This window comes from Aulostomus chinensis, chromosome 2 (genome assembly GCF_037954235.1).
Source record: "Aulostomus chinensis isolate RoL2024-O1b breed Wild chromosome 2, RoL_Achi_v1.0, whole genome shotgun sequence".
In the NCBI taxonomy this organism is placed as follows: domain Eukaryota; kingdom Metazoa; phylum Chordata; class Actinopteri; order Syngnathiformes; family Aulostomidae; genus Aulostomus; species Aulostomus chinensis.
Genome location: NC_141321.1, coordinates 7,583,151 through 7,701,508, shown reverse-complemented (window position 1 = coordinate 7,701,508; position 118,358 = coordinate 7,583,151). Strand labels below are relative to the sequence as shown.

Below are 118,358 nucleotides of genomic sequence, written 5' to 3'. Positions count from 1 at the left end.
TGAGACCGGATCATGAGCCCTCAGGGTTAATCTCGGCACGTCAGATTTATATGAAGAGGATTACAGCTACATGTGGAATATTTTATCTTGAGTGCTAATTTTATCTCAGAGATTTATTTTATCTCATATAGAGTTTTGCGTGTGGTTGTGGGTTTTTTTTTTCTTTCCAGGGTTCAGAGGTGAGTAAATGTCCTGCATCCCAAGCTTAATCTGTGTTGGGATAAAGATGAGCTAATAAATGTTTGTAAGAACATCCCCTCATGTATGGATTTTTTTCCTTTGCCCTTTTGTTGCAGTATTTCTTTAGGTAAACACTGACAGACACTGTGGTCTGGCAGACTCCTGGTTCATACCTCAGCAAATCTGATGGCCTCATTTGGCTCTTTTTCAAAGATGGAGGTGGTTCCCAAGAATAACACCAAAAAATAATTTTGTACCTCAATAGAAGTTGACAATCCATTTCATTCATGGGAAACCTGAAGATTTAAAAACAAAATAAAATTGTGTTTTGCTCTAAATTGGGTAGGGACACCTTCAAGATAAGCCTTTTATGTACTTGCTGCTGGAGTGAAGCTCGACTTCGGGCTGCAAAATGATTGAGTACTCAAGCAATGATTACTGTTCTCGTTTTAGATGAATGGGAACAACATTCTACAAACAGCTGCTGTCTGATCACCACAGCAACTGGCTGGAAAAAAAAAACATCTAAATGTTCAATAATCTGAAGAAATACGTTTTACTGATGCTAGGAAAAGCTAAAATCTCAAAGCTGACAAGCACATGAAACTAAAATTTGTGTTGCATGCTATGTTGCTGTTTCTTTGTTTCCCCAGAATCTGCAAAGGGCAGTGACAGCGAGGATGATTTCATTAGGCAGAAAACCAAAGCAAAAGCCAGCTATGACTCAGATTCTGACAGTGATGTTGGGGGCAAGAAAAGTAAGAGACTGTCTTAGCTGATCAGAATTGTTTGATTCATCTTAGTGTTCAGATTCCTTGAAGCCTTTCAGTTGGCTTTATTATTGCAACAAGGAGTTTAAAGTCCCTCCTCTGCATCCATCCACAGCCAAGAAGTCAGCAGCAGATGACCTGTTTGGGGAAGCTGATGACATCTCCTCCGACAGTGATGCAGAGAAGCCCCCAACCCCAGGACAGCCGCTGGTAACTACCTGTCCTCCTCTTCACTCTTTTCTTTTATTAAAAGCGTTCCCAGATCTTTTTTCTGAGCTTATCCCTAAGACTCTCACAGTTAATCCCTATTTTCATGGTTCACCGAAATTGTGTGTGTGTGTGTGTGTGTGTGTGTGTGTGTGTGTGTGTGTGTGTGTGTGTGTGTGTGTGTGTGTGTGTGTGTGTGTTTAGGATACAGAGGATGGCTTGGAGGGGGAGCAGGCAGAGGAGGAGCCTGCACCTGAGACTCGTATTGAAGTAGAGATTCCCAAAGTCAGCACTGACCTGGGGTCTGACCTTTACTTTGTTAAGCTGCCTAACTTCCTGTCTGTGGAGCCCAGGTGAGATCATTGACATTGCCAGTAGAACAGTGTAAACTCACAACTGCCTCTTTACAAGAATGATAGCATGAAGACAATTGAAAGCTGTTTCACTTTCAATCGATATTTGTCACTGTATGCCAGTAACCAGCACAGAGGAGGAAACTGAGTAGAGCTCATATGCGAAATGATAACAATAGTGTTTAATATATAACTTCTGTAACAGTTAATTTAATATGAATTTTTCATTGAATTTCTTTTGAAAGACCCTTTGACCCTCAGTACTATGAGGATGAATTTGAGGATGAAGAAATGCTGGATGAAGAAGGACGCACCAGGCTGAAACTGAAGGTGTGTAGTCCACCACCTGTGTATGGACATGTAGTGTGAAAACCTTATCAGAGGCCTCGCAGTATATTTGACCTGAGTCTTCCTCCTCCACAGGTGGAGAACACTATTCGGTGGAGAGTCAAGAGAGATGAAGAGGGAAACGAAACCCGGGAGAGCAACGCACGCATTGTCAAATGGTCAGACGGCAGGTGTGTATCAGTGGTGAGCGAGATATTTGTGTTGTCACTCTCTGAACTCTGCCTGGTTTACAACCTGATTTCCTTTGTGCAGCATGTCCCTCCACCTGGGAAATGAGGTGTTCGATGTTTACAAAGCTCCTCTCCAAGGAGACCACAACCACCTATTCATCCGACAGGGCACTGGTCTGCAGGGACAGGCTGTGTTCAAAACCAAACTCACGTTCAGGTAACAGTCACATAACATTCTTTTTTGTCTTTTAAATTATATGATGATTTATTTTCAGGTTTCAATTTTACAACGTAAACAAAACCAAACATGTATCCCTGTAGAACTGGGGAAAGAAACAAAAAACGTACACCTGCGGTTTACACACTAGTTGGTCTGATTGTTTTGGAATGATTAGTCTCTGAGACATTATGGACAGTGTACAACATCTCATGAGTGACGCAGAATAAGTACATAGACACCACAGTTGTTTGTACATTCAGACAGTTCAGAGTCTCTATGGGGGTGGAATAATGTGGTGCTGATACAAAAAGTGCCTCGAATTCCTATTAAAAAAAAAAAGTTCTTCATGTTACTCTTATGCAGGCAAAGATTTCCATTTGTATAATGGACACCATCTCCTTAAGCTACTGTTAAAAGGGGGGGTGAGTGGACTCCAGGCCAGGAGAATGAGCTGTAAGTCATATGAGAGCACAAAAGTTCCTGTAGATCAACTAAAGATAGCAAGCACATGATCAGGCAGAATGTCTCTGGAATAGGCCTTAGCCTATTCTCTGGAAGAGCCACTTGAAGATCTCTATCCAGTGACCCTTTAGCCGAGAGGCAGGAGAAACTGATGGGGCGACGCGGCTCAGTTTTATTTTTGAGTAATGCAGTCGACGCATCACTTTGTACTGGATTGGCTGCACCGTGAGTTAATGGAACAGCAGTGGATCTGGGGCATCGCCTCCTCCCAGAACTCTGCTGTTATTTCTGAATTCAGATCGCTAGCCCGTGCTTCCCCGGAATGTTCTGAGGGCGCGGGAGTCGAAAAGCAGTTAGCAAAGTTTGATACTAGTTGTTAGGAATCTGGAGGGGGAGAAGAAGACTCTTAATAAAAGGGTGAATGGTGGGCAAAGACTAATATTATGGACAATTCGCCTTCACATAGGGCCTAACCTGAAGGTAGTAGAAAAAAGTCACAATTTGGGAGTTTAAATTAGACAGTTAATTGCTGAAATGATGCAACTGACCATTAATGCACAAATCTGGTTTTAGGTTCTGATACCGCTGTCTCTCCAGGCTGTAAACAGGGCATCTACCTGTCCAGGCTTAGATAAGTGGTTCTGACAGATGGGAGCATAAACAGAAACAGTGAGGGTCCGGCAGTCACACACCATTCTTCCATGGGGTACAGGCTGTTATGAAAAACAAAGTGTCACTTGGAGACAAGCACCCTTTCATTTTAGACTTAATATATGGTTTGCTTGGGAGATTCATCCTCATATGTGCTCTTATTGGGCTGGAGGCTGCCTTTAATACCTAACAACAATTGCAGCCTTTATTCAGGCTCCATTTAGAAATGTGCTGTAAGTCCTTGGATCACCTTGTACAAGCTGCCCAGGTTTCTCACAATAAGAATTGCATAAGCCTCTTAGCTCCCCCAAGTCCACCTGGATGTTCTGTCTTCTCAGACCACATGGGACCAGTCGGGCACTGGCCAAAGCTGCCTTTGTGCATAACAGTCCTCCATGTTCCTAACAGTTCTGATTGACTTGTCAGAGCAGTGTTTTGATCAGGATTAGGCCTGGAGCAGCTCAGGGTACAAATGGTTTGGATACATTGGGCCTCATGCATGAGTGTTTTCTAACAAGAATGTAAGAAAATCCTCCACGTGATTCATGACAGCCAAATCTGTTCTTACAGATTTGCGCTTGTGATGGATCTTGTTTGATATTAACGTGTGTGACAGTGTGCAATTATCAAAAACATGCCAGAGCAAACCTATGAAAGATCAGTAGATTTACCCACTGTGAACACAAGACACACTGTTAAAAAGATAATGTTGATGGGGAAAGAAGAATAAAGGCTCTAGGTCTTTTCCCCACAATTAACAAAAGTGATTCAGGACATTTAAAAAAAAGTGAAATGAGTCACTGTTGTGTTTGGATAACACTTCTGTGGTCAGTTGCCCCGCAAAGCTGTGCAGATGGTTATGTTTAAGTGTTGTAGAAGCGCTTTCTTCCTTTCATTAAAGTCGTACTAATGTGCCTTCACCTGAGCGGGCCTGCGTCAGCTTCTCATTCTAGACCAACTGGATTTATGTTGGAAGTTTACTCGTCACTTAATGCTCACGCATAAGTAAAACGTCTCCAGCAACACCTTGATCCAACTACATGCCCCCCACCGTGAGGCAGAGAAGAGCAATGTGCTTCTGGGAGCCATTTTCTCCAAGCAAGAAGTTTGAGCGCTAACCTGATAGCCTGCTGGGGCCTTTTTTGTTGAGTTTGCGTGCTCTCCCCGTGCCAGCGTGGGCTCCTTTGGGTGCCCCGGCTTCCTCCCACCCACTGAAAATTTGCAGGTTAGGTTAATTGGAGACTCTAATTTGCCTGCTGGTATGACCAACGAGTCTGTCTTTATATGTCTGGTATTGACTCGCCCAACAACGGCTGCAATGGGCTCCAGCCCCCGCAACCCAAGACAGGTTAACAGGCCCACATGATGGATTGTAATGATGCTGTTATTATTACGAGGGGGGGTGATGAAATTAAATCGGGTACAATGTCAAATTGTTACTGTTACTCCCCTTCACCACCCCAATATCTCATTCAAGACAGAAAAATAGAAATAAACAATTACCAAAAATTAGAATGACAAGACTATTGATAATATAAAAGGACAAAATGTAATTTTTCCTTTGGTCTGGCCAGCTTTTGCTATGTTCTTAGTGAGTGTGTGACCTCCGCTGGTCTCGGGACAGGATCAGAAATCAGTCAGGGGTTTCATCAGAACTTTTTTCAAACCTGTTGTGAATTCCTCAGAAATTATGTAATAGCTGATGACCAAGCAAATCTTAATCTCTTGTTCCAGTAGAAAAGGTAATCTGAAGCAGCCCGAATGCTGGTACTTATGCAGCCAGAAAAATGAAATGCTGATCCCACTAAAACCGCTGTGACACCAAAACAGTAAAGAGGAGCCTGCCTCCTTTGAGGCTGATGGTTATTAATTCTCTTCCATCAAAGAAAAGTTACACCTGAAAGTGAAATGAATGAGCCAAGAGATGGAGCGTTACTGTTGTGTTTCCTCGTCTGGCCAGGCCTCACTCCACAGACAGCGCCACACACAGGAAGATGACCTTGTCACTGGCGGACCGCTGTTCAAAGACACAGAAGATACGAATCCTTCCGATGGCTGGACGGGATCCAGAGTCACACCGCAATGAAATGATCAAGGTACTGGTTCTGTTTTCTCCACAGGTCAGTGTCTCAGAATCCTGTTCCCACCACAGGCACCAAGAGAGATCACAAGGACCATTGTTGACAAGAATCATGGCTGTTTACATAAAGTCATGAGCTGTCATGCTTACATAACCAGGTCACTCAGTGGCCAGTGAAATGAAATTATGTCAGGGAGGCTGGTTACATAAGTCCTGTCACCCCAGCAAACAGCACTGGTAGCCTGGGTAAGAGATTGGACCAGCACTCACTTGAGACAGGTGGCCATACCTGTGGGATGCATGGTGTTACTGTACTTTGATAACAAGTGGAGGAAGGTATGATTAGTTTAATTTAGTTCCCCATTAGATGAGTCTCCTCGGGGTTCGAAGGTGCTGTACTAGAGCACAATGTTTAGGTATCTGTGCTTTACTGACGTATTTGGGGACTTAGGATTTAGGGGACTTTGTCTTTTACTCTATTCCAAAAGAAAGCTATTTTCAAGACACCAGTACCTACCATTTGACTTCATCAGTCTGGGGTAGTTACTGGGAAGAAAAGGATTTTGCACAGAAATCATGTCCAAATCAGTTGACATTAAAAGTGAAGCCTGCCAACTTCAAAAGATGTCAAGCCAGCACAAATCGAACAGATACCGTCGCCACATTACTGTGACCAGGAGACACTGGTTGTTCAAGAATGTAACACTCCCAGGCACAGCAGCACTTGCTGACCTTGTTCTTCTGCTGATTCAGGTGAAGGCTGCCTAAAAATCATTTTAGCTCACCGCTAGTAGCTTACCAGCAGTTAGAGAATTGAGACGTAGAGCTGAATGCATGTTGATGAAGGCCAAACAAGAGCATGAGTGTAGGTATTTAATTCAAACCATATTAATAATAATGATACTTTGGTGATAAAGTTTGTTTGTGCTTCATGAAGTACTCACGTAAAAGATGAACTCCTCTAACGCACTCGCAAATGGGAGTGCGCTTGTTTACTTTTGAGTGCTTCATTAATCACTAATAGTTATTATTTTCTTTATATTTCATTAACTAAATCGTTAATTTTAGAAGAGTTTATCACAAGAAGTCAAGATTAATTGGGTGAAGAAATATTTTGAAAACAGTTTAAAAAATGCTGATAAGGCTTCTACCCGCCCAACTACGTGTCTCAGTAACTTGCTTCCCCGCACCACTAATGAAGAACCATAGAAAATTACACATGAACAAAAACCTTTTCAAAAGTTTAAAAACAGGCTCTGATACTGGGTATGTATTCCGGCAGAAAGAGGAGGAGCGTCTGCGTGCATCCATCCGCAGAGAGTCTCAGCAGCGCCGGATGAGGGAGAAGCAGCACCAGCGAGGCCTGAGCAGCAGCTACCTGGAGCCGGACCGCTACGATGACGAGGAGGAGGGGGAGGAGGCCATCAGCCTGGCAGCTATCAAGAGCAAATACAAGGGAGGAGGAGGCTTGAGAGGTGAGGAGAAGAGGGCATATAACTCATATTTGAGTCATACAGAGTCACTCAGGTCTAATCAACCTGATCCTTTTTCTTCACCCAATCCAGAGGAGCGAGCAAGGATTTACTCATCTGACAGTGACGAAGGCTCCGATGATGACAAGGCCCAGAGGCTGATGAAGGCCAAGAAGCTGGACAGCGATGAGGTAGGTGCTGTATGCTGCTGGACAGACAGGGGGCACTGTAATGCAGGACACCTGTGGGGTTAAAAAGCCAATTTCCCACCTTGCCTGCATTTGGATTAACAGGACAGGAAATACTAGGATACTAATATTTGTGCTCAGCTCCGCTCTCACTGTGTGTAGAGCGGATGAGTGAGTCGTCATGAAAACCGCAGCAGGGAGAGGACAAACTGAACAAACTGACAAGCTGTTCTGAGTGTCTGCTTCTGTCAGCGGGTCTGACACTTGAGTTCCTGTCCGTGCGTCACCAGCTCTGTTGTCTGGTGTGTGCAGGAGGGTGAGGGATCAGTCAAAAGGAAGGCAGAGGACGATGAGGAGATTGCCACCAAGAGGGCCAAAAAATATGTCATCAGCGATGAAGAGGAAGATGAGGAGGAGGAAGATGATGAATAATACCTTCTTTTTTTTTTTTTAAATCATTCCACTGTATTATCAGTGCACAGCCCATATGGTATATAAACATCCATCTTGTGTTTTGTATATTTTTTCCTGTGTGTGTGGGTGTGTGTGTGTGTGTGTGTTAGCTTGTTTAAGTTGTGTACAGCTGAGGTGAGAAATAAATGGATGTCTTATGCAACCAAAGAGTCCCATTTGTCTTCTATTGATGACTTCATTCACAGGTATGAATCACACTCTCAGAGCTCAGCTGCTGAAAGATGCAACTCAGCTCACCTGACAGGAAAAGCAGGAGATTCAAGAGTTTCAATATTGAGAAAACGGTGATAAAGTTTGATGAAAGATCTTCAACAGGGGGAGGAGGATCAGTGAGGCAACGGCCAGGAGTTCAAGGTCTTTCAAAAATGATTGCACCTCCTTCATTTCACTCATCCTGCTGTTGATAGTTGTTTACCCATGTTTGTGTGAAGCTTTGCCCCTCAAACCACAGAGGTACCAATCCTGTCTTTTATTTATCATCAGCCATCATAAACCAGTCCAGGCTGGCAGCACCATTCTGTCTGTATTCCACTATGTGACTGAACCCGTGTCCCATCCGAACACAAAATCCCCCTCGTGCTTTCTTGGTGCACATGGCAAGATGTAATAATGGTAGAATGTTCCTGCGACGAACAGGCTGTGTAAATGGCAACTGACCAACAGAAAATAAGAACAGTTGGCTTCATGCCTGAATTAATTTCTTTTTAGCATAAATTTATTCTTTCACTACAAGAGCTGTTTTAGCCCTCAGTTTAGTCTAAGAGATTGGAGGAAGAGCCTGATGGCTGGTGTGCCACTTGCGACTATGAAGAGCAGTTTGTTTGGAAGAACATTTCATGAATGAGTCCTAGTTCTTGCAATGATGTAAAATGGTGATCTTACTGTTGTGACGTTGTTCGGCCGGGCAGCAGTCAAACTTTACCCGTGGTTAGTGGTGTGTGACGAAGAATTGTGCACTTCATTCACCAGATCGCGCCTGGCTCAACCAGGTTCCATAATCCAACCAAGATCAGTGCAGTGTGTGAATGATCAGTCGAATGATTGTGAAGCTGGTTTGAGAGGTAAAATAGTTTTGTAATGTTGCTTTATAAAAAGTGTTTGTCCATTTGTGGAAACCAGCAAAGCCTAGTTTCAAAGCTACAGCAAATGCAACATGTAGCATAAATGTGACCGTGAAATCTTCAAAAATAGAAATGTAAGGATCATCTGAATGGAAGTATTCCAGCCCGGCTGAGGACTACGGTGCGCCACTTGTTAGAGAGCAGGCAAGGTCAGATGAGGTTGTGTTTGATCCCGTCTGAGCTGTTGAGTGAAAGGAGAATGTGGAGAACAGCAACCCTGGTTACTGATTCAAGTTCATCCACCACAATGACGCACAGTGTCGCCCACCCCCTCACTAACACACACACACACACTTGCATTAAGAAGGTTTCACAGAGATAGATAACCCCCATATCAGATGTCTCTCCCAGCCTTGTCCAGACAGAACTGCCTGTAGCCACCCAGAATACAAAACGGGTAAAACACTAACTGAGTGATTAAGCAAGAGTTACATAAAGTGTCTGCATTCTCTCTCTTGACAGGAGCCTCTCTGTGCCACACACACACGCATTGTTCTGAGGTGTATCAAATACCTCTTGAGTGTTGCTCTCAAAGTTTTATGTACAGGAGGTTTTGTTTTTGAGAGAAAGTGTCGTGTTTTTTTTCTGAGCTTTTTGGAATTTGAGAGCTGTTCCTTGAAAAATCATAATAAAGCTGCTGGTGGGATGTAGGTTTTTGTGCGTTGCTGCTGACGAGTTGTAGCCAGCCAGCAGTATCTGCTCTGGACAAGCTGCTCAGAGCCGGTCTGTTTTTGTTCGAACATGCAGGTGTGAAGCCTGCTGCAGTGAGCAGATGTCCTGATAAACTATATATAGTATGTAGTATGAATGTTTAATTCTGCCTCATGCAAACGCCTGTGTTGTCTTGAAAATTAATGTGTTTACAGTAGCAGCGTGCTGCGCTATCTCAGACTGCAGTGGGTTATGTAAACCCAATTCCACCCAGGCGGGGGGAGGAAAGGGGGAGGTGCTGCTACACAGTCAGCACTGAAGGTGGATGAGACAGAAGGGAGGACTGCAGCATTTTACCCTCTTTTTTGCCTTCTCGTCTCCTCTCAGCTCATCTGTCTCTCTGAATCGTCCGTTTCTTCTCAGTGTCCTGGGCTTGTATGGCAGCACAGAACTGTGAAAAACAGAATAAAAAGAAGCCCTGACAGTGACAGCAGAGAAGGTGTGTTTTTTCTATTCTTGGGGCACACAGCTGAGATGCTTGAGCACAGCTGCAGGTGAATCTCTTGTGCTGCTCTCTTTGTTGTCCTCATGGCCTGCGTGACCTGTGTGTATGGGTTTGCACCCTCATACCACACACACTGGCCGTCTGTTTTGACCTGCCACATCGTAACATTCTGACTATTCCTCATTCTTTCATTACTTTTCTGGGTTTACATCCTGGATTTAATCTATTTTCAACATCACTTGATTACATCACAAAAGAATACTTTTTTAAATGAAACATGTATATGGAAAGGATTTTTACACCACCTCTCAATCCCGGGAGGGGGGGGGGGGGGGTGCTGCCTCACTAAAGGAACACAATTTGTTCATTAACTAACTTTCTTCTTGCTTTCATGATTTGATTTCAATATATTTGCCCCTCTGTTAGTTGGCATGGCTTAAAGCCTCTTCTACGTTAAGCTTAATTCTGTTCTTTCATTAGGTTTTTCTACCATATATTTACTGATTGAAGCTTATAAATGAAGGTTATCTATTTTGAACTTATTTAAAAATCAGTTATAGCATTCATTGTGGGCCAGACATGGCTGCCTCCCAGCAATTTGGAGCCTGAAAAGCACAAGCCTGTGCCCAAGTATCTCAGGGATTTATTTAGCCCATATCACTGTTTCGCAGATGAGCCCTCAGCTCTGTTACAACCCAGCTCATGGCCTGCAACATAAAGTGGAGACTGACACCAGGGTTCAAAAGTACAAGGGTTTTATTGAATCAATGAGTGATTAATAAGTTAGGACTATTAGAATGGGGATGGTGAGCTGTGGTAGTGGGTGTAGTGAGGCCCTGCGAGCCGTCCCATGCTTTTAGCCAATCAAGCCCTCAGAGCACCAACAAACTGTTGCGCTGCCACTGCCAGGCCAGTGGAATTGTAGAGGAGAAACCTCCATCAAAGAGGATGTGGTGACACCTGAACACCAGAAAACACACACAGTACTACGATCAAAACGATATTTACTCTGAATGCTCACTAGGCCCCCGACCCAGCAGGCTAAACACGGCTGCAATTGATCAAATTGATCAGAGCCTCGTTGTTTTTAGTGGGCACAGCCATTCAGGTGAGCCAGCACCATACCAGAGACCTGACCGCCTCACCGAAACAGAGCCGTAATTAATGTTATTAATTACAACTGTGTGCAAATGGCTACTGAGACAATAAATGATCATTTCTATATTTTTTTGTTGCAGTTTCCATTTAGTCTCATGGGTTTTACTAAAATATATCACTAAAAATTTAGAGAGAGTTGCTATACTGCTAATATTCTAATAATCATTTCTACCAAGTCTGTGCACTTTGACTGTTTTTGATACCCCACTGCCCTTTACCCCTGTCTCAGTGTGTCTCCCCTCCCTGCTGGTGCTTATATAACAGGCTAATAAATAAGATAGAAACACAATACTCTCACCACAGGCTCCTCAAACACTCGGGGCTTCAGTCCTTGCTCACATTTTCCCTTACACACAAACAGGTGTCCATACTTCAAACACACACACACACACACACACACACACACACACACACACACACACACACACACACACACACACACACACTTAAGTGTAACAATTCCGTAGCATCTGTTTTTCTTCCCCCTGACCTTACCAAATTGGGTCAGCCTGTTCCACTGAAAGAATGGGTCATAATCTGAAAACAACAGGTTACCTTCAGCCATGGGCTGCACTGCAAAGATTACACTTGAGCCTTTCCAAAAATGGACCAAAACAAGCAAGGTGCCCCCCCCCACCCCACCCCCCACCCCAGGGGTTTTGCTGAGGCATTCTTTTCCCTCATTAAGCACAAAAACTAGTTTATCTCTCCAATGCACCATCCTTAACTCTCTTCACCAGGATGATGGTTTACGTAAAGATGTGTTCAAGTTTGTGTTTTCACTGTTCTGCTTGTTTGTTAAAAATCACACCGATAATTTGATGCAATTCTGCAGACATGCAAGAGAAAGAAAGTAATTATACTCTTTATTGTTCAATATTCTTTTAAAAGGGTCAGCGTTTGTCCAGAGGGGATAAATCTCATACCAGGCTCAGACAGAGACATGCACGTAACGTGGGCTGCTCACTGATGGAGGGTGAACGTGGGATGTGTGATTATGCATAAAGTAGGTGATGATTTGCAAACAATTTCTGACCTATATGTGATGCTGCCTTTCGTGCTAGCAAGCTTGAGGTGGTAGTGGGGGGGGGGGGTGTTCAGGAAATAGGTCAGTTATGTTATGGCATAGGATAAAGTGTGTCTGCTTTTCACAGTTAAATAATAAAAATGAATGAACAATGGCTTGGAAGTGAGGCAGCTCTCCTCCAAAACTAAGACTGAAGTGATGCTTCATCCAAAAAGTCTATTTTGCCTTTCAAGTACTCACAAATAGGGTTTTTTTGAGCTTATGAAAAAGTTTTGTTTTTTTTCCCCTTCTGTATCATTTCTGTGGGATTCCAGACAGTAGAGAGAACCAGCCATTTACAATTTTTTTAAGTATCGTTTAATAAAAAGCACTTGCATAACCCAAGAGAGCAACAATACACCCTATGTACCGGACATAAAGAGAGAAGAAGACACGGAGAGGAGAGGAGTGTTTGTGAGACGGTGCTAAGATCAGGTGTGGGTTGAGAACTTGTCCAGTCTCCCTGGCCTGTGGTATTTCGTAGCCCGCTGTGAATCCCAGCAACAGTCCGCTCTGCCTCTGACCTTCAGTTATCTAACAACCCTGCAGCACCAAGCCAAGCTATCGCCTTTACTTCCTGGCTTTCTCTCATTTCCATTCTAATTTGTGTGTCACCTAAGTTTCATTGCCCTCGGTTAGATAACGGAACAAAACAGACCACAGATGTACCATCTTTGCAATTACACATTTGACGCTGGTTGAGTGGTTATTAAACTGTATTTGATTCCTGATTGCCTGGAAACCAGTGTTCATTTGCCATCTAATTTCAGAAACAGGCCATGTTCAGGAGCCTTTTCTGACAAAGCTGAACCACTCTCTGCCTAGATAGATGGATAGATAGATAGATGGATAGATGGATAGATGGATTGATGGATAGATAGATGGATAGATAGATAGATAGATAGATAGATGATAGATGGATAGACGGATAGATAGATAGATAGATGTGTATGCTATGCGTATATATCAATATATGTATACATATAAGCATATATTAATATGTACATATGTAGTGTATGTGTGCGTACACACATATATATATAGATATATAGGTATAGATATATAAACATCTCGAGATATCTACATCTTATAGATATACTGAAATATACCATCAGAGCAAAGAATTAGTGGCTCTTCATTACTAGAAACACAGCTTCCTGTTTCTATCCCCTTCGGCTTGCACTGGTTTGCATGTCTGCAGTGACTGGCTGGTGATTGATGGCCTGGTCTCTGTTTTCATTAGTCTCTGAAATGCAGCTATGGAACCCCACATACAGGACAGGAGCTGCTGGAGAGGGAGAGGGGCTACTTTCTTAGGAGGCGAACACCTATGGCTGCTCAGAACAGGCCCCAAACTACAGAATGTGTGTGTGTGTGTGTGCGTGTGTGTGTGTGTGTGCGCGTGTCCAGTTGGCAGTTGCTTTCAGCTAATAACCTGTTTTCTCACCCTGTCCATTTCCTCCCTTTCTCTGATGCTCCTCTCCCCTCCGCTGCAGCCATAAGTGTTTTTTGTTTGTTTGTTTGTTTGTTTTTTGGTGTGCTGGCACTAATTTCCTCACAGTAAATGTTTGGTAAACAGTGTTAATGTTGTATGCTGCTGGTTATGTAATGACCTGTTCCAGAGAAAAGCAAGGTTGGCAAAATACAGCAGCCTCAGGCATGTTGCGAATGCACGGTAGTACGTCTGTCTGCAAATCCAGACCATTCAGCAATGGCTATCCAAACTAGCCGACTGTCTTGGACTTTTCATCACTCCCTAAACTTTCCACATCCCAACTTTCTTCCCCGTATTTGCTGGCTTTCTCTGACTCTTTTTCACTCGTTCATGCCCTTGTAACCCCAATCCCTGCAACCCGCTCTTCTTCCAGAAGGCAAACACAGTGTCAGGGACCACAGCGATCTCACTCATGTGTGCCAAACAGATCCATCCGCTTGTCTGTCCACCCCTTTTCCATGGGTGCGGGTTATTATCACCATGGATACAAATAGAGCCTTACATTAAAGCGCACATGAGAGAACACACACGCACACAAAGTCAGTGTGTCACACAGTCAGTAGTCAGTGTGTCTCATGAAGAAAGTGTGTAGGCATGTGTAGATGCACATAGATGCTGCCATGTGTGCAGCATGTTTGACACACACACACACACGCATGCACTTCTTACCTAATTGTAATCAGAATCAGCATTTTAAACATTGTGGACTCGGATAGCTTTTTAGGGGTCATTGATACACACTCTCAATTCTGTCTCTGCAGAGAGCCTGAACTACATTCGAATTTCATCTTCGTCACTGTAATATTGAACAGGTACCGTCGCATGCCGGTCTGAGCCAAACTCTACCTTCATACAGGGACAAGCTACATTATCAAAATGACCACAAATCAATAACTGTCCATGAGAGTCAGCAGCTCCCTCATGAGTGCATGAGTGTGTGAGTGTGTGTGTGTGTGTGTGGGGGGGGGGGTACTCACAATGCTCACCACGGGTCTCAGTGCTTGTGGGCATCCAGATGAAGCTGAAGTCCCAAGTCTGGGCGAGCTCATGGTAATGTGTTATGATGTGAACCACAGCAACCACCTGGCACAGGATCAAACCAGGGAGCAGCACAGAGCCACGAAAAGTTTCACCTTCTCAGGGTGGAGGACTTTTCTTCAAATTCAGTGAGGGAGACAATATCATGTAAATATTCTATTTCTAGACTCCATTCATGTATTTTTGACCTGAGAGGGACAGAAAGCGACAGTGCCTGAGCTCCCTGGGCCACTCCCTTCCCTCTCATGTACAAGACAAAACTTGTCCACAGGGTTTTGAGTTGTCACTGATGTTAATTAGAAAGCTGATGTCAGAGAGCATCTGATGCTTGAATAAAAAACAAGTGTTAAAGAACAGTGGAAGTAGATGGGCTGTGTGGCAATCATCCGTCACAACTCATCAAATACACTCATCTCCAAACCACCTGGAGCAAGGCCACACTGTCACAACTAGGGTTGTGTGTAACAGTCACTTAAGAAACTAGAGCTAAACTTCTGTCGTCATTTTGAAATGGACATATAGATAGAGCTACTTTTCTGGCAAAACAGCTGGATTCAGTGATTTAACACAGCACCTAAATCTTCAGCCAACAGAGGAGAATTGATGATGCTGCTCATCATGGCTGGCTTCATAAGAGAGGATGAGGAGGATAACCGGACAAGCAGAGATCCTCAGCCTGACCTTTTCGAGCCAGAACATCAGGTTTGGGAAGCTGAGTGGGTTGTGGCTACATGGCCCATCCACTTCCAGTCATTCTGCTTGTCCTATTAGCAGTGCCCTGGCGTCTGCGGGTCTCAGCTTCCTAATTGACACGGAGAGGACAGAAGGGGATCTATCTTCTTGTCTGCCTCCGGGGAGGATGACAAACATTTCTCTTTAAAAGTTGTGTTTCTTTAACTCCTCCAAGTGATGTTTCATGATCAGAAAACATTTGAAAATGTGTGTGGTTTCACATTCTTTCACTGCAGGCTGATCACTGCAGAGCCGCTCAGAGGCATCAACGTTGTTTTTTTTAAATAAACTTGGAGATGTGGAGACTTCCAGAACAGTATCTGGGACAACATTCACCTCGCTGATTCAGGGCTGATTTCAAACAGTAGATGACATGTAGAGTTATTTCCAACCCATAAAATAGGGACTTTTGAAGATTTGGAAAGAAAAGTTGAGGATATCATCCCAGTCCAGTCACGTCATTTAGTTGAAAACTCCAACATGTTTCAGTCTACGTCTGTAATAATTTATGCCATGCAATCAAACGGGATCTGACTGTGTAAGCGTGTTTATATCCTCTGCGATACCTGGCACAAACAGACCAATCTGGTATCTGGTATCTGGCGCTGGGGGACAATGGTCCCGCCTGCTGGGCTGCCTCTTTTCAGGGCCTGGTCTGACCCACTTCTGGTTTCTCCGACTGCGATATAGCAGATAAATGCAGACGCAGAGGAAAATATTGGAGGATTGAACAAACTGGGTCAAAATGGAAGGATATCTGGAGAGACTGATGAAATGGTTTAAACTCCACCTTTTCTCTTCAAGGTAAATTGATTACTGCAAGAAATGAAAGGACCAAAGCAGATTCTTTGAGTGCTTCGCCACTCTGACAACTAGCAAAGTATCTTTTTATTTTCCTCAAAACAGCAGAAATTGGTGCTGAACAAGTTCGTTGCATAATAGCATGCAGCTGACCTGTGGGTGGCTGGAGGGGCGCAACCGCTTTAGTCAGTTAAGAGGATTGATCCGGGAGGTTACATATCTTTGTGGGGGGATTTTCTCTTTCGACACCAAATTAACAATTACAGCTCAGCACAGCATCGGCTGAAGGCATTGCTCCGGGATAAAAAAGTATGTTGCACATAAAGAACGGAGGGAGGAAGCCAGGAAGTTTTTACACAATGTCAACACTAAGGAGGACAGAGAAAATACTGTAAGTTGAAATGTTCAAAGTAATTAACTCTAAAGTAGCCAAATACGGCATTCACTGAGAAATGCGAAGGCAGAAAAGTAAGAGAAACAGCTTCATATTCATGAAATATTTTACATGGACATGTTGATAAAATGTTTTCCCATGAACCATTTTAGAAATAGTTTTGAAGTATGTCCAGCACCTCCTTCTGTTGATTCTATGAGCAAGATACCGTTTTCCTTTTTTGTGTATTCCTATGAGCCAGCAAGGTAGCTTAGCATAAAGGCTAGAAACAGGAAGCAATGGCTGGCCTTCTATTAACTCCTCCAAAATCCCCAAATCTGACTTGAATTTAGGAAGCAAACCAAAGAGATACATAATTCTCTGAAATGTTGGCCTTGTAAATCAAGCTGCATGATTGTGTAGGCTACAGATGTGAAGCAGTAAACTCCTCTCTGGAGGTAAAGTCATTTCCCCAACTGTTTTTATGCGATACGCTTTGAAGATAGTAACACAATTTCAAGAGTCTTACGATCAATGACAAACCAGCTCCTCCCGTGTCAAAGAACCTATTACTCTTCTGCATTCCAGTGTGAGCCATCAACATGACCTAATTGTCATGTGGACTCTGATAACCTTCGGGTTTTGCCAATTGCCCTCATTACCACCAATTCTTCCCCATCAGCGAATCAATATTTCAAACAAACTTAATGTTTCCTCCTCCAGTTTAGAGCTCAGCAAGTCCCACCACCACACCGCCTCTGGGAACTTGCCCCCACTATCCAATGGAAATCTGCCAGCTTCCAGCCGCCATTCAGGCAGGCCTCAGCTCCTCCTGAGGCCTGGTAAAAGGTCAAATATGGAATATGTTGTTTACATAATCCAAATCTGGAATATTTTCATTTTCACAATATTAGTGGATTACTAGCGTGCATGTTAACATGTTCAGCGTGAATGTACATCTGAAAAGAGGCATTCAGTGTTTTTTTGAATGGGATTATTTGCCAAGACAATAGGTTTTCACACTTTTTTCTGTATATTGTTGAGTGCAGAACTTTGACTTAAAGTGGTGCTTATATCAGTTATTACCGCAACACAGGCACTGACTGGCTGACTCGCAGATGAAATGCCTGCAGGCTCTTGCATGTCAGGAAGTCTCATGCCAGTCTTGATGAGGAATCCCCTTCATGACCCCGAAGGTGAGGAGCGGAACGTTCTGATGAAGACTCAGATTCCTGCTCAGAGCAAAAGCTTCTTCTCTCTTCCTGAATTAGACTTCCCACTTCCACAAAAAATAGGTTGTTTCATTCATAGCAGGGAGGAGCAAAGACCCGCAGGACCACGGCGTTCACTCTATGAAAGCTGTTCAATGATGAAATAGGATTTTATAGTATTTTCTGCATGTTTTAATTCTCACAGCTCCTCTACATTTATGATTTGATTTCTCCTGCAGCTATTGACCCCTTCATGATGGCTGAAAGGTGCTGTCGATCACGCCCGGCCCGAACTCACCCCTCCCATCTACACTGACTGCATAATGGAAAGTAGATAAAAATAGGTGGCATCATATTGGTGGTTTTAGTTCTTAGAAAAGGTGTTCCGAAATAGGTTTTTGCATATTACTGCATCATATCACAGAATTTCTTAGGGGAAAATATGTAATTCCTATGATGCTGTTTGCTGTTTGAGCCTGATCCAAGTGCTATTTTTGTCTGATATATACCTCTGGCTCACACCTCTTGTCTCTGGCCCATAATAATCAGATCACACCACATTCTTGTTGACCATGACATGTCTCCCCTGGCTAAGACCCACATTAGTTCCCCTGAGTCTTTACGTCTTTGTATTCTACTGCCTTACAGTCTGGATGTAATTTGTGCCAGCCTGTCTGACAGCCTGTAGGTAATTCTGCTCCCCTTTATGTCACAGGATGACTCCTTGTTCTCATGGCATGTGGACTTCAGGTCTAATATACTGAGGCTGCCAGAATAATAAAGCAGTAGACAAAGCTATGGAGATGGGGATGGAGGGTTATCGAGCTGTGGGAGAGGCCAGACTGGAGAGGCCCAACAGATCAGAACTGCTGAACATATGCACTGATTAGAGAAGAACAAGTTTCACACACTCATAAGAACAAGATTATCATGTGTCTCCCTCCGTGTGTCCCATCTAATATGTATCTGTTCTGCAGTGAGTTGGAATAGAGCCACTTAGTCAGCTCCTGCAACAATAAATAACTAAACATGTTTTGGATGAAATTAGATGAAATGGGGCAGCACAGTGGTGCAGTGGTCAGCACTGTGGCCTCACAGCACAGGATCTTTCTGTGTGGAGTTTGCATGTTCTCCCTGTTCCTGTGTGGGTTCTCTCTGGTACTCTAGCTTCCTCCCACAGTCCAAAGACATCAAGAGGGGACGAGGCTGATTGATACTCTAAATTGACTGTAGGTGTGACTGTGAGTGTGAATGGTTGTCTGTCTCTATGTGTTGGCCCTGAGATGGACTGGCGACCTGTCCAGGGTGAACCCCACCTCTAGCCTGAGGGCAGCTGGGATAGGCTCCACCCCCCCGCAACCCTTGACAGGATAAGCAGTAGAAAATGGATGGATGGCTGCAAGTACGTCTGTCCAGTGTCATTTTTATGTTTTCAGGTTGTCAGTCCAGTCTATGCCTCTGTCTGTCTGTCCAATTCTCATTAATGTGATAACCTAAGAACGCCTTCAGGAATTTTCTTCAAATTTGGAGCAAACATCCGCTGGGGCTCAAGGATGGATTGAAAAGGTTTTGGTGATCAAAAGGTCAAGGTTCCTGTGGCAGGCACATATCACAGGGGCAACCAACCTGTAACTGTATTTTATAAGAAATAATTCTGTATATTCACACAACTGATTTGGGTTGGAATGGAGAGATGGTCCTCAAAATGTTCTGCTCTGAGAGGATGAGACATCTTGACTTTAAAATGTGGCTTCGAGGTCCAAACCACATGGAAATGCGCTGACGGCTGAATTTTTGTCGAGGGAAAAATACAGTCATGTAAAAAAAAAAAAAGCTCCATTGTGTGCTCGTTATTTCAGCTGTGAACTCTTAAACAGAGTATAGCCATTGGGTCTTACGTGCCTTGTTTTAACTGTTTTTGTTGAAACGTTGCTCTCTTAGTGAGATGCATCTGTCCTTTAAAACTACCGCACCAACAACTGAGCAGGTAGCGTCATGAATGTGGGTGTTCCTGCGCTGCGAGATGGTTGTTTATCCTTACAATGGAATGTGATCTGTGGACCTTTCCAGTGAAATATCTTCACTGAAATAATGCTGAATATTGAGTCACATATTGAGTCACATTGTACAGGGGAGGGACTTTGGTTATGTTGTTGATCTGCCGGAGACAACAAATGGAAGTTATCTGTGAGTGCTTTACCTTGGAACGTAACCGACAACTTTGACTGATGTGTGGTGTTCAAGCTAAATAAATCCTAAACAAAAAAATTAAAAACACTAGCAACCCATGCACACGTGTACACGCGCGCGCGCACACACACACAAAATGTAGTCACTGTCCCATTAAGACAGTGTGTAGGTGTGTGTAAATGTACATACATCCTGCCATGTGTGCAGCAGGTTTGACAGACACACACACACTTACACACAGACACACACACACACCTACACAAGGATGAACTGAAAAATATTTTGTTGTTAAAGTTCAAGGTCTCTGCCACCTCGCATGTACATGATAGCCGTCCTTCGATATTAACTTGATATCTCAAATGCCTTGAGGGAGTTTCTGTAATGCACAAGTGTCCACTGGGACGGGAGGGTAAATGAAAAGATTTTGTCGGTTAAAGGTCAAGGTCACACACAGCAGATAGAAACACAATGCAGCATTTCCAGTTAGGAATCCATCAAAGTTCATTAAAATGCATTAGATGTATACACAATATTTTTCATGTGGTGTCTGCTGTCCAACATGACCAAACACGGTAAGACACTATATGCTGGGAGACACGAGGAGCTGGACTGTTTGTTCTCATTCTCTCACATTATATAACTGAAGCCCTCGGAGCAGCTTCAGAGCATCCCTCGTTTGTCTGCACTGCATCAAGAGCACAAAGTGCATCTGTAGTCAGTGTGCCTCATTAGGACAGTGTGTAGGCGTGTGTAGATGCACATACATCCTGCCATGTGTGCAGCATGTTTGACACACACGCGCACGCACACACGCACGTACGCACGCACACACAGGCAGAGGACTTAAAGGCCAATGCTACACCACTGTAGCAGTTCATTGGTAAGCAGGGTGCATTCTCTACCTCAACTCTGTGTATGTACCTGAAATCCCCAAAAGCCCCAAATCTCAGGGCAGCAATCATGTCAACACACCCTGCTCTGGGGTGGGGGTGGGGCTGGGGGGTTCTCAGACCAACTGCACACAGCGTAATCTAGTTCATCTCTGTTGAGCTCTTCTGTTCTCATTTCTGCTCTCGAGAACAAGTTCTTTTGCACTCATATGAACATCAGAATTTAATTCTTCTGACATACTTCTATCAAACACATCCTAAAATCTCTGATAACTTATTTTGATGACAGAAGTCATACACTGAAAAATTGGATTACTTACGCTATCAGGTTAATCTGAAAGAAAATATTAGTACTGGAGTTTAAGTAGTTTACTTCGATAAAACTACAACTAAACATGAATAATTCACACTTTTGTCTCTGTGTTAGCTTAAAGACCAGAATGTCAAAAATTCTTAAAAAGTGAGCACTCAGTAATTTATAATAAGTATGTGTATGTTTTCATGATGCTGAACAAATCTATACTAGTTCTTTTGCTTATCCTGTTTAGGGTCGAGGGGGTGAAGCCTATCCCAGCAGCCTTAAGGTGAGAGGCGGGGTTCACCCTGGACAGGTCACTAGTCCATCTCAGGGCCAACACATAGAGACAGACAACCATTCACACTCACAGTCACACCTACAGTCAATTTAGAGTATCAATCAGCCTCGTCCCCTCTTGATGTCTTTGGACTGTGGGAGGAAGCTGGAGTACCAGAGAGAACCCACACAGGAACAGGGAGACCATGGAGACTCACACAGAAAGATCCCGTGCAGGAGCTGGGACTGGAACCTGGAACCTTCTTGCTGTGAGGTCACAGTGCTGACCACTGCACCACCGTTCTATACAAGTTTTAGAAACCAAAGGTCCTGTTCTACTATTACTACTACTACGACTGCTACTACTACTACCACTACTACTATGTTTTTCAATGAAACTGGGATTTACAGTTTCCACTTCCTCTCTGTGTAGAATGTGTTCATTTAGTGTCACTCCAGCCCAAAGACACTCTGCTCTCCCAAGAAAGGGGATCGGTCCAAGGCCACATTTGTTCAGTCTGTGTGAACAGCAACTGAGGCCTCACCTAGAAAACCGAGTGTTTGAGCTTATTAGTCTGTCAGACATGACACTGCAAAACAAGCCAGTGCTATTACCTTCCAAAGAGTTGGACAATGCTATAAAGAGCACAACAATGTATGTACACGTTACAGCCCATGAAAAAAATTAACCTGGAACAGAGTTTCAACGAACAAAATGAGACAACAGGAATTGTTGGAATCATGGTGGAGCTTCATGCCAAAGCATCATGTTGGGCTGGACATGTGCCTACAAGTCAGTCTCGGACCTCACATCTGTCTATTTGTGCTTTCTAAACTAAACTCCATTCCACATAACTCTCCTCTGCACTTTTGAAGGGAATACAGCCTACGGAGTTTGGCTGCTCATGCATGACTAAGACCAGTTATGCAATTAAACAAAAACAGCCATTGATTTCTTTCGCCTCTGTTATGATAAATACAAGTGTATAGGTTGGATTCTGGTTACATAAGTTAGTTTTTTTTTTCTGTCAGAAGAATCAATACAAGTCTTGGTGGGTTGGTTTTCAGAAATGATACAGATATCAGCACTATTAATGAAGATACTAAAGCAGACTAGTGATTAAGCGCAGAATAGAAGAGGAAAATCAGCTGTTTCCTCTCTCGTCTTCATAAAGTCTTGTGTTGATTGTGTGTGCATTTGGTCTGCAGGGAGAATTAAGGGAAGTGATAAAAAAAAAATCAGACCTGACTTGGCGCCCCGACCTGTATCTGTGTCACTCACAGGGTCATCCACTCAGCGATAAAGAAAACATGCACTTTCACATGCATAACACATTCTTGTTGCAAAACTCAGGGTATTGATCTTTCTTATCATTACGGGAGCATTTATTCTGTGTCACCATTGGTTGGAGTGTTCATTTAGATAGAAAGAGAAATACTTCGGCAGGATATAGAGAGCTTCTGACCTTATTTAACCACTGGATTTCACAGTCCCTTTCTCCCAAAATCTGATGCTCTCTTAACGAGATTTTTTGGACGATCTCTGAATTGGCAATCTCTCTATCTAATCCTAACAAGAAGTTTCCTTAATCTTGTTTCATTAGCTGCTTTTATTATGCAATATATTCAGCAGCGGAGAGGGGGAGCATAAATGTGGGTGAACTGCAATGACCCATCAACCAAAAAACTCTTCACCCACCTCTCAGCCCACACTGGGACATACTGTAGAGCGTGTAGTGCAGCTGGGAAAACACGTACACCCATGTCAGAGCTATGAACACACTCCCCCAGCTGGCTCAAGTGATGGAGCACTCCGTGTTTTCTGCAAAATAAACACGAGTTCAATGTCCACTTGTTTCAGAAAAGGGTTGCAATTTACCAGCAATAAGGTGTTTTTCCACTTTCCGCTTCCTGTTACACCATGTCATTGTAGCGCAGGTTACTGATTAACGCTTTACACAGAACAATCAATAGACTATCACAGTCCAACTTGTTGTGAGAGTGGAAAATCCCATGTTAAGGCCTCCACAGGTGAGGAGGCAGTATTGACTCATGCAGCAAGGATTCCTCTCAGATTCGGGCCCTGGGTAGGTGGTCAGTGATGCGTGCAGCCAACCCAAGCAAAGACTCACCTTTTATCCAATTATTGGTGTGCAGTGTGAGCAGAGCGCAGTGACCGCTGGGCTAGGTCAGGCCAGCACTGTCCAGACAGGCTTCCCATTAAACCTGCCACTCAGCTGGCGGAACTGAACATTGTGTGCCTTCCCCCTTCTCCAGTGCTGCATCGATTCGCGGTCACTCACACACACACACACGCATATAACGCAATGACACAGGGAGGCCTGTGTAGGGAAAGCAGCTGTGGTGCTATTAACTGCCTACCACACACATCTAGAAGGTGGCTTAAACCCACACTCGATGTGAGACCACACATCACTGCGCCACTGAGTCAATCTGCATTAGTTCCAGGTTCAGTGTGGAATCAATCTCTGATTCATGGAAAATTCTGCCGTTCAGCCTTTGTGACAACCTCACGGAGGCCAGACACCCCTCTACGCACCACTGATGAGAGGGGAGAGGCTGGATGTCAGTGAGCAGTGGATCTCTTTGTAAAGGAAAGGCTGAGAGGATATACCAAAGGTAAATAATGTTGAACATTAAGTCGCAGGTCGCATGGATGGAAGCATCGTAATGACATAATCACAGCTATTAATAAAAAGCACCAGCATTTATGTGCTACTCTGAGTTAGCTGAAACAAGGAAAAACACCTGATACAGGATCAGCGACATGCAGTAAACCGAAGTTATGAAATATGGTCGGACAGTTGATAATGATCACAAGATGTCCTTGATCTTATTTGAAGCCCAAATATTATGAGTAATAAGCTCTTGTAGGCAGTAAAAAGAGAGAGGACAGAGATGATGTGTTGACGTTACCACGTTTAGATGGCAGATATGACGTGCAGTGTTGTAGCCACACAGTCCGTCTCTGTCTCTAAAATATATATATTCATATTATATATATTTGCATAATAAATATGTGTACATATATATATATATATATACAGTATATACACACACACACACATACATACATTTATACATATTTGTATATATACATACGTATACACATAGGTACATATATACACACACACACACACACATATATACATTTTTATATGTGTGTATATACAGGCTGTGTTCTTCTTACAATTAGCAAGGATGTATCTCACACACTGTATTATTCGCTCCTCTATTCACAACTCTGGGAGAAATCCACTTCTTGCTGTGACCTTTCCTATCTTTATGGTTTTACTCCCATAAAAATGGGAAAAGTTTCCACTGGAATGTGTCAAGAGTGTGAGCTGTGAGTCAGATCCGTTATCTACATTTACAATTATGTCGGACAATTTCGATCCAATGCAAGAGGGCAAGTTTCTGCTTGAGACGGAAGCTGCTGACTTTTTCAGGGAGTCCAGTAGATATGCATCAAGAGGATCATATGTAATATACTGTATCACTGTTGCTGATAACGTTTCAAAACAGCAAGCACAACATTCTGTAACATGATTAACCTAGTTGTCAACATGGGTGCTAAATGGTTCATTTCGCCTCCATTCTAGGTTTACACCAGATTATGCACAGGGACAATCATAAAGTGTGGAAAGCCTCTATCAAGATGTAGGACAGCTGGCCTGGACAATGCTTATTATCTGAACCTGTTGAGCACGATTACAGGTGACAGATTTCTGTATTGGTCCTGTTAAGAAACCTCCAGATTCCAAAGCCGCTGATCCTCTTACATCACCAAAACCCAGTTTTATCTCTAACCCCATACAAACAAATTCAATCACATCACCCGCACAAAGCACACAATACACACAATGTCCACAGTGCCAGATGACTAAATAATTTCTCTGCAAAATATCCAGAGAACTGACATCTTTTTCATCATTTGTCTCAGGGCAGGTTACATCAGAAAACACACACACGTGCACAAACATGGCTCAGTCGGTCTTGGGATAAACATGGCTTGCAAATGGTGAGAGGACAGCAAAGCAAGTGCAGATGGTCTGCTCCTCTCTCCTCCTGCCCCCCCCCCCCCCAAGCTGTATAATGTCATTTCATGTCTAAAAGGAAAAATGCTTTTTCAACCCTTTTAGTTCAGATCCTTGGTCATGGCCACAGACCGTACATACATGTGTTATTAACTGAAATTTCTCTTTCCAAAAAGTTAGATGATCTTGTCTCATCTGCATTATGTGAACGTCTACCATTGCACTCAAACCCAGATCCACCAGCGAGGAAGGCAGACTCACAAGGCTAAACCCCTGAGCACAAGCATCAGTCACCAGTGTGTCTCTTAGGTTTTGGGGGAGTGAGGTTTACCACAGCACTAGCCGCTGGCCTCCATTGCACTCACTTGTCCCCCTGCAAGACTGTCATCAGCAAGCATGACAGGAGCAACAAGCACAGATTCACTGCAGATATGGAGAGTTCCCTGATCGCTCTATTTGGCAAATGGCACATAAGTCTGGGGTCCCGGTGTCGGCACGCTGGTTAAACAGGTGAAAGCTGTGGCCACGCTAGTGACGAGTTGACTGGTGAGGTTTTTCTCTTTACAGTCTGCTTTTAATTTGCTTCAAACTCCCTTTCATTTGTCCCTGAACACCACCATTCAACAAGAACATGATTCTGCAACGATTCTGAATAGGAATGAATGAATGAAATGAATCCAGTCGCAAATCTAAAAGCTTTGGAAGGTACCTCATGTAGGTGTGGGGGATCTTGCTGCTGCTGTGTCATATGTTCTTTGCATTAGCACATGTGATTAATGAGCTGGTGGGCATTGTGGGCCCTCTACATGTTGGCCCCGTCTCAGATCTGAAAATAAATTGCTGAGTGAAAGTCACCCTTTTATTCAGGAGTACACAAAAGCTAATTCCAGGCAAGTAGATCTGGCACTATTGAGGGTTACATAATAACACTGTCACATCCAACAAACACTCGGAGCACATCATTCAGTCCTCTTGTATAAGATTTCATCTATCTGGGAAGTAATTGAGTTGTGGGGTTTTTCATATATTAAGCTACTTTTGAGCAGCAGTGTGCTGATGTGGAGAGAAACAGGTGTGCACAGAGGGCAGTTAAACAAAGGGGAGACCAAAGAAGTTTAGAGCTCAAGCACTGAGTCCTCATCGCACATTAGTAGAATGACACAGCAAGACCATGAGAGCATTCTCACACAGTCCTGTGTCTTATCACCTTTGCTTTGGATCAATCCCCTCTGAAACTGATAAAGGAACCGTTATGCAAACATATTTGGCCCCTGCACTTGAGAGGCAATCATGGCGGAGACACGAGTGGGCCTCTTTGACAACATAGTGAAATAGTATTGTGAGATATCTGACATGGTGTGTGTGTGTGTGTGTGTGTGTAACACTATGCTTGTTAAGCTCTAATAGAATAAAATGTTGGTGCAGAATTCTTGCCCTTTTTTTGATGCACACCGCACCTTTAACTTCAGGTGGAGTGAGACGTGCTGTTATGTAAGAACAGATATTGAGGCAGGGACATCAGAAGTGTTCTGGCTGCTTTATTGCTTTTGTATATTGCATAATGGCCTCTCTCTGTTCTTGATCAATTATTTTATAGCATTTTATCACTCATGTAGCCCATACAGGCAACTCTTTTAGTGTTTGTTACAGAGTTGCATGGCAGCAAACCCATGCAGACCCACAGATTTATGCTGCAGGCATCACAGATCCCCCATTAACTCTTGGGTAGGAACAATAATATGAGGGCAGCCGGAGGCAAACACGAGCACCACCTCCGTTTCCTCCGATATTTTGATAACACACAGCTGCTCTGGAGCATGCAGCCATCTGGTTTAAAATATCAAACAAGTAACACACGCATAGGTTTCTCTGCAAATATGCCAGTGACCTGTCACATGACAGGAGGAGTGTACCGGGAGACCCCATGTGACAGCAGACAGATACTGTATTTCAGGACAGTCCGGTCTGTGGGCCAGGGGGGACAGCAACAACTGATCTCAGGAGCAGTCAGGACTGACTTCTTGCTGAATTTGCATAACTTGAGGAACCCCTCACTGACACTGACTCTTAGATCTGACAATCAAAAACAAGACACCTCCTTTAAGATGACTCATGGATGCATGTTTTCTAGTTGCAACACTGCGGACCAACGATGCAGCACAGCAACCAGGATGCCTTCAAATATCTCTTGTATCGTGAACTCCAAGGAAATGCAGAGCATCCACAACCCATGAGGGCAACATGATTTAAGCTGAGCAGTGAAAAACATGAATCACACAGCAACACGAGTGTGTGCCAAGTCGGGTTTGGTCCGAGACTGAGGGAGAAATCAAGTAAGAGGGAAAAATCAAACAGTGGACTTTAATGATAGTAAGTCTGGCAGACTAACAGGCCAGGCCGTACACAGAGCAGTCTCCTCCCCTCTCTGGCCTGGCCTATATTAACTCTCCACTTAGCTCCACCTCACAACCAGAGGCACATGGAATAGGATAACACATCACCAAAGCTGTGAGAATACTCGTTGGACTGCACTGACACCTTTCCACCTGTCGGAGGAACAGAGTTGGATATACTGAATATATTCTCCCCTTGGACACCATGTTGCTTCGGTCACCTCAGGAGATTTTCAGCCATGGTAAGTGACAATAACTTACACAAAACAATGTGTGTGTGTGTGTGTGTGTGTGTGTGTGTGTGTGTGTGTGTGTGTGTGTGTGTAAGAGAGAGAGTCATGCCACTCTCACTGGCAGACAGATAAACAGAGTCACACAAAGGGCACTCTGGATTGCACCACTGTTTGACCTGAGAGCATTAGGGCACGGTGAGAGTCTACCGTCAGCCGAAGTAGTCAGATGTGTTGATATGCACTGATTGTCTCATCCTGTAACAAGGGAGGCCCGCAGCCACCAAGCCAACCAAGGTGTTACAGTGAGCTGGGTCCAGAAACAAATTCACTCAAGGGAAGATTTCCATTTTCTTTCAAAAACAGAAAAAAAAGTTGAATGAATTGTTTCTTTAGAGCCCATCAGGTGAGAAGTGATAGGCTACACAGCCTCTCAGGTCCCGGCACACCTCCTCCACAAATTAATTTTTAACCACTTATGTGATCAAATGCAAATAAGAACGAGTGACAAAGGGGTTGGATGAGCTAACAGGCGAGCGATTCCATTAATACACTCATGAAAGGAGTCGTCTGTGCTGTGGAGGTGTTGGAGTCTGGAGACGGATGCTGGAGCCCTGGTGGGCTAAGCTCCCTCCAGTCCCAAACAGGCTGAAGTGACCTGCAGCAAGCACATTCTCTTCTGAGCATCAAGCAAAAGAAGAGAAACACAATGTAAACACAAATACATCACAAACTGAGCTGCCATAGCACATGCCCAGGAGGATCATCAACACACATCTCTCAGCTAACCAAAAAACAACGTCTTTCTATCAGCCTTGGCTCCTGATCCTAAACTTATATTACATAACTTTACATCCACAAATGTCACGAGAGCAGCATCCCTGTATTAAGAGCTGTTCATGCGCAGCATCTCTTTATCAACATCCATCTGAATCCCAATAATAACAACAATACGACTGTCCCAGTCTGTCGCATCTCGGTCCGCATGCGAGTCCGCATGCAGAGCCCATCCCGGCCTGTGAGAAGCATCTGCATTCCCGGGCACATGGTCCCTCACATGGTCTGCCTGCGGATGCTGATGTAGACTGCAGCGGCTGTGATGCTGCCACCCTCTCGCCCGCCCATTCACAGCACCGACGGTGAGACAGGACACCAGCCGCAGCCCGGATTGTGATGGATATGAGCAGAGAAATTAAGGGATGCCTTTCTTGCTATGCTTGATATCTTGTGGTTAGAGATTAGAGCTTTGTGGATCTGGGATGTGAGGTCGGAAAAGGGAAAACATCCGGCGCATCTTCTTGCCAGATGGACTTTCTAAATCCGCAAGCCGCAGTAAGTGACGAGGGAATTACCTCAGCGACTATGGGGTGCTGTTTACACCACCTGAACACGGCATTTAAACCAGCTAGGAGCGCAAACTGATGAGGGAGGGAGGGATCGATGGTCTGTCAGCAAATGAGCTATTTACCGACAAAGCAGCTGCTGTCATATAGCGTCTAAACGGCGACATTTTGCGCATCATACCCTAAATCCTCCGCAGTGGTTCCTCCGGAGTGGGATGCAGTTTCCTCTGATTCTAGAAAGATTTAAACTACTAAAAGCTGCAGCGTAGGTTCTGAGACAGCGAGCACCTTCATTTAAACAACACAGGCCGTCCGTGTTGTTACCTTGTCGTCGTGGCCGTGGGACGGTTGAGTACAACCTAGCAGATTACTGTTGTCTGCAGCTCGGACGCCTGGCACCGGCGACGGGAACGACGGGAGCCTTCAAGGCGTGTAAACATGGATTTGGATTTTGAATCAACCGCTGTCACGTGATCTCCAAACACCTGTTTTCAATGAATCCCGTTGCTTTCATGAAGTACTGGGAAATCCAATATTTGTCTTAAAAAACGCGCATCTCATAATGATGACGTAAACGCAAGTCAAACGATAACGATGTATATTTGGCTTTTCGTAATTAAGAGTGGTTCCAAGACATTAACAATATTAGAGAAACGTTGTCACACACACACACACACACATATATATATATATATATATATATATATATATATATATATATATATATATATATATATATATATATATATATGTGTGTGTGTGTGTGTATACACTTTTATATATGTGAGTGTGAGTTTAGTATAATTTATTGCGTACTATTTTTGAACCCGGTGAACCTTGACTTGTTTAAATAACTGAGATAACAACAACAATATAACAGTGAAAGAAAGTTCAGGATATTTTCCTCTTCGTGTTCAAACTTATTTGAAAACAGGACATCCCCCGATCACCGAAATAATGACGCCGTCATCCGACAGAGGCCTCAGTGGGCCGGTGTTCCAGGGATGTTCTACGGTCCTGAAGGCAACACGGTGACGTCACCAAAGCCTTTCATAGACCTACCCAGCCTAAATGGCGATTGCAACAGATCCGCTAAGCCCGAGGAGCGGAGCGCACTTAGCCCTTTGCCGGGTTTGACTGATTATCAAACGATACCAATGCGACGAATACGAGCTGTAAGTTGTCCCTCATGAGTCTGTTCTATCACTGCCGTTCTAATGCTGTTCGGTCCGGACCGTGGCCAGCTTTGTGCCGCCGAGCGTTACCAGGAGAGCTGTACCACGTAGTCAGCTCCCTCCGCCAACAACGCCTCCTTTGTTCGCCCAACTAGCGGGTTTCTTCGCCAGATATCGCTTTTTTCCCGCTGTTTTCGACCTTCACTCCTTTTATTCGCGTGTTTAATCGTTTGACCACGTTGATGTCTCGATGTTGATCAAGTGGATTGTATCATAGTGGCTTCAGTAACGTTGCCATTCAAGGCTGTCGCGGATACCGTGAAGGCCGAGAATAGGCGGCTCGAAGGTGGAAATGTCGGGCCGAACGGTCTTGTTTGTCCTTTATCAGCGTATTTGTTGTTTATTTCTCTACCGTCATCTCGGATGTTAATGGTGTTTTACAGAAATCACATTTTATTACCATCAGTCAACCGATTCCGATGAACCGACTAGCATGCGCCCGGATTGGGGGGGGGGGGGGGGGTCGTCGCTATTTATGTTAAACTGAAGCTGGCTGGTTTTCCAGTATTACTCTTGGGACCCACCACCCCACACTCAGCATACTTAACCTGTGAAAAGGACGCTATATTATTAGAATTTTTTTTAATAACCCTATCATGAATAGATGCCTATACCTGACCTTACATGTTCTGTACTCCTTTGACCTGCTTGTTGTGTCTCCTCTTGTCTTTCAGGTTATATTCAATTAAAATGGAGGATTTTGATTGCGACTGTGGCGAGCTTGAGCCACCTGATCATTGAAGGTGGTAGATTACTTTAAAAGATTAGAGGCTAGGCTCATTTCAGTTTTTTTTATTTGATCAGGTGACTTGATCTTTTTTTTTTTCCCAGAAAGACAATTAGATACAGAATTTAACAAAGAAAAAGTGCATTTTAGCACATTTCATATGAAGCTGCTCAGGACCAGTCATACACTGAATGTATCTGCACTGTGAGGATGCAACTAAATGCTTTTAATTTAGTGTAAGTGCATTTGAATTGGCCTCAGCATCCATTCCATTCAATTTATCAGCAGATATTCACCCTTTGGGCTAGAGGGGGAATACATTTTGGCAACTTCCTATCTTCATCAAAATGGAGCGAATGCTGAACCACACAGCAGTGTCCTGTATCTGGCAGTGACCGCCAGACAGGGGAGGAGGGGTACTTGGTAGCTACAGGGTTAGTTAGCTCAGCCTCTGAAGCAGTGGGGGGATCTAACTCATAAATTCTCCTGTTACTTAAAACAGGCTCGAGACCAATCATTAGAAAAGCTTGGCGTTTAAGTTAAAATAGTTGCCATGGCAGAGAAGTTTGAGTCGTTAATGAACATCCATGGCTTCGATCTGGGTTCTCGCTACATGGACTTGAAGCCTCTGGGCTACGGAGGGAATGGCCTGGTGTTCTCGGCTGTCGACACCGACTGTGACAAGCGTGTAGCTGTGAAGAAAATTATCTTGACTGATCCCCAGAGTGTCAAACATGCCCTCCGAGAAATCAAGATCATCAGACGCCTGGACCACGACAACATTGTCAAGGTGAGGTGCACGGTGTGTGCTCACATTGCCTGAAAACTGAGTTTCATTGTACTTGTATAATTTCAACATTTCCATGGTACTAACCATCTACCTTGACCTCCAGGTGTTTGAGACCTTGGGTCCTAACGGTCGCAGGCTGACAGAGGACGTGGTGTCCCTGACTGAGGTCAACTCGGTCTACATTGTACAGGAGTACATGGAGACTGACTTGTGTCAGCTGCTGGAGAGGGGCCTTCTGTCTGAGGGCCACGCCAGGCTGTTCATGTACCAGCTCCTTCGGGGACTGAAGTACATCCACTCTGCTAACGTGCTACACCGTGACCTCAAGCCTGCCAACCTGTTCGTCAACACTGAGGACCTGGTACTGAAGATTGGGGACTTTGGACTGGCACGCATTATGGACCCCCATTACTCCCACAAGGTAGCGCCCACATTTGAGTCACTGTACTGGTCGGTCTTGTGTTTGTGGAAAGTCTTGCATATTTGTTTATGGTGATGAAACACAGGGGATATTTCGAAGTATAGCGTTCCAGTGAGAGCTGATGTTGCAACACGTCCAGGCTCTCTGTCCAGAGATGAGCGCTTTGTTGCCCTCACATGTGATGTTTATGTTGCTGAGCAGTAATGTGGCGCTCCCCAGGGTGACGCAGTTTCACAGCAGGAAGTAAACAAGACAGGATGTGTTTCCTTGAGGTAATGCCTCTTTTCCCTTCTCAGGAGAAGCGAGGCCATGGAAAAGTCAACGCTGGGAACATTGGGGTTGTTGTTTTTTTTCCCATTGACAAACAAAAATAGGATTGATAGAGAAATCAACACAGCTCTGCGTCTTGGTTACAAAATGAACTGGTTAATCGTTAGGTAAATCCACGTTCACATGCTAAAAATGGGTAGTTCAGCCTTGAGCTCATCTCTTCATGAGGTTCCATTCTCTTTCACCCTATGAGTTGATAATACACGTAGTCTCAGAGAAGGCTGTATTCTTTGCCTTCTCATGACATACGAATGAAGTGAAACTGCTGAGTTACAGCCCAGTTTTGACCTCGGCAAATGTTGAGTTGTTTGCATTGCAGTGTTTGCTATAAACCTGTTTTCTTGTGTCGAGCAGTGTAATGGCAGAGAAGGCTGCTTTCTTCTTCAGTATGGGAAGAGTAGATTCCCCCGTGTAATTGTAGCAAGGTGGAAGGTTTATATTGCCCCTGTGTTTGTCACCTTCATGAAGGGATGTGGAAATTCCAGTTGGGGCCATATGGTCTCGTGTTGTGTTAAAGTGCTTCCCTCTCTCTCTGTGAGATGGTCTCATACACGTGTCATAGATTAGTCATCGGTGAGTCTGAAGTGAGCTCACGCGATGTGATCCTCTGGCTGGCTGGCTGGCTGGCTGGCAGGCACAGCTTCATTCATTTCCCTTACTCAGCCAGGATTCTGCCACGTCTCGCACACCCTGCTCACACTTGTTTGTACCAGAACTGCTAATTTTCCAGCACATCCCTGTTACTATGCTTAAGGGGTCTCATCGCATTTTAAGCTCTAGCCTCTGTTTTCACATGAGTCATAGCTTGCATCGAGACATTAAGTCTGTGCCGTATGGAGGGGGAGGGCTCAGTCTTCTGAGAAGAAGGGAGTTTCTCAGAAGACTGCGTAGCCACCCACCAAACACTGCTGTAGTCCTCCCTTGTATCAGGATTGCCATGTTTCTTTGTCGTGCTTTATAGAAGCAGTTTACCTGTAGGGAAGCTTGCACGCCTGTTCATTCTGTGTGCTGCTGCAGGGTAGCAGACTATGCTGCTGAGTTTTTGTCAAGCATGTATGGTCATATTGTCAGGCTGACTTAAACCGGATGTGACCCTGCTCTCCCGTACAAAAAGTGCTGCTGTGTCTTGTCTGTTTCAACTGCGATAACAATAGCAGTGTGTTGGTAGTGGGGGGGGTGGGGCGGGGGCGGAGCAATCCCCATTAGCTGCTCTTTCATGGCACCTATAGTCATCTGATAGAAAGTGTTCCAGACCAAACAAGGCTGGTTCATTAATGAACCCATTAGCCCCGAATGATGCTAAGCTGGCCGGTGGAGTGTTCAAGCGTTTGTTTCAGCGTGGACTTGGCACTGGAGCACAATCACTGGGGGCAAGCTTGCTTTCACAGCTCCCCTCCACATCTCACTGGGGTTGAGTGAGCAGCTGTGAGCATGGCATTTGAATAACATCATGTCTAAATAAAGTGCTCTTTGCTAGTGAACACCCAGATCCCTGTATAGGCTGCATAATCCTCAAAAATATCCAATGTGATCATTTTGATAAATGTTCCCATATTTGGGGGAATGTTAATTTCAACATCAATATTATTTTCATTTTCATTAAAAACCCCACTGGCACAATAATGTGATTTTTGGGGGATCTGTACAAACATGTTTCTTTACTGTTGCTTATCTGCTTCTTATCTGTGCTTCGCCGCGTGAAAGGTGAAAGTCTGTTGAAACCGGGTTACCTACATAATAAAATTGTCCACTTCTACTTGAATTTGGTGCCCTCTGGCCTGAGAACAGGCAGGAAGGGTCATTTTTGCACAAACAAAAGAGAACCTACAACTCTTCCAATTCACTGCGCTGCCTCCCAAAGGCAAACCCGCTGCTTTGTAGCTGGAACTGCAGTCGGAGCACAAGTTGTGAGATCAAATTAGTTCTTGGTCCTCCATGACTAATCCAGACCCTCTCGTTGGCTACTCTGCACTGTCTCCATTAAATTGATGCTAAACTGCTGATATTTATTTATTTATTTATTTTAGTTTTTTAGTTTTTCAGCTTTAACTCTTGGAATTATTTCATCGCGTTCTTATATTGGACAGTTAACATTGAAGTAACCTTTCCTGAGCCACCTTGTTTCAGTAGCACAGAGCCTGATGGTAGAGATGCACCAGCTGCATTTTTCTCGGCCAATTCTGTTTTGATTTAATTTATTTATTTTTAGCGTGATCCGCCATTACCGATTTTTGCCAATTCCAATTTTCTTCATCAGAACTGTACTTGACAAAATGTAAAAACATTAAATTCAACTTTTCTTCAATGGAAATATAAACTTTTCCATAATGACAGAAAGCATTACTCTTACAGTTTCCCCGTAACTGCACCAGGTGACTGAAGCTTTTCTTAATTAAACAACTCTGAAAAAGAGGAGCATATAAAATTCTGTTGAAAATAAGTTGCTGGGCCTGACGTATCTTTTACGTGTAGAACATAAGCAGCTGAACACAGCAGTCCATGCAGGACAGGAGAGGCTGCAGGCTGGTTCTTGGCTCCCAGCTCTGCCTGCTAGTTTAAACCACTTTCTACTTGTTAGCTTCTTCAGACCAGGCAGGCCCAACCGGGTGATGGCGTTTGACGTGTCTGATTAGGTTTGTTGTTTGTACTTTTGTCTCATTCTGGAGAGTGAGTCTCTGTCGTTGTTTATTATCCGTATTTAAAATGCGGAACAGGCGACTTGTAATTATTGGACTTTCTAACAATTCGAGGCCAAAACCTCTTCCGATGTCAGCAAATGGCGCGTCATCGAAGGAGAGTTTCTCACTGAACAAATGGGTGTAGTGGGGCCCAGGGAAGACTTAGGGGAGGAGAACATTCATTGTATTAGACGAACAATGCACATTGCACTGCAATATTTAATTTAGAGTGGCCTTATGACAGTTTGCCTTTCACAGGTGTTATACTTTACTGCAGTTTGAAAATTGCAGTAGACCTTTGCTGTTTTATTTAGGCTTTGAGTAGCTGCGCAGCCCCAGTTTCAGATATGTGATATCTGGCATCGCTTTCCTTTCCTTGTCTTGCTCGGTTTAATATTTCTCATGATTGCCTTAAAGTTTGAATTGATCCTGCTTGGATTTGAGTTTTCCGGATGAAGGTTGCCAAGACGATTAGTTTTTCTGGACTATCGTTCCTTTTGATCTGAGAAGGCAAGCATTTTCTGCCTGTGTGAAACTGGGTACTTTTGGAGGCCCAAGATCAAGAATGACAAGAATTCACGTGCAGTCCAACTCCACAGCGCTGACCCCCCCCCCCCCCCTCCCAGACAGCTCTTTGTCTTGTTGTGGGAGGCTCGCTCTCGGCCTTGGTGAAGCAGAAATACAACCTGTGTTCACCTCTAGTAGGAGTCCAGGGAGAGCAGAAATATTGTGAGTGCAACCCTTACATGTAAAAGGATTTTGGGACGTGTCTATTCAGATGTACATTAGCTAATTACTAAAATGTCAATCTGTATGACTTTTCATTGACTCCTTTTTAAAAGAGCAATTTTAGATTCTGCACTGATCTTTAGCAGATTTTTCTGGGAAAAAAAACCAAACTAACAGCAATGGGAAGGGTTCACAGAGGTCTTTTCTGCCAGACAGGAATCCTGCACAACTCCAAACCACAACTGCAAGAGCACACGCACACTTTTGACCCAATTATTCAGCCAGCAACAGGCCTGTCTGGCACCAGAATATCACAAGAGAATTGCTGGCAAGTTGATTTTGATGGCTCGAAGTAAGTCAGAAATGGGGTTTTCTCATGTTACAAATCCTAAAAGATTCTGCTGTTTCACCGGGGCCTCACAGAACCAAAGCATGAAGGGAATACTGGAATGTGAGGGTGGGGGTGTTGAAACCAAATCAGGCTCTTGCCTTTGGCCGGCAATTTGTATGAAGCAGCTCCGCCTTATTCTGGAGACGGAGGGAGGATTCAGGTTGATCTCATGCTACACGAACCACCTTTACTGACATCTGGTCAGTTTTGCGTCGATACATTTTGGTCTGACCTCAGTTGCTGTGGTTTATTAAGGTATTGAATGGGCCAATGCGTTAATGATGACAAGTCTGTCTTTATTGCAAGTGTTCCACTTAGGATTGAGTGCGACTTTATGGGAGCTGGAATGTTCACCTAATGCACTTCATGCCCTCAGCGGTAGGCAAACTCTAATCTACTCTTGAGTTCAGAGTCCATTCTTCACCCAATTGCCATGCAATGACCCGAGACTCAGGTGACTTTCGGTTAACCTAGTTTGCATTTCTGTTGCAGAATTGTCTTTAGTCTGGGAGCTCTTTCCTTCACACTGTCTGCTTGTCCGTCCTCTCTCTGCATGGCCGGCTCTATGCCCATCAAGCCAAGGCCATGGTGAGCAGTGATGCACTCCAGCATCGCGTGACATTAAGCGTTTGCAGTTCATTTAGGGCAGAAACAGGAGCTGGCTCAGTGGTGAGCTGGCCATTTTGGGCTCACCACAAACTTCCACAGCATGGGGTGTGGGAGAGGGAGACAACTTGAGGGTGTTGTTTTGTGCGCGCATGTGTGTGTGACACATCGGTCTTCGTATTCACCATCCTATCCACGTAGCACTGTGAGCAGAGTACAGATTGGTGTCAGGGTGTGTGTGTCAGTGGGGGATTATCCTGCTCTCAGAGTGCTGACGGGGCCTGCACGTGTCTGATCTCTTGGTTTTCGACTGTCTTTCTCTCTGGGGTCTTTGTCTCCATGGTGCGTTGTGTGCGTCACTGGTTCTCACCTTTGTCATGTTCTGTAATCCCAAGTTGCTTTTTTCTAATACCCCAGTTTGAAGGGATTCTGTTCTCATATCAGAGATATTTCCGTTGATAGTGAGACACTTTTCACACAAGAAATGTCACCAGGCATCTCCCAGCAGACCCTCTCAGGAGGTTTTCACAACTGTTGAAATGACCACATTTGCAACTGTCATGCTGCATAGTTTTGAATACAGTCAAAGCTTTGTTATTCCTGAACCAGAAATGGGTTTTAACAAAAACCTGTTTGAGTCATACTTTCTAGTAGCCTTTTGAGCTGAGTCCCAACTTGTGCGCCTGATTTCCTGTTACAGGGCCACCTCTCTGAAGGTCTGGTCACCAAGTGGTATCGGTCTCCTCGTCTGCTGCTCTCTCCAAACAACTACACCAAAGCCATTGACATGTGGGCCGCTGGATGCATCTTCGCTGAGATGCTTACAGGGAGAACCCTCTTTGCAGGTAAATGTTGACTCCGTTGCTTGTGTGGGATTCAGCAATGCCTCCATACACAGAAATACTGGCAGTCTTTGGTCAGGTCAGGTGGAAATGAAGCGCAGGTCTGATGAGGCCTGTGTTTGTCCTCCAACTCGGTCAGACAAGCCCAGAGGAAGCCCTGCTTTTACTGTGCTTAATTCCCTCCTTTGCAAATCCAGCTGGGACTGGAAGAAAGCAAACTGTGTTGCAGAATGACTGCGCTTGTTTGTTGAAATGGCCTCAAGCACTTGAACACAAGGCAAATATCATCTGTTCCCATGATCTGCAGCCACGCTCACTCATGCAGATGTGGAATGTTGTGTAACATTTAAAAAAGCCTCTGATGTTGGTCTCCATGGTTTTTTTTAGGGGCTCATGAACTGGAGCAGATGCAGCTGATCCTGGAGTCCATCCCTGTGCTGCGAGATGAAGACCGACAGGAGCTCCACAATGTCATACCAGTCTTCATTCGCAACGACATGTCCACGCCTCACACACCACTGGCCAAGCTGCTGCCTGACGTCAGTCCCCAAGGTACTCATTGATTCAGTAGAGCTTGCAGGCTCGTGTTTGTGGTCAATGCATCGTCCTCATCCTCCCTACCTTCTCCCCGCAGCACTGGATTTCCTGGGGAAGATTTTAACCTTTAACCCGATGGATCGTTTGACTGCAGAAGAGGCTCTGGCCCACCCCTATATGGCTGACTACTCCTTCCCCCTGGATGAGCCTGTCTCTTTGCACCCCTTTCACATTGAGGATGAAGTAGATGATATCCTGCTCATGGACCAGAGCCACAGCCACACCTGGGACAGGTACTACTCCTTCCACTCTGATCAGGCCCCTGCCTCTACATATTTTTTCTGGTGTGTCGAGCTTCATAGTTAAAAGTTTACTGTCCAAACAATAGAAATATAGAGGAGTAGGTCGCCCAACCTGAAAAGCCGGTTGGTTTCTTTTGCATAGAGCTTTTCTGTGAGTCATTTGTTTAAAGGCTTCCCTTCTGTCTCAGGTATCATGAGAGCCAGCTGTCAGAGGCTGACTGGCACTTACACAGCACCCATGACCCAGATGAAGTTCAGGTGGACCCAAGGGCTCTCTCTGATGTAACCGATGACGAGGTGGTCCAGGTGTGTTTAAAACATTTATTGGGCTCGTCTTGTCTGATGAGTAGTCTTCTCACCGTGTTTCTGAATGACTGAAAGGAATGAAATACTCACGGGTAAAAAAGGTTAAACGGTAGTTGTGGTCTGTTTATAGGTGGATCCTCGGAAGTACGCTGATGGCGATCGGGAAAAGTTCTTGGATGAGCCGTCCTTCGACTACTCCAGTCTTTTCCCGGCAGAGCGATCGTGGCAAGATGACCATCACGAGAACAAGTACTGCGACCTGCAGTGTAGCCACACATGCAACTACAAGGCGGTGTCCCCCTCCTACCTGGACAACCTCATCTGGAGGGATAGTGAAGTCAACCACTACTATGAACCCAAACTCATCATCGACCTCTCCAACTGGAAGGAGCAGCAGAGCAAGGAGAAGGCCGACCGCAAGGCCAAGAGCAAGTGTGAGAAGAACGGGTTGGTGAAGGCCCAGATGGCGCTGCAGGAGGCTGAGAAGACACAGAGTCTGGTAGAGAAGGACCGGGAGCAGGAGAAACACCAGACTCAGCCGCAGAGCCAGCCAGGCTTTGACTTTGACTCCTTCATCGCTAGCACCATCAAACTGAGCCTGCAGCCAGAGCCCTGTCAGGAGGTGGCCTTGAACGAGGTGGGCCTCCTGAACGAGCTCAACTCCTCCGTCTCCCAGCTGGAGGCTCCGCGCTCAGGCTCCATGTCCAAATCCATTAGTCAAGAGAAGGAGGAAAAGTGCCTGGTTAACCTCGCTCAGTTAGGTGGAGGGCTGGGGGTCGTAAGTGGCAACGATACCTGGCAAAGTCACCCTTGGGAGAGCTTTGGCTCCGGGGATGGAGTTGGGGAGAACGGCTGTCTGATAGATGAAGCGTGCTGGGACACTCACAAAGAGGACCACTTCCAGAAGGAGAGCACTTATACCAGCTACCTTGACCGCCTGTTCAGCCGGAAGGAGGAGGTCGGAGAGAGTGCGGCCAGCCTGGAGGTGGAGCCCTCTGAGGGTCCAGAGAGGGAGACGGACGAGAGCTTCCTCAGCAGGAACACAGAGATTGTGCTTAATATGCAGCTGGACACTCTGTCCCTGCCTGGTTTTGACAGCACCGATGACTTGCCCCTGAAGTCCATCCAGGCTTCCCTCACGCCCTGCGCTGTCAAATGCTCACCACAGATCGCCCACAAAACCTACAGCAGCATCTTCAAGCATCTTAATTAGAGATCTAGTCCCTCCCTCCCCTCCCTTACAGTGCAACATCTTGGTAGTTTTTCTTTTTTATAATATTGTATATTATTGTACTTGAATCATTTCATACTTTTTTATTATTATTATTTTAAAGAAAATTTTAAGAGTTAAGATGGGCGGTTTATTCTATTTAAGGAGTTTTGGTCATCACTCTGAGCCTTGATCACCAGGCCTTCATGGGTTAATGTCTACGCTGTCATCGCTAAACTGGCCTGTCACTCGCACACTTAATCAAGTACTGTAGACCAACGGCAGGAGAGAACGTGCGGAGCCGGAAGATGGAAGTTAGGATCTGAGGTGTTTGGCTGTGTCAAGGATGAACTCTAGACGGTAACATTGCTGTAGGCTTTTAAAGTGCTTTCAGACAGCCTTTCCTGGGAGGGGGGGATGGGGGGGGGTACACACACAGGAAAGGGGTATATGGGTTGTCCTTTTTTTTTTTTTTTTTTAAGAATTAAAGAACTTAAAAGAAGCTTCCTTTCTAACCCTTTCATACTGTAAATCTGACACATGATGCCAGCAGCAACCATTATCGTAGGTGTTAATGAAAATGTGTTATCTACCTCAAGGTAACAGCCGCGAGAGACACTCGAAGCCGCACTAGTGCTTTACACACATGACCATCATCATACCATGAAATGAAGTGGTCGTGTAGATGAAATCTGTCTCACTTTAGCATTTAACATAGTGAGGTGTTTCAGTAATCATTATTTATTTCTAGCAAATGTGCGATATTTATTTTATTGTGGTTATTTTAATGTGATTATTGAAGATTGAGAAGTTTCATTTCGGCACTATGGGCGTCTGTAAGTGTTCCTTTTGTTTGATGGTAGGACGCAAATTCATTATGTTCTAACATCAGTTGAGGCTTTCCATTTTCCATCAATATTGTCCAAAAGGATATCATTGTTTCTGTTTTTTTTTTTTTTTTTTTTTAAGTTTATAGGTGCAGTCTGTCTTTAATGAGAACCTGTCTGATTTAAAGAAGCACCTAAAGTCTTAATTTTATTTTATTTTTTTTAAATCTAAATGTAAAAAAAATTGCGTGCATGGAGGCAGGAGGAAAGGTACATTAAAGTAAAGTTAACGGTGAGTATAATGTACGTCAGTTTTAATTGTACGTTGTTTTTTTTCTGTTAAATTTCTATGTACTTTTCCAGGCAAGCATGATGAATTAGGTTAAGGTGTAGCATGTAGAACATGTATGAACTTTTTTTTTGTTATCATTGGTTCCCCTGTTCTACAAAATATCAATAAAAATACTGGCAAAGAGTTTGTCTCGCGTACAATCTTTACAATCTGCTGGGTGAACTACAGCACCAAGGTTACGATGGTCGCTGGCGGAGTCGTGTCCCCCCCCCCCCCCCCATAGACACCAGCTTCACATCCCAGCTGTCCACCCTCAGTGTGGAAAGCTGCTCAGAAATGAAGAGGATTACGTAACTACTGTTTAAGTTTTCCCTTGTGGTTGCAACCATTTCCTGCTCGCAGCAATGACGTGTGTCCCTGTGAGTACGGGAGGTGGAGTGATGACGGTGACACAGTTTCACAGCCTGCTCCGTTTCCCAACTTCACCCATGTCGAAACCACCAGGGTTGACTTTGCGTTGTCTGGTTTGAGGCTGGCAGTCATTCGGTTTGATCATTTTGGGGTGAATTCCTCACTTCTTCACTGCAAGAACACATTGGAGTATCTTGTGAGCGGAGTAAAGTACTGCACTGCGGGCGCGTTATGATGTGACAACGTGTCTTGTTCATACATTTCTGAACAAAAGTACAAACATCAGGAAGAAATGATTTGCATTTTTCTCTGGCAATCAATGAGCTGGAGCTCACGCAAGTGTTCCATCAACTCTCATTTACACATAAAAGAGGGAAGGACAAACTGGAATAGTCCTATAATTACAGTTAAATGGTGCCGCATGACGTGGCAGTCATTGTGTGTCTGCTCCAGACTGACATCCACTCCTACATCATGAACAAGGAACCTGCTGCTCGCTCACGTTACCTAACTCAAGATGATGATGTCACCAGGGGACGAAGAGATCCACCAAACCGAAAAGAAGAAAAGATACACACAAAGGTCTCCCTTTCATTATGATGTAAACTAATATGACAAATGTAGTTATGCCACATCAAATTTAGCCTCCGTTCAGAAAACAAGCGTTTGAAAAGTTCCTTGTTTTTGGTGCCGAAGAGAGACACGACAAAGTATGAATAACTGTTTTCTACAAAAATGCATTACAATGTCATCATTTTATCATTTCAAAAATATCTTTTTTATGCAGCAAACAGCACAGCGACACCTAAGGCGGAGGTCAGTTAGATGTAGCTCCTGTAGAAGGCTGGGGAGCTAGCTCAGCCGCGCGTGTCCCTCACACCATCTGACTGCTGCTCACAGTCAATCAGTTTTACAGCCATATGATCCACCGATGAGGTTCGTAACCACGGAGACAGTTCAGATGCAGCTCCAGGTGTCTCAAGGATCAACAGGTTTAGTTGACTTCTCTTCAATCATCAATATGCAAGGTAGTTGAGATGAAGCCGTCTTCCTCAAGAGTTCAATCTGCAACAGTCCACTGTATTTTTACACCGATCACCTTATGTATGTCCAGGTGTGTGAGTCTACAGGTGTCGCATTCAGAGCCATAAAAAGCGCATTATGCCCATCCCAAATGCAGTGGTGTGTTTGAAATAGCATCTAAGGTCAGGGCCTTTTTAATAGGACTTAGTATGCTTACTTTCTAATTAAAGCAACATATCACCTCAAACTACCCCACAGTAGTTTATAGCCTCATATATCAGTGTCAAGGTTCTAAAACTGTTGCTTTAAATCAGGTCTGCCCACAGTGGGGCCAGACGTTACCCATTAAAAGTTTCGATCATGCCTACCAAAAGTAAAAATAATCATAATTATAAGCAAACCATTTTTAAAATACAGTAAATCACTGTTGATGCTTTTTTTTTTCCTTTACTGTGAGGTAGAAATGCAGGATGCTGAATTATTCATTCTTTTTTCATAATTCCACCCGGCGACAGAGCGACATTTTACGCAGGACGTGGGTCTGAGTGGCTCATGCGCCGGACGGCTGAAGCTAAGCTCGAGTTCTTACAGGCTACAGTGCATTGATGGTCTCCATGTTCTGATTGTTTGGTACAGTTCACTGCATTGAAAAGCTGCCCTGTAATGTCATGGAAGTGGAAGTGGAGCTGCTCGTCTCTCGCTAATTAGCTACAACTGGGCCGCAGGTTTTCGCCACTCCTGCTGTTGCTACTTCCTGTTGGGAGGAACTGGGCCAGCTATGTGTTGTTTCTCTGCACATGTGGTAACAATGCAGTCCGCAGCCACCGTGAATGAAACCTGCTGGATGAAAGGGAAGGGATGGTGTCAAGTGATGGAATAAAAGCACCACCTAGGACACATATGCTGTAGGTCAAGTAGCGAGCACTCCTCACATGTCCATATGCCCCCCCCCCCACAGGTTCATCCCTCCATCCCTCTTTTTCATCGTTCACTGTTTAATTTTAAACGTCCGCGCCTCATTTCGAGCCCCCCTGTCCACAGTGCAGGGCCTGTCAGGTGTTGTCTGGTTTAAAATTAAATCCAGCAGCACACAGATAAGCAGCTCAACTCGCCGGACCTCAGCTGACCCTCCCAAAGCACCTACTCCTAATTCAAGGTCATGAAAGGCATTTTCTGTCCTGGAAAAGCAGCTGAAAGTCAACATTCAGCCTGAACAGAGCAAGAGTCCTCTGGCTGAATGAAAGCGTTGGCTGCTAAGCAGAGGTCAGCAGTGTGGTTGGATAAATGTGGCGAGGAGAACTGGATGCCATTCATTATGGCCGCTTGCTGTCAAAATGTGTGTCCATATTCAGAGCAGAGCCGTGCAGACTAAAGTTAGAACACAAAGTGCCTTTATAAATAGACATCAGCTCTCAGGAACCTGAACATTGAAAGCTTCAGCCGCGGCTAAATATACACACTCGCCTCGATCATTGACATCAGATCATTATGACTTCTAAGTAATGTGCAGGTTCACTAATTCAGCACATTCCCCCACAGCCAAGTAAACACAACAGGCTGCTGCTCCTCCACAACGCCTCCAGTAAGATCAGTTCTTGTCCTCCCTTCATGTGAGTCAGAGAGAGAAGACTCAGCAGCCGTGGAGCAGCTCCGAACCCCCCTGAGGCTGTGGAGCATCACTCTACTGGATGCGTACAGAGGAAACATTTCATATCCTCAGATCCCTGCGCGAAAGCGTGACAAAGAGCGATCAGCGAAATGCATCATTCCTCCATTAAAACCTAAATAAAGGATGACATAAGAAACCAAAACAAATAAATTATCCTGAAAGCGTGTTCATATTGAAGATGCCCTCATAACACGATGTTCCCTCTCCTTGCTGAGAAGGAGCAGCTGTTCCTGCTGAAGCTCATTTGTTACACAGGCACACGAGTGGAAAGGTTTACTTATCCCAAACAGAAATATAAATCACGCCGGCCAAATAAGATAAGGCATGTACGAGTTTGGTTATTATGAATGAACGGTGGCTCTTTCCATCCTACGTCCAACAGCTTGCGAAAAACCTTAATGTAACAAGAAATGCACAACAGATGTCAAAGAGTAGTCACAGTGTTTAAGGTCCCATTAGCGTGGACAAAGATTTCATGAATGAGATCAAGCCTGCTCTCCGGGAACAAACAGATTAAGATGAGGGACAGGAAATGGTCTGAAATTCCGATAAAGAGAAAGAGAGCAAGTGGCAGGGGCCTCCTACACCTGGCACCGCCGACTCTTTCCTCCATGTGCATGGACGTGCGTTTTTATAGCTTATGGCAGAAAATCATTCAGCCAGACCTGCAGTGAGTGGGATCGGTGAGATGATGGCTGCCTGCCCTCAAGAGGACATTCGTCTTCTATTCATTTGTTTGGTTTTTTTGGAGACATTTGAACTACACAAGACAATTTTTTGGTTTTATTTCTCAGCCCTTTCATGAGATGTGTGCATCTACGCATCTTGTAATTAGGAGAAAATGCAAGATGCTGTTCCTGTTGATACTTGACGGATCCTTTCATGCATATTTGTGCACGATGAGTACTGGCCATTATTTGTTTCGTATGCTAGTATCTCCTAAATCAGGGGTAGGGAACCACGTGCCATGGAGGGCCCAACACTTTAACAGGTGATTCCACTGATTAACACACCTTCAGCCACAGAAGAGTGTTAATCAGTGGAATCACCTCTTAAAGTGTTGGGTTGGAAGGAAAACCTGCATACACACGGCCCTCCATGGCACGTGGTTGCCCACCCCTGTCCTAAAGAAAAAGCAGTTGTCCCGGGTGAGTGTCGGCAATTGATTCCTTTCCAACCAGCCTGACCCTGCCTCACGGCACACGCATCACGCAGACCGAAGGCTGACATAGTACTGACACATACTCGCAGGTCTGAGCTCAGGACAAAAAGGAAAAACAAACTTATCAGTTGTTGCCAGTTTCCAGTGTCGCCTGTTTTCCAGGCTGCGTTGACAGAAAGCCTGCATACATTCCCACCAGTGTAACCATCACTCCTGTTTTCCAAAACAACACTGACCTTTGTCGGACTGTTTCCACTGTTCAGCCTCACTCACACACACACACACACACACACACACACACACACACACACACACACACACAAAACTGTAGGAAATATCAAAGTATATGAACATTTCTACGAGTGGAAATTGTGGATTTATGAAACACCTCTCAGGAGACACCTCAGCTTTATTTAGAGAAGGAGCTTCACACAAAATGATTTCTATTCACGCGAGCGTATTTTTGCTTTTCATTCACTGTTCATGAATTATTGAACATCCTGCAAACAGGCGAAGACAATTTGTTCCTCAAAGAGCGAGCGCGTCTTTACTAAACCAATGAGGGTGCAGAAAAGCCCACAGCATCAGCAGCTTCTGTTACTCGGTGTTCTTGCTGATTCTTCAGGACAAACTCCCCGAGGATGCGCCTGTATTTGGACTTAATGCACATCAACAAACGGCTGCATGAGAGATTTTCAGAGCCCGTAAGAGATACGGCTCACTCAGACCGGCTCACATGACCCCTGCAGGTTATCGGGGGTTTCACCTCACTGAAGTCTCAGCCCTGTTCACCTTGGTGCTGCCTCAGACTTGAGCACACACACATCGCTGTTCACAGGGAAATTGACTTTGCACTTTAATCTTTTTTTTTTTGTATTCAAATGATCATTGTACGAAATGATCTTCTGTGCTTCTTCCAGCACAGATTTGCTCGGAAAACAAAAATAATAATTTTAAGAAACTCAGATCAGATGAAAATGGCACCATGGAAGTCAGTCACACTCGTTAGTCACACGGTTTAGAATGAGTGAAGATTTATAGGATGACGGCAGGTCACGCTGTGAAAAGACCAAGAGGCAGCAGGTCATGAAGCCGTCCCATATCACCGAGACGGTTGCTGTGACTGTTCCGTTAAAGGACAGCGTGCACGACGTGCAGACTCAGATATATTTAGCACACTGGCAGAAACTACCGCGTCATCTTCTTCCTCTCTTGGAAAAAAAAAAGATGTTACATCATGAGAAAATATGCAGAGAACAAACAAACAAACGTTCCATTCCACACACTTAAAGACTTGACCTTCTGAGTGGGGAGAGACACACTAAAATTATAGAAATCCCATCTGAATAAAATGACTTCTGATTTCGAGGGGATGTGTCACTGGAAGGGTTGGATCATCTCTGGTGATTATTCACGTTCGACAAGACTTGGAGTCGGTCGTGTGAACGTGCGTCTGGCACGTCTTAGTCGTCCCTGTTCCACCATCGTTTGCGTGACAGTTGTTTTATTAAATAAACTTATAATGAACATGAAACTTCATGAACCACAAACAGACTGAGAGAAACGGAACGCTCGTCAACCTGATGCGCGTTGTTCTGCCTCGCGTTTGAGCTGAACAGAGAAATGCCTGCAGTTTCTCAGGCTTCATTTCAGCTTGATCAGCAAAAGCATCACAATGAGATTTTCCTTGACCCGAATATCACTGCTGTGCGCTGAGACTCCTGCATGAATGAAAACCATCGCCTTCGTATTTTCTTATCGATGTGCGGGGTACATGCAACCACCAGCTTCACCCTGCAGCCGTCACCTAGATTCACATCAGCCTCTCAGCCGGGACATGAATATGTAAATGAAATACTGCAGAAATGTCAAAGGCTGCTCTGAGGGTGGGAAGATGGCCTTTGATATTAATGGACCAACATATTTGCAGCTTGAAAGTGGGTTTGATTTATTCAAGAGAGCCTCTGGAGCCCTCAAGCTAATTGTGTGATTCTTGCGCTGAATTTATGTTACATTCACAGGGGAAAAGCACTTGGAGGCCGGAGATACTGATCAGGCACTCATTTAGCCATTTAACTCCATCACCCTGCTCCAAGCCAAACAACGTTGTTTCATGTGATATCTTTAGGTTCGAACTTCCGTCAAATCATTTGAAACCTTTAGTTAAGAGGTGATCTCCAGAGGCCAGTCGTTGTGAGCTTTGGTTTGATAGAAGCTGGGGAAAAACGTGTTGGAGGATGATTAGATGCGAGAATTTGATCAGGATTTTTTTTTAATTATCGAAAATCTTTAAATTCTGAATTCTCAGATCATTTAAATAGGCTTTATATCTATTTTTTCCCCCAAGGTAAAGTTTCCCATGTGGCTCTGATTCTCCTCCTTATTTGAGGAATCAGCACAGTTACTGCTCTTGCTGCAAGTCAATCACAACAGAGAGGTGCGTGTTTCCAGCTGCTGAACCTTCTAACAACAGGAGGAATGAAAGCCTGGTGCCAATATACCATATACAACTTGTTTATCCTGGTAATGTCACAGTTTAGAATGAAGGTTTTTTTTTTGTTTTTAAAGCTCCCAAAATATGTCTGTTTTCACTTATGATGGAAGATATCCATGAACACAGAAAGGGTTTCGACTGTTGGTCTCTCCTTCTCAGGCTCATCGATGATGCTTGTTCACCTGAAACCTGATAACCTAACCCGACTGCACCTCCCCCAGTATCAGCTGCAGCCCTGGAACTGGTCCAGCCTGTCCCTCCGGCTGAGGAGGGCTTCCCAGAAGTAGCACAGATGACTGCTCCACATACAGGAATGCAAACTCTTCCCACCTGCAGAGACTGAGTCTTTGGTACAGTTGTGTTCTTTCTATGTGACATCTGAATGTTTTGGTATTTCCATTTTCAGCATGTTTGATTAACAGAGTCATTGAGTGGACGGGAGGCTGGAAGGAGTCAAGTCCACTTAGTTTTGTTTGGATGGCACCAAATCACAACTAAAGTCATCGGAGGACTCTTTACTAGGAGAGCAGGTGGAGTTCCTCACTCCTGGGGGGGGGGGGGGGGGCAGAAACAGAGACAGATAAGGGAAAGAGAGGCACAGAGATAAAGAGAGAGAGAAAGGAGGGAGAAACAATGACAAATGGGGACGTGAAGCAAGATGGAGAGATAAAGACGAGCAGAGAGAAAGACGGGGGCGCAGCAAACAGTAACAGCAGCAATAACAGCAATTAGCTGCTAATAAAACAGCAGCAGAAGCAGCAACTTCAGCATGAAATGATCGTTTAAGAGCTCGCACATACAAACACAGTGCTGATGTTAATGCTGGTACAGTATTGAGAATACTGATATGAATACTGCTTGTACTAATACTAATACTGATGCTAAGGGTGGCAGCTGCAGCCTCCTCAGGGCTGCAGCTCCTCCTCCAGCAGCAGCAGCAGCATCAGTCAGGCATCTGGGAAGTGGAGAAGCACAAAGACTCAGAGGAGGAGGTCATGTTAGCAACAAGTAGGAGGACAGAGAGGACGAGAGAAAAGCCCAGTGCATCATGGGAGAGAGTCTAAGCCTGGAGCAGCATATCTTGGGGCGAGTCTAAGCAGCCCTAACTATAAGCTTTAGTAAAAAGGAAGGTCTTAAGTCTGCCCTTAAACCTAGAGAGGGAGTCTGAGTCCTGGACCAAAACTGGGAGACGGTTCCACTGGAGGGGAGCCTGATAGCTGGAGGCTCTGGCTCCCATTCTACTGTTAGAACTCTTGGAACCAGCAGTAACCCTGCATCCTGGGAGTGAAGGGTTCTAGCTGGATCATAGGGGACTAGGAGCTCTGTCAGGGATGAAGGAGCCTGATTGTTGAGGACTTTGGATGTTAGAAGGAGAATTTTGAATTCTATTCTGAATTTGACAGGGAGCCAATGCAGAGAAGCAGTCCAGGAGTGACCTGGTCTCTTCTACTAGTTCTAGTCAACACGCGAGCAGCAGTGTTCTGGACCAGCTGGAGAGTTTTTAGGGACCTACTGGTGCAGCCTTATAGGAGGGAATTGCAGTGATCGAGCCTGGAAGTGACAAAAGCATGAACTGGTTTTTCTGCTTCTTTTTGAGACAGGATGTGTCTGATCTTAGCGATGTTAGCAGCTGTGATATATTTTATCATTCCAACACTGCAGCTCTCCTTCTGCTTGTCTTTAAACGGGTGCCATGTTAACATATTAATTTCGCTCACATATGAAGATCCAGGTCTGATATCAGGTTGATATAACACCAAAAACTAAAAAAGACAAGTAAAGACAGGGATCTTTCCTTTTGCAAAATAAGAGAAAAAAATTCTTGCTTTGTTGGGTGAAGGAATTGATTTGTCGGAGTGAGTCTGACTCTTGAAACACATCTTCTGGGTCAGTTTGAAATGTCAAGCCAAACTGAGGAGTCAAGCACAAAAGGACACAAACATGTCATGAGAGCTGCTGCAGAGTGTGTTTGTACGTTGCCAAGACACAGTTGGCTTGCTGCTCTAAGTCCCTGGTGATCTACTTCAATAGCAAGTATGTCAGGGGACGTTTCACGTGAGAACAAACCAACACACACACACACACACACACACATATGTACAGTACACACAGTCAGGGTACCACCTCAAGTTCTGGCGTTGGATTATTTTCTCCTTATTTCAAAGCAAACAGGCAGCAGGGAGACTTTAATTAGATGGTGGATCTGTGTGTGTGTGTGTGTGTCATATTGGCCTCAGATCAGAGGTCTCTGCAGTGGAGAGGCCGTCGCTATCTTCACATGACTTCTTCTTAGACAAAGCAGGAGGCTGAGATGAAGGCCAAGGCTCTGACAGTGCGGGAGTGCACCTGGACGTCAGAGGAATGCCATCTAGTGGAGGAGCTGCATGGGGACTCCCAGACAGACAGATTGTGTCTGCCAAACATCTTCAGGACCAAAAAAGTGAAGCCTCTCACCAGGGTCCAGATCGGCCTGGCGTACCACGTTTACCACACAGCCAGAGAGCTCCTGCTGGAGGTGCTGGACCGGGAAGTTATCCAGGAGCTGACGAGGAGGGCTGCTGGAGGGAAGGCAGGGGCTAGCCGTCCGTCATACAGCCAGATCAGGGAGCAGAGCAAAGATGTCTCTGAGGAGGTGTATGCCGATATGTTGACGTGGTTCTCAGTCGTACTGCAGAGTGGTCTGTCTGTGGGAGAGAACGGATGCTTTGGCGCTGAGCTGACCCTTAAACTGGATGGGTGGCAGGGGGTCTTGAAGAGAAACAGCTTCCAAACCAGCCTGCTGTCCCTGACCAGATTAGAGGACGGAGATAAGCAGGAAGTCTTGTCTGCGCTTAGTCGGCACTTCACCAGGCGCTACCAGGCCCTGTACACACCGGGTCAGAACCTGGCCGTGAAGAAGTACAGACTGAGCTACCAGCAGGCTCCTTGCCCTCTTCATCTCGCCCTCCTGTGTGATTTGAGCTCAGGCTTCATCTGTAACATGTTCTTCTACTGTCCAGAGCTGCTCCAGAGGGGAAGCAGGAAGCCTGTAGTTGCTCAGGTAGTGGGCCACCTGCTGAGACCCTTCAACAGCCTGCAGCACCTGGTCCAGCTGGACAGCTCTGCGTGGATGGAGGGAAAACTCAACCACTTCTTCTCTCACTTAGGGATCAACGTTCAGTTCGTTCCAACTGTGGGCTCTGAATCATCTCCGCCAGTGATGCCAAAGCACCAACGGGTCTCTGGAGATTTGCCATCCCAGCTCACAGCTCATCTACAGGGCTGGGCCGGACCAGCTCTGTTCCCTGTGTCAGACCTGAAGGGGTCAGGGGTCGATATGTTTACCCCTGGCTTCTGGACAACGCTGCACATGATCTGCATCAATACTTTTGTGTTGCACACCCTGCAGAGCTCAGGCCGCCACATTCGCCTGATGGAGTTCACCAGGTCTCTGACCTCTCAGATGGCGATGGAGAACAGCCTGAGCGCGCCCGCCCTGCCGCAGCTGGGCAGCAGCTCCTACCGAGAAACAAGCCTGACAAAGCACAGGTCGGTCCTGACCCTACGGAGCCCTGGAAGGTTGGGAAAAACTCTACTTTTGCGAGATCTCAGTCAAGCAGAGTATGTAGTTATCTTTACCCACACATTTTTATTTAGTTTTATACAGTGCACACAACCGGAAAAGGTTGGATTGTGATTATGAGAGAGTTATGTAATAAATCAGATATCACAATTCGTAAAATTTAAATTCCTACAGGAAATTTGAAGTGTTGTATACACGGAGCAAAAGAAGAGGGCGACCAAGCAGCTTCTTGTCTAATATTGTTGTTGTAACAACTCATTTTCAACATCATGCTTGGTCTCAGGGCCATCAGATGTTAAAACCCAGTGTTTCACAATAGTATTTTTTTTTACTCAAATAGGCTTTAGGAGTATAGGTAGTAATGCATGCAGCAGAGAACTTCTTGTTCTTTTTTACTGTTTTAACTTTAAGTCAGATTGTGATTTTGAAAGAGTTCATTATAATCTTCCCTCGCTCGCTCGCGCGCTAAAAGGTTTTGTGTCGTACTGGAAGTGAGAGAACCTGAGGATGTGTCTCCTCCTGAGGCCCAAATTTCCCTCTATTTGACCCACATATCAAGAAAATGTACAGCGGGGATCAAACTCAGCTGAAACCTTTCAATCTGGGTTTCTCATTAACAAAGTGAACAACAAATTTGAGTTTCCCCAGTGGGGATCAATAAAGTGTCATCTTAAAGTGGCGAATCCTCTCAGCTCTCTAAAGCACCTTTCAAAAAGCCTCAGGATGTCATCAAGGCACCTGAAATATCAACACACCTGACTCAACCTAAAGACATCAAACTTACGTCAGACAGAGAAAACCTCCAATATATCAACAGCATTTAAGAGTTAGGATTTATAAGTGATCTATCTCTGGACATTATTGCTGGATGTTCTGGCTGCCTGAGATCGTAGTGAGCAGACGGTTGTATTTGGTGTGAATCCTCCTGCAGGAGAAACGCTCACAGCAGCAGTCAGGGGGACACTGACTGCCAAGGATTCAGCTCTGTGGTGAGGCTGCAGGCGTGGGACCGGCCTGGCGTGTGCGGTTTGGACAACTCAGGAAACTCCTGCTACTTTAATGCTGTGCTACAGTGCTTCTGCTCCACTGTGCCTCTAGTGGAGCATCTTCTTAATCAGAATACCCGCAAACAGCTATCACGGTGAGACAGACAACACGCGGTTCTCTCATGTCCTTGTTTTCTCCAATGATCTAATGTCTGTTCATGCAGGTCCAAATGCCAGTTGGCCCAGGTGTTAGTGCGCCTGCTGGAGGAGATGTGGCTGGGGAGGAGCTCCAGCTGTGCTCCTGTGGAAGCCAGGTCAGTGCTGTGCTCCTTCCTTCCCCAGTTCAACAACCACTCCCAGCAGGATGCCCAGGAACTACTGCTCTTCCTCCTCAACGTGCTCCATGATGACCTCAAGAAGGTGCCGTGACCTCTATCAAAGTGGGCATCTCTGTGACAACTAACCCACTTTAAGTCAAGTCAGTTTTATTTGTCTGGCGTCAAATCACAACCAAAGTTATCTCATGACTCTTCACAAGTAGAGCAGGTCCAGTACCTCACTCCTTCAATGAATCTACACCCAATAATTCTCCATCAGCAAGCACATCCTGCAACAGCAGCGACCAAAACCTTCCTTTTAACAGGCAGGAACGTGGAGCAGATCCAGGATCAGTGGGGACGGCCTTCTGCTTTGACCGGTTGGGGGGGGGGGGGGGGTGAGAGCAGGAGAGCAGGGCAGAGACGAAGACAGATTATGGTGGAAGACATTTATGCAGAAGGAAAGAGTGGGACAGAGATAAAGAGAGAGAGAAAGGGAAGAGACTGATGGACAGACGGGGACGTGAGCGGGTGGAGCTACGGGTGGCAGCTTGAGCCTCTTCAGGTCTGCAGTCTCCTCCAGCAGCACCCAGGATCTGGGATGAGGGGAGCCCAAAGGCTCCGGAGAAGAAGACAAGTTAGACAGAGAGAGTGATTGTCTTTGTTTGTTTTAAGGTTGGAAGGCGCCACGCCCACTTGTCAAAGCCACAGGAGAGGAACTGCGCTGCAGTGGGGGAGCCCACCATCATCTCCCGCCTGTTTGAGGGCCAGCTGGACTCCACAACCATCTGCATGCACTGTGACCACCAGACACACAGCAGGCAGAGCTTCACCGTGCTGTCCTTACCCATCCCAGCAGACATCATCAAGTGCTCCATCCATGTAGGCCTGCTGTATTTATGCATAGCTGCACCTTCGACACCCAGGCCTTGACCCCCATGTGCGTTTATCCTTTGCAGGACTGCCTGTCTCTGTTCTTTGATCAGACCATCCTGACCGGAGGGGAGCAGATGCTGTGTCCAGTCTGTGGCCTGAGGAGAGAAACGGCGGTCCTCACCTGTCTGGATAAACCTCCTGAAATCCTTACGCTGCACCTGAAACGGTGTGTAGAAACAGAACTGCGCCTACAGCCAGCGGTCACCTACAGAGACTACAGTTGGCCTTCACTTATGAAAGCACAAACCTTGATGATGCAGGCCTGAGTTTTAGTCTGGAGCGCTGCAGCAGCTGAGTTTCATGGCTAAAAGTGAAGCATCAGTCATGTGAGCAGGAACCGTTTGTTGATGAGAGGCAGCAGACGCCTGAAAACTGAGATTAAAAAAAGAAGGAAAGAAGTAAAGCTGATGGGTGGTTAATGATCAAGCACAAAGCTATGAATCATTATCATTTAATACGTCCACTCTTTATGCTGTTGAGATGAAGTGAAGCTTGAAGTTGCACCCTGGAGAGTCTGGAGAACTGACGCTGAGACTGAGCTTCTCCCTGCTGCAGGTTCGGCTGTAAGGGGCGGAGTCAGGTAAAACTGAAGACTCGTGTTGCGTTCCCCATGAAGCTCGACCTCACTCCATTTCTATCCAGCCCAGCACAGGAGTCCTCTTTCTCCTCATACCGTCTATATGCTGTTGTGGTGAGGAAGCAAACACCCGCTTGCTGCAAACGTGAACTCACACAGATGAGCTGCAGATCTCATGACAGACAGATGAGATTAACATAGATGTGCATCAGCAGGTCAAGACGTTCCTGCATGTTAGGGTTTGAAGTCATTTTGACCAAATAATGTAAAATATTAGATATCATTCATGCTAACTACCCACATATATGACATATATCAGTACATCAATGCTTGATCAGACATTTGCCTTTGGATCTTGATCGAACCCCAGTCCAATATGCAGGCAGGTGTGAAGCAAATTTCCATGTTGTTCACAATAGTTCTGGTTTTATTTTTCAAAAACTTTTTTCCAGGACTTACAATTTCCATTTCCTAACTCACTAATATTTCCAGGTTTTTCATGACCACATGAACCCTGATTTGATTGTGATCTGTTTTGACTTGTATATTTAGAACCACGCAGGTCATCTGAACATGGGTCACTACACGGCGCTGTGCCGCAGCACCCTGACCCAGACATGGCACTGCTTTGATGACTCTGCGGTCAACGAGGTCCCAGGCGAGCTGGTACAGTCTCCAGACGCCTACATACTGCTGTACAGCCGCAAACACTTCCAAAAACCAAAGCTCCTTGGACTCTGAGGTCATCAGGTAAAAGGCCTGACTTCTTCGGTTCGGTTACATGTGATTAAACCATCTCGACTTGAGTGACTTCCTGCTCTTTTATATAATTATTAAAAATACACGAAGGCCCGTAACTTGTGTTCTTAGGAATGCTTCAACAATACTTTGCCTGCTGAAATCATGGGGGATGAACTACATTGAAACTCAAGATAGTGAACCAGGGTAACAGAGACCAGTCTGTTAGTGGTTCAACATCAGTCGTCATCCACGGCACCGTAGCACTGGGGAACTCCTGACGTTGAGGACACCTGCTCCATGCTTCAGCAGCCAACCTCGGGCTGATCCAGGACCAGATCCATTGTGTAGTAGCAGAGACCCTCATGTGTTGTAGTCTGTTAACTTCATGCAAAATAAGCAACACTGCATTACGGTTGGAAACGAATGTGTCACCAAACTAGTTATGTCAGAGTCCCAGTGGGCATTGGTAGCACATTCATTGAAGTGTCCTCCAGGCGCTCCTGAGGTAAGCATTCATGAGGTGACATTCAGCTTTGACCACCCAGGACCCCAGGTTGGTGCTTCAGTCTCATTGGACGTTTGTGCCAAATGTGAGAGGAAAAACCAACAACAATCAGACAAGCGTTCCCTAAGATGTGGAGCGTGTAAAACAAGAATGAGGCAGACAGACCGCCCACAGATACGCTGCCTCCCTCTTGTTTGTCACACATGGTGTGTGTGGGCATGTGATACATGAATACTGTTATTTTTACTGTAATTCCCTCCCACTGACACCTGGAAAACCCACTGTAAAAGTTCCATAAAGACAAGAACGTCCACCTTAAAAGTCACGGCAGTTCCTCATCGAGTCATTTAGACACAAACACAAATTTGAAGCCATTTTAATAAATACATAGGAATTGTTTGAGGTTAATATACGTTATATCTTTAGAGCATTAAGGAATGAAATCAACAGGTACATGAAAATAAAAGTTTCTAATCTCATGCGAGGCAAGAAAAATATAGGAAGTAGTGTGTCCAATCCCGCCGCCTCTGACCTCTGGTCCGCTTCAGGAGAAATATCAGTCGACTTTGTGCTTGCTCCTTTCAGTCAGCAAGTGTTGATACTACCACGCTCACAAAGGAGAATTAATCAACTCTGCCCTTACTGCTCAAATATTCTCCCAGGTGAGTAGTGAAGACAGAAAATAATCAGAAGTGTGAATTCCAGCCTCTTCCAAACCTTTCAAACCAGCTTCACTGGCATGGAGAAATAAAATACTACAGGCAATGTTACAGAAGCAGTTAGGATGGTCTGTGACTGGCCGGGCCAGGGACGAGACCCTCAGCGTCGCTCGCAAGCATTCCTACTATTACTGTACAGTAAGTAGTTGAGAGTTCTACATTAACTGAAACTGATTGCATACTGCGGAAGTGCAAGAATGTGGCTAATATGAACAAGCAACAACCTCCTTTTCTTCAGAAATATGCAAATTAACTACTCACAGGCTCTCCCATCACATTAAAGGGGATCTATTTTGCTCATTTGTGTGCCAATACATTTTGACCCAGGGACATTTTGTAGCTTCAGTTTTGAAACATCATATCTTACATCCCCCTTTCCTAAAAGTCCACTTTCCTCAGAACTTCAGGAGGGGCAGCATCCTGGTGCTCTACGGGCGTGTTGTCACCGTGACAGGCCTTTAGAAGATTTTGCTCACAGGGAATACTTTTTATTTGCAACTTTGGCCAAAACACTAAATTAGAAGATAAAAGCACAATCGGTCCCCCTTAAAGATCAGGTTAAACCTAGGAGGGCTTAAGAATTCAACCTCTGGAGGCCGGGGTTTGTCCTCATGAACAGGGTGATGACTGTGATGATATAACGGCTGCTACTTAAAAAAAAAACCCAAAACAAAACAAAATTTGGTCACTTAACAGATAAACACCTTTCTGTGTGTGTCTCTCTCTATGTCACGAGTATAGATTTAGAGTGTGCAATATCAGCATTAGTAGGTATATACATGCCATCTAACTGTTAAGTGTGTGTAGACAGTCTGAGAAAGCTGAGGGTCAGTTCTGCTGTGGAGCAGTCCACGCTGAGCAATGAGTGAGGAGCGAGGGGCGTCTGAAGCAGCTCTGAGCCCTACAAATGACCATCAAGGTGAGAGAAGCAGCTGGTTAGCCTCTGGATGATCAGTAATATGAACAGCTACAGGGCTCTCTAGCACGCAGCTAAAGCCTGCACCCTCCTCCAATCTGGTAGACGGGTCGCTCGCTCAAGTATGCCCCTGTGCACACGTCTACATAACCATCAACTACGAGCACCAGGTAGTTCGAGCTGTGGCTTTAAAAAGAACAAAGCAACAACCTCTAGGCCGGAGTGTGGCTGCTCTGGTGGAGTGGATTTTCTTCCTGTCCTGCAGCTCCATCACAGGGTGGAGTAAAACAAAATGTAGGCGGCGGAGGACTTGACAGAGGAGGTGGAGATGTCTGAAACCTCATGATCATCAAACTTGTACCAGCGCTGTTTGATGCTGTTCTTACAGTAGGCAGTGTAATGGCCGCCATCCAAACCCCCATAGTGGTTCTGGAGGTAAAAAGACAGAGGGTTACGTCCACCTTGATAATCTTAGGATTTAATAGTTGAAGTTTTTACTATGTGCTGAACAAACACATCAAAACATCCTGCTATAAACATTATTCATAATTCTGCAATACTACGATCACTGCGGTGCTGGCAGGTGAAGAATCCCATCCATTCAGCTGATTGTCTACTTACAGAAACTCCGTAAAGGTTGTATTTCTTCAGGTTCTGCTTGGGTCCGATCACATACTGGGCAAGGTCCAGACCATCTAGGGGAAAGTCAACAGATGTCTGCAGCTTCTGTTTCCATCGGCCCTCATAGGAGAAGCTGCCCCAAACACAAGCAGCACAGTACATTAAACACCAGCCGGCTGAAATCGTGTTCTCATGTGTCTTTGGAGGCAAGAATCCTCCATTCAACAAATAAACTGTTTCTTCTTTGTTGAACAGCAATTGGGGCATCAATGTATCATGCAAGACGTTAAAAGAAGAACCATTTCTGCAGAGGATAAGATAATGTTGACAATAGATAATTGAATTAAAAGCTGGCCAAAAAAAACAAAAAAACAACAAAGACATGGACTTGTGAATTTTTTTGTTTTGTTTTGTTTGTTTTTACACCCATCATGGCTACAGACCGTTTCAGGTGCACCAGCATGATGGGGGGAACCTTCCAGATCTCCAGCTTCTTGGTAGAATCTCTGTGAGCTTTGCAGTGTCTGCAGAACACCTTGTTGTTGTCAGTGAGCCTCTCCTCCTTGGAGAACAGCCTCAGACAGTCCTGCAATGCGGAGTACGGCCACATTTGACAAAGCATACCAGGTCCATCTGTCCTGAGCTGCGTGAGGGGGGGTCTGAGCAGATTTCTAAGGATCGCTACTGGTTAAAGTTTAAGCTGATCAATAAAACCTTTCATTGCTGAGCAAAGACATTAGACACATGAGAAGTTGTTGGACCGACCTGCAGGGAGCACTTGCTGGTGGAGGCCAGAGGCAGTGACAAGTACATGAAGGTCTCAAAGGTGCGTGACTTGCGGTGGCAGGTCTGACACTGCACCGTGGACTTGAACTGACCCTGGAATAAAGCTACGATGATGGACTCATTCAGAAGCTTGTGTTTGCTCCAGGCCAGGTCCGCTGCCGTCTGATCATCCAGATGGTCATTTTCCTCCTCTTTGTACCTTTTCCTGTTGTCTGCCTGACAACAGAGATAAAGAAGCGATATGATTGCACGCAGCAAACAACAGTTCAGGCCTCAATGACACCTGCCTTCATAACACCACGAACACAAAATCATCAATGGTGAATACAGACCTTACTGATCATGAGCAAAATAAAATGCTGTGTCACGATAAACTACATATTTGAGTTTCAATCTATATCTACTCTCTAATGGGCTCATTTTCATGCACTTCAAAGATATCCAGTTGAATCTCAGAACTGCTCTCATCCAGGACGGGACCAGACTGATGGTGGATGGGTCAGAACATCACACAAGAGGGATGTGATGAGATGTGAAGTTTGTCATGAGAAATGCACATCATCAGGTAAAAGAAAAATTACATTATTTTTCAGTCAGGGCCCTACTATCCCATGTGTTACTGGAGGGCCAAAAATGATAGGAATCATTCATATACTGAGGGAGAAAGCAATAACCAGCAATAGGGAAGGCTCATGACTTTCTGATATTCATTCAATATTACACATCAGACTGATGATCCGAGTATTGGTGACTTGTCTTGACATCTTTGTTTTGTTGCCGTCTGGTGACGACACCACCAAGCAGGTAAATGTTTGTGGCGTGTTCATTAACAGTTCAGCTGTTTTCTGAACCAGACCATTATAGAATCCGCGATGAAAGAGGCTTGTGTGCAGGAGAAACTAGATATTTCTAGAGTGTGTGTGTGTGTGTGTGGAGGGGGGGGGGGGGTACCCTTACGTTAAGGAAAGACAATCCCACAATGGTCAGTGAAATAACTTGAAAATGACAAAAGGAATAATAAATAGAAATTTCTTGAAAATTAAATAATGAAAATCAGACGTTGCTTTTGAAAATGTGGTTTTAAAAATATCCCTTTAAGTAACAAAGTAGTGTAACTGGCCTGGACAAAAAGGATGGTATCCTCGACGTGATATTTTGTTGCACAGCCGTCTGAGGCGATCACGTGATTACTGTAACTCTCAATGAGACTTCAGGACCTGTCCACAGGTATTTAGGCCCACTCCTGGGGGGCAAACTGCTCCAGCTGTCTCAGCTTTGAAGAGTACCTTCTCCCGACTGCATGTTTCAGCTTCTTCCACGGATGTTCAATTGGAGTTAGATCAGGGCTCATTTAAGGCCCTTCAGAACAGCACAATGTTCTGTTCTTAGCCATTCTCGGGTGTTCTGGGTTACAATCCTGTTGGAGGACCCATGACCTGCCACTGACCAAGCTTTCTGACACCGGGCAGCACATTTTGCCCCAGAGTGCCTTGGTAGTTGAGAGATTTCATTGTACCCTGCACAGATTCAAGACACCCTTGACAGATGCAGCCAAGCAGCCCCAGAACATAAGCGAGCCTCCGCGTTCCCTACGCTGCATGCTTCGTGTGTGTGTGTGTGTGTGTGTGTGTGTCAACAAAGAGCTGATGTGACATGCTAAAAAGCTCCAGTTCTTTCTCATCTGTTCAAAGGACTTCCTCCCAGAAGCTTTGTGGTCTGTCAGTATGCATTTTGGCAAATTCCAGTTTCGCCTTATGATTTGCTTTCAACAGTGTCTTCCTCGTTGTGTCCTACTGATCCACTTTGGCTCAAACAGCGACAGATGGTGTGATCTGACACGGATGCACACCGACCTTGGAGTTCACCTCTAATTCATCTGGAATTGTTTCTGGGCTCTTTGGTTACCATTCATATTCTCCACCTCTTCGATCTGTCATCAATGTTCCTCTTGCAGTCGCATCCAGGGATGTTGGCTACGGTCCCGACCTGGACCTTAAACTTCTGAATAATATGTGCAACTGTAGTCAAGGGAGCATCAAGCTGCTTGGAGACGGTCTGATAGCCTCTACCTTTAACATGCTTGTCTGGAACTCTCTCCTAATCTCTGAGTCAACTCTCCCCTCAGCTTTCTGGGGTCCATGTTCAGTCTCGCGGACTGATCGCAGGTCTGAAGGCACCTGTGATGCTAATTACAGGACACACCTTAGTTTTACATGTCCTTCAGTCAAATTATGTTCAATCTTCTCAAGGGGTGCCATTGTTTTTCTCCAGAAGCAACGTCTGACTTTAATTCGTTAATTTTCAGTAAATTTCTATTTATAATCACTTTTATCAGTTTCAAGTGATTTCAGTGACCATTGCGGGTTTTTCTTTTTTTAATGGAGGGCAACCAATAATTTTGTCCACCTGTGTAAATAGTGATTACCGACTAGCATTTCTGCTCTTAATGCTCATCCCTCACCAGCAATCAGGTTGTGTCTATAATGTTCACATCATAGTCCATCCACTAAGTGCTCCTTTTGATCACTTAGATCTTACTTATGGCGTGTGACCACATCGTTTGTAAGGATCCCAAAAAAATTCTTTTCGTTTAAGTTTCCCAGTCAGAAACTTATCCGAGGTTAGCATCTGTTTGCCTGGGAACTAGAGGATTTGCTACAAATAATTTATTCAGTGCTTCAGTCCATATTCATTTGAGTTAACTAGACCTGAGAGACAAGAGAGTCGTGGGAGAAATAAATGGGGAGTTTGAATCAGATGCGGCCGCTCTGATCCAGGGACCACAGAGGTAGAACAGCTGTACTGGGAAGACTCCAGCAGTGATGACAGTTTGACACTACGCACCACTGTCACTGTGTCAGTGGATCTCACCCCCCGGGACCAGAGGAATCATGGGAAACAATCAACTGAGTAGGTACATGAGACTTCAGCTATATATTAGACACATGTGTCTGTGGAGAGTCCCCTAAATGATGTTGTCATACAACTGCCGATAACAATTTGAGTGCATACGAGACAAAAACAAGCTCTTTTAGTGGATGAACACTGATGCTTGACGAGCTAAGCTAGCTGCAGCTGTTTGGAGGTTGCAGGTCATAGCGTTCTCACCCAATATTACAACAATTCAAATAGCTTTTGCCCCTCAACCATTGCAACTCAAACACAAAGGAAAATAGATTGAAAAATACCAGATTTTTCCTTTATAATATACATTCCTAATATCCAGCCGAGTAAATAGCCTCAAAGTAACATGCGGGTGCGCTTAGTGTACTCACGGTCGACCAGAGACAGTCACCATGGTATTATCACCCAGCTGCCTGATGGCTAGAAGATGATAATTTGATATTTTAACAATTTCTGTAATGGAGAAAAGAAATTTCAAGCTATGAAATAATTGGATTTCCATATTCTGATACATCTAGATATCTCCCACATTGAAATGCACATGGAGCCAGTAAAATCAGTTGATACAGGCGATGAGGCATGTCTTGGGTCTACATGCAGAGGTTCTGACGGAGCATCAGACCAGACAGATGCAGACACGGCACACTCACACTGCTGCAGGGGGATCAAGGACACACAGCTATTTACTTACTCTCTAATTTGCCATCAAAATGAAACCCAGTGAAAAAAAAGAAAGAAGGAAAATGATAAAAGACTATGTTTTATGATTAAAGGTTAATGTACAACAACATACAGGGCAGAAGAAGACGAGTCTCAGTGAGCCATGGTTGGAAGGAATGAAATTACTCGATAATTACTTGATATTTCAGTTGGAGCCAGCATAAACATGAAAATGTTTTTTTGCTCCTATCACATAAATACTTGAACATTTCATACCATGCTGGTTGTTCTATCCTAGCAGTCAGTATCCAGCGTATGCACTACCTTGTTGAGGTCCTCATGGAGCCCATCCATTAGGAACAGCAGCAGCTCCTGAGAGTCCTGCTGGTCATAGCTAGCAAACTGGTCGTTGATCTTGCCGATGGTGATCTTGAATTCCCGAGGACTGATGCACTTGTACAAGCCAGCCCACAGAGCTTTCATGATGACACCAAACTCCTCTGCCACTTCACCTTTATGCCCGAGGATGTTGGACCTGCCAGAGGACACGAAAAGTAACAGACATGTTAAATGCCTCCATCATCTCCCCACTTTCCTTGCTGATTCCTCTCATCTTGGTGCTGACCTGTTGATGTCCTCCAGATAATAATTGTTGTTGAAGTAATCAGCCATGGCAGGAGTGTTGCACAGACACTGCAGGATGGAGTTCATGTAGCACGTGTTGCCGAGGTTCCGAAGTCCTGTCAAGGATGCACCCAGACCTCCAAATGTAGGATTCAGGTGGCGGATCTTAGCAGCTGAAGGTCGTGCAATCTCCACTTTAGATAAAACTTTAGCAGTGGCAGGTCTGAAGACAGACAGGATGAACGAAAACTTATTGACCATACAAAGACAAAAGGAAATATGGTGGAAGGCATGCAAGTAGACCAAGCTCAGCTGGAATGGGGTCTAGGAACAGCCTTCAGTGCTGTATGGACACGGTGCAACTTGGGTAAACTTGGGTTAGCAACCCTCACTGGTATCTGCTGAGTCTATGTTTAATGAATCAGCTGTAGAGCAAAGATCTTGTAGTAAACACCTGTACACTAATGACAAATGTCACTTCAACTTAAATGTAATTTAATTCACTTTATTAACGTGTCCTGTGCCCTGGTATGCATGACCTTTGATGAGACCATCTGTAAAATGTATCTGTATTCCCCTGATGTTTTACAAGGGTCCTGCTTAATTGCTCATGAAACAACTAACTTGGTCTCTCTGTTGATGGTGGGCGTGGTAGCAGGAGTGGTCGGTGCAGCGGGCTTCTTCTGGGCTTCCTCTCTTAAGTCCTGGCTGATGTCAGGGGAAGAGTAGGAGCGTTTCAACTTGGACTGTTCACGCTCCTGCTCTCGATCACGGTTGGGGTCTGGGTCAGCCGGTCGAGGCTGCTTCTGTTTGACTGTTGGCGGCGTTGAGGGTGGGGTCTGAGGAACAGTGACCTCAGGAGGGTACAGGTGGACGCGGTTGGTTGGGGAGTGGTAGTATCGGTAGGTTCCGGTGACAGTGTCGAGGAACTAGTCGAAATGAGAGAGGACATCAGGATTAGGTAGGTAGTCAAAAACAATCAGACCCAGAAATAGTCTCTGGTACAGGAACTGTTTCTCTTGAATACATATGTGGTACCTTCATCCAACCATCGGGCAGGCCTGGTACGCTCCGACCCATTTCTTCACTTCTGGCTCTGGTCAGTGGCTCCCTCTGTGGAACACACACACGTCACTAAAAGCTGGAGCACTGGTGTTTATACGCATTCCCATCATCACGGGGGCAGGGACAACAGCACTGATAAGGTTGAGTACTCACCTTTATTTCACTGACAATATGGTTGGGAGCAGGCGAGTCCAGAGACATGCTCTTAGAGGGAGTCTCAGAGTTCTGCTCTTTTCCCCTCCTCTCTTTCTCATCCCACACCCTGTTCTCTTTATCCTCCTCTTCCTCAGCCTTCTGTCTTTCCAGCCTCTTTTTCTCCTGATGTCGGTTCTCCTCGTCTTTCTTCCTCTCGCTTTCCTCCTTTTCCAGCTTTTCCTTCAACTCCCTCCCCCGCCTCTCCTCCTCTAGGTGACGCTCCTGGAGGCGTTTTTCCTGCTCTTGTTTAGCTTTCTCCATCAATGCCACCGCCTCAAAGTGAATCTGACTTTGTTCCTCTTTAGACAAGGAAGAGTTGGGGTTGAAGGATGGTTTGACAGAGCGGTCAGGAATCACTGGCCCGTTCTGGCTGGAGTCCTTGTCGGAACAATTCAGGCTGGGTTTGGCCTCGTCTGACAATCGGACTGAAGGCTTCTTAGTACGGTCAAACTGGGACAGAAATACAAAACAAGTGAAAAGAGACCCTCATCAAAGTCCAGCTGCCTTCATACGGCAGTTAGAGATAAATGACTCATGCTGACATGCACCTGGGAGTCCATTACATTACCTGTGGGAAGGCTTTGGCTCCTGCCACAGGTGCCTTCTTACTCAGTTCCACATCAGGATTTTTAGAGGCAGAAATAGGTGAATCAACAGTGTCTGGTAATCGCTCAGCGGGGACAGGAGCTATAGGTGTGGGGGCTTCTGCTGGATCAACTCCGTTCACCACTGAGGGGACCAGGGGCTCCTTTAGCTCAGGTTTATCCTCAGGTTCCAATTGAGGTGGGGCTGTAGGCTTTGGTTCCTCCAGGGATGGGTAACTAAAGTTCACTAACCAAAACATCCAAAGAAAGGAAGAAATCTTTGAGAGACTGATCATCATCCATGTACACTAGATGAAAAAAAAAACCCTTCTTGGCCAACTTTCACAAAACTTGAGTAGAGGGGTGGAGAGCAGGTCGAGCAGGAACCTACTCAGTTTTGGGGGAAATCGAATGATGTGCTTTTTTTCCTCCTTTGCCATGACCCATAAAAGTGGGGTTTGTAACTTATTTCTTATTTGGAGTCTCTTGACTCTGAAAACATAAGATAATGAAGTGATGGCTCTTATGGCGTTTGAGTAATACGCAAGAGTTTGAGGGGTGTCTCAGCTGAATCTTGCCTTGTTCAAGAGTCATGATTCCAATGTTTCTCTGCTGTCTGAGGTGTTTATCACACTCTGCTTCCAGAGTGTAATTCTACTTTCTTGATTTGTTTGATCATTTAAAAAAGCCAACTTCCATAAGACCTACACTGGTTTCAGAAATACACCACATTACACAATAACACATAATGCCCAGAATGCTAAAAAAAAAAAAAAAACTTTGCTGGACTGATGATACTCACACTGAGGGAGGGTGTTAATAACGTTCTGTCTGGGGGGCCGAACTTTAGCGTTAGTTGTGTACATGGGGTAAAACAGCAGCCAGTTCTCGTAGCCCCCCTCCAGCACCAGTGGCTCACTACGCAGGATGGTGATACTGTCCCACTGTGGAGTGACAAAACTATTTAACTCAGAATAAAAAGAACACTCGTTATTCATACACGGGCTGAGTCACATTACAAAGGGCACTACTAAACACACACACACACACACACACACACACACACACACACACACACACACACACACACATACCTTATAAAGAGCATCTTTGAGGCTCTGCAAAGTAGTGCCCAGTTTCAGATCCATTACAGAATTAAACCAGTCCAAAAGGACGATATAATCCACAAATCCGCGCCGATTCCAGTGCTCTCTGGACACAACTGGCAGCTTTGCCTCAATTTGATTCACAGTGATTCTGAAACGAAACATGACAAACCAGCAACAGAAAACATGTTGACACCCAACAGGTGTGTAAATGTGAGATTTAAATGGTTACATAGTAGTTTTTGATCCTTCCTGTGGAAAAGCCTTTGAAATGGAAACGACATCATCGTAGATTCTGGATTTAAATGTGGAGATGCAGTTGAGGAAACACTAGAGTATCGCTCATGTTTGTGTGCTTCCAACAACATGTCCCGCTGCTGTTCACGTCCATGTTTCTCCACACTCATAATGTACAGGATGTACTGTAGACTTGTAGGAATTTAATGGAGAATTTGGGGCAAAACTGAAGTCGTCATCATTCCTTGAAGGTTTTACTGACTTAGCGCTGGATAATGGCCAGGAAATTGTTGAATATGTTGTCATAATTAGTGTGTGAATACATGTTATCTGCTAACCTTGACCTTTGACCACCAAAATCCAATCAGTTCATCATGGAGTCCAAGTGAACATTTGTATCAAATCTGAAGGAATTCCCTGAGATTTGCTTTCACAATGTGAAAACAATGCAGCCACAGCTGTTGCTGGCATGGAGGCATAAATACAAAGAATGTAGAGAAATGTAGAGAAATCTCAAGCAGCGGTGACCCTCTATATTTACCCTGGGCTGATGGCCTCTTCAGGCACGCTGATGCAGAACTGAGCTGGGACCTGGATGTGGGATTCCTCAAAGTCCTTCTGGCTTCGGGCATCCATGACAATTACAGTAATTGTCTGATCCTTCATCATATGGAAAAGTTTCTCCGCCGTGATTCCACCGGTCTGCCCTGCTGCCATCAGAGGGAAAAAAAGATTTGGATTTTCCACAACCGGCTGATAGGTGAAGAAATCTGAAATGTTACTGGGCTTCAGACTAATTTTTTTTTTTTTTAAACAACCATTTACACTTCAGAGCAGACTACACATTTTTTGTGTTCTCACCTCTTGAAGTTGCATTCTTCAACTCATTCTGCTCTCCTTTTACCTGACACACACACACACACACACACACACACACACACACACACACACACACCACACACACACCACACACACACACAACATATGAGCTGAATCAAAAATCTTAATGTGTTGACTTTAAATAACCTTAAATGCTATAATATGTGCAGTTGTTCATTCCTTTTGCTTTTAGATTGCAGGTGAGGCATTCAAGGTTATCTGTTATTAATACTGTCATGAAATAAAGATGTATTTACCCATAATTAAGCATGAAGTGTGAGACAAAAAAAATTCCTAAAACTCAATCTACATCTGAGGCATTTAAAGAAAATCCAATGATGTACACTTGTAACACAACATATTACCATGAGGAGAGAAGGCAGCAAGACTGATTTCTTACTGCACTCATAATATAGACATTCACTGGGTTTAACAAGGCCTAACCTCCATCAACAGACAACTGCAGGCAGGGGTCTGTAATCCAAGCTGTACCATGTTTGACTGGACTGTTGTTTATGCAGTTAAAACGTCCAGATGGAGAGAAAAATAGATGGAATGCATCCAATAACCCATCTGCTATTCCTCTGATGACAATTAAGCTTCATAGTTGCCAATTTCCCCAATAAAGGTTTGTCTTATCTTATCTTAGTTTGTCCGCCTGACTATGTGAAGTGTACAACAGGTTGGAGATACGTCAAATAACTCATCTCAATTTGCTAATCAGATTGTAAACTCCAACTAGTGCAGGCGGAGGAAGCCTGGCTGCATCAGAAGTCCCTAAATTGTCACCATCACCTATTCACAGGTTCTCTAGAACAGACAAATTCCAAGACAGTAAAAAGGCCAAATCTGTAACAGAACATAAACATTCTCACGATTCAATTATAAATAAAGTAAGACCCAATGGTAGAATCTTTCACTCGAATTTTACTGAAGAAATACTGTGAGAGTATTTCATTTATCTGACAGTACAGTTGTACCTTTTTGCTGTCCTTCTTGTTTGCTGATGATGGTTTGGGAGAACCTCGACCGCCATCTTTCTCAGTCATTTCCTCCCTCCGCTTCTTCTCCTCTTGTCTCTCCTTCTCCTCCAGTCTTTTTCGAACCTCAACTTCCTCATACCTGTTTGAAATTCAGAGACCAAATGATTAGTAGAGTAAAATATGCCTATTTAATATGTGTTCACTTATGTTTTATTAAAGTTAAACATTTACATTTCCTGACCTGAGTTTAAGGCTTTCAGCAAGCTTCTCTGCTTCTTCAATGGCTCTCTTGAAGCTGTTTGTCCCAAGCATGGTCAGATAATAATCCTTTGTGCATTGGAATATAGAGGACTTTCATCAGGAATCACACATCACCTTGTTCAGTAACGTTCACATACAGATAACAGGAATGTCACCATACTGGTTGCTGCTTGAAGTCTGGCCGTTTCTTGATGAGGTCATACACTGTTAAATACTTCATGTAGAGCACGTAAGCTTTCTCCTCATCTCGGTCAAGGCGACATTCCTCAGCCGTCTTGAAGATTTTGCAGGCACTCTGTACATAGCTGGATCACAGTTAAACTATAAGTTATTATACTTCAATTTTCGTTAAAAAAATAAAAATAAAATAAAAATACACAGTGACTAAATTTAGCACCTGAATAACTTACAATGCCTGTTAAGCTGAATTACTGACATGACACGTACCTTCTGGTGCTGATCTTGTCTGGCTTGATTTCAGCTTTCTTGTTGAGATCGCCCAGGGACGTGGACAAGTACAAATCCTTGACCCCGGTGGACACTGCAGGCATCTTGGCGGATGTGTTTCGGTCACAGCTCACTTGTGAGAAACCGTTCAATGCTGTACACAAGCTCCGGACATGGCTGGAAAAGTTAAAAAGAAACAACTAATTTATTTATTTATATTATAACGCGAATCTGCTCCAACAGTCAGAAACACCGACGTCTCAGCGACGGTACCACTTGTAAAATTAACGTTCGCAATAAACGCGAAAGACTTTGTTGAAAACCTGGAGTGTCAACAGTGGGTAACTATTAGAAGTTGTTGTGGTCAACGTTAGCTTGTAGCTTTACTCTGCTGGCGCAACTTGTCAACACTGACAGTATGAAATAGTTTTCGGGCTAACCAGCGTAGCCGCGTCCATCTGCGTCAACAGGACGAACGCTGGTCCACGAACGCAAATAAACCCCGGCTATCCGGGTTCAACTACATCCCAGTGTCGGTTAACTGTAACCAGTGAGTAACACACAACGATTAATCATTAACTTAGTTAGCCAGCTAATCTAGCTAAATTAGTTAGCAAGCTAAGCTATCAGCTCACGCAGGCTTAGGTTAGCTAATGTGAGCTTCTTAACGACAACCCAGCAAAGGCTATAATCACAGTTAGCTCCATTCACATATGTCCTACTAATAATGCCGACTCATAAATATATATGCTGACTGTTTGATACATTCGCTTTGATGTCAGAAACTACCTTTCAGTGATACGGTCCTGTAGCTACTTCTTCAACAGCTGATTCCTCCTTCTTCTTCTTTGGGATATCCGGCAGTGTTCCTGGTTCCATGCTCTTCCTCCTCTGTAAACCTTTACGTCAGCTACCGCCCTTCAAGCAATACTACTGCCACCTTGTGGACATAAAGGGTGCAAATACAAAACAGAAAAATGCATCCATTGTCTTCCGCTTATTCCTGTTAAGGGTCGCAGGGGGTGGAGCCCTGCCCTGCCAGTCAGCATCAACGAGCGAGAGGCAGGGTTCACCCTGGACGGGTCACTAGTCCATCTCAGGACCAACACATAGAGACAGACAACCATTCACACTCACATTCACACCTACGGTCAATTTAGAGTATCAATCAGCCTTGTCCCCTCTTGATGTCTTTGGACTGTGGGAGGAAGCTGGAGTACCAGAGAGAACCCACACAGGAACAGGGAGAACATGCAGACTCCACACAGAAAGATCCTGTGCTGGAGCCGGGACTGGAACCTGGAACCTTCTTGCTGTGAGGCCACAGTGCTGACTACTGCACCACCGTGCTGTCCTCTGTAAAGCCACTAGGCTAATTAATCCAAGCCAATTTTTGTTTTTGACATGAGAATACACAGCATAAGTACATTCTCAATGCTCAGTAAGAATTCCTGTAATAATACATTTCTGTGTTCGGCTTAAATTTGATACATCTTTACCAGCAGGGGTCCAAGCCCAAAGGGGCGGGGAGCAACGTATACATGTGATGCAGCTGAGTTGAAATGGACTGCATTACATTGAGAGATGTTCCTGTACTATGGCCACCTGATTTGCAGTACACTATAATACACTTCAGTACACCAAAACTCTTTTAATAGCTAAACCATAAGTAATTTCTGTGACTTCTATACCCCCCCCCCTCTCCTACTCCTCCTACAATTGCATAACAATCCTGCTCCAGTCAACAATCAATTTAAAGACAGAGAAACACATTAACTAGCAAAGGTCAAGATAGTTACTCATTTGTAGATGGCCATATGTTGAATAACAGCATGCATCGGGTGTTTTCCAAAGGAGGGGGGCCTCCCCCGCCGGGCGCCAGCCAGTTCCAGAGGAAGCTCAGTGAATGGAGGTGAAAGGATATCAAATATTTAAAGCCCACGTTATGGTGCAGCACATGAAATGAGGAAATGTAAGGGAGTTAGCTTAAGAGGTTTTCCCTTGGAGAACCTTTCCCACCCCTCCAATGCCATCATTAAATTCCCAGATGACACCATGGTCACAGGTCTCATTGGCGGAGGGACGAGACAGCAGAGACAAGGTCAAAACGCTGGCAGGATGGTGTCCTAAACCGCTCAACACTTTAAGGTAGTAACTTCAGGAAACACAGGGGAAAACCAGCTCCACTTGATGCCGACAGGGACTGTTCAGTTCCTGGGGACACATAGAGCTGAGAACTTCTCCTGCACTGCCGACACAACTGCAGGGGTTAAAAAAACAGGCCCAACAGACACTTCAGTTCCTCTGGGTGCTGAGAAGGAACCATCTGGAGGAGAAGCCGTTAGCACAGCCTTTTACCAAAGTGCCATTGAGAGACGTACTGCATCATGGCCTGTTACGCAAACCACTCAATGACAGACAGGAAAAAACTCTGCAAAGGGTCATAAAAACGGCCCAAAACCTAATATGCTGTCTCTTCCCCTCCCTGGGAGACATCACCTGCACGCCATGTCCAAGGAGAGCAAGGAAGAGTGCTGCTGACCCCTCACACCCAGGACAGCACCCGTTTAGCCAAATGCCCACTGGCAGGAGGGGCAGGTGCCTAAATAAGAAATGATGACTAGACTGAAAAATAGTTTCTTTCCCTGGGTCATGAGAACTCTGAATATTAGTTGTATATCTTGCTTTCTAAATTATTCTATTCAACTCTTATTTTACTATTTTATTTAAACTGCTGCATTGGCCAGAGAAGCGCTGCAATATGGTTTGTATATCTGTTGTGCAATGACAATAAAGGTTTCTAACCTGTTCTGTTCTGTTCTTATTCAGAGGTTTGTCTGAGGAAAGCCCACCATCTCAGACTTTAGAAATCCCTTGCAAACACGGTAAATTGCAGGTTTGATTTTAATGAAATGGCAGACAAAGTTTAGGTGTATCAACAATTCAGTGGCTCATCACAACAGTACTTATAGAAAATATTGTGGTCGTATCTTTGCAAATCAACCATGCAATATAAATGTTTCAGACTCTACCACATTTTTGTTAGGCTAAGAATGGGATTCATTTTTTGGGGATGTAAGCTTCATGTTTAAGCAGCTTCAAGATGCAAGATTTTACTTTGTATAGGTTTTAATTGTAGCAGATTCTGCAATTATTTCTCAAATCATAACACAATGAAGAATACATGTTTAGACCAAAACACAGGCATTTTCATCATAAGGATCATTAAAATCATTATATTTTTTAAGGAGGCATTTAAGGCACGGTTTGAGAAATGACCATAAAAGCTGTTCTACTCCGTCCCATTCACTGCTCTCCTCTTGTGAGTGTAGCCCCAACCAGCCGGGAAAGAGTCTGCGGCAACCGCTTTCCAGGCTAGGACAACTGCCAGAGCAACTCCCTGGGCTCAGTATGTAAGGCTGGGTTCTTCCATGAGTGCAAGTGAGCAGGCTGAGGAGGCTCCCACATGACGGTGGCTGTTGTGGTTAGGGTCCAGGCAAAGAGATGCAACCCAGCACTGGAAGCCTCTCATATAAAGGCACCCAAGTGGTCATGACAGGAGATGGCATCAGGCCCAACAATGTCTGACAATGCTTGCAGGAATTCACTCTCCTCCTGTGAAACCAAGCCAAACTGTTAAACTCGAGCCACCAAAGACTCTACTCTTTTCTGAGATAACATCGCCTTGGCCTGGGCAGTGAGGAAGATTAAGGTGAAGTGCCAGGCAGGAGTCACCAGGCTCTTATCCACATTAACCCAAAGCCCAGGTTTACCAGGTGACACATGAAAGTTTCTGTGTTGCAAGCTACCTCCTGTCAGGTGGGGGCTGCAACCAAGCAGAAATGCCTCTTCCCCTGAGGTTGGGGGGGGGGGGGGGGCTGCGTCGGTGCATTTGACAAACACTGTTGTGCTTCGTGACAGGTCAAAAGGCAGAAGCATGTACTCCCTACAAAGCAAGCCTCAGGTACTTCCAGTGGGAAAGATTTACTGGAATGTGGAAATAAGCATCACAGGATCAACTGATGTGAATGTGTCCCTTTCTCATTCAAGCATGACATTTCTTGCGGGAGGAATTCCATTGACTCTTCCTGAGCATAGGACGAGCCCTCTGAATGATGGGGGTGTGACACTGAATTGGAACCTGAAGCCATGTTTCATTGCAGGCAAAACCCCTACTTTTTTAGAGGGCAGGCAGCCCAGCTCTCCTAGCCAACTAGTCAGAACTTGTGTATTGGAGCCCCCCTGTGGCAGGGGCAACTAACACAACACACCCTGTCCATGCATGATTTTGCTGCTGGAATATGGTAGGGAGGTCCTCCGGCCGACTGCATCGTCATAGCTAAGGGAATGTTGGTATCCACAGGTTGTGTTATGGCAGTCAAGGCTGGCAATGTGCACTCAACATCAGACACTGGCTCTGACCCCCTCTGGTGGGCATAGGAACATGAAAGTCACCCCAGGGTCCACACTCTGCGTGTAACATGTCCTGATGAACCGGCTCTTGAAGGGAGCTTGGATGAGGCAGAACAGTCAGCAAAAGGGGCAGCTCCCTCCTCCAAGGGAGAGGCTATCAGGCCAGCCTCTTCCTCAATCAAGGAACTCAAGGATGGAAAGGAAGCACCCGTTCTCCCACTTTCCAGACCTGCTGCAGTCTCTTGCCATCAAAGCAGTACTTTGAAGTTTCTGCTTGGGCGTCGGCCCCCCCCCCCCCCCCCCCCCCCCGGGACTGGGATAATCTTGCTCTTTATTCATTTAGATGAGATTATTATTTGTATTGCACATGATTGCACTTTTTTATTGGCTGCACATTGTTCTTAATTTTTAATTTTTCATATGATACAATAGGTTTATTATATCATAGATTACATTTATGTGTATGTTTTAACTGTCTTGTTGCATTGTGACTGCTGTGACAATAAAAGTTCTCCTTTGGGGACCAATAAAGTACCTACCTACCCACCTACCTACCTAATATTCCCCTAAATCTCAGCCGACAACGCTGTCGCCACGAAGCTCGTCCTGGTATCGTCTCACACTCTGGTTCATTGCCAACGTTTTCTTTGTGGAAGGCCGATGTCACCGAGTGCAACACTGCTGTTAAACTACAAGAGTAAAAACAACAGAACAAGACAAAATATTCTGACTTTGATGTAACAAGGCAGCACAAAGGCCTCAATTGCGCAATTATGGTTAAATTTGCTTTCATCAGACTCAGACTGGCAGATGTAATGGTACACAAGGAGCACAATAGTCACACTGTGGTCTGCTCTGACCAACACAATATGTGTTCTTGTGTATTGTGTGATACGCGCATCTCCGCCTGACTTCTCTGCTCTCACTTGGATCAAAGGTCTTCCGTATGGAGTGTCTATTGCTTAGATTAAAACTGACAGTCGTTTCTGGAAAACCTGCAACCGTCCAAACCTTTTTCAACAAGGACTCATTTAATAGCAAACTCATGTTTAAACCATGTAGAGATTTTGATTTTATGAGAGTAACACTTTGTATTTTGATGAATCATATCTGCTGAGTGTGTTTGCGCTGGATTGTGAAAACAAAACTGACACTGAAATCTGTTGTTGATTGTGGGATGACTTGAATGAATAAAAAGCTTTATTTCTACATCAAGTACATTTGTTCGGATGACACTTTCTGAATTAATGATAAGCCGAAATGAATCAGGTGTTGAACAGAAAAATAAAATAAAGAAATCTCTGCCTTGAGTGTGCAGGTTTATTTCACTCAAGAGTCAATATTTAAGCTCTGGACTACATTTAAAAAGGTTTAACATCCTGTAATGCTTTTTTAGTTATACTGAATCTGAGGAAGGAATCGATTGTTTGTCTAGGATGAAACGTTGCCATCCTCAGATAACTGAATGGGAGATGACATATGTGGAACACAATGGACGGTAAACAGCTCAGTGTGTGAACAGTGCAGGTGCTTCTGGAGCCTTTGTCATGCCCTAAAGGCTGAGATAAACGAGCCACGATAGGTTTACCCTCATCATCATTTTACCTTTTACTGCCTGCTTAGTCATTGTTCATTTGAATTGGTTGTGAAGAGTGCAAATGTTGATTTTCTCCATCCTGTATTCAGGCAAAAGAAGTGGTTGGAATGGAAGAAAATGTCCATTGCATCAAACTATGCGGACATACGTCTACATCATTTTATAGATTTATGAATGTATCAGTTGTCAATCAAATCGTCACGCGTCAAACCCTGTTAGAAAATTTACAATTTAAAGAAAAGTGGTTTTATATTTTCAAATTTGTGTTTTTGTTGTTCCATCCATCCATTTTCTACCGCTTATCCTGTAAAGGGTCGCCAGGTGGGGTGGGGGGGCTGGAGCCTATCCCAGCAGCCTTTGGGTGAGAGGGCGGGGTTCACCCTGGACGGATCGCCAGGCCAACATGTATAGACAGACAACCAAGCAAACAGTGAGTTAGCTTAGCTTAGCATTAAGACTGAAACCGGGGAAACGGTAAACCTGGCTGTGCCAGGTTTAAAGATAAAAAAGAAACAAGATCTAATGTTTTCTTTAAGAGATCTAGAGATCTTTAGATAGATATTTAGAGCGCTTTTGGCAAATTTGGTTACCTTTGGACAGAGCAAAGCTGAAATCATTCAAGTGTAGCAAAAGCCCATCATGGGCCATTTGGTTTTTGTACGGTGTCAATTGTTTCTCAGAGTACTCAAAATCTCATGACCTGATAAAGGTTTTACATATTTTTAATATGATGAAAATGTAAATTTAAAGAAAAATAATAACGTGTAAGGGAGACAAAAGGGAGACAAAACAAGTTAAAAAATAAATCAGAAATATATTTTTCATGTGAAGAGTTGCATTCTGCAACTCACATTCATTCTGCAGTTCATTGCAGGCATTATTTGATTATTCTACAATCTTCCAGACATGATTTTAAAATGTTTCCATTTCATCAAACTGTATATGCAAAATTAGCCGCAGGGAAGAATATGTGTAAGAATATGGGATGATATTAGGGTGTATTTTTGACCTGCAAAAAATCTGTACAGTTATTGTGTTAATTATATTCCTTCCAAGTAAAATATATATATACAGTATATATTTAGTTATATAATTTTATCCTTTCAAATATGAACAGGATTTGAAACATGTCATATGAATAATTAGTTGTGAAATCCAGATAGGTAAATAACCCTCACCGGGGTTGGAGAGGTGTTAGAGAGCCACTAACTATGCAAAGGGTGGTAAAAACCGTGTGCTGACTGAAGTGCGTCAGTAATTGAAGGCGTGTTCTTCACCGCAGCATCTATATATTTCTGTCGTCTCTGCCCCTGAACAGACGGATCCAACCAGCATCATTCCACCTGTTACACAGCGACTGCCCTCCAACACCCACCCATCAAAACAGACATGCAGACTGAAGAATACAATCGCAGAGGTAATCATAGGTTCTATTCTATTAACTGACTCTTGTTTTTGAGTAAATGTTATATGTAATTGCTATTTGTAGTGGGCAATGTGCATTTTGCAACAGATGTCATTGCAGTTGTCACAGTGGTTTTTATAATCAGGTAAGGAGTTAGTGGACTACATCACCCAGTACCTGAGCTCCATCAGGGAGAGGAGGGTGATTCCGGATGTAAAACCAGGTTACATGAAAGAGCTTCTCCCCGACACTGCGCCTGCAGAGCCGGAGAACTGGGAGAGCATCTTCAAAGACATAGAGAAAGTCATCATGCCTGGAGTAAGTTCCTGCTCTCATCTACCATCATAACAGCAGCTCTTAGCTGACTGGGATCAATAATCAATGAGCTATAGCAAGGAATCCTCCCTTTTTCCAGGTAGTTCACTGGCAGAGCCCTCATATGCACGCCTACTACCCCAGTCTGACCTCTTGGCCCTCTATGCTTGGGGACATGTTGGCTGATGCCATCAACTGTGTTGGATTCACCTGGGTAAGGAAACCTGACAGTTCAAAAGCAACAAGTTAATAGGGAGGAAGTTGTACATCCTGGTAGATATCTGTGATGGTGTTGCTCAGGCCTCAAGTCCAGCATGTACAGAGTTGGAAATGAATGTGATGGACTGGCTTTGTAAAGCTCTGGGCCTCCCCTCCTTCTTCCTTCATCACCATTCTGACAGCAGAGGAGGAGGCATACTACAGGTTTGCTACACTTCCATGTGTTTTCATAGCTAAAACACAGTGGATTGTATCGTAACTGTCTTACAGCGTGTCTTTATCTGCTACTCTTGTTAGAGCACAGTGAGTGAAAGTACTCTGGTGGCTCTGCTGGCAGCTCGAAAAGACAAAATTCTGCAGCTGCGTTCTGAGCTCAACCAAGACGTGGATGACTCGGTCCTGAATTCAAGATTAGTGGCATATGCTTCTGATCAGGTCAGGGTTGGCAGCCTTTCTGCAATAACGTCCGTTAGATGAAACATGCTAACGTGGTGTGTTTGTGAGTTCACAGGCCCATTCCTCAGTGGAAAAGGCAGGACTGATTTCTCTTGTGAAGATCCGATTTCTGCCGACGGATGAGCAGTTGTCTCTGAGAGGAGACACGTTGAAACAAGCCATACAAGAGGACAGGCGGAGAGGATTAGTGCCTTTCCTGGTAGGCTGCCTCCTGAGGGACGGGCGTTTGCCCTGCCAGTATCTAATTGTACTTTATTTGGTAGGGCTGATGGGAACAAGCATATTATTGGTGAATTCACTTTGTCCTTACGTGACAGGAACTGCTGAGGCTTCCTGAATCTGCAACCGTTCAGAGGACCAAAAACACGACATTGATATTAAATATATTGAAATCACATTTCCATCTAGAATGGAGATGAATAGCATTAAAGTACCAAAGGCAAATTGTTCACAGTTTGTATAAATGTTGGATGAAAATCATAAAAAAAAAAACAGTTTGTGTGTTTTCATAAAATATACACAAGCAAACAATGATATTAATATTCAAGCTGATGTGATTTTTTTTTCTCCTGTTCAGCTCTGTGCCACTCTGGGAACTACAGGAGTCTGTGCCTTCGACAAGCTCTCTGAACTGGGACCAGTGTGTACGTGTACATTTTTTTTACAGACACATTGTCTGTAGGTGTTGTGAGGAGGTTAGTCAACTGACCCTGGTCTGGCAGCCGGGTCTAAGGGGTACCACACGTGCTCACTGACTGTGTCGCCAAAGAGCAAGGCTTGTTAGCGAGGCGAGCAGAATATATTTAGCCGTGCTTACAGCTGTCCATCCCACTTAAGTGAACTCTTATGTTGACAGTTAGAGTGAATGTTCATGGTTGCATTGGAACCATTTGACAGGTTCAGAAGAGGGACTCTGGCTTCACGTGGATGCTGCGTATGCTGGCTCTGCCTACTTTTGCCCCGAGCAGCGATGGTCCCTGGATGGCATTGAATTTGCTCAATCTTTTGTTTTCAATCCTTCCAAATGGATGATGGTCCATTTTGACTGCACAGCGTTTTGGTAAGTGAACATGCGACAGATTATTTCAGCTTCGTTAAAATCAGAATACTCCGTAGTTTTTAAATGATGTGACAGGAGCTTGCTGGGTGGTAACGTGTTTAACTGATGTTGCTTCAGGGTGAAGGATAAATACAAGCTCCAGCAGACGTTCAGTGTGGACCCTGTTTACCTCAGACATGACAACTCCCAAACAGCCACTGACTTCATGGTATGATGCCCTCATGTCTCCATCTCATTCAAATGTCAAGGCTATGAGTTTATCCTGTAACACGACTCTTTCCGTGCAGCACTGGCAGATTCCCCTTAGTCGTCGTTTCCGTTCTCTCAAGCTCTGGTTTGTCATGCGCTCCTTTGGACTGAAAAACCTCCAGGCTCATATCAGACACGTATATTGCAGTTCTTTAAAGGGCTTTATATTTACAGAATCTTTACTATGGAACCACACAGGATTTTTGTCTTTTAGAACTTGCGTTTTTTTCCTGTGATTTTTAGGGGATTGAGATGGCAAAGCTCCTGGAGTCTCACATAAAGAGTGACCTGAATTTTGAGGTTCCTGCGAAGAGCCACCTCGGCCTGGTTGTTTTCTGTCTGAAGGTATGGAACACAAATTAGTTATATATTTGCAGCAAACTATAACACATTTTTGTCAATCATTTGTGTCATTGTGGAGACATATATACGTCTCAGTCACACTGTGGTGAAAGGTTAGCCAACCATTTATGTAGACAGTCTCATCAAGCACACGTGAAGGAGGGATCAATACCTGGGATCAGACAAATCACAGTTTTTCGGCCTTGCAATGTTCACGTGCCTTTCGATAAAATCTGTATTTTCCTATTCTAGGCAGGAAATGCTTTAACGCAGGAGCTGCTGAGGAGACTGACTCGATCCGGAACCATGTATCTGATCCCTGCAGATATTCACACCAAACGCATCCTCCGATTCACAGTGACCTCACAGTACACCACTGCAGATGACATCCTCAGGGACTGGGGAATCATCTCTGCAATGGCTTCCAATCTTCTGGCTGAGACACAGGCTGTGGAGACCCATCCCAAACTAAGGGAGGATGAGGTAATAGGAGGTGAGGAAACCCCAGACTCAGACAGCAGGTCTGACGAGACGGAGGATGCAGCCTCAAGGATGGACAAGGCTCAAGTGGAGCTGTGGATTGACAAGGCTTGGAATCGCTCCAGGAGGCCGATGAGGTCTCTTAGCTGCAACAGTGACCCTCTGCCTCACAGCTACATAGGTTCCCTGTCTGACTATGACTTTGAAACAAGGCCCAGTGATGCAGCAGGTGCCCTCCCATCATCAACAACATCAGGGTCTGGCTCAGTGGTCATAACAGAAATGCCCTCAAATCTTCTGGAACAACAGGTCCTGAAAAAGCTGACAAAGTTTTACAGTGTGCCAAGTTTCTGCAACCAGTGGGTGCAATGTGGCCGTCAGCAACTGTGCTGCCCTCTCAAGGTCTCCCAAGCACCTCAGAAACACTTGCCCTCCAATTACAGGAGAGTGCTGGCTACTCCCATAGCCAACACAGCGCCCTCTCCTACCCCTGTGGAAACTAGTCCAGCTCCCAAGCTGCTCTAATCATCCAGAAAGCAAGATCCAGGCCTCTCACAACCGTTCAGCTTAGCTGCTGATAATCCAACTATTGTGTGTTGGTGCTGAAGCGTAATCAGTCCTGCGGTATTTGAAGATCACCATGAGGGTAAAAATCACAAACAACAGATGATTCACTAGCATGTTTATGAAGAAGATCTTTTAATCAAAAGTATTAAAAATCATTCCAAGAGAACTATTTCAGTATACAACATTCAATACAGGAAACAGCTCAAAGAAATGCATCATCGTGAGGAGCAAAGCTCTCTTAATCATGACGGAAACCACTCAACTAGGTGGTGTTAGAGAACACATACGCATTACGTGACTCGTTGCTGAACATCATGTGCGGTTTAGACGTAAATCCAATGTTTGTTACATCAGTTTTCCTTCCTGTAACCATTAGGTTGCACTGTGACTACGACTTAAATTCAGCTTGTAGATGTCCTCAGGCCAGGACTCTCATCAAACACATGAAGTTTGGAAAATATTTGACGATGTGGAGTCCACTCACAACTGCTTCATGTTCGATGATGAAATATCAAAGTGTTGAAGGGAAATGCACAGTCTTCACGGTAACCCATCACCAAACTTTCATGGTGTTTCAGGTCAACCCAGATGTCACATGAACATGTTGTGTTTCCTGCTGCCACCAGGTGGCTCTAATTGCCCCGAAGTTTATTGGGTTCTTCTTCCGCCAATTCTATACCTCTCCATCAATTTTGGCGAAAATCTGCCTCATTGTTCCTGCTGAAAAATAAGCACCACGAAAATATGTTCTCCTCGTGGACTTAATAGAGATGACACTCATTCACAGCCTGATTCTTCCCTCTGCAATGGAGTCAAAAGTCTCCTGGGTCATGGGTACGTAGCCCTTGTTGTCCTCTAGGTAAAACAAACGGTCCTTAATGACGGAGGGGTTGAAGCCTTCCTCAGCCAGCTTCGCCTTCATTTGCTTAAACGTCCCAGTCACCAGCAGCACATCCTGCCAAAGACAAATTCATCACTAGCAGCAGTGCTCTAGTACGTTCTAACACTGCTGTTCACCTGAGCAGGTCTTGCTGGAGCTCACCTGGATGCGGATGAAGCGCGGTCTGGCATAGCTGGGGAGATCGTCTTTAACATGCTGGTATAAAGCTTTGCAGTCCAAGTCCATGTTTTCTTTCAGCGTCACTGCTGCCATTCCAATTCTCCCCTCGTGTCCTAAAAAAGGCACCATCACGCACAACCATGTGTTTATGTGTTTGCCCGGAGGCAGAATAAAAAGGACCATTCACATAAACTTGATTGTTACTGATCATTTAACCGGCCCTCTATATTGTCATGGTGGTGTTACTGTTGGATTACATGGTTCATGGTCGCAACAATTAATGATTAATAGGCTCATAAAGACTGTGAAAAGCCCAAAATGGCTCAATCATGTTTGTTCAGGCCAAAAACAGAACACTGGAGACCAAACTGACTATTGAGCTGTTGGCTATCGACTGAGTTTGCGCTGTAACTGATCTCAGCGGTAAGGCAGTATTACCTGGCACCTTCACTCCGTAGACATTCACCTCCTCAATGCAGTCCGCCAGAAGCAAATGATCAGCCACCTCTGTGGTGGCCACGTTTTCTCCCTTCCATCTGGATTTGATCGCAATAAAAAGACAATTCATTCAGGATCAGGTAGAAATGAAAATAAATACAATAAACTTCACTTGGGGACATGTATCAGAAAAAATTAAGAAGACAAAACGAACCTGAAGGTGTCTCCAATTCGGTCTTGAAAGTAAACAAAGCCCTCGTGATCTATCTTTAGAAGGTCACCGCTGTTAAAGTACAGGTCTCCCTTCACAAACACATCTCTCAGCTTCTTCTTCTGTGTCTGCTGCTCGTTCTTGGCGTAGCCAATAAAAGGGGAACGTTCTCCAATCTTGGCTACCAACAAACCAGTTTCTCCTGGGATTCAGAGTAGGAAGGAGACAGCAATTTACAAAGAGATCAAGGCTGTGTGAAGGTTGTTTTAGGGGAAGGAAGTCTTACTTCTGGGCACTTTGATGCAAAAACCTCTGGAGTCTTTGACTGGCTCCTCTTTCTCTGTGTCGTACCGTATCAGCGCGTACGGACAACTGAGCTGTTGGATCAAAGAAAAATGGATAAAGCAATAATCCAATGACATTTCATCAAAATTAACTCAAATCATGAGTTAATCTCTTGGTCTTAAAACACAAATTATCGTCTCTTACTTTGTGGAGGAAATGCTCTTTGCCGATGGCTCCAATTTTCCCGACGTAGTTGAAAAAGATAATATTTCCTTCGGTTGCTCCGTAGCATTCACAGATGGAAACGTCCCCAAACCGTTGCAGGAAATCAGCCCACGTATCAGCTCTAATCCCGTTTCCCAATGCCAGTCTGACTTTATGATCTCGGTCATGGTCTCTCTGGAGGAGAGTGAAGTGAGAGCAAACATCACTTGGTGTGCTGAGAGTCTGTGACAGCTGCAGACACTCCAGCTTGTAACACACTAACTACAACCCCATCTGACTGACTTTTACCTTTGGTGTGTTGCAGAGGTAGCGCATAATCTCTCCAATGTACTGAATGACCGTCACATTGTATTTTCGACAGTCATTCCAGAAGTGGGATGCAGAGAATTTGCGGCTCAAAACGACTGTAATGCCTGCAGATGGAGAGGCACAGATTTAGCAACTCCATATGAAAACCAGAGACACAGCTGCATGTGGCTGCAGGTCAAATACCTGTTTAACCGCTAATAAAATCAATGTCATCATCACAATGCACCTGGGACTTAATTTTAAGATGTGTGTGTGTGTGTGTGTGTGTGTGTGTGTGTGTGTGTGTGTGTGTGTGTGTGTGTGTGGTTGTGTAATATTCTGAGTGGGAAACCAAACTATTACCCTTTTCTATGGCTCCACACAGTCCCGTCAGAAAGCCAGCGCTGTGGTAAAGAGGCAGGTAGATGTAGATGATGTCATCTGGGCAAACGCCAGCCAGAGACTGAAGAAACGACACCCTCCACAGCCTCTCCTGGCTAATTATTGCTGCCTTGGGAAGCCCTACAGAATAACCTTCTTAACTGTCCAGTCACACACGGCATGAACACTAAATAGAAGCGTGCAGTTCAAAGGGAGGTCAGGTTACCTGTGGTGCCTGAGGTGTAAATGTACACCGCAGGGCTCTTAATGGTGACATTGGCCCTCAGCTGAGGGGACAAAGGTTCTTCTGAGGCCTGCTGGATCTTGTCAGAGAGGCTTTCAACACCCTCCAGGTCACAGTCCTCACTGAGGATGAACACCCGGACACCCTGCTGCTTCAAGGTGGGCAGCACCTCCTCCACAGCCCCCCGTAGGTCTGACAGACACAGCCGGGAGACAGTAACAGGCTTTGTGATGTTGATACCACAAATTAAAAACCATTAAAAGCAATCCATATAAAGATGGAGTTTTCACTCAAGAGGTTCCCAGCAGCTCTGACATACGTTCCAACCTGTGGGAACCTCGTTGCATCGTGTGGGGTTGGTACGTAAGGAGGATGTTGCTGCTGGTATGGTCGGTGGGGCCTCTTTCAAAGGGACATATTTTCGACATTTTCAAGTTAACAAACCATGAAGGGGTGGAAACAATGGTATGTAGTCGGGCCTCTTACAGCATTGCAGCCAGAGGTTCAAATCTGGCCACAAGAATCTGTCAATGGACGATCCAGAGCAGTGACTCTGTGCTTTCTGCAATAAAACTTTTGATATGCAACTACGACTGCGTCAGCGGCGGTTTCTTCGTCATCTTCACGTCATCATCGCCATCTAGGAAACTCCAGCTTGAGTTTCCACACTCCTCACTAGAACTGAAGAAGCCTCTCGGATGAGAGGTGAAACGTCTTCAAGATAAACTTACGTCCAGTTGACCAGATTTTACTTCGCTTCGATCAATCAATGATGTTGTTTCAAAATATCCCTTTATTTTCTTATTTACTTGCTAATCCATGTTGATCAAGTTAACACGTCCCCACGTTTTTATCGACATAAACGTCACTTCAGTAAATATTAATTTGCATTTGTGACGTAAAGGGTGTAAAAATGCAACATATCTATTTGTAGGGTGAATCATTCGCTATTTTTGACGGCTTGATAAGTGATGCCAGAGTCGGACTGTGACGTACACAAACCATAAAACTGTTTGGAGAACATGGAGAACAAGAGCACATGTAAAGTAGGTCACATCCCTCCAGCTTACCGGCCCCTGCGACCAGGACCTTCGCTCCGCAGCAGGAGAAGCACTGCAGCAGGGACTTGGACCTGATGTTGTAGTTTAGCAGAGCAGCGGTGCATCCCAGCTTGGCGAGGGCGAGCCAGATCCACACGAAGGCGGGTTCGTTGGCCAGAAAGACAGCCACCGTGTCCCCCTCCCCCAGCAGCGGGGCCAGGGCTCTGGCCGCCTTGTTGCTCTCCTGGTCTGCTTGGCGGTACGTGAAGCTTCTCTCCTCGAAGACCAGGAAGGTCTTCTGAGGCTGCTTCGCTGCTTGGTCAAGAAAACAGTCCACAATACTATAAAAAGGTTTCTGCCTCTTCAGTTTGTTCAGTCGTTTGCCGAGTTGAATTGTAGTGAGTGCGTATCTGAGATCTGCCAAGAAGTAAGGGTTCCTCAAGTAGAGCAGCAGCGGCAAGATCGCCAAACCCGCAGCAGCAGAAAGCAGAAGCGCGATCATGACGGCGGACGCAGCGCAGCTCGGCGCGTCTTCGGGATCTCTGCAGCTTCAGAAGTATAGTACACAACAGATCACCAAGTACACGCCTCTGACTTCCCTCCTTTTTATTGACAACACAGTGGCAGCTGTACACCGACCTCAGAACATTCATGTACACTGTCACTGTACTGAGTGTGCAACTGCAGGGAAAAACCGACCAACACCAGCAGCATCAGCATGTTAAAGGAACTCATAGAACGTTGCAAAATATAGAAACATTAATAAGGATAAAGAAAATGAAGGAACATTTTGGGACACACCGGGCTGAAGTTACAGTTTCCACGGGCTGCTACCAGACGTGCAGCGTTGAGGGTGTTCCCTCACTTCCTGTGAATATTTACTGCCGAACTTGAGTTTTTGGTCCTTTTTTTTTTACTAACAAATACATACATACAGAACAAAGCTGTTGAGCCAGGGGTACAACAACGCAAAAAACGTAAAGCAATACAAAGAGACCGTAATTTAAGACAAATAATCCAAAAAAAAGAGCGATAGATGGGGGGGAAAAAACGTCAAAACTTTTCCAAAATAAAGTTCGTTTTTAAGGCTTTTGGGTTTCTAAGTGCATCGGTGATGGAGCTGTACTGATGAAGTTCCTGTAAGAAAACTTAAAGATTGGTTTGCCGAGGGTCCATTTCCTCTTATGAATATGAAATTCACCTAAAAAATAAAGCAAGTTGTACAGAGAAGATGAAGTCCCTTTTGGCTTGCTTGTCTTCAAAATAAAGAAAAATGTCCTTTTTTTTGCAGAGGTAAAGACTGTCCTGTTTTCCTTTTCATAAAATTCTCAACGTTGGACCAGAATGTTCGACTACACAAGCAGTGATAAGATAAATGTTCAATGGTTTCTTCACACAAGCCACAGAAATTGCAAGAGAATTCAATTTCAAGTTTAAATCTCTCTATTTTTTTTAGCTGGATATATTCTGTCATTTTAAAAGATCATCCGATTGTTCAGACGAATTTCGCCACCCGATCAGCCACATTTTTTTTTCCAATCAATGTCATTATAAAGAGAATTCCAATGAATTTTTGCAGAAGGAACATAATTCATTTCACAAAAGATTTATTTGAACGTTTGTTTTTTTGTGACGTCAACGCCCCCCCCCCCCCCCCCCCCCGCATCGAAGCACTTGAGCCAGTTGGACGGAGAAAGGGTTCATCTCTTCCAGCTTCTGGTGCTGGTCAGGTGTGTAATTACAGGAAGCTGCAGCTCAACCACTCGAAACTGACATTTTCTCCGTTATGGCTCTTGGGAATGAATATTGATGACAAAAAGTGTATGACCACATCGGCTCTCTACAGAAATTCTCACAGTTGCATGTAATACATGATTTTTTTGAATGTATTCCGTTTGTGTGTGTGTGTGTGTGTGTGTGTGTGTGTGTGTGTGTGTGTGTGTGTGTGTAAATGTTCTGTCACTGTCTGTGTTTCCACAGATCCACCAGAGCCCCAACCACCGCCTGCATCGCCCCCCCCCCCCTTATTCCCTACTGTTACACCGGCCTGCGCTCCCCTTCCATGAGCCAGTCTGCCATCCAGTCCCCCATCAAGCTGGCTTGCTCTCCCTGCCTCCCCTACCAGAAGCTTCCTTCTTCAGCTGTTATTAACAAATACATACATACAGAACAAAGCGTTCATTTCCACCAGAGCCCCAACCACCGCCTGCATTGCCCCCCCCCCTTATTCCCTACTGTTACACCGGCCTGCGCTCCCCTTCCATGAGCCAGTCTGCCATCCAGTCCCCCATCAAGCTGGCTTGCTCTCCCTGCCTCCCCTACCAGAAGCTTCCTTCTTCAGCTGTTATTAACATTTCCGTGTTTCCCACATTTTGTATTGTAAACTGTTTTCTTGTCTGTAACAACATCTACTGCACGTCTGTCCGTCCTGGGTGAAGGATCCCTCCTCTGTTGCTCACCCTGAGGTTTCTCAGATTTTTCCCTGTTAAAAGGGTTTTCTATGGAGTTTTTCCTCAGTCGATGTGAGGGTCAAAGGGCAGAGGATGTTGTTATGATGCCATGTGAAGCCCTTTGAGACAAACTGTTTGTGAAAACGGGCTATACAAATAAAATTGCCTTGCCTTGCCTTTAGGAAAATGGCCTGGGCTTCAGCAGGTAGACAGGGAGTGTGCTGGGGTAACTTGGACGATGAAGTACAGGACAGGGATTTTATTTTTTTTTTAATTTATTTTATTCAGAAATAACAGTGCCTCAACAGTTTTTGGTTTGAAGCGATTCTTCTTCTTTCTTTTTTTTTTGTTTTTGTTTTTTTACACAACCCCTCCAGCCTATGAAAACACCCATTCACACGGTACAGGGTGTGTGCACAAAACCACAAGAGCAAGATGACATAAATTGGGGAGCAGTGGTTTTTGCCTCTCCCAGGACTCCGGAGGGTTTTCCAGCCTGCTTCCATTTTCAGGTGACCATGATTACCAGGACACTCCGGCCTGGCAAGGAGACACTCAAATGATACTTGGAGTTTCCTCAAAGATGCCTTATAATTCCAAAACATTCAAAGTATGTCTTCTGTGACTGGATAGAACATTTTTAATTACCAAATTATTGTTATATTATTATTATATTATGATATAATAAAAACCAATAGATAGGACATGAAAACAGGACATGTCCTGGGACAACAGGATGTCTATCATATTGGGCTCTGAATCACTTTTACCGATAGTCTCCCAAATCTCTCTCTCTCTCTGTCTCTCTCTCTCTCCAAACCCTATAAACGCAAGACAAACTCTGGTATCCAAACTATCAAAACTCTTTCCAAACACTGAACCAACCGCATCGCTCACTAACCCACATTTTGAAAGGAGCCTGAGGGAGTTCGTATCGCTGTCAAACCTCGCGGAAAAATCTGAACCGCTTCCCCAAGCACTCACGTGGTACAGCCGGGCTGCTAGGCTTCTGACGACACCATCATCGGCTCCTCCCCGAAATGAAGCAAGCCTCGATACGCGCCTGGCGGGAACGCCCCCTGCATCATCCGACACACTGACGGCGGTGACGGCGAGGCGAGGCGTTGACGCTTTACGTCCAACAGGTTCAGTCATGGGCCGACGCTTTATTTGCTCTACTGTGCCATCAAGTGGCCAACAAATGTAAAACAGGCAGTCATGATCCCACGGCTTTGGCGTGTGAAGCTGTGAATGAATGAATGAATGAATGATGTTTGTGATGCCAATTCATGAATCATTCAGCTGTTCATGTGGAGTCTGTCCTCATGATACAACGGTGGGGTCAAAAAGGAGCATGAAGACAAACTGGGGGGGAGCGTTGGGATGGGAATTTGCTTGAGTTACTTGGTTTGTGAATGTGTTTATGACACTAGGGGCCGCAAGTAACACGTAAAATAGGGACATTTTATTCATTTTTATTTAAAAATAACAATTTCTCCGCTGGGCTCAGACTCAGGCAGTTTCTTTTGTTTTCTGACAGGATTTCCCCCATTCACAGGGCACCGATGAAGCAGGGGTACACAAACGTGACAGCCAGCTAGTATAAATTTGGATAGACCATTGTTTTTCTTTGCCAGTAGTCAAGGAGGTCCTCCAGTCTTGCAGTGCTGGGTTCCCCAAGGTAGGTTTGGACCTCCACTGTTGCATCTGCAGGGACATTTTGGGTCCTCGTCTGCTGGACTGTTGCATCCAAACGATGCCATAGTTTGCTACCTTAGACAGATAAACAGTCTGTAAGTGACTCCATACAAAAACACAAAAATTAGGATGTATTGATCACCTTGAGGCTGAGAAGCGACTAGTATGGAGGAGGACGATGATGATGATGAGGAGGAGGAGGAGGATCTGTTTCAAATCCCAGCAGCGCATTAAGAACCAAGACTCTTCTGAGCCTCTGCTGCTTTGTTTGGGTTGAGGAAGCTGATGTTTTAAAATCCTGGATCTAGCAGTGTCCCCAGGGACGTTATGCTCATGAACTGTAGTGTGTACACCTTCTCCCTTAATTGTATCTTAAGATTCTCAGCCATGGTGTAGTGGTCAGCACTGTGGCCTCACAGCAAGAAGGTTCCGGGTTCCAGTCCCGGCTCCAGCACAGGATCCTTCTGTGTGGAGTCTCCATGTTCTCCCTGTTCCTGTGTGGGTTCTCTCTGCTACTCCAGCTTCCTCCCACAATCCAAAGACATCAAGAGGGGACAAGACTGATTGATACTCTAAATTGACTGTAGGTGTGACTGTGAGTGTGAATGGTTGTCTGTCTCTATGTGTTGGTCCTGTGATGGACTGGTGACCTGTCCAGGGTGAACCCTGCCTCTTGCCTGTCCTTGTGGAGTCAAAAGACTTATCATTTCTGCTTGGAGAAAGAAATATTGTTCTACTTAAGTTATGTGTTTAACTGTGTAAGAGGGAGGTCTGCCCACTGGTGTTGTCCTCGCTGTTCTGCTTGATCATCTCACAGGCACCCTCTCAGTCAGTGCAGGCTCACACACACCCTCCTAAAGAACCCTCTGCTAGGATCTGCTCCAGCTTGGTCAGAGGCTTTATCAGTCCTTCTAAACAAGAAGGTTCTGGGATCATTGTCTGGACAAAGTCAAATTCAAGTATTGAAATTTTGAGTACTGGCATAAGGACTTAGTGTCGCACCTGTAACGAAGAGCCCTTCGTTACGATAGGAATGTAGAAAGGTTGCACCGGGGTTGTTTTGAACAGTATTTCACAATTCGCACAATATTGAATTTTGCACAGTAAGTTACAGAGCGGATTTGCACACCGCTACCTATCCAGCTTGCGGCATCTTTATTTATTGATTATGCATATTTATTGAATCATTTAACCATACATTGGTGGCGGTGGTCCTCAGGCAGATGCGGCTGCGCCGGCGTCGCTCCACCTATCAGAAGGGAGATGTGACAATGAGGATTGGAGGCATCGAGCAGCGGAAGGAGGTTTCGTGGTGCCAAAGTTCCGCAGGGTAGAGAGCAATAGGGTGCCAGTGTTTGATAGTGCCACTCACCTTTCTGTTGTGTCCTCCAGGTGTCTGGGTCCAAAAGAATCCGGCCGGGTACCGTCACCAGGTAAACCTTCCGGGAGAGACCACGGTCAGACTTGAGAGGGGGGTGTTGTTGCTTGAATGAACTGGTGGGGGTAAGGGGGGAATACTATCAAGGGGGTACATCAGGCGCCAGAAGAATTGCTGGACTTGCCTCTCTCTGGTCATTCCATGCCACCTCCACCGCAAAGAGGGTCGACTGTTCACAGCACCGTTCTTTCATAGAATAAAATGTAAGCAGTCTCCTCATGCAACGTACAGATGCAGTCCCCAGGTGCCACGCTGACCTCTTCGTCATTGAAAGTCAGCCAGGTGTTGGGGTAGCTGCCAAGGTGGATGTCTGGGCAGTGAACGTGACTCATGTAGTGTCCTGAGACGAGAGGAGTTACTGTTAGATCAGCTGTTTGAACATCCAGGTTTGACAGGTAGAAGCAGTTTGAGAAATCAGAATGAGAGAACTGCCAAAAACCTGTAAATGTCAGCAATTCTTGACAACTGTCACACTAAAGTGATCTATTTAAGTTTGAATATTATACGTAAGAAATTACACGTAACCTTTCAGTTCCTTCAGCAGAATAAAGGTAAAAAGGGATTTGAACTGGGTTAATTCAGTGGGTGTCTGAGTGATTGTTTTACCTGAATCCCCAGTTTCGCCGAAGTGGCTGATGATGCTCCTTAAATGGTACTGAGAGGCTCCCTGAGAAGGAACATGATTAAAAAGTTAGAAGCACACTCAGCAAACGTCAAAACACAAACCGACACACTACGCGTGTTGTAGCTGAACTCAGGTGAGCCATTTCTTACCTGGCTGGAGGGCACCATCAGAGTACTGTGCAGCTCCACTGGATCGCAGATCTTCTCCATACAGAAGTAGTGCTTATTGTAGCGGTAACGCTTGAGATGAAGCATCAGCATTCTGCAGAAGGAGAATGTGAGAAAAGATGTAAGATGGGGGCGGCACGGTGGTGCAGTGGTCAGCGCTGTGGCCTCACAGCAAGAAGGTTCCAGGTTCCAGTCCCGGCTCCAGCACAGGATCTTTCTGTGTGAGTCTCCATGTTCTCCCTGTTCCTGTGTGGGTTCTCTCTGGTACTCCAGCTTCCTCCCACAGTCCAAAGACATCAAGAGGGGACGAGGCTGATTGATACTCTAAATTGACCGTAGGTGTGACTGTGAATGTGAATGGTTGTCTGTCTCTATGTGTTGGCCCTGTGATGGACTGGTGACCTGTCCAGGGTGAACCCCGCCTCTTGCCCGTAGTTGCTGGGATAGGCTCCACCCCCCACGACCCTTAACGGGAATAAGCGCAAGACAATTGATGGATGTGAGCTGGAGTATTTTTGATGAATTATTTCAACACGATGGTCATCAGAATTGTTGAGGTCAGTTCACTGACGTTTCAACCTTCGGTCACCAATGAACCTCAATTCAGTCGAACTTAATTTACATTAGGAGGCAACTAAGTATGAAATAAATTCCGTCTGAGTGATGGAAAACCAAAAAAACAAGCAAATTTGGGAGTGCATGTCAATGGATGGGTGCATACTTGGGCAGGCTCTCAAAGTGGCACCGGTTGGTGGACATCTGAAACCCACATTTGCAAGTGCGTTCCAGATCTTCATCCTGTCACAGAGAGAAAACATACAATGAGTGACACACTAGAACGGTGCTCCTCAACAGGACAGCCACCTCTCTGTGGCCCCCGAACTGTTATTCCTTCACTGTGTGTTTTGGTTGGGACAGCACATCAAGGCAGGGTGGCCGTAGGGAGGTTTGGAAGGTTTTACTGAGTGGCCGGTCAGGCCGGAACTCCAAGTTTATATCACAACTCTGCCCGCGCAGCCACATCACCTTGTGGCTCTTTGTGTAGATTTAAAAAGAGAAGTGTTCTTAACCCCTCCTGACATATTGTTTTGGATTCATGACAGGGGTCATGTTTTGTTTTATTCAACTATTTATTTTAAGTTATGTCAAAATGGAAATGACATTGTCATGTAGTTCATTTCATATTTTTGTTGTTGTTTTGTGTGACAAGGGCATTTTGTTTTGAATATTACAGTGTGATTGCATGCGGCCTGACCGACCTCAATAAATGGACCTTTCACTCGCTGAAGAAAATTGTTTGTCTTTAAGATTTGTATTTGAGTGCGCCTGCACAAGAAAATAAAACCGCTATACACAGAAATCTGTGTGTGTGTGTGTGTGTGTTTGTGATGAGATGATGTCACTAAGGGGCGACAGGTGCATCTTACCTTCAGTTGATTGTACAGCATTTGCTGGACCGAAGCTCCAGGCTCCAGAGACAGAGAGAGATCAGTGAAGTCCTCGTCTCGATGCGACTGGGCTCCGCATCTGCACAGTCAAGGAAGACAAACATTGCATTGTGACCAGTTCACATCTGAGTGATGCACCGGACCTCATTTAGTCCGGTTCATTGAGAATCACTCTGGCGTTGTACTGAGATCTGCTAGTTTCAATAAAAACAATCAGTCTAAACAATCTTTCTAAGCTGAGCAACGGCGCATTGAAATGTTACGACAGGGTGTTTGGCTTGTCACAGGTTAAAGTCCAGCAAAAATGCTTTGATACTGCATTCAATGTGTCAAATGAATGGTGAATTATGAGTAGCTGCGGTTTGCTGCCACCTGCTGTGTGTGCGTGCGTGCGTGCGTGTGAGTGTGTGTACACTCACTTCTTGCAGGTCCTGGTGCTCCTCATTGTGAACATCATGTGTTCTTTTACAGGGCACCTGTATCTCCTTCCTTTACCGGCGGCTACATGCTGCAGAGTTGGTGCCAACGTTTGGACCTGGTTCAGGATTTCATTCAGGAACTCATAAGCATCCTGAACACACACAGATATCAAGGGCTTAAATTTATTGAGGAAGAAATACATGGGCCTATATTCACAAAAATCCAAAGAGTCAAAAGAGGTCCTTAATTGTTGGAGAACTTAGTGGTCAGATGAACACTTACCTTTTGCTCTGAGTCCTCAAACTCTGGAGCATTCATGGAGAGGATGTTCTTGAATAAAGACAGGTGGTGTAATTTCTTGTATGGATCATCAGAGCAGTGGACCCTCACAATGTCCATGAGGCAACTGTAAAGGGAGCAAAACAAATCATTCAAGAACACTTTTGCGAAATGAAGCACCTTAGTAGGAAGTTCAACATGGCCCTGTTCTGGGACCTCCTTGCCCTCCCATGTGCACACATGGATAGCAAAAGGCAGGGAGAGCAGCAGAATTAGCAGTTAACAACTCCATCGACTGCAGAAAGAATCTTCAACAATGAAAAAGTTGGGTTTTCAGAACCGCGCACGCGCGCGCGTGTGTGTGTGTGTGTGTGCGCACATGGCTGCCATACCTGAGTAGTTGAGCTTCAGGGACTGAAACCCATACATCCTCCTGGCCCTGCACATCAGTGATGAAGTCCTCCAGTGCAATCAGGCTCTGGAGGCTGGAGTTCATGTAGCAGTTATTGCCAGGGTTTGGAAACCTGAAAAACAAATGGACAAATTGATTCACATGAAATGAAATTAATTCTGGGTTATTTTTTTATTTTGCTCCTTGAGTGTTTTTGAGCAGATTTACTAACCCACGCCATTCCATCAGTGGGAAATTTACACACTGGAGCCCGGCATCCCATTGAAGGCTGTCTTGTTCAGTTTTTTCCTGTGGAAAAATAAAAATTGTTATCTATTTTTTTTGTGTTTTCAAAGGAAAAAATAAATCTTGGGAATCGCATAAATGAGTCTGAGGTCCGTCAAACACACCACTACTGGTGGCCCCTGGTCTTCCTCCTCCAACTCAACCCCTGTAGTTGAGGTCCTGGTGGCAGCAGCGTCTCTGCTGGGAAAACACAAACAAATGTCAACTTGTGTTTGTCATGCAGCAGGTTTGGTGACAAGAGAAGAGTTAGCTGAATGACTAGTCAACTGACAGAACATCAAATACACTGAGTAAATGAACTCTGTTTGTGTGTGTGTGTGTGTGTGTGTGTGTGTGTGTGTGTGTGTGTGTGTGCGCGTGCGCACGCATGGCTGCCATACCTGAGCAGTTGAGTCTCAGGGACTGAAACCCAGACATCCTCCTGGCCCTGCACATCAGAGATGAAGTCCTCCAGTGCAATCAGGCTCTGGAGGCTGGAGTTCATGTCGCAGTTATTGCCTGGGTTTGGAAACCTGAAAAACAAATAGACAAATTGATTCACATGAAAAGAAATTAATTCTGGGTTATTTTTTTATTTTGCTCCTTGAGTGTTTTTGAGCAAATTTACTAACCCACGCCATTCCATCAGCTGGAAATTTACATATTGGAGCCCGGCATCCCATGGAAGGCTGTCTTGTTCAGTTTTTTCCTGCGGAAAAATAAAAGTTGTTATATTTTTTTTTGTGTTTCCAAAGGAAAAAATAAATCTTGGGAATCGCATAAATGAGTCTGAGGTCCGTCAAACCCACCACTACTGGTGGCCCCTGGTCTTCCTCCTCCAACTCAACCCCTGTAGTTGAGGTCCTGGTGGCAGCAGCGTCTCTGCTGGGAAAACACAAACAAATGTCAACTTGTGTTTGTCATGCAGCAGGTTTGGTTACAAGAGAAGAGTTAGCTGAATGACTAGTCAACTGACAGAACATCAAATACACTGAGTAAATGAACTCTGTGTGTGTGTGTGTGTGTGTGTGTGTGTGTGTGTGTGTGTGTGAGAGAGTGTGTGTGTGTGTGAGAGAGAGAGTGTGTGTGTGTGAGAGAGAGTGTGTGTCGGGAGGGAGGGGAGCTTCACTATCAGGCCTGTCGGTAGAGTTCCTTACCTCAGTTGTCGGCAGGGACTCTCGTCAACTTTAAGTGTTTCCTGCGGAGGCACAAACATTCTCTTTGGTTTACAAAAGTGGAAAAATAAAGTTTGCAGAGATCCATCCATCCATCGTCATCTTCCGCTTATTCCTACACATTAAGGGTCGCGGGGGGGCTGGAGCCTATCCCAGCGTCAATGGGCGAGAGGCGGGGTACACCCTGGACAGGTCGCCAGTCCATCGCAGGGCCAACATGGAGAAACGAACAACCATTCACGCTCACATTCAGACCTACGGTCAATTTAGAGTATCCAATTAGCCTAGTCCCCAAATTGCATGTCCTTGGACGGTGGGAGGAAGCCAGAATACCCAGAGAGAACCCACGCAGGCACAGGGAGAACATGCAAACTCCACACAGAAAGATCCCGTGCTCGAGCCAGGACTCAAACCCGGAACCTTCTTGCTGTGAGGCCACAGTGCTAACCACTGAACCACCGTGCAGCCCTGTTTGCAGAGATTTCAAATGAATTTAATGTGAGGCCTGGCAAACTTACCGCTGGTGGACCACAGACTTCCTGCATCAAGGAAGCACCACTCTCTGCTCTAGCTATTGAGGGAGAGGTGGCACAATCTCCTGCCGCATTGATTCTGGGGATGAAAACAACCGTTGTCATTGTCAGTAAACCAACAGAACATCAAATGCCTCATGGTAGGTTTCCTCACCTCTGACGCAGGTCAGACTCATGTGCTACTTTAAATTTTTTCTGTGGAGAGACATGTTAAAATCGATTTTTGTTGTTGTTTTTTTACGATTTTGAACAATGAAACTGGCAAAGAATAGAAATGAGTTCGGTGTGAGACGTGTCCAACGTACTGCTGGTGGCTCGCAGTCTTCGTCGTCCCAGGGAAACTTCCTTTTCACAGACTCTCTCACGGTCCTGTTCGTCAAATCCACTTGGCTAATAAACACAATCAAACGTTCATCGTTAACTGATGTTTGCCACAAAACAGGCTTCATTACAAGAGCAAAAGTCAAGTTCAGTCAACCGACAGAACATCAAATGCCTCATGGTAGGTTTCCTCACCTCTGATGCAGGTCAGACTCATGTGCTACTTTAAATTTTTTCTGTGGAGAGACATATGTTAAAATTGGTTTTTGTTGGGATTTTTCCAATTTTGAACAATGAAACTGGCAAAGAATAGAAATGAGTTCGGTGTGAGACGTGTCCAACGTACTGCTGGTGGCTCGCAGTCTTCGTCGTCCCAGGGAAACTTCCTTTTCACAGACCCTCTAACTGTCCTGTTGGTCAAATCCACTTGGCTAATAAACACAATCAAACGTTCATCGTTAACTGATGTTTGCCACAAAACAGGCTTCATTACAAGAGCGAAAGTCGGTTCAGTAAACTGACAGAAAATCAAATGCTTCATGGTAGGTTTCCTCACCTCTGACGCAGGTCAGACTCATGTGCTACTTTAAATTTTTTCTGTGGAGAGACATATGTTAAAATTGGTTTTTGTTGGGATTTTTCCAATTTTGAACAATGAAACTGGCAAAGAATAGAAATGAGTTCAGTGTGAGACGTGTCCAACGTACTGCTGGTGGCTCGCAGTCTTCGTCGTCCCAGGGAAACTTCCTTTTCACATACCCTCTCACGGTCCTGTTAGTCAAATCCACTCGGCTAATAAGGACAATCAAACGTTCATCGTTAACTGATGTTTGCCACAAAACAGGCTTCATTACAAGAACGAAAGTCGTTTCAGTCAACCGACAGAACATCAAATGCCTCATGGTAGGTTTCCTCACCTCTGATGCAGGTCAGACTCATGTGCTACTTTAACTTTTTTCTGTGGAGAGACATATTTTAAAATTGGTTTTTGTTGTTGTTTTCCGATTTTGAACAATGAAACTGGCAAGGAATAGAAATGAGTTTGGTGTGAGACGTGTCCAACGTACTGCTGGTGGCTCGCAGTCTTCATCGTCCCAGGGAAACTTCCTTTTCAAGGACCCTCTCACGGTCCTGTTGGTCAAATCCACTTGGCTAATAAACACAATCAAACGTTCATCGTTAACTGATGTTTGCCACAAAAAAAGGCTTCATTACAAGAGCGAAAGTCGGTTCAGTAAACCGACAGAAAATCAAATGCCTCATGGTAGGTTTCCTCACCTCTGATGCAGGTCAGACTCATGTGCTACTTTAAATTTTTTCTGTGGAGAGACATATTTTAAAATTGGTTTTTGTTGGGATTTTTCCAATTTTGAACACTGAAACTGGCAAAGAATAGAAATGAGTTCGGTGTGAGACGTGTCCAACGTACTGCTGGTGGCTCGCAGTCTTCGTCGTCCCAGGGAAACTTCCTTTTCACAGACCCTCTCACGGTCCTGTTGGTCAAATCCACTTGGCTAATAAACACAATCAAACGTTCATCGTTAACTGATGTTTGCCACAAAACAGGCTTCATTACAAGAGCAAAAGTCGGTTCAGTCAACCGACAGAACATCAAATGCCTCATGGTAGGTTTCCTCACCTCTGATGCAGGTCAGACTCATGTGCCATTCAAGGTTTGTTTGTTTCTCCTGTGGAGAGATGTGCTTTATATTTCTACGTTTCAAAAGCTGGTAAATAAAACACGCAAAGAATATGAATGAGTTGAATGTGAGGCGTGTACTACTGAACATACAACTTAGCCTTCCTTCTCAGGGACAACCTGACGGTCAAATCTCCTCTGTTAATAAACTCGAGCAATTTTCATTGTTGTTTGCTTGAACAGGCTTTCATACAAGAGCTTCACTGAGAGGTTGGTCAGCTGTAAGAAGATCAATGCATCATCCTAATCAGAACTGCTGTCATCTTGACTGACTCCAGTCATCACAGATAAAGATGACAGAAGATGAGCGGTCCCCTGAAAGTGCCTGATGACAGCAGCCCTCCAACTGTTGATGCTGGACAACCATGCAATGAAACCTCACTCACCCACCCACCCCCATGCGAATAAAGGCTTTGTTCTTTGGAATGATTTTTTTCCCCCCTTCTTCATCACATCACAAAATATTCTAGAGGTCCAAATGTTCAAAGACAATGGTGGTGGAGGGCCATGATTAGCACTTTACATTGCAGCTTGGTAAAAATATGGTAATAGTATGGTAATGGACAGGTGTTCATGAGGTCTTATTTAAACAATACACCACATTTCTTTTCTTTCTTCTGCTCAAGATGGCGGCGCGCACGGACGCAGCGGCTCCAGGCTCTGCACTACCCTGCACCCTTGTGTGTTTTCTATGTCTTTTTCATCTTCTCTGGATACACCCATGCAACGGAAACCCCATTTACAGCCGCCAGGACCTGATAGGGATCGGATTTAGGGCAGAAACTGAAGTCACAAACGCCTTTTCACGGTCCCTCAAGAGATAGCGAGATCGGCGGGAGCCCCTTGGATTGTTGTCGGTACCGGCAAGCGGCGGAGACGGCGAATGAAGAGGAAGCAGAAACGCGGATGGCTGACTCGTCACATGGGCAAACACTTGTCACACAGTTCTACAATCTTGTCACACAGTTCTACAATTAGCAATCAGAGCTTTAGCATGAAAGGGCAACAGGTGAGCACTTCTATTTTGGAGCAATGGATGCCAACAGAGGCAGAGCCAGAGGAGTGGGAGTCGGAGGGGGAGGACATGGATGAGGATGAGGAAGACCAAGGACTGTAATTTCAGATGAGATCTGAGCCACTTTGGTTGCCCGTGTGGTCAACCATGGTCTAACATGGTTGACCACACGGGCAAAGAGGACAGCCAAATTTGAGCAGGTACACTGTGGCATCCATCATCCGGACTTTCCGAAATGAGAATAGGTAAGAACATCGCAATGTGTGCAGCGATTTCCCACCACGGCATCATCCACCACCATGCTACCCTCGGCCCCTATAACACTGCCCCTCTGATCACATTCCTGGACACTCTACACACCACACTCCAGATGAGTTAGATGACCCAGAGCAGCTCAGGTACATTGTCTTTGGGATAATGTAAGTTTCCAAGGAGCTGCTCTGATTCCGAACTGGTTCACTGCCCACCCACGCTTTTTAGTTGTTTATTTTCCTCCATATTCTCCATTCCTCAATCCGACTTTTTTTTGCCTGTAGATGGAAGGTGTATGACCAGTAAGCACAAACATGTATAACCCTTCGCCAAGCTATGGAAGATGCATCTGGAGATATAACACTTGATTCTTTTCATGGCTGGGTTCACCATGCCAGGCGATAGCTCCCGATAAGGTGTTGGAGCCTGACCTGAACTGAAGACAGGATGCAGCATCGGGTTTTTGTTTGTTTGTTTGTTTTTACTGTAACTGCGTTTTTCTGGGCTGCACGGTGGTGCAGTGGTCAGCACTGTGGCCTCACAGCAAGAAGGTTCGGGGTTCGAGTCCCGGCTCCAGCACAGGATCTTTCTGTGTGAGTCTCCATGTTCTCCCTGTTCCTGTGTGGGTTCTCTCTGGTACTCCAGCTTCCTCCCACAGTCCAAAGACATCAAGAGGGGATGAGGCTGTCCGGCATCTTTGTGATGGTTGGGTTGTATACTGTGTACATTGTTTTGTTGGGAAAAATAAAATGTATTTGTCACCGTTCCTCATTTGTTTGTTCTGGTTATAAAAACTATATTCCAAAATATTTGACATCTGTCTGCAGTGTAACACTAAACAAAAAAGGCATTATGATGAATGCAGAAAAAGAGCTTTCCTTTCATCGTAGTGTTTTATGTAGAGCACATCAGTGTTCTACTGACTCTTATAACTGTCTACTCATTTAAGGTTTGTGTTTGTCATTTGACAACAAAATACCATTTTGAGAAGAAATTACCTTGTTTTGAAAGTAAGGCTTCATTTTGCAGGCGAAGTGATGGGTTTTGCCCACTGTGTGTGTGTTTTTGGATTTGTGTGTAGAGTTCTGAGACCATGAGGCTTGCTTTCGGAAAATGTGTGCAGGCAATCGAGAAAAACTGTAACACTTAAACTGAAAGACGTAGAGCTGAGGGCAAGTTGGGTCTTTGTCTCCTTTGACATTGTAGCTGGCATTTCATCTATTTTTTTTTTTTTTTAAATATTGAGAGATTCAGTTACAAGTCCGTAGCTGGAGTGACCTTTTATATCACAAGAACTTGAGGCAGATGGGCTTCAAGGCCCTGTGTAAGTTCTAGAATACACCCATGCATGACCAGATATGTAACAATTTGTGGTTCGGGAGAGTTACTTGATACAACTTGTTCTTCGTGACTCAGTGAATGTGTGCAGTTGAGTTGTGCCCATACAGACACCAAACTGTCTGCTCACCAACCAACCAAAGATGGTGCCCAGGGGCATTGCAACGGGGAAGGACACACTAGCTTATTGCTTGGGGGCCAAACTGTAAAGGGGCCTCTCATGGACTACTGATGACATTGGTCCAACCACAATCAAGAGAACCCACTTGATTTTTTTTACGACCATGTACACGAGACTACAATTACCAAAAGTGCCCCCCACCCCCATGCAACTAGCTGAGGATTGGGTGGTGGCTGGACAAGTTGGAGGTTAAGTCCCTTTTGGCTCCCTACCTGGTGGTCCCCAGATCAAAGCAAATTCCCAGTACTCAAAAGTGATGTCATATTTCTGTTTATATTTCAAAAAAGAAGCATCATTTATAGATGAAGAAGGTTTTGCTGAGAAATGAACTGAGCGAACCAGTTTGGCATGAAAGGAATTTGGATCATTATCTAACGTATGTGGATCCGCCTAAACTAGAGCCAGCGACAGATGTCAGCGCTCTCTCCCTCTCTCTTCAGTTTTCTTTCCATGAGCACTCAAAAGACAAATGGCACTTCCCCTTCACTCCCGGTGGCACTCTTCCCATACAAGTGTCCTTGGAAGAGTCCCTGATGATGAGAGGGAGAAACGTAGAGTGCAGAAGTGCGATACCATCATGAGCTGCAGAGTGAATATTCCTTCCATATTTCTTCATCAGGGCTGCACGGTGGTGCAGTGGTCAACACTGTGGCCTCACAGCAAGAAGGTTCCAGGTTCCAGTCCTGGCTCCAGCACAGGATCTTTCTGTGTGGTGTCTGCATGTTCTCCCTGTTCCTGTGTGGGTTCTCTCTGGTACTCCAGCTTCCTCCCACAGTCCAAAGACATCAAGAGGGGACGAGGCTGATTGATACTCTAAATTGACAGTAGGTGTGACTGTGAGTGTGAATGGTTGGTTGTCTCTATGTGTTGGCCCTGAGATGGACTGGTGACCTGTCCCCGCGACCCTTAATAGGAATAAGAGGAAGACAATGGATGGATGGATTTCTTCTTCTTCTTCATCATCTCTTTCGTTGCGCTTGTTTGTTTCTGCCTTTTCACTCCAAAGTTTACTCCCCTCTTGTGGCAAGGCGAGCGGTGGGGAACAGTTGCTGACAACGCCACCTGGGGGCTTTCACCCCAGGATATAAACAAAATTTCAAAATGACCAGGCTTCCATTTGAACAAAGGCACACAGTTCGAGAGATACCACAGGACAGGACCGTGATTTCCAATTATAAAAATACTTTTATTCGAAAAATATTTTAAAATGAGCAACAGACTAAATGAATACCAATGGATATAATAAGGAGTGCAAGAGGAATTACCGAAAGGAAAAGGGGACAGGGCTGGGGCTTACCACGACAGCGGTAACTAAAAGGGAGGGATCCAAAAAAACTACACTGCACCCATGACACAGCAAACCAAAAAAAAAAACGTGAATAAGGAACCACCACCAGGGGGGACCGCTGCCGCTCTGGGCCCTCAACACCTGTCAAAGAAAAGAAAAGAACACCATTAAAAACATGAAATTAAGGCAACCCTCACACACGAACCAAATATCGCTACCACAAACAACCCAACAGAAACTGTTTTACATCCAAATGATCAAATGGGGAGCAGAAGGCAATAATAATAATAATAATAATGATAATGATAATAATGGTTCTAAACAATAAATCAGATATAACCCACAAAAACAGTAATAATTCAAAGAAAGAAATAACAAATAAAAAAGGAATAAACTCAAGTAATTAAGGAAATGTCTGCCCCTCTAATTAAAACCAGTCTCCAAGAGGGATGGCTCAGGGCCGATGAGGGTCGGGATGCCCTCTCTTGGCCCACGTTGAGGCTCTTAAAAAGGCCGTAGTGCACGGCTTTAACCGCAGTTACTGGGAGCAGAGCTCGTTATGAGCCGAATCAGCAAAAATCAAAAATGAAGAAGACGAGAAGAGAAGAAGAAGAACCAAAACAGCAGCGAGGCTCACAGCGGCAATTGACGGCCGCGCGCTGCAAAATAAACAAGTTAACCTAATTAAAATGTGCATATAGGGCATTACAAAATAACAAATGCCAAGAATAAACATTTCCTACCGGAGAGCAGAATCGTGTCGTCAGACGAGGTAGGAGGAGGAAGCCCGCAGCCCAGACTACACAAACGATGGCCGGGAGAGGATAATCAAAACACCACAGATCATCGGCAGCTTGATATGAAAGGCAGACAACTATGCGTCTTACCCACAAAAAGCGCACCACGCACACATCGGCCCAAGGGAGACAGCCCAGCTCCCGGTAACACCACACTGCTGAACGGAGCAAAACCGGAGTAAACACGGGGCCCGTGACACTGAATAATCGAGCAGAGCAAGCATGCATACCTTTGTTTTGTAACCCGATCTGCTGGCCAGCGAGACGCCACCACGCACGGCTGTTGGCTCTGTAAAGGAGGGAGAGGAAGCGGAAAGGACGGAGAAGGGTCCGACGAGGGCTATTTATAGGTGACCACTCACTAATTGTCTGCCACACTGCCCCTCACGGTGGGGAGTGTAGCGCTATCCTGCCACATCTACCCCCAGCTTTTGTGTCGTCGGCCCGACGATGAAACAAAAAAATTACAAATGCTAACACCAGGGCCTGAAAATGGCCATTTGGGCATTATATACAGACTGTACTGGATTACCATGCTGGTCTGCAGGTAAGGGGAGATGGTAAGGGTTGGAATGGTGGCCAGCTGTAGTGCGAGCCGTCCGACGCGGAACTTGCTGACTGGTGCTGGGTTGCTCTAAGGGGGACAAAGAATAAAAAGATGGTACAATGCCCCTCGATGTAGGAAATGCACTTGAGCTGGCCTGAACCTCTGAACAGGTTTCAGCGGAGGAACTACTCGGGCCCGCAGGAGGTAAAGGTGTTTCGGGTACCAAGAGCCACAAGTCACCATCACTGAGGGAGTCAGCCTCCATCTGTTCTGATCTGCGAGGCGAGTGGGCCCTAGGAGGGGCTGCTCGAGCCTCGGGGCCAAGAACAGCTTTCAACAGCTGGCATAAGCTACAGGCTGAACACCTCTGTCGGTCTCTTGGGAGAGCACTGCCCCAGCCCACTGTGACTAGCGTCAACTTCCAAAATGAAAGGACGAGAAAAGTCAGCGTAAGTCAAAACTGGGGCTGACACTAACCTTGACTTCAAGGCCTCAAAACTGGCCTCACACTGGGACGTCCAGGAAGCACTATGAGCCTGCCCAGACCCTTTTCTGGACTTTTTGCTGGTGAGCTCAGCCACTAACTTATGCAGAGGACTGGCCAATTGGGAAAAGCCCTCCACAAAACGCTGGTAGTGGCTGGCGAAACCCAAAAAGGAGCGCAGCTTGGAAACATGACGGGGTCGTTTCCATTTGGACACAGCCTCAATCTTTTCGGGGTCTGTGGAGACACCCTCACTGGAAACAACATGACCCAAGTACTTAACTTCCTTCTGGAAGAAGATGCACTTCTCAAGTTTGGCCTTCAAGCCTTCCTTTTGAAGGCGACCCAGCACAACTTTCAGCCACTGCAGATGCTGGGACACAGAGGAGGAGAAGACGACAATATCATCAAGGTACAAGAGGAGAGACTGCCCCTGCTGATCTCCAAACATTCTCTGCATCAGCCGATGGAAAGTACTTGGGGCGTTGCACAGTCCAAAAGGCATCCGATTGAACTCAAAAATTCCGAACGGAGTACAAAAAGCGGTCTTGGGCCGATCTGGCTCCGACACTGGTACCTGGTTGTACCCACTGGCAAAATCAACGGTGGAGAACCAGCGGGCACCACTGAGTGCATCTAGGCTTTCCTCAATGCGCGGCAAAGGGAAAGCGTCTCTCCTAGTCTTACTGTTAAGAAGACGGTAATCTACGCACAAGCGCAAACTGCTGTCCTTCTTACGGACCAAAACAATGGGTGAGGCACAAGGGCTACTGCTCTCCTTACTGACCTGCGCTTCAAGAAGCTGGTTGATGTGAGCTTTTACAGCTTCGTACTCTGAAGGGGATACTGCGGTATCTCTGCCTCACAGGGACATCATCCAGGAGCGGAATGTCGTGGGAGCTGAGGTTGGTACAGCCCAAGTCGCCATCATGGGCTGCACAGACTGAACTGTATTCCTGTAACAAGGACCTCACCTCCATCTGCTCTTCCTCTGTCAACATGGCCAAATCTACTGGTGGGGAAACCCCTGAGGTTGAGCCAGAAGCTACTTGGGAGGAGACGATAGCTGTAGTCAGCCTCACCTCAGTTACCTCTGTGGGTAGACTGACAACTTGGGCGCGACTGAGAGCACCCAGACAGATCCGTGGGTGCAAAAGAATATCAGTTGTCCCCACATTGACCACCGGAATGTAAGCCGTACCCCGGACAACACAAACCAAACAGGGTGCCAACCAGCAACCCACTTGGCAAACCAGAGTCAGGGGGCTCAAACAGCACAGCCTGATCTGAAAAATGTGATGAGTAAGTGCTGGCCACTATCTTTGTAAATGATTGTATTTATTTATTTTAAGTTTACTCTTGTTTATCACGTGACCCTCTGACGCAGATCAGAAGTCCGCTAGGCGTAAACAGTTAAAGCGCGTCAAACACGGAAGCGCGTAAAACACGGAAGTGCGGCAGAGAAACGGCGCGAAAGAGAGACGGAGCGAAAGAGAGACAGAGTAATAAGTTTAAGTTTCATTCTACAACTGGTCAAGGGCGCACACGGTAAATAGCTTTCCTTTGTTCTGTACTAACTTGATGTTTGATGTTAATAGTACCGAGTGATTGTGTGAAACGCGAATTTGCATATCAATTGCATTTCATTACTGTGCAGCTAGCTATTTTGCATTGTAAGCTATTGACACATTAGCACATGATCCACTTTAAATGCCATTTGTGCACGACTTGAAGTTTGGTTTGTTCTTTATTCACTACAAGAGCTGAATTTCACTGCAGTTGATCTAGTGAGCTAACAGTGTCTACAGTGTGTTTAGAATTTGAATTCCTATTGCTTACGAGGACATTTGTTTTTTTTGTTTTTTTAAAGGAGACACAAGTTATAGGATTTAAATCTGTAGCTGTTTAATCTGTGTAACTAAAGAAAGTAATGTTTAGAGGTTAATGTAGTCTAATAGAGTTTCATTTATTTGAATATGTATAAATCTGCTGTCTGTCATGACAAATATTCTTTGAGATTTTCCATCTCATTTTCCTTTTAGTTTTCAAGGTGTTCAACGGTGCTTAAACCATACGACAAAGAAAATAAATGCACTTTATTAACATCAGTATGAAGCGTGGAGTCAATGATTGGCCAGGAAGTAGTTACAATCTTCATTACCCCACCAGGGATACGAAGGGCCTGCTTACCTTGCACCCTCACTGAACCAGTGGGGTTTTCGGGAACCTGGGCTGCAGCCTGGTGACATTTCTGAAGGGCCTCAATAACTGGGCCAGGGGCCTGTAGCACTGAGGGTGCCTCAAACAGAGACCGGTCATAGGCCCCAAAAAGATCTTGATAACAACGTCTGATAACATTCATCTCCAAGACTCCAGGGACAGGTCATAGCTACAGGGGGGTCCTTAACAACCAAGATCCCACAACGAGACATTACCTTGTCACAAAGGGTCACATCAAGCTCTAAATAGCCAACATATGGAATGGCTAAACCATTAGCTGCCCGGAGCCGCAACCAGTTACAGGACTGCAGGCGATCACGGTCCCAAGGTGCAAAATGCTCCTGAAAAAAACTTTCTGTGATGGTGGAAACCATGGACCCAGTATCCACCAAACACGACACCGGGACATCGGCCATCAACACATTCACATTTGGACAAGAGAACATTAAACCAGACAGTTTACTTTCTACAGAGCCTGGAGGAGCCCCCACCAAGCTCTGGCTCAAAAGCTCAGCGGGCTTCAGTTTTCCGCCTGCCGAGTGGACAAAGCAGGCCTAGAAGGGTTAGAAGTTAGCCCAGTGACAGAGTGAGCACGTGCACGAGATGGAACCCGCTCCCCATCGCACTCGCGGGCAAAGTACCCAGGCTGCTGACACCTGCGACATATGACAGAATTGTGTGACGTCCGACCTTGGGTCGGGGCGCCTGCAAGGAAGCTACGGTGCGGGTAAGCTGGTTAAGCTGCTCCTGTTGACTCTTTAAAAGGTCCATCAGTTCAGCTAAACCAGGACCCTGGGGGACAACCGCCGGGGCCGGGATAGAACGACTCTGAACACTAAGCTGCAACCCATGAGCGGACGGAAGAGAGCAGCTGCGCCCACGAGAACCCCCAGGAAGACCCTCCCTCTCCCATCTAATGGCCTCCCCACGCACCTCTAGAAGTGAAGCAGAGGGCTGGCGCCGAACCATTTGTTTTAGTTCACGTCGCAGAGAACTGTCAAGGACATGCTGTACGAACTGATCGCGCAGCAGAATTTCAGAGTTTGGCATCCCATCAGGAGCGCACTGCTTGACGCTCTGCATTAAAGCTAACAAAAACTCCTGTAGTGACTCACCTTCCTGTCACTGCCTCGCAAAGAAAGCCTGCTGCAGAGTGACATAGGACAGGGAATGGCTGTACAGCTCTTGCAAGATGGAAAAAATGAGAGCCGGGTCATCATGCTCTACACCTGGTTGAAACCTAATCTCCTCATGCGCTTCTCCCTCCAAATGCTCAATGATAAAGAGGGCCTGATCAGCAACAGAGAGGTGCCGGGCTCTCATGCATGCCTGTATCTCCTATATCCACTCAGCTACCCTGATACCTGACCTACCGTTAAAAACGGGACATCTGCGGTCCCTGGGAATAACTACCAGCCACTCCGTCACAATAGGAGGAGCCCCACTAGCTGTACCAGAGGACACTGACGCTGCCCCACCGAGGGCCGAATGAGATGCAGTATGCTCCTGGAGCAGCCGCTCATTGTCTGCCTTAAGCTGCAGCACAAGCTCCTTGAGCTGCTGGATTTCCTCTTCCATACCGACAACAAAACTACCACACCTAGACCTCCAATAGGAAAGGAAAAGATGATGATTTTGGGTAGGAAAAATGACTGTGGCGTTACTGCGGTTTTGGCTCTATCATAAAACCTGAATCAATGGTTAAGTACAAACAAAAATTAAAAATGGAAATCACGTCTCTGTCCTTTTTACTTGTGGGTCCTGCCGACAACGCCAGATGTGGCAAGGCGAGCGGTGGGGAACAGTTGCCGACAACGCCACCTGGGGGCTTTCACCCCAGGATATAAACAAAATTTCAAAATGACCAGGCTTCCATTTGAACAAAGGCACACAGTTCGAGAGATACCACAGGACAGGACCGTGATTTCCAATTATAAAAATACCTTTTATTAGAAAAATATTTTAAAATGAGCAACAGACTAAATGAATACCAATGGATATAATAAGGAGTGCAAGAGGAATTACCGAAAGGAAAAGGGGACAGGGCTGGGGCTTACCACGACAGCGGTAACTAAAAGGGGAGGGATCCAAAAAAACTACACTGCAAGGAGCAAGGAACCACCACCAGGGGGGACCGCTGCCGCTCTGGGCCCTCAACACCTGTCAAAGAAAAGAAAAGAACACCATTAAAAACATGAAATCAAGGCAACCCTCCCACATGAACCAAATATCACTACCACAAACAACCCGACAGAAACTATTTTAAATCAAAATGATCAAATGGGGAGCAAAAGGCAATAATAATAATAATAATAATAATAATAATAATAATGGATCTAAACAATAAATCAGATATAACCCACAAAAACTTAACAGTAATAATTCAAAGGAAGAAATAACAAATAAAGAAGGAATAAACTCAAGTAATTAAGGAAATGTCTGCCCCTCTAATTAAAACCAGTCTCCAAGGGGATGGCTCAGCGCCGATGAGGGTCGGGATGCCCTCTCTTGGCCCACGTTGAGGCTCTTATAAAGGCCGTAGTGCACGGCTTTAACCGCCGTTACTGGGAAAGGAGCCCGTTATGAGCCGAATCAGCAAGTATCAAGAGGAGAAGAGAAGAAGAAGAACCAAAACAGCAGCGAGGCTCACAGCGGCAATTGACGGCCGCGCACGGACAGCAGGATCGTGGCGTCAGACGAGAGGCAGGAGGCCCGCAGCCCAGACCACAGAAAGCGTACCACGCACACACCGGCCCAAGGGAGACAGCCCAGCTCCCGGTAACACCACACCGCTTTGTTTTGCAACCCGATCTGCTGACCAGCGAGACGCCACCATGCACGGCTGTCGGCTCCGTAAAGGAGGGAGAGGAAGCGGAAAAGGACGGAGAAGGGTCCGACCAGGTCTATTTATAGGTGACCACTCACTAATTGTCTGCCACACTGCCCCTCACGGTGGGGAGTGTAGCGCTATCCTGCCACACTCAGTTTATTTGTGTCAGCCTCCATGTTTGCACACTCCCTGTCTGCTAAGCACATCTGACTGTATGTCCTGCACTCCTGACTCTTCCCTTCCACACTCACCTGTCTGTCATTCTGCACTGACCCCAGCTCTTGTGACTCCAACCAAAGTGCTGACTGCGGGTCACTGATGCAGCCACGGCCGCTCTCTTCGATGTCAGACTGAAAACTCCAACTAAAGAAAAAAAAAGGCTCCATGTGTTTCAACATTCAGCTTAATCTTTCCTTTGAAGACTGAGTTGCATCAAGAATCTGCTAGTTCTTCTGTTCTCTGTGAGATTCCTGTGACCTCGCAACACAAACCAAACCTTTAGTCTTCTTTTATAAATCTGCTTTTGACTTTCGAGCTCCAGGAAAATGACACTGTAGTGATTCAAATTTGTTTTATTGTTCCCTTTAATATGCGCAGTCATTTCATTTCTGACTGTGCTGCTACTCACTCTCCAGGTTTCCAGCAAGCAGGGAGAGTCATGCGAGCAAGACCATCAGGAAGACGTAGGGCGTGTTGGCATTCTTGAGGGCCACATTTCTCACCAGGTTGACTGGATAGAAGTGACCCTCCTTGTACATTATGTGGTAGCAAACATTCTTACGGTTCTGCTTGAGCGTGGCGCAGGAACTGCTGAGCCTCAGCGTCAGACATGTAGAGCGCCGGGCTGATGGGTCCTTTCCAGTGCTTCCAGATGGCCTCCAGCATCTGCAGCCTGTAAGTGGCACAGAAAACAGCATGTGTTAGTGTGGTGGTGGTGTATTGAGGGGTCCAGTGGAGCAGTGACCATGAAGGAGGCTTGGAAACTCAAAGCTTCTATTCTAGTTTATGCATGCATGAGAGAGAAGTTACAACACACTCATGGAGCATCAGAAGTTCTCTGTTGTTCTGAGAAACTGTCAGGTATTTATACATCTCTTCACATTTACTGGGAGGGGGCATGCAGATTGGGGTCAAACACAGGTGATGACCAAAAGTTGAAAAGAGTTCCTGGCCATTTGTGAGGTGGCTATTTAGGTTGGAGCCAAATGGTTCTAGTCTCTAGAACCAACAGAAACAACCATCAATCTGTCACCCAGAAGCCACAAAATCCGTTGGGTTTTTTTTTTAGACTTTTACAACCAGACCACATAGTGTACATGTTGGCACCTGTGGTTTGTCCTTCCACATACATTTTACACTTTTATGGAGAAGCACAGAGACTAACGGTCTAAAACAGTTAAAGCAGGTTATATACAGTATTTCTTATGAACTACACAGTTCATAGGCATTATACATTACCAGGGGCTCATGACTTGTTAACTCACATCTAATGAAAAGAACAGAATACATAAACATCCATCCATTTTCTTCACACGGGGGGTGGAGCCTATTCCAGCAGCCTTCAGGTGAGAGGTAGGGTTCACCCTGGACAGGTCACCTGTCCATCACAGGGCCAACACACAGAGAAAGACAACCATTCACACTCACAGCCACACAGACCTGCCGGGCACAATTTTACATGAAATGTGCTGAATGGACCTTCAGTTCTGACAGTTTTTTGTTGCACAACAATCATGCAATGAAGCTCCAAATTTAAATGACTATGAATAAAACAATAAATTGTCAAAGCAATAAATTTCCATCCATCCATTTTCCTCCATTTATTCCTGTTAAGGGTCCGGGGGGGGGGGGGGTGGAGCCTATCCCAGCTGTCTTCAGGTGAGAGGCAGGGTTCACCCTGGACAAGTCTCTAGTCCATCACAGGGCCAACACATAGAGACAGACAACCATTCACACTCACAGTCACACCTACAGTCAATTTAGAGTATCAATCAGCCTCGTCCCCTCTTGCTGTCTTTGGACTGTGGGAGGAAGCTGGAGTACCAGAGAGAACCCACACAGGAACAGTGAGAACATGCAGACTCCACACAGAAAGATCCTGTGCTGGAGCCGGGACTGGAACCCGGGACCTTCTTGCTGTGAGGCCACAGTGCTGACCACTGCACCACCGTGCTGCCATATGATGCATTACATCCTCAAATTTCTATGTTACTTCAAATTGCTTAATCTTCATCAGTGAATGCAAGCAATCAGTTGAATATGATCTCCTGTTCATTAAAAAGTGCTTTAGATACCAAAATAAATATCCCAACATTCAATCGACAGATTAAGAACCAAAATAAATGCATTTTGTATTCTCTTATGTTTTGCTCAGTCTCATCCTGTTGAAGTCCATTTCTATCAGCATCAAATCACAACAGGAGTTCTCTCCTGACACTTTACGAGTTGAGAAGTTCTCGCCCCTCTCTCTCTTCTTCTGCTCAGTCTGGTTTGCGGAGCGTTCCTCCTCTCCCTCTCCTCCCTGCCTTTGTGCGATCACCAGTCCATGTATTGCTATTGCTTTCTCCCTTGTGTTGCTCTGAGACGGGGTCCTTGTGGAGTCAAAAGACTTATCATTTCTGCTTGGAGAAAGAAATATTGTTCTACTTAAGTTATGTGTTTAACTGTGTAAGAGGGAGGTCTGCCCACTGGTGTTGTCCTCGCTGTTCTGCTTGATCATCTCACAGGCACCCTCTCAGTCAGTGCAGGCTCACACACACCCTCCTAAAGAACCCTCTGCTAGGATCTGCTCCAGCTTGGTCAGAGGCTTTATCAGTCCTTCTAAACAAGAAGGTTCTGGGATCATTGTCTGGACAAAGTCAAATTCAAGTATTGAAATTTTGAGTACTGGCATAAGGACTTAGTGTCGCACCTGTAACGAAGAGCCCTTCGTTACGATAGGAATGTAGAAAGGTTGCACCGGGGTTGTTTTGAACAGTATTTCACAATTCGCACAATATTGAATTTTGCACAGTAAGTTACAGAGCGGATTTGCACACCGCTACCTATCCAGCTTGCGGCATCTTTATTTATTGATTATGCATATTTATTGAATCATTTAACCATACATTGGTGGCGGTGGTCCTCAGGCAGATGCGGCTGCGCCGGCGTCGCTCCACCTATCAGAAGGGAGATGTGACAATGAGGATTGGAGGCATCGAGCAGCGGAAGGAGGTTTCGTGGTGCCAAAGTTCCGCAGGGTAGAGAGCAATAGGGTGCCAGTGTTTGATAGTGCCACTCACCTTTCTGTTGTGTCCTCCAGGTGTCTGGGTCCAAAAGAATCCGGCCGGGTACCGTCACCAGGTAAACCTTCCGGGAGAGACCACGGTCAGACTTGAGAGGGGGGTGTTGTTGCTTGAATGAACTGGTGGGGGTAAGGGGGGAATACTATCAAGGGGGTACATCAGGCGCCAGAAGAATTGCTGGACTTGCCTCTCTCTGGTCATTCCATGCCACCTCCACCGCAAAGAGGGTCGACTGTTCACAGCACCGTTCTTTCATAGAATAAAATGTAAGCAGTCTCCTCATGCAACGTACAGATGCAGTCCCCAGGTGCCACGCTGACCTCTTCGTCATTGAAAGTCAGCCAGGTGTTGGGGTAGCTGCCAAGGTGGATGTCTGGGCAGTGAACGTGACTCATGTAGTGTCCTGAGACGAGAGGAGTTACTGTTAGATCAGCTGTTTGAACATCCAGGTTTGACAGGTAGAAGCAGTTTGAGAAATCAGAATGAGAGAACTGCCAAAAACCTGTAAATGTCAGCAATTCTTGACAACTGTCACACTAAAGTGATCTATTTAAGTTTGAATATTATACGTAAGAAATTACACGTAACCTTTCAGTTCCTTCAGCAGAATAAAGGTAAAAAGGGATTTGAACTGGGTTAATTCAGTGGGTGTCTGAGTGATTGTTTTACCTGAATCCCCAGTTTCGCCGAAGTGGCTGATGATGCTCCTTAAATGGTACTGAGAGGCTCCCTGAGAAGGAACATGATTAAAAAGTTAGAAGCACACTCAGCAAACGTCAAAACACAAACCGACACACTACGCGTGTTGTAGCTGAACTCAGGTGAGCCATTTCTTACCTGGCTGGAGGGCACCATCAGAGTACTGTGCAGCTCCACTGGATCGCAGATCTTCTCCATACAGAAGTAGTGCTTATTGTAGCGGTAACGCTTGAGATGAAGCATCAGCATTCTGCAGAAGGAGAATGTGAGAAAAGATGTAAGATGGGGGCGGCACGGTGGTGCAGTGGTCAGCGCTGTGGCCTCACAGCAAGAAGGTTCCAGGTTCCAGTCCCGGCTCCAGCACAGGATCTTTCTGTGTGAGTCTCCATGTTCTCCCTGTTCCTGTGTGGGTTCTCTCTGGTACTCCAGCTTCCTCCCACAGTCCAAAGACATCAAGAGGGGACGAGGCTGATTGATACTCTAAATTGACCGTAGGTGTGACTGTGAATGTGAATGGTTGTCTGTCTCTATGTGTTGGCCCTGTGATGGACTGGTGACCTGTCCAGGGTGAACCCCGCCTCTTGCCCGTAGTTGCTGGGATAGGCTCCACCCCCCACGACCCTTAACGGGAATAAGCGCAAGACAATTGATGGATGTGAGCTGGAGTATTTTTGATGAATTATTTCAACACGATGGTCATCAGAATTGTTGAGGTCAGTTCACTGACGTTTCAACCTTCGGTCACCAATGAACCTCAATTCAGTCGAACTTAATTTACATTAGGAGGCAACTAAGTATGAAATAAATTCCGTCTGAGTGATGGAAAACCAAAAAAACAAGCAAATTTGGGAGTGCATGTCAATGGATGGGTGCATACTTGGGCAGGCTCTCAAAGTGGCACCGGTTGGTGGACATCTGAAACCCACATTTGCAAGTGCGTTCCAGATCTTCATCCTGTCACAGAGAGAAAACATACAATGAGTGACACACTAGAACGGTGCTCCTCAACAGGACAGCCACCTCTCTGTGGCCCCCGAACTGTTATTCCTTCACTGTGTGTTTTGGTTGGGACAGCACATCAAGGCAGGGTGGCCGTAGGGAGGTTTGGAAGGTTTTACTGAGTGGCCGGTCAGGCCGGAACTCCAAGTTTATATCACAACTCTGCCCGCGCAGCCACATCACCTTGTGGCTCTTTGTGTAGATTTAAAAAGAGAAGTGTTCTTAACCCCTCCTGACATATTGTTTTGGATTCATGACAGGGGTCATGTTTTGTTTTATTCAACTATTTATTTTAAGTTATGTCAAAATGGAAATGACATTGTCATGTAGTTCATTTCATATTTTTGTTGTTGTTTTGTGTGACAAGGGCATTTTGTTTTGAATATTACAGTGTGATTGCATGCGGCCTGACCGACCTCAATAAATGGACCTTTCACTCGCTGAAGAAAATTGTTTGTCTTTAAGATTTGTATTTGAGTGCGCCTGCACAAGAAAATAAAACCGCTATACACAGAAATCTGTGTGTGTGTGTGTGTGTGTTTGTGATGAGATGATGTCACTAAGGGGCGACAGGTGCATCTTACCTTCAGTTGATTGTACAGCATTTGCTGGACCGAAGCTCCAGGCTCCAGAGACAGAGAGAGATCAGTGAAGTCCTCGTCTCGATGCGACTGGGCTCCGCATCTGCACAGTCAAGGAAGACAAACATTGCATTGTGACCAGTTCACATCTGAGTGATGCACCGGACCTCATTTAGTCCGGTTCATTGAGAATCACTCTGGCGTTGTACTGAGATCTGCTAGTTTCAATAAAAACAATCAGTCTAAACAATCTTTCTAAGCTGAGCAACGGCGCATTGAAATGTTACGACAGGGTGTTTGGCTTGTCACAGGTTAAAGTCCAGCAAAAATGCTTTGATACTGCATTCAATGTGTCAAATGAATGGTGAATTATGAGTAGCTGCGGTTTGCTGCCACCTGCTGTGTGTGCGTGCGTGCGTGCGTGTGAGTGTGTGTACACTCACTTCTTGCAGGTCCTGGTGCTCCTCATTGTGAACATCATGTGTTCTTTTACAGGGCACCTGTATCTCCTTCCTTTACCGGCGGCTACATGCTGCAGAGTTGGTGCCAACGTTTGGACCTGGTTCAGGATTTCATTCAGGAACTCATAAGCATCCTGAACACACACAGATATCAAGGGCTTAAATTTATTGAGGAAGAAATACATGGGCCTATATTCACAAAAATCCAAAGAGTCAAAAGAGGTCCTTAATTGTTGGAGAACTTAGTGGTCAGATGAACACTTACCTTTTGCTCTGAGTCCTCAAACTCTGGAGCATTCATGGAGAGGATGTTCTTGAATAAAGACAGGTGGTGTAATTTCTTGTATGGATCATCAGAGCAGTGGACCCTCACAATGTCCATGAGGCAACTGTAAAGGGAGCAAAACAAATCATTCAAGAACACTTTTGCGAAATGAAGCACCTTAGTAGGAAGTTCAACATGGCCCTGTTCTGGGACCTCCTTGCCCTCCCATGTGCACACATGGATAGCAAAAGGCAGGGAGAGCAGCAGAATTAGCAGTTAACAACTCCATCGACTGCAGAAAGAATCTTCAACAATGAAAAAGTTGGGTTTTCAGAACCGCGCACGCGCGCGCGTGTGTGTGTGTGTGTGTGCGCACATGGCTGCCATACCTGAGTAGTTGAGCTTCAGGGACTGAAACCCATACATCCTCCTGGCCCTGCACATCAGTGATGAAGTCCTCCAGTGCAATCAGGCTCTGGAGGCTGGAGTTCATGTAGCAGTTATTGCCAGGGTTTGGAAACCTGAAAAACAAATGGACAAATTGATTCACATGAAATGAAATTAATTCTGGGTTATTTTTTTATTTTGCTCCTTGAGTGTTTTTGAGCAGATTTACTAACCCACGCCATTCCATCAGTGGGAAATTTACACACTGGAGCCCGGCATCCCATTGAAGGCTGTCTTGTTCAGTTTTTTCCTGTGGAAAAATAAAAATTGTTATCTATTTTTTTTGTGTTTTCAAAGGAAAAAATAAATCTTGGGAATCGCATAAATGAGTCTGAGGTCCGTCAAACACACCACTACTGGTGGCCCCTGGTCTTCCTCCTCCAACTCAACCCCTGTAGTTGAGGTCCTGGTGGCAGCAGCGTCTCTGCTGGGAAAACACAAACAAATGTCAACTTGTGTTTGTCATGCAGCAGGTTTGGTGACAAGAGAAGAGTTAGCTGAATGACTAGTCAACTGACAGAACATCAAATACACTGAGTAAATGAACTCTGTTTGTGTGTGTGTGTGTGTGTGTGTGTGTGTGTGTGTGTGTGTGTGTGTGTGTGTGTGTGCGCGTGCGCACGCATGGCTGCCATACCTGAGCAGTTGAGTCTCAGGGACTGAAACCCAGACATCCTCCTGGCCCTGCACATCAGAGATGAAGTCCTCCAGTGCAATCAGGCTCTGGAGGCTGGAGTTCATGTCGCAGTTATTGCCTGGGTTTGGAAACCTGAAAAACAAATAGACAAATTGATTCACATGAAAAGAAATTAATTCTGGGTTATTTTTTTATTTTGCTCCTTGAGTGTTTTTGAGCAAATTTACTAACCCACGCCATTCCATCAGCTGGAAATTTACATATTGGAGCCCGGCATCCCATGGAAGGCTGTCTTGTTCAGTTTTTTCCTGCGGAAAAATAAAAGTTGTTATATTTTTTTTTGTGTTTCCAAAGGAAAAAATAAATCTTGGGAATCGCATAAATGAGTCTGAGGTCCGTCAAACCCACCACTACTGGTGGCCCCTGGTCTTCCTCCTCCAACTCAACCCCTGTAGTTGAGGTCCTGGTGGCAGCAGCGTCTCTGCTGGGAAAACACAAACAAATGTCAACTTGTGTTTGTCATGCAGCAGGTTTGGTTACAAGAGAAGAGTTAGCTGAATGACTAGTCAACTGACAGAACATCAAATACACTGAGTAAATGAACTCTGTGTGTGTGTGTGTGTGTGTGTGTGTGTGTGTGTGTGTGTGAGAGAGTGTGTGTGTGTGTGAGAGAGAGAGTGTGTGTGTGTGAGAGAGAGTGTGTGTCGGGAGGGAGGGGAGCTTCACTATCAGGCCTGTCGGTAGAGTTCCTTACCTCAGTTGTCGGCAGGGACTCTCGTCAACTTTAAGTGTTTCCTGCGGAGGCACAAACATTCTCTTTGGTTTACAAAAGTGGAAAAATAAAGTTTGCAGAGATCCATCCATCCATCGTCATCTTCCGCTTATTCCTACACATTAAGGGTCGCGGGGGGGCTGGAGCCTATCCCAGCGTCAATGGGCGAGAGGCGGGGTACACCCTGGACAGGTCGCCAGTCCATCGCAGGGCCAACATGGAGAAACGAACAACCATTCACGCTCACATTCAGACCTACGGTCAATTTAGAGTATCCAATTAGCCTAGTCCCCAAATTGCATGTCCTTGGACGGTGGGAGGAAGCCAGAATACCCAGAGAGAACCCACGCAGGCACAGGGAGAACATGCAAACTCCACACAGAAAGATCCCGTGCTCGAGCCAGGACTCAAACCCGGAACCTTCTTGCTGTGAGGCCACAGTGCTAACCACTGAACCACCGTGCAGCCCTGTTTGCAGAGATTTCAAATGAATTTAATGTGAGGCCTGGCAAACTTACCGCTGGTGGACCACAGACTTCCTGCATCAAGGAAGCACCACTCTCTGCTCTAGCTATTGAGGGAGAGGTGGCACAATCTCCTGCCGCATTGATTCTGGGGATGAAAACAACCGTTGTCATTGTCAGTAAACCAACAGAACATCAAATGCCTCATGGTAGGTTTCCTCACCTCTGACGCAGGTCAGACTCATGTGCTACTTTAAATTTTTTCTGTGGAGAGACATGTTAAAATCGATTTTTGTTGTTGTTTTTTTACGATTTTGAACAATGAAACTGGCAAAGAATAGAAATGAGTTCGGTGTGAGACGTGTCCAACGTACTGCTGGTGGCTCGCAGTCTTCGTCGTCCCAGGGAAACTTCCTTTTCACAGACTCTCTCACGGTCCTGTTCGTCAAATCCACTTGGCTAATAAACACAATCAAACGTTCATCGTTAACTGATGTTTGCCACAAAACAGGCTTCATTACAAGAGCAAAAGTCAAGTTCAGTCAACCGACAGAACATCAAATGCCTCATGGTAGGTTTCCTCACCTCTGATGCAGGTCAGACTCATGTGCTACTTTAAATTTTTTCTGTGGAGAGACATATGTTAAAATTGGTTTTTGTTGGGATTTTTCCAATTTTGAACAATGAAACTGGCAAAGAATAGAAATGAGTTCGGTGTGAGACGTGTCCAACGTACTGCTGGTGGCTCGCAGTCTTCGTCGTCCCAGGGAAACTTCCTTTTCACAGACCCTCTAACTGTCCTGTTGGTCAAATCCACTTGGCTAATAAACACAATCAAACGTTCATCGTTAACTGATGTTTGCCACAAAACAGGCTTCATTACAAGAGCGAAAGTCGGTTCAGTAAACTGACAGAAAATCAAATGCTTCATGGTAGGTTTCCTCACCTCTGACGCAGGTCAGACTCATGTGCTACTTTAAATTTTTTCTGTGGAGAGACATATGTTAAAATTGGTTTTTGTTGGGATTTTTCCAATTTTGAACAATGAAACTGGCAAAGAATAGAAATGAGTTCAGTGTGAGACGTGTCCAACGTACTGCTGGTGGCTCGCAGTCTTCGTCGTCCCAGGGAAACTTCCTTTTCACATACCCTCTCACGGTCCTGTTAGTCAAATCCACTCGGCTAATAAGGACAATCAAACGTTCATCGTTAACTGATGTTTGCCACAAAACAGGCTTCATTACAAGAACGAAAGTCGTTTCAGTCAACCGACAGAACATCAAATGCCTCATGGTAGGTTTCCTCACCTCTGATGCAGGTCAGACTCATGTGCTACTTTAACTTTTTTCTGTGGAGAGACATATTTTAAAATTGGTTTTTGTTGTTGTTTTCCGATTTTGAACAATGAAACTGGCAAGGAATAGAAATGAGTTTGGTGTGAGACGTGTCCAACGTACTGCTGGTGGCTCGCAGTCTTCATCGTCCCAGGGAAACTTCCTTTTCAAGGACCCTCTCACGGTCCTGTTGGTCAAATCCACTTGGCTAATAAACACAATCAAACGTTCATCGTTAACTGATGTTTGCCACAAAAAAAGG

The 118,358-nt window shown here is 45.1% G+C and overlaps 8 protein-coding genes across 15 annotated transcripts in view; 4 read left to right on the top strand and 4 right to left on the bottom strand.

Moving 5' to 3' along the window:
- Window positions 1-7,725, top strand: part of leo1 (LEO1 homolog, Paf1/RNA polymerase II complex component) — a 17,388-nt gene extending 9,663 nt beyond the window's left edge. For both annotated transcript variants that reach the window (XM_086225500.1, XM_086225508.1), the window contains exons 5-14: window positions 834-938; window positions 1,066-1,160; window positions 1,362-1,510; window positions 1,756-1,840; window positions 1,934-2,028; window positions 2,111-2,245; window positions 5,322-5,457; window positions 6,724-6,916; window positions 7,007-7,104; window positions 7,414-7,725. In XM_086225500.1, the coding sequence (XP_086081626.1) occupies window positions 834-938; window positions 1,066-1,160; window positions 1,362-1,510; window positions 1,756-1,840; window positions 1,934-2,028; window positions 2,111-2,245; window positions 5,322-5,457; window positions 6,724-6,916; window positions 7,007-7,104; window positions 7,414-7,533 (1,211 nt within the window). In that variant the 3' untranslated portion in view covers window positions 7,534-7,725. The remainder of the gene's footprint in view (window positions 1-833; window positions 939-1,065; window positions 1,161-1,361; window positions 1,511-1,755; window positions 1,841-1,933; window positions 2,029-2,110; window positions 2,246-5,321; window positions 5,458-6,723; window positions 6,917-7,006; window positions 7,105-7,413) is intronic.
- A 19,980-nt stretch (window positions 7,726-27,705) lies between these two features.
- Window positions 27,706-41,810, top strand: mapk6 (mitogen-activated protein kinase 6). 3 transcript variants are annotated; one of them, XM_086225476.1, is made up of 8 exons: window positions 27,706-28,073; window positions 31,314-32,156; window positions 32,260-32,577; window positions 38,012-38,156; window positions 38,541-38,705; window positions 38,788-38,983; window positions 39,181-39,298; window positions 39,429-41,810. In XM_086225476.1, the coding sequence occupies exons 2-8, from the start codon at window positions 31,920-31,922 to the stop codon at window positions 40,509-40,511; spliced, it is 2,262 nt and encodes a 753-aa protein (XP_086081602.1). In that variant the 5' UTR covers window positions 27,706-28,073; window positions 31,314-31,919; the 3' UTR covers window positions 40,512-41,810. The 3 variants fall into 3 exon arrangements, with proteins under 3 accessions (XP_086081602.1, XP_086081611.1, XP_086081594.1); XM_086225485.1 differs by lacking the exon at window positions 27,706-28,073 and adding an exon at window positions 29,171-29,393; XM_086225468.1 differs by lacking the exon at window positions 27,706-28,073 and adding an exon at window positions 30,237-30,579.
- Window positions 41,811-50,697: 8,887 nt separating this feature from the next.
- On the top strand, window positions 50,698-55,505 carry LOC147268960 (uncharacterized). Its single transcript, XM_086193451.1, has 7 exons — window positions 50,698-51,914; window positions 52,880-53,089; window positions 53,159-53,354; window positions 53,927-54,133; window positions 54,211-54,353; window positions 54,743-54,878; window positions 55,317-55,505. Exons 1-7 carry the CDS (start codon window positions 50,698-50,700, stop codon window positions 55,503-55,505), a joined length of 2,298 nt encoding a protein of 765 aa, XP_086049577.1.
- Window positions 55,506-56,370: 865 nt separating this feature from the next.
- On the bottom strand, window positions 56,371-69,938 carry usp8 (ubiquitin specific peptidase 8). 3 transcript variants are annotated; one of them, XM_086225436.1, is made up of 19 exons: window positions 69,787-69,938; window positions 68,998-69,174; window positions 68,711-68,855; window positions 68,531-68,616; window positions 68,287-68,428; window positions 67,289-67,331; window positions 66,969-67,137; window positions 66,179-66,341; window positions 65,887-66,028; window positions 65,069-65,331; window positions 64,459-64,950; window positions 64,279-64,353; window positions 63,865-64,169; window positions 63,242-63,463; window positions 62,938-63,151; window positions 59,032-59,268; window positions 58,710-58,852; window positions 58,267-58,399; window positions 56,371-58,074 (listed from the first exon to the last, which is right to left on the bottom strand). In XM_086225436.1, the coding sequence occupies exons 2-19, from the start codon at window positions 69,099-69,101 to the stop codon at window positions 57,916-57,918; spliced, it is 3,237 nt and encodes a 1,078-aa protein (XP_086081562.1). In that variant the 5' UTR covers window positions 69,102-69,174; window positions 69,787-69,938; the 3' UTR covers window positions 56,371-57,915. The 3 variants fall into 3 exon arrangements, with proteins under 3 accessions (XP_086081562.1, XP_086081572.1, XP_086081580.1); XM_086225446.1 differs by having other exon boundaries at window positions 62,941-63,151; XM_086225454.1 differs by having other exon boundaries at window positions 66,969-67,134.
- Window positions 69,939-76,337: 6,399 nt separating this feature from the next.
- Window positions 76,338-81,332, top strand: hdc (histidine decarboxylase). The gene is made up of 12 exons (XM_086225412.1): window positions 76,338-76,424; window positions 76,558-76,730; window positions 76,828-76,941; window positions 77,028-77,150; window positions 77,244-77,381; window positions 77,458-77,601; window positions 77,980-78,046; window positions 78,300-78,462; window positions 78,580-78,670; window positions 78,750-78,848; window positions 78,955-79,056; window positions 79,306-81,332. Exons 1-12 carry the CDS (start codon window positions 76,397-76,399, stop codon window positions 80,056-80,058), a joined length of 1,995 nt encoding a protein of 664 aa, XP_086081538.1. The 5' UTR covers window positions 76,338-76,396; the 3' UTR covers window positions 80,059-81,332.
- LOC147268957 (long-chain fatty acid transport protein 2-like) lies at window positions 80,218-84,846 on the bottom strand. Its single transcript, XM_086225424.1, has 10 exons — window positions 84,303-84,846; window positions 83,215-83,424; window positions 82,971-83,129; window positions 82,608-82,732; window positions 82,299-82,493; window positions 82,096-82,186; window positions 81,813-82,011; window positions 81,599-81,696; window positions 81,143-81,273; window positions 80,218-81,055 (listed from the first exon to the last, which is right to left on the bottom strand). Exons 1-10 carry the CDS (start codon window positions 84,772-84,774, stop codon window positions 80,882-80,884), a joined length of 1,854 nt encoding a protein of 617 aa, XP_086081550.1. The 5' UTR covers window positions 84,775-84,846; the 3' UTR covers window positions 80,218-80,881.
- A 4,308-nt stretch (window positions 84,847-89,154) lies between these two features.
- LOC147268956 (ubiquitin carboxyl-terminal hydrolase 37-like) lies at window positions 89,155-93,742 on the bottom strand. 2 transcript variants are annotated; one of them, XM_086225398.1, is made up of 11 exons: window positions 93,421-93,674; window positions 93,190-93,321; window positions 92,801-92,924; window positions 92,518-92,669; window positions 92,078-92,177; window positions 91,372-91,448; window positions 90,633-90,744; window positions 90,465-90,525; window positions 89,983-90,198; window positions 89,793-89,859; window positions 89,155-89,669 (listed from the first exon to the last, which is right to left on the bottom strand). In XM_086225398.1, exons 1-9 carry the CDS (start codon window positions 93,432-93,434, stop codon window positions 90,032-90,034), a joined length of 939 nt encoding a protein of 312 aa, XP_086081524.1. In that variant the 5' UTR covers window positions 93,435-93,674; the 3' UTR covers window positions 89,155-89,669; window positions 89,793-89,859; window positions 89,983-90,031. The 2 variants fall into 2 exon arrangements, with proteins under 2 accessions (XP_086081524.1, XP_086081513.1); XM_086225387.1 differs by having other exon boundaries at window positions 89,164-89,669; window positions 89,793-90,198; window positions 93,421-93,742.
- A 16,523-nt stretch (window positions 93,743-110,265) lies between these two features.
- On the bottom strand, window positions 110,266-115,438 carry LOC147268955 (ubiquitin carboxyl-terminal hydrolase 37-like). 2 transcript variants are annotated; one of them, XM_086225375.1, is made up of 11 exons: window positions 115,063-115,316; window positions 114,832-114,963; window positions 114,443-114,566; window positions 114,160-114,311; window positions 113,720-113,819; window positions 113,014-113,090; window positions 112,275-112,386; window positions 112,107-112,167; window positions 111,625-111,840; window positions 111,435-111,501; window positions 110,266-111,311 (listed from the first exon to the last, which is right to left on the bottom strand). In XM_086225375.1, exons 1-9 carry the CDS (start codon window positions 115,074-115,076, stop codon window positions 111,674-111,676), a joined length of 939 nt encoding a protein of 312 aa, XP_086081501.1. In that variant the 5' UTR covers window positions 115,077-115,316; the 3' UTR covers window positions 110,266-111,311; window positions 111,435-111,501; window positions 111,625-111,673. The 2 variants fall into 2 exon arrangements, with proteins under 2 accessions (XP_086081501.1, XP_086081490.1); XM_086225364.1 differs by having other exon boundaries at window positions 110,270-111,311; window positions 111,435-111,840; window positions 115,063-115,438.
- Window positions 115,439-118,358: the final 2,920 nt, after the last annotated feature.

Coding starts and splice junctions, on each gene's coding strand:
- mapk6 (XM_086225476.1), top strand. CDS start 31,920: ATGGCAGAGAAGTTTGAGTCGTTAATGAACATCCATGGCTTCGATCTG. Junction 38,984..39,180: donor CACAGCCACACCTGGGACAG/GTACTACTCCTT, acceptor CTTCTGTCTCAG/GTATCATGAGAGCCAGCTGT. Junction 39,299..39,428: donor CCGATGACGAGGTGGTCCAG/GTGTGTTTAAAA, acceptor GTCTGTTTATAG/GTGGATCCTCGGAAGTACGC.
- LOC147268960 (XM_086193451.1), top strand. CDS start 50,698: ATGAAGGCCAAGGCTCTGACAGTGCGGGAGTGCACCTGGACGTCAGAG. Junction 53,090..53,158: donor ACCCGCAAACAGCTATCACG/GTGAGACAGACA, acceptor CTGTTCATGCAG/GTCCAAATGCCAGTTGGCCC. Junction 54,879..55,316: donor ACCGTCTATATGCTGTTGTG/GTGAGGAAGCAA, acceptor TTGTATATTTAG/AACCACGCAGGTCATCTGAA.
- usp8 (XM_086225436.1), bottom strand. CDS start 69,101: ATGCCTGCAGTGTCCACCGGGGTCAAGGATTTGTACTTGTCCACGTCC. Junction 64,170..64,278: donor TGCCCGATGGTTGGATGAAG/GTACCACATATG, acceptor CATTTCGACTAG/TTCCTCGACACTGTCACCGG. Junction 59,269..62,937: donor ATGAGGACCTCAACAAGGTA/GTGCATACGCTG, acceptor CTCTGTTGTCAG/GCAGACAACAGGAAAAGGTA.
- hdc (XM_086225412.1), top strand. CDS start 76,397: ATGCAGACTGAAGAATACAATCGCAGAG. Junction 76,731..76,827: donor AGAAAGTCATCATGCCTGGA/GTAAGTTCCTGC, acceptor CCCTTTTTCCAG/GTAGTTCACTGGCAGAGCCC. Junction 78,047..78,299: donor CTCTGAACTGGGACCAGTGT/GTACGTGTACAT, acceptor ACCATTTGACAG/GTTCAGAAGAGGGACTCTGG.
- LOC147268957 (XM_086225424.1), bottom strand. CDS start 84,774: ATGATCGCGCTTCTGCTTTCTGCTGCTGCGGGTTTGGCGATCTTGCCG. Junction 83,130..83,214: donor TTACACCTCAGGCACCACAG/GTAACCTGACCT, acceptor GTTATTCTGTAG/GGCTTCCCAAGGCAGCAATA. Junction 81,697..81,812: donor CGAATTGGAGACACCTTCAG/GTTCGTTTTGTC, acceptor GATCAAATCCAG/ATGGAAGGGAGAAAACGTGG.
- LOC147268956 (XM_086225387.1), bottom strand. Junction 92,178..92,517: donor AGCACCAGGACCTGCAAGAA/GTGAGTGTACAC, acceptor TTGACTGTGCAG/ATGCGGAGCCCAGTCGCATC. Junction 90,526..90,632: donor TGATGGTGCCCTCCAGCCAG/GTAAGAAATGGC, acceptor GTTCCTTCTCAG/GGAGCCTCTCAGTACCATTT.
- LOC147268955 (XM_086225364.1), bottom strand. Junction 113,820..114,159: donor AGCACCAGGACCTGCAAGAA/GTGAGTGTACAC, acceptor TTGACTGTGCAG/ATGCGGAGCCCAGTCGCATC. Junction 113,091..113,719: donor TGCTGTACAATCAACTGAAG/GTAAGATGCACC, acceptor TCTCTGTGACAG/GATGAAGATCTGGAACGCAC.